The 123,129-nt window shown below is 40.4% G+C and overlaps 4 protein-coding genes across 7 annotated transcripts; 1 reads left to right on the forward strand and 3 right to left on the reverse strand.

Moving 5' to 3' along the window:
- Nucleotides 1–16,242: 16,242 nt before the first annotated feature.
- Nucleotides 16,243–38,114, reverse strand: CAAP1 (caspase activity and apoptosis inhibitor 1). Of its 2 annotated transcripts, XM_064140484.1 has the most exons (6): nt 37,914–38,114; nt 36,729–36,929; nt 35,196–35,280; nt 33,560–33,632; nt 24,091–24,152; nt 16,243–17,642 (listed from the first exon to the last, which is right to left on the reverse strand). In XM_064140484.1, the coding sequence occupies exons 1-6, from the start codon at nt 38,043–38,045 to the stop codon at nt 17,299–17,301; spliced, it is 897 nt and encodes a 298-aa protein (XP_063996554.1). In that variant the 5' UTR covers nt 38,046–38,114; the 3' UTR covers nt 16,243–17,298. The 2 variants fall into 2 exon arrangements, with proteins under 2 accessions (XP_063996554.1, XP_063996555.1); XM_064140485.1 differs by lacking the exon at nt 24,091–24,152 and having other exon boundaries at nt 33,576–33,632.
- Nucleotides 38,115–48,745: 10,631 nt separating this feature from the next.
- On the reverse strand, nt 48,746–68,427 carry PLAA (phospholipase A2 activating protein). The gene is made up of 14 exons (XM_064140023.1): nt 68,227–68,427; nt 66,192–66,385; nt 64,747–64,847; nt 64,544–64,664; nt 63,474–63,641; nt 62,118–62,253; nt 61,447–61,616; nt 60,184–60,341; nt 59,652–59,871; nt 58,177–58,245; nt 56,598–56,669; nt 55,208–55,309; nt 50,798–50,962; nt 48,746–49,466 (listed from the first exon to the last, which is right to left on the reverse strand). The coding sequence occupies exons 1-14, from the start codon at nt 68,373–68,375 to the stop codon at nt 48,901–48,903; spliced, it is 2,391 nt and encodes a 796-aa protein (XP_063996093.1). The 5' UTR covers nt 68,376–68,427; the 3' UTR covers nt 48,746–48,900.
- A 169-nt stretch (nt 68,428–68,596) lies between these two features.
- Nucleotides 68,597–111,866, forward strand: IFT74 (intraflagellar transport 74). Of its 3 annotated transcripts, none has more exons than XM_064139988.1 (20): nt 68,597–68,725; nt 69,387–69,529; nt 69,933–70,068; nt 70,576–70,624; nt 71,523–71,621; nt 71,773–71,833; nt 72,929–72,988; nt 74,298–74,359; nt 85,650–85,788; nt 86,644–86,706; nt 87,631–87,774; nt 88,417–88,457; nt 89,960–90,039; nt 93,095–93,148; nt 96,383–96,480; nt 97,476–97,602; nt 101,140–101,303; nt 101,956–102,081; nt 105,895–105,955; nt 107,786–111,866. In XM_064139988.1, exons 2-20 carry the CDS (start codon nt 69,413–69,415, stop codon nt 107,899–107,901), a joined length of 1,797 nt encoding a protein of 598 aa, XP_063996058.1. In that variant the 5' UTR covers nt 68,597–68,725; nt 69,387–69,412; the 3' UTR covers nt 107,902–111,866. The 3 variants fall into 3 exon arrangements, with proteins under 3 accessions (XP_063996058.1, XP_063996059.1, XP_063996060.1); XM_064139989.1 differs by having other exon boundaries at nt 69,393–69,529; XM_064139990.1 differs by lacking the exon at nt 68,597–68,725 and adding an exon at nt 69,109–69,180 and having other exon boundaries at nt 69,393–69,529.
- On the reverse strand, nt 74,932–82,766 carry LRRC19 (leucine rich repeat containing 19). The gene is given in 7 exon segments (XM_064140547.1): nt 74,932–75,944; nt 77,166–77,375; nt 77,554–78,064; nt 79,505–79,597; nt 82,112–82,138; nt 82,141–82,221; nt 82,749–82,766. Coding segments are annotated over 7 exon segments (1,260 nt in total). The 3' UTR covers nt 74,932–75,624.
- Nucleotides 111,867–123,129: the final 11,263 nt, after the last annotated feature.

The following is a 123,129-nucleotide window of genomic DNA, read 5'->3' on the forward strand; positions in this document are numbered from 1 at the left end:
GTAAGACCAAAGATCTGATGGGGAGCTGACTTCCAGGAAAGCTGTAATTCAGAATCACAAAATCACAGAATCACAGAAGGTTAGGGGTTGGAAGGAACCTCAGAATATCATCTAGCCCACCTCCGCTGCCAGAGAAGGACCACCTAGAGGCAGTCACACAGGAATGCATCCAGGTGGGTTTTGGATATCTCCAGTGAAGGAGACTCCACAACCTCTCTGGGCAGCTCTGTCATAAGCACAGTGAAAAAGTTCTTCCTTATGTTTATATGGAACCTCCTGTGTTCCAGCTTGCACCCATTGCCCCTTTTCCTGTCATTGGACATCGCTGAGAAGAGCCTGAGTCCATCTTCCTGGCTCTTATTTATGAGCATGAATGAGGTTACTCCTCAGTCTCCTCTTCTCTAAGTTGAAGAGACTAAGGTCCCTCAGCCTTGCCTCATAAGAACGATACTCCATTCTTCCTCTGGGCAGGAGTGATGCTGTGAGACAAGGGGCAGCTTTGGGGAGAAGGTCCTGGGTTCTGGTGGACAAAAACATGTTGAGAAAGAAAAGTTTTTCTGGCATGGAGACAGTTGGATGATCCCTGGCAGGCAGTGCCACCTTCCTCTTTGGGAAGTTTCCAGACTCTACAAGGTAAAACCCTGAGCCATGATCTGTCCCCATGGCTGAGCCTGCTTTGGGCAGGATGTTGTGAGTGGGGATGACTCAAGGTCCCCACTGGCCTGACATATCTTATGACGATCCAATGTTTTCAATTCAAGGAGGACATCAGAATGCTGGAGAGGATTCCTGGAAGATCTAATTAAAGATGAATTAAGTAACTGGAAAAAGTGCAGTGCAGAGGAAGATTTTAAGCATCTCAATCTTTTTAACTCATCAGAAGCAAGTGAATGGATGCATTGATCACTGTCCTTAAGCACCACTTTGGAAGCACAAACCCGATAATAGAAGGCTTCTCAGCCTGCTCCTCCAAGGTGTTACAGGATCTAGTGACAAAGGAAGTCTCAGAAAGAAAAGACATGGGTGCTTTTTTTTTTTTTTTAATGGAGATAATTAAGGATTTAATTCGTGGAAATCCTGTAGTCTCAACAGATGTCATTAGGTTTAATTATGGTTGGCATTCCAGCCTTTTTTTCTGAGAATACTGAAGCTTGACTAACATTTGCTCTTTAAAAAGATTTAACAGAGGTTATTTTTTTTTTCTGACTCAAAAAAAGAAAAGTAAATGAAGGATGCATATTGTGGTAGGTTAGGAAATTTCCCCCACTGCTATTGAAATTTACCAGACCAGCTAAGACAGGTTGGAAGTAAGATAAAGCTATATTTACAGCAAAGCAAAATTTACAAGCATATATACACAATATATTTACAAGTATTTACAATTATCTACAAATTAGAAACAATACAGAAATCAAAATTCCCTTCTGGACAAAGAAACTGCCCAGAAGGGACTCAAAGCCCACCCCCCCACACACACCCCCTTTTTCTCTCTCTCTCTCTTCCTCTCTTTCTCAGACAGTCAGCAAAGCTTACTTATCTATTAGTGGAGAGATCAGAGCAAAGCAAAGAAGTAAAAGGAGCAAGGTTTCTGAGGCAAAAGTGACAGAATTGTTTACATTTTGTCTTTTTATCCCTTTCAGCAAAGCAGTGAATGATACAGACTTCAGCATTATTTTCTTTTTACTACCAATGATCCAATTTCTCTCATTAGACTAATCCCAGTTAGCCTCAAACCAGCACACATATCATCTTCTGACTATGAAGATGCAAACATAAAGGGTAGGAAGAGAGCCTAAGGAAGGAAAGAAATCTAAATCCAAAGGAAACAAAAATATGGAGCTGCACAGGTGACAACTACAAGTCGACATTACATGTAAGATTAGAAGAAGAGAGACTTGTACTAAGTCATTTCATTTCTTGTGATAGCTCTGAAGAGTTAACAAAAACACAGATCATCAGTAAATCAGGCCTGAGGTCTATAACTTTGTAGCATGTAACGAGGAGTAAATTTATGTAGGACAAGAACCATCTTTCTGTGCTGAGGTGTTATTCCACCTACATTGCCACTGGCCAGTACAATTTATGGTTGCTGTCAAGGCATAACAGCAGCACATTCAACACTGCTTGCACACACAGAGCAGTGCATTATTGTGTCCTGGACTTAAACCAGTGCTGTACTGGGCAGATCCACTCTTAGAGTTCCATGACAATGCGATGGGATGGGAAAGTGAACGAGAGGGTTAAATAGGTGACAGAGACAGATGTACATGGTTAATGTTTATTTATAAATAGCAGAAACACAGCAGAAGAAAGCAATAATTAGCTGAAGATGTATCAACAATACTTTTACTTATAAAGCACTGGCACTTGGGAGAAACAGCATAATTAATGATAGACTTCAATACTGAATGCAGGACTGGTGTTAAGCTAGAAGCAGAAGCTGCAGTCATTCCCTGTCCCAGTACTATACTGACATTAAGAATATATTACAGTGAGCTTTTGGTATGACCAGGAGTGGACTTCCTGATCAAGTGATATTCACTCCTTTAAAAGACATAGAAAATAACTATCAATCACTTCTTGTATTATAACCTGTGCTGGTCATTGATTTAGTTGCATTAGAGGGTCTTAGCATGAGTGGTGAAAAAACCTGTGGCAAGCAAAACTGTAGAGCTAATCCAAAGAAATTAATTCCTAGTAGATATGGATTCATAGAATCATGGAATGGTTTAGGTTGGCAGGGACCTCAAAGATCAGCTAGGTCCAACCCCCCACCATAGGCAGGGACTTGAGGATGCTTTCTGGGTGTTGAAAATGCCTTTCATAACATTTATGTAGCCAAGTGCCGAGATTCATTATGTCTAAAAAGCGTAGTATCTTTTAATTCTGTCTTTTACATCAATATTTACTGTTTCCTAAGTGCTCTATGGATGCTTACTGGGACAGAGAATGATCTGTTGTGGACATCATGCAGTATGACATCAGTTGTGCACCATGTCCTGCAGATGGTCGGGGTGTTTCCTAACAATGACCCATGAAAAAGGAAGCTGCCATACAAGCAGCTCCTGAACTGCCACCATCTCCTCTATGACCACATTCTTCCAGCTGTCCTAGTTATCTTTGATAGAAAATGCTCTTTTGATCAGCTATGAGAAAGGAATCCATATTTTTTTTTAAATGAGCTGTGCACCAGTACAATGAGTCTAGTGACGTCTTCAGTCTGAATTATACATTCCAGTAACAGCAGCCCCATAAATTCCACTCTGGCATTAGCCCTCCAAGGCTACTCTATCATTCTGATGTTGGGCTAGGAGATGGAAAGGTCATGAAAGCTGATTTGTAGCTTTTCTGTTTAGTTTCTTGGTCTCCAGTCTCCGTAGCAATGACCCCCTGTGAGGTTAATAAAACCACACAATACATTAAGCTACTAGAAAATACCCCAAATGCTGCAGACTTAAAGCACTAAGTGATCTGCTTCGTAAGTAGGTGTCTGTCTGACAGCAAAGAATTTCTGCAAGAACATGGTCTGTGTTTATCCTGTTCTTGAATGATGAGCGCTTAGCAGAAACCTACTAAGATTGGGGATTTTGTCCATGATTCGATGCCAACAATCCTTTTTCTGCAAAAGCACCAGAGCCTTGCCTATCAGCAGGGTTTCCTTCCTGCAAAGTTCACTGAATCATTGCAATATGCTCTCCTGACAAATGATTTTGCAGGTTTTTTAGGTTGTTTCTTTCATTTTGGTTTTTGGTTGTTTGTTGTTTGGGTTTTTTTTTTAAAGTCAGCCTGAGTTTTATTTAGTTGCTCTATTTTTATTTGTGTTAATTCAGTGCATTTAAAAGGCTGCTGTGTCTGGAATGGAAAGGAGACTCTTACACTATCAAGGCTTCCTCCTGTAGACTGACAAAGAGAAGCTGTTTCTTAACCTGATGGCAACAGAAGACAGCAAATGAATCACTGCTTGAGGAAACTAATTTATTTAGTCATTCTCTGTCCTTGTTATTTATTACTTATCAGCACATGTTGTTAGCTCAATTAAATATAAAAACCTTAAATCCTCTTCCATCCCTCCCCCCATCCCACTTTTTAAAAGCACACAGCAAACAAAAAACATTACACAAATCTACAGTGCCAAAGCAGAACCCTTTGGGTTTATTGTGCTACTCCTGTTTTAGTTAAGCTTTGTTTATTAAACTTCTGCAACTAAGGTATGGGTATTATTAATATTCTTCAGAAGCTAAAAAATATCACACAGAGAGAGAGGGCATTATAAAAGCACAGTTTAGAGTTCCCAGCTGACATATGCATTTAAAAAAAAAATGGAAAAAATTGGTGAAAAAATATTGTTGATTATGGCATTTTATCAATAAGGATGTAAGGAGCTGCTAGCAGCAAACACTTTCTCCCTTTTGAATACAAAGGAGTAAGGAATGGAAACACTCCATTTTTACACGTGGGTATGCATGCAACTTACAACATTAGTAGTAAAAGAACATTTAGTCTCACAACATAATCACAAATCTACTAAGAAATCTCACATACATTTCAGCACTGCCTTTTTTCCTGCATCTGTATGTCCTTTGTTCCAGATATGATGACAGTAGAGAACTGAATTTTTCTTCAGGATTCACTGTTCTTCTGTTCTTTCCTTAATGCTGCAAATAACCTGGAAAACCTTCCATATATATATATATATATATATATATATATATATATATATATATATATATATATAAAATAAACAATATAAAATCCATTGGTCCATAGAAAAATTGGCTTTTGGAGAATTCTTAATACATATTCCAGTACCTGAAGAGTGCCTACAAGAAAACTGAGGATGCAATTTTTAAAAGTGTTTGTAGTGATAGGATGAGAAGGAATCATTTTAACCTGGAAGAGGGTAGGTTTAGAATAGATTTTAGGAAGAAAATCTTCAGAGTGAGGGTAGTGAGACACCAGAACAGGTTGCCTGCAGTAACGGGAGTCCAGCAGAGGTGGGATCAGGGTACTGAAGAGATGACTCAGTCCAAGTTAGCTGCAAAAAGTACAATATGCTTTATGGAGGCAATACAGTAGCTTAAATGCTATTTGGAAGCAGCGTGCATAACTTAGTTTGAGATTGGTACATGTGGAAAGTACAGATTGGTCCAGGGTTATGTGTGTGGTACAGATAGGTTAATCTATATCAACAACCTGTAAAGTCTGCCCCTTAGAGCTCGCAGGCTCTGCCATGCAGCTGCATGTGGAGGGTGCCACCCAATGCCTGGCATCCTGCCTCTGAGATGGACTCAAGGACACTTCGCAGGACAGGTTTACTTACTGCTTATCAACTCATGTCCTGTTAGCAAGAAATCCTTCCACAGTTGCCCAAGGAAATCCTTCCACAGATGCCGACTCCCTGGAGGTGTTCAAAGCCAGGTTGGACAAGGCCTTGAGCAGCCTTGTCTAGCAGAAGGTGTCTGCCACAGACCACAGCTCCTACTTCACAGGATCACAGAATGTTAGGGACTGGAAGGGGCTGCTGTAGGCTTTCAAGTCTAACCCTCCTGCCAGAGCAGGACAGAAGCGTAGGATATTCAGCTAAGGTCATTCCCTTTGGCTTGTTGACATTTACAGAATAGTATTAGCAACACTACCTTTTCTTGCAGCAGGTGGACAAATAGTATGGGGCCCAGGGGCTCCCTGTTGTCCTCCTCTGTTGTTTAAGGTTTGGCTTCCTGGTACAAGTTTCAATGTTAATTAAGGGCTGTGGCAGTGAAGTTACATATTTTCAAAAACTGGTCCACTGAATAGCATTTCAGTCATTCACATCTTTGACATGCCATACTTTTCATGAGACTATAGAAATCTTAGTAAGCCTAATTTCTCAGTTCTCAGTCATCCAATGTTTCTACTCAAACATCTCAAGTTAGAAAATGTGCAAGGAAGAGGATTCACCAGACTGGAGTGACCTTAGCCTGCAACCCCTAGAGATGCCTGCTGTTTCCTTTATCAGTTTGTTTCACTGATGGTAAGTAACATCACCTGAAGACATATAGAGAGGCATTTCTGCCCGTACTCATCACAGTGAGGCTGCACCTTCAATACCTTTTTCAGTTTGAAGACACCCACTACAATAAAGACAGGAAGAAGTTCTTCCCAGAGAGAGTGATTTCCCATTGGAATGGGCTGCCCAAGGAGGTGGTGGAGTCACCGTCCCTGGAGGTGTTCAAGAAAAGACTGGATGATGCACTTAGTGCCATGGTCTAGTTGACTGGCTAGGGCTGGGTGGTAGGTTGGACTGGATGATCTTGGAGGTCTCTTCCAACCTGGTTGATTCTATGATTCTATGATTCTATTGAGGTGCTGGAGCATGTCCAAAGAAGGACAGAGATGGAAAACAAATCTTATGAGGAGTGGCTGAGGGAACTGGGATTATTTAGTCTGGAGAAGAGGAGGTTGAGGGTGAGACCTTACTGCTCTCTACAGCTACTTGAAGGACATAGCAGTGAGGTGGCTATTGGTCTCTTCTCCCTAGTAACAAGTAATAGGACAAGAGGAAATGGCATCAAGTTGCACCAGTGCAGGTGAACATTTGAAGGAACTTCTTCACTGAAAGGGTCCTCAAACCCAAATGGGCTGCCAGGGAGGTGGTTGAATCCCCATCTCTGGAAATGTTTAAAAGATGCTAAGGGATGTGGTTTAGCACCAGACTTGGTAGAGTTAGGTAATGGTTGGACTTGATGACCTTGAAAGTCTTTTCCAACAAAAAAAAATCAGTGATACTTCTGAAACAATAAAAGCACAGGAAAATGTTGCAATAGGCTTTCTTGCAAAGTAGATACAACTACTATGCAGACTGCTTAGTAAAATAGCTGATGAAGTTCAGTTACATGACATGACACCAGTACTTGGTAAGAAGAGATACATTTTAATGGCCCACATGCTACCTAAATCCTGGTACCTAACTTCCTGTTGGTGGGTTCTAATTCTTTAGAGGTACACACACAATATGAAAGAACAGATCCAGGAATTTAGAGGGAACTTAGGCTGTCTAAATAGGGCTCTACTGTGGTAGACAATACCTGTTTTAACTTTCTGGGAACAATATTAATAGCTCTATGGTGGTTTAGTATAAAATAGATATTCCATAACAAAACTATTTCTTTAAAATATTTTTTTACACAGTTAAACAAGAAGGTAATGCATTAATAGAATTGCTTAGATCCACTGAGTCTTTACAAGGGTTAGCAGAAATTGAAGTTAGAAAAGACATTACCTGCCTTTGGTAATGGCAGGAGGTTCCTTCAGTTAATTTTCTATTACTGCATCCACTCAGGTTTCAGTATACCTCTATGTCAGTGTTCTGCAAGGCCTGGAAAGCAAGCTGGAGATGGTATCAGTTACTCTTAATTTTTCATGAAACACTGAGTAGATATGTTCTTTAAAAGATAGTTTAAGGAGTGCATGTATTTGTAACAAAGCAATCCTACGAACTGTAGTGAGACAGGAAATGCTGAACCAGTGTAGCGTATAGAAATTTCCCTTTATGGAGAAGAAAATGCTAGCTGCTAGATCTTAATGAAAGCAACCTGCCTGTCCTCAATTTCAGCAAACTGGGTTATGTGTCCTAGGTCTGAAGCACCATATTAGAACTAAAGTAACCAGGGTGATGGTCTCTCCACTCATCTCAAGTCAACGGAAGCATTACTTCATCCTTAAACTTCAACATTTCATCAGAAATACAGATTTTTAAAAAATTCCTTGCTTCTGCCTTATATTTGTCCAAATTGCAAGTCATTCTCCTTTACTATTCTGCTCCCATCTCCTTTTTTATTATGTAGGGAAAAGTGGTGCTTACAACTTGTTTGTATAGTTCGGGTTGTCTTTATATGGCTTTTTGAAACTGACATTGTTAAAGCAACACAGCCCCCTAGTGTGGATGAAGTTCAAAAGTTTCATTTCCATGCAATTATGAGACACTAACTTTAACCAGACTACACAGGGCAGCAGTTACAGAGACTTTGCTTAGAAACACACAACAATTATCAGAATTTTGTAAACTGGCAAATTTAAGAGCTGAAATAGTTCACACTTAGAGCAGTTCAGTTACCATCACTGAGTGAGATCTGTATCACTTCAATAAGAAGGGATTAAATCATGGATCTTAATTCAAATGCCTTATTATCTCAAAGATGGAAGAATCTGGGGTACCACTTGTGTAAAATAATCCAGCATAATTTTCAGCAATTGGATGTCCACTGCTCGACCTGTTGTGTCAACACAGAAAGTCAACCAGGATGCTGATCCAGGCAAATGGGCAGGATTCCCTGTTCAAATGACCTTCCTGTAAGTGGTTCTCTATATACTCAGCAGTGCCACAACAGTGGTATGGGAGAGAGAAGACAAGGACCAAGGACACAGCTTGAGGACAACCCAACCAAAATTCATTCACAACTCCTCAAAGTATTTGCATTCAGATTAAATGTCTTTCCCAGTACTCTATTTCTGCCTGTCTTCACAGGCAAATTTCAACATGTTTAGCCTTAATGAGTTTTTCTAGTCATGTCTCATGTCCTCTTTTCCTCTGGTGACCTCAGAAGTCTTTGTCTGCATTGTTCCATGCCCAACAGATGTCTTCCGTACAGACATGCAGAGTTGCATGCAGCATTCCAGGAAGGTAAAGCTGAGCTTTTGTAAGTGAAGCAAGATTGACTGGAGTCTGGAAATGGAAGATGGGATGAAAGATCATAGATGCACCAACTCATGGGGTAAGCTACTTACACAGAACAACTTTGCAGAACCATTAGATAAAAAAGATGGAAATTCCTGTTTGGCAATAATCAAGCAAGATCCTATGAAAAAAAAATGACAACAGTTTCCTCTCTGCTTAAGAAAGAAAAGAAGCACTGAGTGAAGATGTGGTTAAACACACATGGGTGCTTTTCACAGGGATGATAACTTGGGATCTGCAACTTCATAACCATGCTGCAGTGACATTTATGTTTTTAGGATCTTTCCCTGATTTACAGAGTGTCGTGGGTTAGGAACTTTTACACATACACACTATTGGAATTTACCAGGCTAGATCAGATGGCTTGGAAGTGAGATGAAGCTATATTTACAGCAAGGTATAAGCATATAAATATATATATATATATATATATATATATATATATATATATATATACACACACACACACAATATTTCAAGTATTTATGATTATATGCAAAGTAGAAATAATAAAGAAATCCAAACTTCCTCCCAGACAAAGGAAACTGCCCAGAAGGACTCTGACCTATGCCCTCTTTCTTCCTCTCCATCTCCCTTCCCATCCAGAAGCCAAAACAACCAGTCAACAAAGCTTACTTGTTATTTGTTAGGGGAGAGATATTAGAGCAGAGGGGAGAGCAGGCAAATAGGGGAACGTCCCAGGACATAGTGTGGGACAAATTATTGACATTTTGGCAAAACCAAGTGAATGACACAGATTTCATCATCATTTTATTTTCACAATCAATGATCTTATTTGTCTCATTAAAATATTCCAGTTAGCCTCAAACCAGCACACAGAGTCAATCTAACTGGTATGTGGCTAAACCTTCCTAAGAGCTTCAGATTTTACTTCATTTTTTGTGCATTCTGTTTACATATTTCAATACTAATGCCAAGAGAGGCCTGTGAAGCATGCAACTTGACACAAAAAAAAATCTGATATTTTAACATTTAAAATTGGCCACAAATAAGGTATAAAGAAATACTTTTTCCTCTCCATAGATTTCAGATTAACTTAGCAATAAACATGAAGGTTTCTATTGCTAGGACAAGATTGCAGGACTTCATAATCAGTTTTGCTGTTCTTTATGTTTCTGCTTCAACTAACCACCTCATCTCCTTTCCTGACTAAAGGGCCTATTTCACAATTAATCTTCTGTTACCTTCTGTGAAAAGGGCAGGTTTGCTAGCATCAGTGATCTCATACAGCCAAGTCAGTGCCTGCAATTTTAAGGTGGGCACATAAAATGCCATGTTAACAACCTGCTATGCATTCATGTGCACAAAGCTTGTTTTCAGTTGCTATGTTTCAAAACACCCTTGACATGATTTATCCACAGATTAAGAAAAAATAACACAACTGCTTTTGCAGATTAATATTTAAACCATAATAATATAAGGTCTAGGGATGTTCTCCTTTCCCTCTACTCTGCCCTATGAGACCACACCTAGAATACTGTATCTAGTTTTGGGGTACCAAATTCAAGAAGACAAGAATCTACTGGGTGAGGAACTATGAGGATGATTAAGAGAGTTGAACATCTCTCTTATGGAGGAAGACTGAGAGAACTGGAACTGTTTAGTCTGGAGAAGAAAAGACTGTGAGGTGGTGGGTGTCAAGTGGAAGGGGACAGACTCTTTTCAGTGACATGCGGTAGTAGGACAAGCAATAATGGATGCAAGCTACAAAACAGGAAGTTCCACCTCAGTGTGAAGAGAAACTTCTTTTCTGTGAGGGTGATGGACCACTGGAACAGGCTACCCAGAGAGAGAGGTTGTGGAGTCTCTTTCTCTGGGGACTTTCAAAATCAACCTGGATGTGATTCTGTGTGGCTTGCCCTAGATGATCCTGCTTTGTCAGGGGAGTTGGACCAAATGATCTCTGGAGGTCACTTCCAACTCTTAATATTCCATGATTCTGTGATAATAACTAAACAATCAATTATGATCTTTAAAGTTCTGTGGACAGAATCAGATAGTGAGATGTTTTGTTCCATGGTGGTTGCTCTTTGAGAGATTACCCTCCCTCTGATAAAGACAAGGCTGTGGGAGAGCGAGATCCATCTGCCTCACCTGCTGAGATTCACAATGCAGAGCCACACTGCTCATCTTTCACGTGGCATTTCAACAGTGCCCAGTCACAAGTGCAGCATTTTAAGTCATCTGCACAGATTATTTGATTCCCTATGTGCTTAGAAGCAACCAGAAGTCAGTGATCAAAAATTTCACTCACAGCAATGTATTTAAACAGCAAAGAATATAAAACATAACTTAAAAACAAAACAAACTTAGGCAAGGCACTACATGTCTTAGGCAAAACGTTTTTTGAGAGTAGATACTGTAATGCAAAGTGTTACAAGCACAACTAACTCGTTCTTGAGGAGATGCCTGTAATGTCTCTCAAAAGCAGCATCTTGAAGTCTTAATTATTATTCTCTAAGAAATGGTCATAAAAATAACACCAAAGCCCCTAAAGAGAACTAATGGATACTTCTGGCTCTCTGGGGCATCACATCTTTTTATTCACCTAGCACAAGCACCATCAACCCTCTTCTTCAAAAGCCACTGTGGTTCATCTGAGAGGAGAGTCAAAACTTCTGCTGCAGTCTAATTAGCATTTTTTCTCATGCTGACCAACTCTTAATGTATAATATCTTTTTCCCTCAATAAATTGGTTGATCAAGATGCAGTGAAACTATTTTGTTTCATAAATAATTCATGGATTCATTTTACATGCAAATTGCCTCTTCCTCCAAGTGAAATATTATACTTATTTTTCAAGTAAAAAAAAAAAAAAGTATCAAAGTGATATTTAAAAGTGAACAACAAAACAGCTGTATAATAAATATTTTTAATATGTTGGATTCTTTTAACTGTGCAGTGTTAAGAATCAATACAGAAACTCACATAATTTAGCTGATCTGTTTTTAACTTATGCAGCAACAGTACAATATCCTAGGAATTCATTAGCCCTTGTGTAATCAATGACATGAAGTGTCTCTTATGAGATATGTATCTATATATATCTATGTATATCTATATAGATATATAATTGTATTTTTTGTAAACAGCTTAATTTTCTTGGAATCCTTCTCCCCTTTTAATTTCAAATTTAATTAGGCTGTAATTACAAATCCTCTGTCATATGCATAGTAAACCTGTTTCATCTTTCTCAGACTCTATATTAAAGTTAGCACATGAAACTTCTGGATACAGACTTTGAAATAATAACCTGTGGCAGTTAACACACCACAAAGTGAATCCTTAAAGGTGACCTGGAAAAGCGAGAGGAAAATGAAGCTCAGTTCAGAATTAAATGACATATTCCTGCAGCAAGCAGGCAGTCGAAGGCAACAACCTCCTAGTTTGTCATTGCCTCTAGCAGCGTTTTCTTGTTGCCAAACAGCTGCCAAGGTGTTGTTCTGCCACACTGCTCAAAGGACTTTGCACCTTTGACTGTATGCATTCTTCTGGTGGCAGAGGAAACGTATTTCTAATTAAGTCTGATTTACATTCAGCTTTCATGAGACACCCTTACTTATGCCTTGCCAAGGCATGGCTTCTGCATAGAGTACCTTTTTTGCTGTTCAGTGGCTGGCAGAATCATAGAATTAATATTAGAAGCTGGAAGAGACCTTCAGAGATCATTGAGTCTAACCCTCCCTGACAAAGCAGGATCACCTAGGGTATGCACCCAGGCAGGTTTTTTAAGTCTCCAGACAGGGTAGCCTGTCCCAGGGCTCTGTCCTCCTCATGCCGAGGTGGAACTTCCGATGTTCTAGCTTATATACATTATTCCTTGCCCTACTCCTGGGTGCCCCTGAAAAGAGCCTGTCCCTACCTCTTGACATCCATTACCCTTTCAGCCTTCTCTTCTCCAGACTAAACAGCCCCAGGGCTCTCAGTCTGCCTCCATAGGAAAGATGCTCATGTCTCCCAGTCATCCTCGTGGCTCTCCCTTGGAGAGGAGGTCCCTGTCTCTCTTGAACTGGGGAGCCCAAAATTTGACATAGTGTTCCAGGTGTAGTCTCACTACGGAAGAAGGGAGTAAAAGCCTCCCTAGACCTCTGGACACAATTTTTTTGATGCACACCAGGGTGCAATTGGCCTTCTGGGCCACAAGGGGACATTGCTGGCCGATGCAGAACTTGCTGTCCACCAAGACTCCCGAATCTTTCCCCAAGGAGCTGCTTTCAAGCAGGGCAGCCCTCAAACTGTACTGGTGCCTGTTGTTATTCCTCTCCAGATGCAGGATCCTGCACTTGTCCTTACTGAACTTCACATGGTCCAGCATCCCAGCCTCTCCAGATCTCGTTGGATGGCTGCACAGTCTGACAAGGTCTCAGTCATCTCTCCCCAGAAATAAAGGGGAGACACACAGAAGTGTGCAGCCAGCAGTGAATCACCTCTCCAGGTAATGAAACCATGGACGTTAAGAGTACCAGTGAAAAAGGAAATGTGTAGATCTACAAGCAATTCTATCAATCGCTGTTACTGCATTGTACATTTTTCTTCAATATGAAGGACTGATCTGTTCCTTCATGTTGCTTGGGATTCTGCAAGCCTCATCAGTGCTGTGGCAGATTGTAGAGCTGGCAAACGAACCTTGACATGAAAGAAGAGAGGCGAACAGTGTGGAATGAGCTCCCCTATTCATTAGGACATGCAGGGCTGCACAGTGGGATGAGGAAGCAAATGTCCTCGCAGATGAGCTTTTTGGTTTCCACCAAAGTAATCAGTGCCTCAAGGGTCCAAGCATAGCAGCAGTAAAACTTATTTTTGCAGTCTAACACAGGCCTGTGTTTTCACAAATATTAAGACAGCAGATGTAGGTATTGACAGCTCTCTTTCTGCCATTACCTGCTTTTGTTTATCTGTTCACCAGACAGCCCAGTGAAATTGATTGAAGACCCCACACACGTACTGTGAGGCAGGCAAGTTACCTTTTGGATTATATGCATCTATATTCTAAATTAGATCCTCTGTTTGCTATAAAATAGACAAAATATGTTGCTGTGGATAACTGACTACAATCAGGTAAGATTTACTCAGGTCACTGCCATCACTTAGTGAACACTGCAACTTTCTCAGCTGCAGTTAATGAAGATTTTAGTTTATAATCAAATTTACACTGCACTGTTTTGTTGCCATTTTACTCACACTATTGTTGATTCTAGAGAAAATCAATTATACACCAATATTTAAGAAGTTTGTTACTCAAGACAATGCACTTGACTACCAAGAAAGAAGGTGAAAAGAGGTTAAAGGGAAACAAAAGAAAACCAAGGGGGGGGGGGGGGGGGAGGATAAAAGATAGGAGAAAAAAAATTCATAAACCTTGCAAGAGAATTCAAGACTTCATATTTGAATATAACAAAGTCTGCAGTAGTATTACAAAACAGCAGGTGGAACTATGCTGCTGTTGCAAAGTATCTCATTTCCTTTTTAACCACCAACCAAGGGAAAATCAGAAGCAGCAATGTATAGAGTTCTGCATTTTTCTTTGCAAGAACTACATTCCTGAACTTCATACCTCAAAAAAAAAATCAATTTGTCTGTGTGGGAGCATGCAAACAAACACCTATAAATGTTACAAAATGCATTTGGCTAGAAGCCAGGTATAAAACCAGCACTAACACCACACTACATCAGAATTATTTTAACTGTTGTATGAAATTATATCAGGAAAATTAATCTTATAATAGAATTCATAAATAAAATAATCTTTGAAATTGATAATATTTTATTTTAAAAGCTTACATAATAAATTAATGAAGAATTAGTTCAGGACCTGCTGAGCCATCTGGACATCCACAAGTCCATGGGACCAGATGGGATCCATCCCAGGGTGCTGAGAGAGCTGGCAGCTGAGCTGGCCAAGCTGCTCTCCATCATTTTCCAGCAGTCCTGGCTCACCGGAGAGGTCCCAGGAGACTGGAAAATGGCCAACGTGGTCCCCATCCACAAGAAGGGTCAGATGGAGGAACCTGGGAACTACAGACCTGTCAGCCTGACCTCAGTGCCAGGGAAACTGATGGAACAGGTTATCTTGGGGGTGATAAGAGCGCACCTAAGGGATGGTAAAGGGCTCAGGTCCAGCCAGCATGGGTTTAGGAAGGGCAGATCCTGCCTCTCCAACCTGATCTCCTTCTATGATCAGGTGAGCCGCTTGGTGGATGTGGGGAGGCCTGTGGATGTGGTCTATCTGGACTTCAGCAAGGCCTTTGACACTGTCCCCCACAGCAAACTGCTGGCTAAGCTGTCAGCCCATGGCTTGGATGGCAACACTCTGTGCTGGGTTAGGAACTGGCTGGAGGGCCGAGCCCAGAGAGTGGTGGTGAATGGTGCCACATCCAGCTGACGGCCAGTCACTAGTGGTGTCCCTCAGGGATCTGTGCTGGGCCCCATCCTCTTTAACATCTTCATAGATGATCTGGATGAGGGCATGGAGTCAGTCATCAGCAAGTTTGCAGATGACACCAAGCTGGGGGCAGATGTGACTGAGTTGGAAGGCAGAAGGGCTCTGCAGCGGGACCTTGACCGCCTGGACAGATGGGCAGAGTCCAATGGGATGGCATTCAATAGCTCCAAGTGCAGGGTGCTGCACTTTGGCCACAACAACCCCATGCAGACATACAGGCTGGGGTTGGAGTGGCTGGAGAGCAGCCAAACAGAGAGGGATCTGGGGGTACTGATTGATACCCACCTGAACATGAGCCAGCAGTGTGCCCAGGTGGCCAAGAGAGCCAATGGCATCCTGGCCTGCATCAGGAATGGTGTGGTCAGCAGGAGCAGGGAGGTCATTCTGCCCCTGTACTCTGCACTGGTTAGACCACACCTTGAGTACTGTGTTCAGTTCTGGGCCCCTCAGTTTAGGAGGGACATTGAGATGCTTGAGCGTGTCCAGAGAAGGGCGACGAGGCTGGTGAGAGGCCTTGAGCACAAGTCCTATGAGGAGAGGCTGAGGGAGCTGGGATTGGTTAGTCTGGAGGAGGCTCAGGGGTGACCTTATTGCTGTCTACAACTACCTGAGGGGTGGTTGTGGCCAGGAGGAGGTTGCTCTCTTCTCTCACGTGGCCAGCACCAGAACAAGAGGACACAGTCTCAGGCTGCGCCAGGGGAAATTTAGGCTGGAGGTGAGGAGAAAGTTCTTCACTGAGAGAGTCATTGGACACTGGAATGGGCTGCCTGGGGAGGTGGTGGAGTCGCCATCCCTGGGGCTGTTCAAGGCAGGACTGGACGTGGCACTTGGTGCCATGGTCTAGCCTTGAGCTCTGTGGTAAAGGGTTGGACTTGATGATCTGTGAGGTCTCTTCCAACCTTGATGATACAAAAAAACCAAAAAAAAAACCAAAAAAAACCCCCACCTTTCTTAAAAGGTATTTATTCTCATTTGCTGCATTGCCCTAAAATGTCAAACATTAAAAAAAAAAAAAACCTTAAACAAATCCAAAAGCCCAAAATAGAAAACTTTGGAGTCAAGGAAAAAAAAAACCACAAACATTTCCCTTTATTTCAGTTATGACACAGAAGACAACAAAACAGTATAAAAACTCTGAAACTCTGGCATTTGTCACTTCCAGGCACTTCCATAACTCTGAAAACAACACGGTGCAACTGTTCATAAAATGTTTATAAATACATGAAGGCTGAGTGACAGAAAGCTGGAGCCAGGCTCTTCTTGGTGATGTCCAATGACATGAAAAGGGGCAATGGGTGGAAACTGAAGCAACATGAAGTTGAGGAAACATGATAAAGAGTTTTTCCTTTGTAAGGGTGACAGAACATTGGAACAGGCTGCCCAGGGGGGTTGTGGAGTCTCATCCCTGGAGATATTTAGGACCCGTCTGGATGCATTCCTGTGTAAGCTGGTATAGGTGATCCTCCTCTGCCAGGGCATTTGGACTGGATGGTCTTTCGAGGTCCCTTCCAGACCCTAACCTTCTGTGATTCTGTGTTTATTTGAAAGAAAAGATCTCTCCCTTTAGGAATTCAACTTCATAAAACTTAAGTATGGTTTTAAGTGAAACATAACTGATTTTAACTAGAATAGCTACATGATGATGAGCTGAGCCCCAAAGAGAAATAAGCAATCTCAAATCCCATCACAGACTGCTGAAAGCAGTCACACAACCAAAGATTTCCTTAACATGAATTATAAATCAGGTTACTCAAGTAGCTAAAAAAGTTGCTAATAAATAGAATAGATGACAACTATTAACCATGGGGCTATAAAAAAAAATCTGATTCTCCTAACCTTTCTGGAAGGCACCACATTCCTGGCATAGCTCTTTATATAGTGGGGTTCTTTGAGGAGATAATCCAGCACAGAGACGTGATTTCAGTGAAGCATCCAACCACTTTGTATATCCCATGGAAGCAGCACACTCAAGGCAATGAAACCAACAATGTTAAGTCACAGGTCAGAATACACAACAGAGTTTGAATGAGGAATGCCACACCCAACCCAAACACACTTCAACACTGAGAACAGACATCACACATTCTTTAAAACAAATATTGAAAGTTAAGTCTAAACAATCTCACAGCTGTTTTTTCACATCACCAGCTTTCATCAGAGCCTTAATAGCCCTGGCCCTCATCTCAAGCTCCAGAAGCTCCAGCTGCTGTGCTGATGGCTGAACATCTTCTGAGGGAGGAACAGCTAAGGTTGCTGCTTTGGGCTCCTTTGGGCTGGACTCTGCCAACCCAAGTATCTCATTCACACTTTTCTCAATGTCCTTCTGCAGGTCGTCTATCTGACCAGCTCCACTTCTGACAGCATTCTCCTGCACGTCTGGGCCATTTTCTTCATTGCATGGGCCTTCTATGTCACTATCATAAGCATCTGCATTTATGCTGAGGACATCACTATCTTCTCCCTTGCCTGTAACACAAAGTAACGATAATTAAGTAACCTAACAGAGACATTTTTCTTTCTACTTACAAAACTGATTCTGCTTAAAGTGTTCCCCTGCACATTAAGAGAGTGACAAAAACATCAGTAAATTTAAGACAACTTATTCCTCTTTTTCTCTCCAACTTTTAGGACTGTTGTAGTTCAGACAAGTGATGATGCATTTTTATGTCCATTTAGAAAAACGTGCAGAATACCAAAGCCACAGTAGCAGGAAAATTTATTCCATCCTATGGAGCCACATGATCTATTTTCCCAATTAAAATGTCATAAAGTTTTATAACACAAGCAAACCTCTGCAGTGCAAATGTTACTACTGCTTACTATCTTTAGAGTAAATTTAGCTTTCAAAGTACAGTCCTGAAAATTAAATTTTAACACTATTCAAAAAAAAAAAGCTGCACACTATAGTCAGGCACAGCACTAAAAATAAACAGATATTCCACTTGTGAGTGCAACAATTCAGAATTTATCACAAGTATTTTAGATGCACTTAACTCAGTAATCACAGTATGACAGTATCATCAGGGTTGGAAGAGACCTCACAGATCATCAAGTCCAACCCTTTACCACAGAGCTCAAGGCTAGACCATGGCACCAAGTGCCACGTCCAATCTTGCCTTGAACAGCCCCAGGGACGGCGACTCCACCACCTCCCCGGGCAGCCCATTCCAGTGTCCAACGACTCTCTCAGTGAAGAACTTTCTCCTCACTTCCAGCCTAAATTTCCCCTGGCGCAGCCTGAGGCTGTGTCCTCTCGTTCTGGTGCTGGCCACGTGAGAGAAGAGAGCAACCTCCTCCTGGCCACAACCACCCCTCAGGTAGTTGTAGACAGCAATAAGGTCACCCCTGAGCCTCCTCTTCTCCAGGCTAAACAATCCCAGCTCCCTCAGCCTCTCCTCATAGGGCTTGTGCTCAAGGCCTCTCACCAGCCTCGTCGCCCTTCTCTGGACACGCTCAAGCATCTCAATGTCCCTCCTAAACTGAGGGGCCCAGAACTGAACACATTACTCAAGGTGTGGTGTAACCAGTGCAGAGTACAGGGGCAGAATGACCTCCCTGCTCCTGCTGACCACACCATTCCTGATGCAGGCCAGGATGCCACTGGCTCTCTTGGCCACCTGGGCACACTGCTGGCTCGTGTTCAGGCACTTATCAATCAGCACCCCCAGATCCCTCTCTGTTTGGCTGCTCTCCAGCCACTCTGACCCCAGCCTGTATGTCTGCATGGGGTTGTTGTGGCCAAAGTGCAGCACCCTGCAGTTCCTAACCCAGCACAGAGTGTTGCCATCCAAGCCGCAGGCTGACAGCTTAGCCAGCAGTTTGCTGTGGGGGACAGTGTCAAAGGCCTTGCTGAAGTCCAGATAGACCACATCCACAGGCCTCCCCACATCCAATGTTCTAATAAAACACAGAAGAGGTTATGGCATCGGCCTTTAAAGCTGGCTAAAATTCAGAGTTTATTCAAAATTAAAAAAGTAACAATAATTAGAAAAGGCAGTGCAATGAAATGAAAGCAGAACTCTGTCAGAACCTGAGTGACTGTCCACAAGATGTGGACACAGAAAGGCTGCTGCTTTTGGCACACTGGCCTCAGTATCTCTGGAACTTACAGTAGGGTTGGTTCCTGTTTAAAATCAACAATTTATAGTCAGGTGAGGGTAAAGTTACAGATTTTAAAGGCTTTATGATTGCTGTTGCTAGCACCACATCCACAGGTACGGCTGCGTGCCCTGTTAATTAATAATGAGTGTTTAGAGATAAAGGTCTGTGGTTTTGAAATACATACAGTTTCTTACCACAAAGATGGAAAGTTTACGCTTATTTGTAAGCTACTTTAGTCTGTAATGATTGTCCATAGATCAAAAATAGTCTTGAGATGTACTCACATAGCATTGCAAACCTGGGGCTTTTTTCTTGTTACTTTCTTTAATTCTCCTTTAAGAAAAGGGTGGAGACAAGGCAGCTACACTCTTCTGGGTAATGCACACAGATGAGACCACTGATAATGGGTGAACATTAAAACATGGGACATTCCCTCTGGCAACATGAAAACATTTTAACTCTAAGGGTGGTCAAACGCCGGAGAGGTCTTCCCAAGGAGGTTGTGAAGTCTCTGTCCTTGCACATATTGAGACCTTGACTGTAGATGGTCCTGAACAACCTGCTCTCACTGACCCACTTGAGCAGGAGCATTGGGTTTGATGATCTTAAAACAGCCCTTCTAACCTAAACAATTCTGTGACTCTCTTTTAAAATCAGTATGCTGACATCTGTCCTTAAAAGGTTCCATTTCAGCAACTGATTAGTTTTATTTCAGAATTGGTAGTTGCATCCTTTGGTCCCTTAAGCTTAAATTTGCTGGGCCAGAAGTACTGATTTGTAAGCATAGCTCATCAACAATAAACCAACCAACATATTGGAAAGCCAAGGAAATATTTCCTCTGTGAATTGGTCTTTTATAGTATCAGGCAATCAAAATCTTACTGACATTCATTCAAAGTACATTAAAAAAATCACTGATAATGCAGTCTAACACAGCAGGGACCTATGATTTTAATACATTAAACTTTGTTAGCTTCCTATTACTGGCCTTTTTTTTTTGCTCAAGATACTCAGATTTAATGTTTTCATGTTGGAAAACTCCTGGAAATAATTTCTGAATAATTCCTCTCAGTAAGAATGTTCTTTTGATGTGGATTTCAGATCCATTACAAACCATTTTCTGCTCCTTCAAAAGAGAATAAAGTACTTTTGAAACAGCATTTTTAGAAGTCTCTGTTTTACACTTCAATATTTTGCTATCTTTTATTACACAGGAAACATTTTTAAATGTAGTTTTAAAAAATGGTCTTTTTCCCTTGGAATATACCAATGTGAAGTGCAAAAAAATTCCCAATTCACAGAGTGGTTTCTATTTTCTCCTTCAGTTTATGTACAAACCCCTCGCAGTAGGGAAAATTCTTTTCTAAGACCAGCACTAGATTATGTATTAGAAAAATTAAATTGTTCCTTGTTCAAAATCAGTTTAATCAACCAGCCTCAAAAGACACCACTTTTGCTTTTAAAGGGGGAAAAAAAAAATATTGTCTTTTTAAAAAACATCTGAAACACCTTCTGGATCATGCATACATTTTGTTTTAATTATAAGCAGTGAAGAAAAACCTCTTTTTCCTTGAGGTTGGTGACATTTCTGCTACCCTGAGGGTGTGAGGGAAAAAAAAATCAATACTGATTACTAAGAAAACTATAAATGCAAAATTTTATGCTTTAAAAAAAGGCAAAGGGGGTGTAAGTAAGTGGAGGGAAAGCAAGGCAAGGGAACTTGTCACAGCACTGAAGTGCTACTTTATGAATTGCTACACCTTGTGATCATATAGGTAAATACAGCATATATTGGAACACATACAACCAACGTACAATGGCACCTCCAACATTCTAATCAAAGCTGATAAAAAGCAAATTAAACTGCAAAATGTAGGGTAAGAACTACAGATGAGTTTACAGACAGGTTTTGGTCCCTAATTTTTGTAAGTTAAACCACAATTTTCAAGCAATAAATACTGAAAGCCTACAACAGAAATTACTCTGAACTACAGAAAGTCCTCTTCACAGCAGTGCACATAAAGTACTCAGATGAACGTAGCAAGGCCTTCTCTAGTCCTAAGTAGTTTAGCCCTTTCCCACTGCAACAAGATCATTATTTCAGTTTCAGGTGGAGTTTTACCTATTTTCTACACTACCTTTATAACTTTACCTTGCAAGATGCAAAGTACGTGAGAGAGCAGAAGAAATGGGAACCAACAGGATTAAGAAATGGAAATTACTCTATCCTGCTCTATTGCATCCATCAGCATTTACTGATCAACCAAGCAGCTCTTCCACTGACCACAGAAGTACGTGCGTCATATCATAGTTCAAAGCCTGAAAGTTAAATTCACAGTGTACTCATCCTAATTCAATGCAAAGAGAAACTGACTTTGTACTGGATCTGGCTGGGATAGAGTTATTTTCTTCACAGCAGTCTGTAAGGTGCTGCTGTTTTTGGACTTGTATCTGAAACAGTGTTGATAACACACCAGTGCTGGACAGTGCCTGCAAAGGCTCAGGGTTTTCTGGGTTCGTCATCCTGACTCCACAGTGACTGGTCTGGAGATGGGGAAGAGGTTAGGAGGGATGCACAGCCAAAACAGCTGAGTTCAACTGAACAAAGGGATATTGTCCACCATATATATGACTGCATGTGCACAGAAATAACAGGTCAAGGAAAGGAGGAGGAAAAAGGCATATTCATCACTACAGCATTTGTCTTCCCAAGCAACTTCAGTGTATGTGAAGGCTCTATTTTCCAAGTGGCTAAAAATCTGGCTGCCAATGAGAAGTAATGAATAAATCCAATATATTGCTTTGTTCTAGTGCACAGCTTTTGCTTCACTTGTTAAACTGTCTTTATCTTGACCCATAAGGTTTTTTTTTGCCTTTACTCTTCTGATCTCCTCCACTCCACTGTGGGAGGAGTAATTCAGCAGCTGCTGTGTACTTACTGTTGACTACAGACAACCTACCAAAGGATTCCTTTTGGTACAGGTGACATACTAAGCAGAAGCACAGTATGAACAGTGATTCATGTCTGTCTCAGAATTGGTACAGAACAGGAAAGTGGGAAAAGCCACTTCAGGTTCCATTCAGAATCTGGGGCCTCCAAGACTGTCTAATACCATATTCTGTATTACACAAGATCATGGGCCTATGGATATTTAATAATCTCAGGGATTTTATTTCTTCCTTTTAACAGTTGTGTTCAGCCAGCCACAAAGATTGTGGCTGGCATTTCTCATTACCTTTATTACTTTTATAACTTTCACTTTTCCCTTCAAGTACAACAGCAACATGTATTTGAGTATACTTAATTCATTTACTTTCATTTTATGCAATTTATCTTACCCTCTCATTCTTCTTCCCTATTGCATCACAGGCTGCAGCTCAGCAAATGATTAGTTATGTTCTTACTTTTATACTGATATTCTCAAAAGCTCCTTAAAGCTGAGTGGAACCACTGTTATATCCCAAAACCGTCAGCATACCCTGGCTGACTAAGTCATAACAAACAATGAAGGAATCACTTGCAATAGTTATCAATCCCCTTTAATAATACAAAAGCAGTAGAAATTTGAAGGTAATATATCCATTCTAAGGTCACTCCATACAGTACAACAAAGAACATTTAAGGCATTCCTTACAAAGCCATGGCAAACTGCTCCTAGAAGTTCTGATGCTTCAATTATGACTCTTTCCTTCGAGGATTAATTCCTCTGTGAATTACTTCAGAAAAAAAAAACTAAATTCACAAAGATACTCCTACAGACATCTTTTAGGCAATGTCCTGAATAGTGAAATAGAAGTGGCAGGAAGCAAATAATGTTAATCTTTGCAGAAGAGTAATACAAGCTGTAAGAATGTGCAATGTTCTTTGACTGAAAAAGCTATTTCTTCTGATGCTACTGCATATGGCAATAAACAGACTGAGACAAAGGCACCTACAATCCCAGTGCTTCATCCACAAAATAATACTGCCAGTCGTGACATGGCCCTGAATTAGTGAGTAGAAGAAAACAAACCCTGCTGCAGCTTAAGAAAGCTGTTTCCTTACCCAGCAGGCACTCATAGGTGTACCACAAAAGTACCTGCTCTTGCTTTCTCTACTTTTTTTCATTTTAAAAGAGACAAAAGGTTCATCCTCAGAGATCCAAAGACCTGAGTTGTGTACTTCCACTGGCACTATGCCAGTTATCAGGAGTGGTGGGTGTTAAGCACCATTCCCTGGGACTCTAGATCTGCACAACAAAGTAAGGTGTGGTGTCATATATCAAGACTGAACAGAATGATTAATTACAATCAGTCCTTTGGCAAAAAATATTGTAGTGTATGGATGGCTACGAATACCAAATCAGAGCACTGTAGACTTCAATGATTATCTCAATAGAAAGTAAAACTGATTCTCAAAGAATTCAGCAAATGGTAATAGCAGTATTAGCAATCATCTGCCTACCAAGATCCTGAAATGATTGAAGCTGCTTTGCAGATGAAAGTCTAGATACCAAGAGCCAAATGAGCCTTGTGAGATCTTCAATCATGTTCAGAAGTTAAACTAGCAAGCTTTGAAGAGCTGCAATTTGCTTCTAGCCCCCAAATCTTTCCTATCTCACAGAAATAAGAAGTCAAAGTTCCTACAACATCTTCTTCAATGTTCCACTCTCTTCTGGAATTAGGCCCAAGAAAGAGGCTGCAACCCTGCATCACCTGATTTCTAAGACCATGCTTCTCTGATTGCAGCTATTGTGCAAAAGTTGTCTGGAGTTAGTCACTGCCCAATTAAGTTACTCCAGAAAATACCATTTCAACTTTCTCCACTACATACCTTGTTTTGACTCCTGAATTTCCAGCTTGAGAGAAGAAGTAGAATCTATACTGTTGTCCTGTCTGAAAACAAAGGTGACACTTAAATTCTCACATTTTACTGTTTCAGAAAACTTATTCTTAGAAACATTTACATAAACTCAAGAAATTATGTGGTGGTAGGCCAACAAGCCAGCTACGCTATAAATAAAGACAAAAGGAACACAGAGTGCTAAACTAAGCACCTGAAATGAGGTCTTTTATTCCTTTTTGCTTTGCCCACCAATAAACAAGGACAAAGTAATAATTTCCACTACACCCTAGATTTTCAGAATAACAATCCTCACTGGCAGCCCATCCCTAATATCTCAAGCTTTTGTCTAAAGCTTAAAGTAATTTTCATGCAGTTAAAACGACTTGGAAAAAAAATCATCCTTCTAAGTTGCATTCAAGTATTATTTAGTATTTTAATTTTTAATTAAGCCACTTTCATGAAGTTGCCATTACCTCACCATCATCCACCTCTCCTATAACACAATCTCATATTTTAGCAAAGGCAGAGTTTTGGAAATAAACAAAATGCAATTGAACTGTTAGATTGAGTCACTACCTCTATTTATGCCATTTAAAGATTTCTATCCTTAATCTGTAAGGTTTCAACTCCCTGATAGAAAGGATAAAGAGATATTTATGTGAAATGCTCATGTCTTTCACAGATTTGCACCTTTTAGTTACACAAACTGAAAATACTGTGAAAAAGGTAGGAAGAAGGAAGGCAGAATAACACTGAATCACAGGAAGAGTTGAGTTTGAGTTGCCATGTTTAGAAAGCATTTTGAAAGGAAAACTGACAATTCACTACCCTAAATGTTGGTGTGTCATTGGTTTCACGCATGTTAACATGGAATGAATGCAACCGTTCTGCCTGTGGGAGCTAAACAGCACTACAAAAAGGATAACAGTATTCCAGTACCTCAGATCTAAATATAATGACATTAACAACTTGGTTTTTAGCAGTAGTCTGAAGGCTTTACCTAAAATTGAACGAAGATCTATTTTCCCCATGCTCTCACAGGCATATTTTTTTTCAGTGGTTATGTCAGGAGGGACAACACCATAATACTTAAGAGTCATCTTGGTCTGACAGCAAGCTGTTTTGATTAGTACATCCTTTTCTATTGAACCAGAAATTACTGTCATGATTCTCCCACTTTTTGTACCAACTGTAAATAAAATGTGTATACAATAATTAAGGAGAATGTGTAACTCTTTGTATACTCACAGAGCACCTGATTTTTTTTTCCTCCTTTTTTCACCTTAAGTGAGGAAAGAGAAATGTACTGTCCCCTGTCATTCACTTTTCTCAGAACTCAGTACTGTGTATCCTTTCAGTTGGCTTCCCTGTCTGACCAAGGCTGGTATCACTCCAACCCCTCAATGTTGGACTTTCCATTCCCACACATGGCTGAAAGAGAAGGAATGGACACAAACTAAATGTTCAAATAGATATGCTGACCAGAAAGTTGTGTATATACAGATAACTCCTTCAGAATATTATTTAAACTTTGCCTCTTCAGAAAGAAAGGTTTGTTCATTTATGTTCTATTCCAATCATCAGCCTTGTACTACAAAGGTCACAGGTGTTGCAAAATGGATTAAAGCCCTCACCTGTTAGATGCAAAATAAGCCCAGCAATTCAATAAATAAAATTAGGACTGCCGTATGTGATGGTATAGATATGGCAACCAGAGTCTCAGTGTTCTTGCAGTCATAGCAGGGAAAGGACCACTGCACAACATGGCATTACCAGGCTCAGTTCAGGTGGCTCAAGAAGAGCACAGACTAAGGGAAAGCTTTGCACTCATACACACAAGCATATAGTCAGTTAGCTGAGACACGCCCCAGTTACCGCTCCAGTGGGCCTGCACAGTCTACAAAAGCACCCTCAGGCTCCAGGCCAGAGCTAAAGGCTACAGATCAAAGCCTAACAAGTGCCTTGACACTTCTAGGCAGCAACTTGAGAGGACACTAGCCCTCTGTATGTACACATAAATGTGTGCCTAAGTGCCAGAAACTGTAAAGGGGACTACAGGCCACAGGGACCCACAAAATTGTGTTGTCAGAAACTAGACAAAATGAAAAATGTGCATACTACCTTGGCAAACTCCAACGTTATGCATCAGTGTGTATGCTGACACTTGCAGTTCACCAGCAAAACTCAGGCTAGCCTAGCAGGCAAGTAGGTTGAGAGGTCTGAGACAAGTACCAGCCTGTAAGATCAGAGACCAAACTCCTGAAGGAGACAAGGGTTTGCAAGCAGACAAGTCGAGGGGCCACAGCTTTGCTAGACACCCAAGAGATCAACAGGATGATCGTGCATCTGCAGCAGCAGAGAGGCTTGTGCCTAAAGAGGTCTGAGAAGCAACTGGAAAGGGGATGCAAGCCTAGTGGGCTTGTATGTTCAAGTGTCAGCAACTGCAGGGCAGTCTGGAGCAGCTGCTGTTAACATATCTGGATGCATTCACTTATCTCTCTTCTCTCTCTCCTCCCCATTTTTTTCTAAGCAACTCCTAGACTTTTGTTCTGCTTGGTCACTCAAATCATGACCAGAATAAGGTTGTGATAGATCCTACTCATCACTAAGAGCCAAAGCTGCCTGGGGTGCCTTATCCCATCCTCCCTCATATACATGCTTCATCATTTTGAACTAAGCAGTCATCTCTGCATTGGACAGCAATGTGTTTCTAGGGATGGCCTATTCTTGCATAAATAGTATGCAGGCAAGACAATTCACTTCACCATTATTACCTTGAGTCTCAACACAAAATTTCACTGAGAAATTATAGTTACCCCTTTGCCAGAAAACTCACTATGGTTCAAATACTGGCTGTGAAATTACCTATTGCTCACTGTAACAACTACATAAAAAAAAATTATCAATTGAATGGGTCACATAACAAAACTCATAAAGCTCCTTCCTGTTGCCTTGGCAGTGTTTCTGATTACAGCAAAACGATGCTCCTGTAATGACTGCCTATTTTCAGCAAAAGAATTTTGAGAATCCAAAAGTACTTTTATATATAGCATGTATCTTCTCTTTAGAATTGATTGGTTTAGACTGTATTGCTGTTGAACCTTCACTACTTCATTTAACAAGTGGTCATTTCACACCATCTTGTGGCCAAACAGAAGCATTTCAGGTCACAGTTCAGTTTTACTCTCGATTTGCTAATCTTGTTTAATCCTCTTGTAAGAAAATAGCTTCTTCCCAACTACCTATACCAGGGCATGGAATTAAGGAAGGCATGTTGGCATGCTCCAAGCTGGTGCAGTGCCCACCTGGGGCCCATGCACATCGATTCTGTACTGAACCTATCACTTTAAGGAATATGCATTGCTGTCAGAAATCTGTAATTGAGAGAGTACCACAACTCCAGCAGATTATGAAGAGTGAGGTAAAATAACAGCACAACTTAGGAAAAGGGATGCTTATCAGAGGAATCATAGAATTGTTTTGGTTGGAAAAGACCTCTAAGATCATCAAGTCCAACCACCAACCAGACCACCATGGCCATTAAGCCACGTCTCAAAGTATCATGTCCATACATTTCTTGAACACCTCCAAGGATGGTGACTCCACCACCTGCTTGGGCAACCAATCCCTATGCCTGACCACTCTTTCAGTAAAAACTTTTTCCTAATATCCAACCTAAACTTCCCCTAGCACAATTTCTGTCCATTTCCTCTCATTCCATCACTTGATACTAGGGAGAAGAGATCAACACCCACATCACTGCAACCTCCATGTACTATGGCTCTCCAGGTGGGGGTCTCACAAGAGCAGTGTGGATGTTGCTGAAGGTATATGACTGTAAATTTATTTAAAAAAAAACAAAACCAAACAAAGATGAAAGAAGGAAACTCATGTTTCCAATCATTTATTTTTACCAAGGTAAGTCTTGGTATTACCATTTTCCTTTCACATGTTTACATGTCCATGACAACAACTAAGACAAGTCAGATTTAAACAAAAAAAACCCAAAACTTTGATGTTGCATGATTGATTCAACTGATTAATTCATTATTTATATTTAATTTGTTATTTAATAATACATCAAAGAATGCAGGGAAAAAAAGTCATTTATAAGACAGTCACAAGTAACCAAGACAAACTAGGAAGAACCAACAGTGAGAATATAAACAAACTGCCTTTTTCATTCTGAAAAGTCTTCCCAGGGCAAACAAATTAATCCATTTAAATTCAGATAATAATTAAAAATATATTAACTATTACAAACAACCAAAGTGCAACCAGAGGTTCAACAACAGCAAATGCACAGTTCTGCACCTGTGCCAGAACAATCCTCACTACCAATACAGACCAGGGGATGAGGTGATAGAAAGCAGCCCAATGGAAAAGGACTTAGGGATGCTGATGTATGAGAAGCTGTACATGATCAGACAGTGAGAGCTTACAGCCCAGAAGGGAAATCACAGCCTGGGCTGCATCAAAAGATGCATTGCCAGCAAATTCAGAGAGGTGACTCTGCCACTTTGCTCTGCTCTGGTGAAACCTTGCCTGGAGCACTGTATCTAGGTCTGGAGCACCGATTAGAAGAAGGATATAGACCTGATGGAGTGGGCCCAGAGAGAAGGTCATGAAAGTGACCAGGGGGTTGGAGCACCTCTGCTGTGAGGACAGGCTAAGTGAGCTGGGGTTGTTCAGCCTGGAGAAGAGGAGACTCTGAGAGACCTAATAGTGACCTTCCATTACCTGAAGGGGGTCTACAAGAAGGATGGAGAAAGACTGCTTACAAAGGTCCATGGTGATAGGACGAGGGCAATGGCTTCAAACTACAGAAAAGAAGATTTAGATTGGATATTAGGAACATGTTCTTTACTATGAGGGTGGTTGGGGTCGGCCAGGGAGGCGACTGGGGCCCCACCTCTGGAGATTTCATCTTAGCTGTGCAATTTTCACTATTTCTCACTGATGCAGCTTTAGTCTCCTCGGCTGTTGACTGATTTTTTGCTGTTCTGACTGAAACAGTTTTTTTAAGTTTTGCAAACTTTCATTTACATGCAGATTGAAAAAAAAAGTTAACCTAAATGTCCAAAGATTAGACCTATTTATTAAAAAAGGCTTGTGACATTTTGCAGCTGTGAAAGCCTAATTTTGCCCTACTTATTGAGCACTGAGCTTTAATGATTAATACAAAACCTTCATTTTTCCTCATTTCACATATTTCTTTATTATTCTTCTATTCCTCTATCAGCAAAACATCTTTCTCCCCCTTCCTCTCATTTTTTTTTGTGTCTGCTTCTCTTTTTTGTGTGTGCTTCTCTTTTTTGTGTGTGTTTTTTGACACTGTTGTTTGGTTTGGGTATTTTCTTGTTTGTTTTTGTTTGTGGAGGGTTGTTGTTGTTTAGTTTGTTTGTTAGGTTGTTTAATTTGGTTTAGTGGTTGTCGTTTTGTTTTTCTTCTTTGGTTTGGATTTTTGGTGGTGGTTGTTTGGGTTCAGTTTTTTTGTTGTTAAAGCAAGAACACTGCTGAACCTAAGAGCCAAGGGTTTGAGACGGCTATGTGTGTAGCACACCATTTTTTAATGTGCTGTGTTAAAAGGAGAAGACACGCCACAATTCATATACCAGCTTATCTCACCTGGCCAATCTGAAGGCATTTGCAATATTAAAACTATCAGGATGAAGACACAGGTAGAAGAATCAGGGCCACCTCCAATATTCTGTTCTTCAGAAGTAATCTGGTCTATAATTTCCACCAACATTTCTGGGTTTTGTACTGCTCTCATGTTTCTCATCAGCAAGGTACAGTGACCTAGCTTTGTCAGTCTTTGGCAACAATGGTTAAAGAACTTGGGCAGTTTAAATTCTGCTGCACTTCAGCATTGCTATGAGAAAAGATAGAAAACACCCATTCACTTTACTTGTTGCTCATGCCTGGAAAATTATCTGTACACTGCAAAAACAGCAGACTTCCAAGTTGCAACTTACATCCCATACAGGTTGCTTTTGTGAAACTTTCCTAGTTTCAGGAAAGTGTCTTCATATATCCACTAGTTTAAAAAATGGTACATCTGTCCTGGTAGGGCATAAATCCTGCTGGGCAGGTTTAACCCTGGGTGTCCTCCTCCTGTTGTGCTGGGGTCTGGGAGTGAGAAGATTGAGCAAACAATAAGGGTTTCGCCCCAGCAAAGCCTTGAGGGCTAGGGGCTTAGCACCTCGTGCCAGGTGTCTTGTGCTGCCCTCAATGTGCCTGCATAGTCAAAGGCAGGAAGCTTTGAATTCATTGGCCAGAACAATGGTGCTAGTGCCTACTGGCCAGTTTGATTTCAAAATCGGGTATATAAAGGGGGATGACTTAGAAAATCATCCCTTTCTACAGCTAGCCTTTCTATGTGTAGCCTTTCTGCACTGTGTCTTTGTCTGCACAGAGCATTTCCTTGTTTGCGGCTTGTTAACAGGCAGCCATGTGTTTGCAGCTCACACTGGTGGCTTAATGGCATCTCCTTCTTCCTCTGCCTGAAATATTTGTATTTCACCCCAGGACCAATGTGAGTTTAAAAGCATCTTTCATACAGGAGACATACTCAGGGACTAAGGCATCATGAGTATATGCTGGAGTGAATGCCAGACTGTTCTCACATTATTGTTTTCCAAGTTCTTATCGATGAAACTGTTTAATTCTGTGCAATTGCTTCTTCTCAACCATAGAATCATAGAACCAACCAGGTTGTAAGAGATCTCCAAGATCATCCAGTCCAACCTAGCACCCAGTCCTAGCCAGTCAACCAAACCATGGCATTAAATGCCTCATCCAGTCTTTTCTTGAACACCTCCAGAGACAGCGACTCAACCACCTCCCTGGGCAGCCCATTCTAATGCCTATCACTCTCTCTGTCAAGAACTTCCTCCTAACACCCAGCCTATACCTCCCTAGCACAACCTGGGACTGTGTCCCCTTGTTCCATTGGTGGTTGCCTGGTAGAAGAGGCCAACTCTCACCTGGCTACATCCTCCCTTCAGGTAGTTGTACACAGCAATGAGGTCACCTCTGAGCCTCCTCTTCTCCAGGCTAAAAAACCCCAGCTCCCTCAGCCTCTCTCTAAAGAACTTTAGGGATTTTTCCCGATTTTTTAATATTAATAACAAAAATAGTCATACAGAAATTAATAGCCATAATTAATAACCTATTGTTAATTTCTGATACAATATCCTGCTTATTTTCCTTATTTTGTTGTTTCTGCTGTGGCTACAGGTCATGTATTTTCTGCTGTGGCTACAGGTCATGTATTTATGTCTCAACAGCAGCTTTGAAATACCCTGCAGCCACAGAACTACCTTCCTGAAATCTAGCAGTACTCGTTTTGCCATAATTCTTTAAGATGAAGAACACTTCATGTGTCTTGCAACAGTAAAGAGCTTGTGAACTAGGCCTTAACAAAAAAAAAAAAAAAAAAAAAATCCAAAACCACCACCACATACACTTTCTCCAGAAATCAAAATCCTGAGTCACTGTTCATGGTTTTCTCAGTAAGTTCATCTTCTCACTCTGTTCAGAAGTTCACTAGCAAAACATTAATCACTTAAGAAACTCTTTCATACAAACCCTACTTTGTTGGTTTTGATACTATTTTTAATTTAAGTAGCCAGAGGAAGACAACATCCACAATATTAAACTTAGTCCACGTAAATGGTTGTATTGACACCATTCACAGGTCATATGGGCAACAAAGACCTAAGGATGGGATACAGTCAGAAATCAACTACAAAAGGAACCCTAGAATAAACAGTGTCAGATGGTATTAAAACAGTATCACACAAGAGAAACTGAAGTATCATTTAACTTACTATCACTACATTTTGTAGTACATTTGTATGATGCATGGTGAAATAATAAAATCACTTCAGTAACTTCACTCACTTGTCCTAAGCCAAGAGAGGAACAGAAAACAGGTTTCTGTGAAATCAAAAATACTGGCCAGAATGTGAAATTTGGATCACTATCTCTATCTTTTCTATCAATTTCTTCCTGTTTAGTAGGGCTAGGTGAACAAACAAATTGGCAACCAAGAGATACTTTAATCTGCCCAACACTGGTGTATTGCCTGGTATTGTCTCAGAGGTTTTTCAGTCTTGTGCACTGAGTCCGTGTTGCACTCAAGTCAGCAATGAACAAAGGAAATCTCTTCATTTAGTCTTCTCCAAACAAGTTAGACTCAATTTGATACTTTGTGGGTGACAACTGGTAACTTCCCTCAACTGCTTCCTTAGAAACTGTCAAAGTCCAGGCTTTTGATAACGAAAGTGACTTAGTAACATACTCCATTAAACTTGTTTTAATCAAGTATTTTAATAAAAGCTTTAAAAAATCTTATTGGTCTTTACAAAACTGATGCTAACCTAAGAATAAGAAACCAGAAGCCTCTGTTCACGAAACTCTACTAAAACCTGAGACAGAACACAGGAAACAGGTGACTGTCAGTGCTGCTTCAGCTAGGTAGGAATGAAGGACCAGTAGGAAGAATCATAGAATCAACCAGGTTGGAAGAGACCTCCAAGATCATCGAGTCCAACCTATCACCCAGCCCTATCCAGTCAACTAGACCATGGCACTAAGTGCCTCATCCAGGCTTTTCTTGAAGACCCCCAGGGACGGTGCCTCCACCACCTCCCTGGGCAGCCCATTCCAATGGGAAATCACTCTCTCTGGGAAGAACTTCTTCCTAATATCCAGCCTATACCTACCCTGGCACAACTTGAGACTGTGTCCCCTTGTTCTATTGCTGGTTGCCTGGGAGAAGAGGCCACCCCCCACCTGGCTACAATGCCCCTTCAGGTAGTTGTAGACAGTAATAAGATCACCCCTGAGCCTCCTCTTCTCCAGGCTAAACAGGCCCAGCTCCCTCAACCTCTCCTCATAGGATTTGTGCTCCAGGCCCCTCACCAGCTTTGTTGCCCTTCTCTGGACATGTTCCAGCACCAAAACATCTTTCTTGAATTGAGGGGCCCAGAACTGGACACAGTACTCAAGGTGCGGCCTGACTAGAGTGTTAATGAGTTTGTTAAAGAAGAGACATTGCAGCTGAATTGAAAATGTACTTAACCCAATTCATTGACCAAAGCATTACTCAGCCTGCTTTAGCTCACTCAGAGGACTAAGCCAAGCCATTTCTGCTGCAGGGTAGGAATGTGCACAAGTTCAGCTACCAAAACTCAGTAGACGGGTAGTAATACCACCATGAAACCAAGTTACGTACTCAAGACATTGAGTGTCAGAAAGTGACAGAAGTGCCTATAAGTTTAGTGCTTTCTAGCAGTCACAGCTTCTTGTCACTCAATGAAAGCACTGATATAATTAAGGATATAGCAACTGGGTCTTTAAATACAGTATTTGATAATGTCTCATGAAAAATCCTTACATTGTGCAGCATTCTTAAGCTACGTTTTTAAGTGTTTTTTCTTTTACTCACTGACTGACTGATTCACCTCCAGTCTTGTCTCCATCTGCCTCATCATCAGTATCAGAATCAGCTCCACCTTTGCCTAGAAATAAACAATTTCAAACAAAACAATTTAGGCAAGTTATACAATTAATGCAATAGTTAGGCTTAGTCTTAATTATTAACTCTACTGTAATCAGCAAAAGAGTTTCCCAAGCCCAGATAAAGCAAGTGTCCTCAAATTAAACTTAGTGAAAACAAAAAAAATCTTTATTTATGTGTTTGCTACTAGGCACATAATTGGCCTTTTTGTAGCCAGTCTCTTTTCAGTGGTAACTAGTGATAAGACAAGGGGTAATGAATGTAAACTCAATCACAGAAAATTCCACTTCAACACAAGAAAAAACTTTTTTACTGCAAGGGTGACAGAGCACTGGAACAGGCTGCCCAGAGGCTGTGGAGTCTCCTGCTCTATAGGTCTTCAGAATCCACCTGGACATGTCCCTGTCCTTAAGTGGTCCTGCTTTGCAGGAGGGTTTGACTCAATCACTGGAGGTCACTCCAAACCTCAAGCATTCTTTGACTCTGTGATTATGACAACAAAACATCAATTGCTCTTACAATACTACAGGGACTAAAGCAAAGGAGACAGAATTAATTGAAGTTACTCTACAGCATTCCAGTTTTGCAAAGTTACACTTAACTGAGAAGAAAACAGTATCTTTATGAATAAATTCTATAGTCCTTCACCACCAGATGGAAGCTCAGTAAGATACTAAAAAGCTTGAGTATCATATTCTTAATAAAAGTAGATGAACAGTGTGTCTCAGCAGAGTGATGCACTAAGAATCCTCTAACTACACAACAAAGTGCAATTATTAACTGAGCTCATATTGCAGTACATGAGATTCCCCCTGCAGACAACCAAAGGCAGTGTAACTAAAATAACTGATTTCCAACAATACTGTTGCAGCTTTGTTTTTGCCATCAAGCCAAAAGCTTTGTCTAGGTATTAAGAACAACAAAATTATACTAGTGTTTTCTCAGTGTGTTCCTCATAGCTTCTAAATCAATGGATTATTTAATTCAAGCCTAAAAGATAAAAGTTAGCATATATACTTACATACACACACTATGTATTATTATTAGCCTATGTATTTATGTTATCTATGTTATAGTAATACATATGTATACTGGCACCACTCTTCACAGCTACCTGAAGGGAGATTGTAGTGAGGTGACTGTTGGACTCTACTCCGGTATCAAGTGACAAAATGAGAGGAAATGGCTTCAGGTTGCATTAGGGGAAGTTTAGATTGAATATTAAAAGAAACTTCTTCACTGAATCAGTTCTCAAGCCCTGGAATAGGCTCTCTACAGAGGCAGTTGAATACCTATACCGCAAGGTGTTTAAAAGACACATAGATGTGGTGCTAAGAGACATGGTTTAGCACCAGACTTGGCAGAGTTAGGTAACAGTTGGACTCGATGTTGAAGATCTTTTCCAACCAAAATGATTGTAATATTCTATATGCACATATATATATATACACTAATATATACTGACTAGTAAGGCTCTATATATGCTAGTAGCAAGAAACAAAAATTCAGTTTAGAGGCAGACTACACTGCAGTGGACAGTGGTAATTAAAAGTTAAGTTCATACCTTCAAGTATCTTCAACAGTTTTTTTTCAGATAATAGCTCCAACTGCTCCAAGCAAAGCCTCTTGATTTCCTCCATTGAACAGCTCTATGATCAGTAAGACAGACCACAAGTTAGTAAAAATTTCTGAGCATAAGTGGTACTTCAACTGCACTGAATGAAAAGCTGACTCAGACTGCCAATCGCTTCCCAATGAGACCTGCACTGATGCAGCTGCTGAAGACCATCAGGGAGGTGTTTCAGTTTTGACAGCTACCAGAAACTGCATGTGTGTTTTCTTCTGAGAAGCTAAATACACCTAATCAGCTCCTTGATCTATGGCTTCAAGTTTTCACTGCAGTTGCAATACTGAGCAGCAGGAATACCACATAAAGTGTGTGAAGCTTTTGTAGCCCTGATTACCCCTAATTCTCCCTCACCTGGGAGCAAGTGAATTACGTAATTAATCCTACAAAGACCAGAAGCTGTAAGTTGATTCCAAGTTCACAAACTGCTCTTGGCAACAAGCCAATGGTTGTGTAACATAAAAATAAAACATATTTCTTATGTAAATTGTGATCCATTTCTCATGTTTGAAACATACCACATGCTGACAGATTTTATGGGTGTTCCAGTTAACTTCACATATTTCACACTATTTGGTGCCCTCCTGGTGAAATAAAGTCATAATTTCTCTCATGCTCTCAAAGAAACCATGAAACTATGTACAAGTGTCAAAATTAGGAAGTGTTGATCATATTGTAATCTTCAGGACCCTACTGTAGGTTTGGTTCTACAGCACTGGGCAAATTGCTTTCAAACTCAGTAATGCCTTTGCCCCCAGCTGCTCCAGATTTCTTCTCCCAGAGATGAGAAACGGATGAGATTGTATGCAATCTATTACATTTAAAATAAAGAAGTCCTGCCCCACTTACATTAATTAATATCAAAGTTAACAAACACCACACAAATGCTATTTCATATGCAGACTCTAATTCTGTAAAGGCTGAAAGCTTAAATTAGATTTACCAAGTTCTGCAGTACACAAGACTCAAAACCCACATGCTCTATGCCAGTAAAGATCTGGAAATGCTATCACTGAATTCCACACAAGTTACATCTTCAGAAGTTGCTCATCAAGACAGGTTTTATTTAATGACTTATCTCAAAAGAGATGAATTACAAAGAAAATCAGCTGACACAAAGAGAAATCAAACTTTTATCCATAAATCACCATATTGATCACTGAACAACACTACACAACTTATTTCATGCAATTATTAAACTCCTTCTACACTAACCAGTACAAGCAGATGATAGAAAAAGAAGCAGCCTGCAGTTCAGCAAAGGCTGAGCAGTGGAAAAAGAATTAGTTGGAATAACTATACCAAATCTTTTAAAAGTCTCACTTTGAGAGACTTGATATAATCTTTATTTAAGAAACACAAAGGCAGCCGTTAAGCTGGAAAGTCACTACACTTGTGAAATAAATAAGCTTTGTAACACAACATTCAAGACTGTAAAAAATATATAAATAGAAAGCATACTTCCAATACCTTTAAAATATCAGGCAGCATCTTCTGCAGTTTTCTCTCGCCTATGACACAGAAACACTGTTGCAGCATTTCCTTCTTGTCTGTGATGTAAAAACTGACAGGCTTGAGCGAGACACTGAGATCTAATCCTCCTTCTTCTATATCACTGGGCTCTTCAGCTTCCTGTACTTTCTCTCCACATGGTACATTGCATTTTGCTTCCTAAAATCAAGGTGAACAAGCACAATTTTAACATTTTTGAGCAACCTGAAAAAGAAACCTGGAGCTTCATTTGTGCTTGCAGTAGCGCTCCCGTCATAACTGCAAAGTAAATCCTAAAACAGACTTCTGAGTTTACAAATTTTGTTTTGGTTTGCAAAGTAACTTTATCATGGAAGCTGTATTTTTGGTTACTGAAACTATTTTCAGACTAGGAGAAATCTTACAAGGTTCCAAGACACAAGAAGATACTTATAAATATTACCTGGGAAACATTATCTGCAAATACCTAGCTGCTGCTTAGACATGAAAGCATCCTTTAATGCATTAGAAATCTGCCTGATTTGCTGTGCAATTTAATCACTAACCTCACAACTTACACCTGCCCTACTAAGAAAGGATTTGGCATACAATCACATTTTCCATACATCAGAGCCTCGCAGTTAAAAGAAAACCGCTAGAAATACCTTATGGCAGCCCCGCAAGTCCCTCAGGAGTGCATTTGGTGACATTTTTTGTGCTCGCGTACCGACACCTACGAGAACAGACCCATACCCCTGCGATCACCGCGGTTAGGGGCACGTCTGGGGAACAGCCCCCTATCTCTTTCACCTGGGAAAACGCAAGCCCAGCCTCCCCGGAACGTGCATGGGGCGCAGCACAGCTCTGGCCGCCTGGGCCGTGAACATCTCGCTACCTGCCCCGATCTGCTCCTCTGTGCAGCTGCGAGCTGTCCCGTTCTGACGGAAGGTACTGTGTCCGGGGCACAGGCCAGGGCGAAAAGCCGACAATCAGCCGACCGAGAGATGGGCACAGCCGCCTGTCCCCCAACCCTCCCCACAGCCAAAGCACGCCGCCGACAACAGCCAGGGCACGACGCTGGCCTAGAAAGGCGGTTCTGCGCGGCCACTCCGCGGCGGAGCGAGCAAAAGCAACGGCAAAGCCGCCAAGCGCCTTCCCGTCCTCTCCTTCTCCTTGCCGCGATACCTCCGCGCCACCGTGGCTGGACTCGGTGCTCTTCCGCTTCCTCTCGCTGCCACCCGCCCCCGAGGCGCCCGCCGGACAGCAGGAGCGGGACCGGCGCCGCTTCTTCTCCTTGGCAGACTTCCTGCCCGGCATCGCCCCGCCGGGACCGCCGCTGCCCCGCCGCCGCGCGCCCGGGCGCGCTCCGCTTCCGGGAGAGCTCCGATAGGCTGCACCGCGCCCGGCGGCACCGCCCCTTCCGGTTGCGGGAGGCGAGGCGGGCCCGGTCTGCGGTGTGCGGCCGCGGAGCGCGGTGGGCTCAGTCGGTGGCGGTTGTGCGTCTGCCGTTGTCACAGGCCGGGGCTCTTCGCCCGCTGTGCGGGGACCAGGCGGCGCACGGGACGAGGCACTTGCTTCGCTCCATGTCGGCGCAGAAACGGGTGCTGGGGCTGTCACCGGCACCGGGAGTCAGACTCTTTAACGCGGGTTCCACAGTAATGATCCCTTTATGAGAGAGCTGCGCGGGGTTATTTTCACTTGGGAAAGACGTCTGAGATCATTACACGCAACCGTTAATCTCATCACCGTGGCCGTAAAACCGTGTCCCATAGTGCCATGCTCACCTTTCTCGGGTGCTTCTGAGAATGGTGACTCCACCACCTCCCAGGGCAGACTCTTCCAATGCCTGACCACTCTCCGTTAAGACTTTATTTCTCCGCTAGCACAATTTCAGGCCGTTTCCTTTCGTCGTATCACCTGATACTAGAGAGAATACTAGGATACTAGGATGCTTCAACAGCTGAGGACATCCCACTCAGAAATCCCTTTATTCATGTTTTGTTTGGGGGGTAAAAATGAATCTGTAATGCCGACTTGTCTAGCCAGGCTCTACTCTTTGCTATAGCTTGTATTTCGCGTACTCTCTTGTTCCAGAGCAACGTCTCAGGTGTGCTAGTTTGAAGCTAGCTAGAATGTTGTGGTGAGAAGAACTAGATTACAGGCTGTGAAAGAGAAACAATGGTGGTGTCTACTTCACTTGTAGGCTTGCTGAGATGTGTAACAACAAGAATCAAAACATAGATAAGGGAGATGCTCTCTATCCGGGCTGTGGGCTGCATTTCTCTCTCTAACCTAACCTGCTGTCTCTGATACATCCACCTGCTTCACAGCTCCCCTGGCTGACCTTTCAGTCGTCCTTGGGCACAAGGCAGTATCTGGAGTAAGGTAGAGAGGGATGGGAGAAGGTGGAAGGGCAGTTGGGAGCCCCTCCTGGGGACTCAGGTTTCTGCGAGGGCTGTTGTGTTTCTCTGTTACCTTTTAACTTGTGTATTTCTGTATATAACTGTATATATATTGTAAATATCTGCTTGTATATTGTGCTAAGATGAAAATATAAAGCTTCATTCAATTTCCAGAGCCGCTGAGTCTAGCCTGGGTGATTTTACAAAGTGTAGGGGGACAGGTAACACCCAAACCATCACATCTTTTATTTTGGCACTCCAGGGTGAGGCAAATTGAATTTCATTGATTGTTAACTAAGTCTGGGAATCAGAATGAGGCTAAGGAAACTATTTTACTTAGTGGGGGCTGTTGTGTGGCCAATTTTCTGTTTCTTCATCTACAGCTGGGTGAGAGTTAAAATTGGTTACCTTTTGTTTAATCTAATTTGGAAAAAAATTAAGGCAATATTTTTTTATTATGGAGATTACATTCTTGGATATGTTGGATTTAACATTACAGGGCTTTTTAACAGCAATAATTCAAGAAATGGTACATCTACTGCTTTATCAACAGCTTTACTGAGAGTAATTTTACCTAAGACCCAGTTACCTAAGCCTTGCTCTGAATTTTATTCACGTGAGACTGTGGCCTTTCTGTTGTGTGTAATCTTAGGTCTTGTAATTTAGATTTTCATATTAATTTTGGCATTATGTATGAGAAATCCACATGTGGCACCTTTAAGAAGCCAAAAGAAAAGGTCAGTGTGCCAGATATGCAGCAGTCTGAATCTAAACACTCCTAGCTTGGAGTGAGAGCAAGGAGGAGCCACCACTGCACCTCCTCCCCTAGATTCTAGGCATACTGCCAAAGTCTCAGTTGTTGACAGAAACATGGCTGGTGGCCAAGGAACAGAGAAAACTGCTCAGGCCCAAGGTGTTCCTTCAGCTAATTTGACTCCTTAGGCAGCAGAAACCCCTAACCCTAAGCCAGATTCAAATTCACAGGCCTCAGATCAGACCCCACATAATTCAGACCTGCTAGAGGTGTCGTCAAAGTTCATTTCAGCTCAAATTATCTTGGCCCCAGCCAAAGCCTGGACATAGACGAAACATTTGACAAGGAGTGATTAAAAGGAGGACTTAGGGGAGGGGACCTCTGGTTCACTAGAGGAGGAAGAGGGGAAGTATAGTCTTTGGGATTTGACCAACACACTTAGATCTCAGTACTCTGACAAGAGCAGAGTTGTGTGATTGGCTGCCAAGAAAGAGGAGGATTCCGAGGAGTTTAGGAGTGCTTTTAGGAAAGTTCTGCTTCTAGGCCAGGGACAACCAGATCAACAGGAGGAAGAGGAGGAGGGTGACATCCAGGATTCCAATGATCCCCTCAGAGAGGTCAGGGAAGTAAGAAAGGAATACTCAAGGGAATCAGGTGAGCCAATCCTAAGCTTGCTGGTGAGATGCCGTGACATTGGTGCTAATGCCCTGCAGATAGGAGACAAGTCTGCCAAGCAGCTGGGACCACTAACCAAGGAGAGTGGAGTGGACAAATACCTGGCAAGTCTTCTTGGTAGGGTTAGCTTGTGAACACGCCTTCTGCTGGCTGTGGCTATGAGATATCCTTCCTGAGATGATCTGCCATGGGCTGCTAAGAAGTGGAACACCATTGAGCAGGGAATTAAGCTTCTGAAGGAGTTTGCTGTGAAGGAAGTGCTTTATGGAGATCATGGCACTCATGAGCCTGATGACATTCCTCTTGGAACAGGTCTCATGAAGAAGCTTATTAAGCTTGTTCCTTCATCCTATGCTAACATCTTGTCCAGCAAGTTTCTATCAAGGAGTGATAATGGAAGGTCTCTCACTGTTGGTGAATTCACTGACCAGCTCAGGCAGATAGAGGACAGCTTGTCACATTCTGCCATAATCTCTGCCATAAAAACTCTAGGTACAGAGATGAAGGATGGCATTAAAGATAGCATGAAAGAACTGCAGGAGGAAATCAAACTCTCCATTTCCAATCTGGCAAAGGATACCATTCCTGCATCATCTGAATGGATGCATGTTTCTGCAGTCAGGAACAGATGCCCACCTCCTGCAAGGCAATTCCAGCCCAGGAGGAGACAAATTCCACCTAGACATCAGCAATCACGTGCGTCACTGTGGATAATTCTGTGTGACAAATATGGTGGGAACATGAACAAGTGGGATGGTAAACCTACTTCAGCTCTTTCAAAGAGAGTCAAGGAACTGCAGAGTGGCAGAAACAGAGGCAGCAATGCCAGAAAAGTGTCTGTCACTTCTTCAGCTCCCCAGACCAACTGCAATTATCCCAGCAATTGCAGTTTCTCTCACAACAACACCAATCACTGTGTACACCCTACATGCCATGTTCAGCATTAGGGGTGCCCTGCCTCCAGCCAGGAGGAGGAAAGGGATAGTGGAGAGAACCGAATCTATTGGAATGTATTCATTAGGTGGCCTGGCAGTTCAAAAGTTGGGAAATACAGAGCTTTAGTTGACACAGGTGCTCAGTGTACTTTGTTGGCATCAAACTGCAAAGGGACAGAGTCTATCACTATTTCTGGAATCACTGATGGATCTCAGGAGTTAACTAAGTTGCAAGCTGAGATTAGTTTAACTGGTAGAGAGTGGAAGAAACATACTATCGTAACTGGTCCTGATGCGCCTTGCATTTTGGAAATGGACCTAAATGGAAGTTGTAGTCAGGTAGGGGTCAAACTCTTCTTCCAGGCAGGCAGTGACAGGACAAGAGGACATGGTCTGAAGCTGTACCAGGGGAGGTTTAGGTTGGATATTAGTAAGCACTTCTTCACAGAAAGGGTGAATAGACGCTGGAATGGACTGCTCAGGGAGCTGGCGGAGTTGCCGTCCCTGGAGGTCTTTAAGAAAAGATTAGATGTGTCACTTGGTGGCATGGTTTAGCTGATGTAATGGTGTTGGGTCATAGGTTGGACTTGATGATCTCAGAGGTCTTTTTCAGCCTTAATGATTCTGTGATTCTGTGAAAGGCACATCACCACTCTGCAATTCATTAGCACACAGGTCAACCTTCAGATCTTAACATTAAGGTTAGCTATAGTGGGAAATGCCATTTAAAGAGAATAATTTGCCTAAAATAAAGACCAAGGTAGACAAATTTTCCTCGTGGCAGAAAGAATTTGTGTTAAGAACCTTCATTTCTGTGCAGTGACATGCAAATGTTTTCTTTTTTATTTAATGCACCAGTGCCCATGTGTCCGTTTGTCTTTCTTCAGGGCCCATTTTGTTGTGAGTTTTTTTCTGTTCTTGTTGTTTGTGTGCTTCTTTGGGTGGGGTTGTTTTGTTTGGTTTTGGGTTTGTTTGCTTGCTTTGGTTTCTTTCCCAGATTCAAACACATTGCTTTTCAGTTTCATATATCCCACATTGTGTTGGGTCTTCTGACAGCATTGGATGTATTGCACCGTCTAGGCAGAGGAACACTGAAGGTAAGTTAGAATCATAGAATCATAGAATCAGCCAGGGTTGGAAGGAACCACAAGGATCATCTAGTTCCAACCCCCCTGCCATGGGCAGGGACACCCTACCCTAGATCAGGCTGTCCAGAGCCTCATCCAGCCTGGCCTTAAACACCTCCAGGGACAGGACCTCAACCACCTCCCTGGGCAACCCGTTCCAGGCTCTCACCCTCTCATGGTGAAGAACTTTCCCCTCACATCCAGCCTGAACCTACCCATCTCCAGCTTTGCTCCATTCCTCCTAGTCCTGTCACTCCCTGATATTCTGAAAAGTCCCTCCCCAGCTTTTTTGTAGGCCTTCTTCAGATACACAATAAGGTCACCTCAGAGCCTCCTCTTCTCGAGACTGAACAGCCCCAACTCTTCCAGTCTGTCCTCATAGGAGAGGTGCTCCAGCCCTCTGATCATCCTCGTGGCCCTTCTCTGGACACACTCCAGCACATCCACATCCTTCTTGTAATGGGGGCTCCAGAACTGGATGCAGTACTCCAGGTGGGGTCTCACCAGAGCAGAGTAGAAAGTTACACAAAGATAGTGATGATCATAAGTGCTGTGGTCAGATGACAGGAAAACAGTTGTTGACTGTATTTCCAAAAAGGCTAGAATAATTTAATAAGTAACCCCTGTTCTCTTTTCAGTAAGTGTTGAGTGGTTAGTAAGTGGATAGTGGTGTGGTCACAGGTCAGAGCTCATCGTCACTAGGCTGTGTCATTAGATTAGCTGGGTGGGTGGGAATAGATCTGGATATTTATCGTCACAAAATGATAGCCTCAATGTACTCCAAATATGACAGAGGTCACGTAGCTAAGAAATGATAAGAAGTGTACAGTTTGAGATGAAGATGGGATCCCTTTAGTAATTATGTGGAAAGTAAAAGATTAATCATTACATTCTTAGGCATGCAAACAGGACAAAATTAATCAGAGATAACCAAATATCCATTAACTGGTTGAGCTGCTGTCTTTGTACAACACCTGCACCTTTGCTTGTGTGGACTGTTTTCAATAAATGTGGCATCTACTCAGAAACTACAGAAGCTATATGGGTGTGCTGGTGAAATGATTTCTAACAATACTAGCATTTTTGTTGTGACAGACATCAAAATTTACTGTCTAAAAGGAGTAGTTTGGTATTAGAATTTTTTTTCATAGAATTTCATAGAATCAACCAGGTTGGAAGAGACCTCCAAGATCACCCAGTCCAACCTAGCACCCAGCCCTAACCAATCAACTAGACCATGGCACCAAGTGCCTCATCCAGTCTTTTCTTGAAGACCCCCAGGGACGGTGCCTCCACCACCTCCCTGGGCAGCCCATTCCAATGGGAAATCACTCTCTCTGTGAAGAACTTCTTCCTAATATCCAGCCTATACCTACCCTGGCACAACTTGAGACTGTGTCCCCTTGTTCTATTGCTGGTTGCCTGGGAGAAGAGGCCACTCCCCACCTGGCTACAATGCCCCTTCAGGTAGTTGTAGACAGTAATAATATTAGAGTCATTGTTTTCAACATGCATTTGGTACAGTTCAACAGTGCCCTGGTCCATATTGGGAAATTAATCTTCACAATTGAAAAGTCTGGGGGAAAACCTCTCCACTAAAATGGAAACCTCAGACCCTGTCTGTGGTGAATAGTCCCAAAGGGCACAAAATGGGCTTGAGCATGTCCTGTCTTGTCCAGACATGTTTACCTGCCTGTCTGCATTGCAGCCAGAGGCGATAAAACAGGACAAAAGAAACCCAGGCAACCTAGTCTGGTTTAGTCTAATTGCCTGAGAGGGGTTTCATTGGGGACCACGTCCCTGTCGTGTGCAGGGCGTATGCACCCCCCATTTTGGAAGACAACAGCCTGTGGGTTCTTCCATTTTGGGGTCTACTTGGGTGATTGCCAGAGGTGATTGGGTGATTGTGTGGCCAATGAGACCATTAGCCATGGCCATTACCCTATAAATGGGGGTGAACAGGTGAATAAGGGGCTTGAGTACTCGTTCGTTCCTCGCTCACCTGCCCCTCGCGCGCCCGTCGCCTCAGCCGCCTCAGCCAGTAGCTGACTCTACTTTGCAGCCCACATGGAATTTGCCACAGGACTTCTGTCGAATATTTTCCTGCCTATGTTTGGGCCACAGACATTAGGACTAGTGAGTATTCTTAACTCTTTACTCAAGTTGCTAAAGGAATTTAATTAGCCTTAGAAGCAGTGAATGAAGCCAACAGACTCTCCATCAAGGACATTTCTAAAACCTTTCAAAATTCCATTGCATAGAGACATTCTGTAAGATAGTTCTGCTAACCACATCCAAGAACTTGTGTGGATAGTTGTAAATAAGTTTGGGGAAGTAATTTTGTGTATATTAATAAATTGTTTAATAACTTTTAAATCGGCCTCATTGCATTTTACCCCAAACTCAGATTTCAACTAGCCCCCTTCGTAACACTGTCATGAAGAAACGTCAAAAAATCCACAAGAAGAGCAGGAAATCTGAAAATACCCAGACATTCCCTTAGACTTTCAACAGTTTGTGTAAGACATCTTGTTGCTGAACATTTAATCCACAGTCTGCTCAGTACAGATGACAATGTGGGGAAGTCCACTGTTTTTTGACTTTGGATTTGTTGATAGTTTAAAAAGAGGGAGGGAAAAAACAAAGGAGCTATTGCAGTATGTAGTAGGGTGTCAAATTCAGCTAAAATTTCTTAACTAAATATTTTTAAACAAAAAACTTCACACAGTTGGAACCAGCACTTCCTAAAGGATGTATTACTGATCTGTGGTACTGCTCTTCTGTAGTAGGTAATTTAGCATAGTGCATTATAGAGATGTGACTGAATCCAGCAATTCATGAATGTCTAGTTCAATGTAAATTGCCTTCAATGAAATTGCTTTGCAGAGTGAAATTAGCCTGTTTCTGTTTGCAATCTGAAGATGACTGAGGAGGTATTAAAAGTCTTATCAAGATCAGGACCTGATGAGAGTAAGGTGCATCATAACAATAAACACTACAGAAACCTTGTGATTGACATATCCCAGGTTCTGTGACTACAGTCTCCATTTGTCTCTGCAAGTGCAGATGTTGGCACTGTCCTAAGTTCTGATTCCTTGTTCAGTTCCCTAGTAAGGCATTTTATATTGCATGCTGACTTCTGGTCAGAGTAGATCTCAAGTAGTTCTGCTTCATAAAACTCAAGGCAGGCCTGACAACAAGGGTATATGAGAAGTGGCACTATATGCTGTTAGCTGTTTTAAGGGCTTCCATTCTAGCTTAGAGATGACAAAAGAATTATATCCTTTGCTGAGCACTTTTGAATTCTTAGATGAGACAATTTCTCCCCTAGGAGCTCTTGAAATTTCTGATACTTTATTGTTCCCCTGATGCATCAAATCAGGAACACTTAGCACATGCATGAACTTATTTGAGGTCTGTTGCTGTACACAGCAACCCGCTCTGAGTCTCATGCTAGACACATACTTCTTTTCAATGTCCTGTGGTACCAAAAGATTGCACACTGTGGACCTCCCGTACGGCGTATTTCTTAGGCATATATTCAATATTCTTTCACTGAAACGGAAACTTAATCCTCGTGACATAGAATCATAGAAGCAACCAGGCTGGAAGAGATCTCCAAGACCATCCAGTCCAACCCTATCTCCCAGGCCTATCCAATCAACTAGACCGTGGCACTAAGTGCCTCATCCAGTCTTTCCTTGAACGCATTCAGGGATGGCAACTCCACCACCTCTGTGAGCAGCCCATTCCAATGGTAAATGAAGCATCTTCAAGGTTTTCTAATCGCTGATGATCTCAGCAGATTTTATAGTAGCTAGACTATGTTTGGGTATTTATGTACACACGTGCTTATGTCTATCAAAATGGAGTTTTAGAACAGTGTAGTTTAAAACAAGAGCAACCACTATTACTCATTTCCAGGATAATACTGACAAAAAGGGTACTTAGTTGTTAAGTATTATAAGACAGAAAAACATCCATTGCTTTGTAAAAATGTTTCTCCCATTTTTGTGCTGAACCTGTGTTAGCTCCCAAAGTTTTGCCACTTAGGGGGAACCCACATCAAAAGCCACTGCACAAATGCATGAAGGTGTAATGCCAACAAGCTTCTCCATCAATGAAAAAAACAAATTCTCGTAAGATACTACAATATACTGTAAAGTCTTGCTGTGTGTAGGAAGTCTTTGTTACCTTCTTTACAAATCACCTCCATTGCCTGTGCTGCCACTGCACATCTCTGTGGGGAGACCCTCCAAGGACAGTTCCTGCAGGGATGGATTCTTATGTGCCCCATTTACTCTCTTCCCTCAGACAATGGTATCTCACAAAATGGTCAGGTATCACAGTAGCTTGAAGCAGCAGCTGTCCTCCTATCCAGATATTCCTGGCCTGCCTTGTTTATCTTGCCTAACTGTAGCACTGCAGTCTTCAGATGATGGATTTCTTCCTACACCCATCATTTCCCCTACAAAAAGACCTGTAGTATCTTTTAATATACCATTTCTTGGAGTTTCCAGAGTTATGTTTATTAATATAAACATTAATTTTTTGGTTTAGGAAATTCAGGACAATTTTCATGTAAAGAGGTAATTTGTAATAGAGCAATCCCACAATAACAAAACCAAAATGTTAGATGAGAATAGATATCTTAATATAGCACATGTACAAACACAGTTTAAAAGCACAACAATATAAAGCTGAAGTTTAAAGAACAATTGTATAGGAGGCAACGAAAATTCAACAGACAGGCACATTATTTCACAGACATGATTCCTAAAGGTAGCTTCTTATGTTTTCCCAGGAAGGGGTTGATATATTGTTAAGCACTCTCGTATGGACTGCCTTATACATGAGCCTGCAATGGATCAGATGAGAAAACTTTTGACTAAACCCATGATAAGGGCTGTTTGTGAAGATATGTATCTGGAAATCTATCAGAAGTGTAACAGTACAAGTGTGTAACTAAGGATTTGAGAAATAAGGTTTTCTAGGTGTAATAACTCACAATTATTAAATGGAGAAAACATTAGGGGCTTAGTCACAAAACCCTTCACATCTGGCAGATGAGGCAGACAGCTGTCCTGTGACATAGCTCATGTATCGGAAAAGCTTCCCCATTTTTTTAATGCTTTCTATTCTATTTGTCTAATGAAAAATGTAATTTCAACACTGAGCATCTTGACTTCATCTTAATTCTAAACCAAAGCACATTTGCAGTAGTAGGAAGTAACTTCAATCTGGTGAAACAGCTGTAATATATCACCTTTTCAGCCACCACAGTTACCACATTAAAGCTAATTCATAAAATGTGATTTTACATCTGTACAGTTTAGAACAGAGTATTTTAATTTTTAAAAGTTAAAGCAAATCATTAAGGACATTGTCCAAATGCCCAAAACACTGAGAGGCTTAGGGAATTGGCCTCTTCTAAGGAGTCTCTTTTTTTCTGGTCAGTCTGTTCTCTACATTTAAATTTTTCTCTCCTACTAATTTATTAAAAATTCATTTAATATTTTACAACATACTTTAGAGCAAGACACTTGGTATCAACTGGTGGAGTATTCCTCATATTAAAAGTTACATAAAAGCTTTTGTAGATACGCAAGTCATTTTGCAAGCTACAAGATATTCACTTAATCAGAGAAGCATGACATTTATATGGCAGTTAAAGATTGTACCCCCAAAAGTCACCTAGTTCTAGGTTAAAAACAGTTAAGAGCCATAAAAGAGCTAGGTTTCAAAAAGGAAGTGGAAAAAAGCTGATGGAAAATTAGGTATACATGTTGCTTCTTTTCCAGGATATTTGACGAGGGTTAATATTAATCTGTGCTAACTAATAAGCTTGTGACAAGCACCACTGAATTTAGCAGCAGTCCTCGGGGCCCCTTCTCTGCTAACAAAGAGTAGGGTCAAGAAACAGACTCGTTGTGCTGAAATGTGCAAATGCTACTGGAGTGGGTGTGAGAGCTGACAGTCACAGAATCCCAGACATTTTCTACCTCTTCATCTAGGTGACCTGCAAGTAGTGAGATGGTTTGACTTCCTGGTGATCTATTTTCATCTGGCTACATTAGAGGACTTCTTAAAAAGAGCCTGTGCTCATAAAAGCAGTCAAATGACAAACAGTGTAAAAAGTTTTATTTATGTCTTGCAACAAATCAAGTGTAATTCATCCCCAATATTTTCTCAATGATAGTCTGTCATAAAATAAGAATAAAGCATCTTTTTTACTATTCCTGCAATACACTGTCTAGCTAGTGCTAAAAAACCAAACAGTTATAGCAGATTAAGAACAAACCTACAGCATTCCTTTACTTTAGCTGGTTCTGACACAGAGGCATACTTTTTTATTTGAGAGTCGACTCCAAGAGACTTAGCTAATTGCACAGCATTTGTATCATCACTGATTAATGTCCCAAGAGCCACAAGCAGTCTAAAAACAGCCTCAAGATCTTGAACAACTTCCATAATTGTGCTGATTACTGATAAACATTGAGCTTTGCCCTCAATGTTGTTGTCTTTATGTAAACATACAGCATAGTTCAGCGTCAGCGTGGCAAGTGCAATGTGGACGTTCTTATTACTGCTTGATCTCATTTCTATTGCTTGTGTCATTATTTCATCCCTCTGTTCCATCATGAGCTTCTGGCCTGCCTGGCTCACAAAACAATTGCAAAGAGCTCTAAGTGCCAACAGCTGGTTTGCTTGCTTGCCTTTAGGGTTCAGAAATTTAAGAAGGTGCACGATAAATTGTACATGATCCTTTTCACTGCAGAAGTTCTCATTCACAGTGGGATGCCTGACAGATAACCTAAGAATGTCTAGGGCTGGAAAGACAATATCTAAGAAACAAAACAAAGAGAAAATATTTCAGTGTTAATATTGCATTACATGCCAATGTGCTGTTATGTTTCTATCAGATTCTTTCAGACCTTCATAAACACTTAATTTTGGAAACAGACCACAGTATCATGCAGGAAAAGACTCAGGTAAAGCACAAGTCATTTGAAGTCTATCAAGACAACTACTGACAAACCCATTCTACTAACATTCCAATTAACCACGATCTCTGGAAGCTTCTTAGCCACACAGGCATCATCTCTCTTTGTTCTCATTTTGTATATTATAATTACTGTAAGTACAAAACTGCTTGCAGGAAAAAAACATTTAGACTGCCTTTGACCCTCAGTGTCCTCAACTAATGTGCTGGAAATCACTGCAAGAAAAACAAATCGAGTTTGTTCAGTAGCTCCCCCATTTCCACAAATTTGAAATGCATCTCTCTCCTTAGTTCTACCATCAGTACCCCAATGCTTGTAACCACACAGGAGCTGAATCTGCTCAGTTACTTTTTGAGCAGTTTTTCCTCAGATAGGCAGAATCATGAGAATTAATGCTTAGTACCATACAAAGAGTCTGAAAGCAAAAGAGATATTAGCCATCATGAGCTTCCCAGCTGTGCAAAACATAGTTTAAATGATGTTATAGAATTAACATGAATTTTTAATACTAAAATATTCTTCCCATTAATAAATCTTGAAGTGCAATTTCAGAAGGCAGGGCATTTTAACTGCATGTTTAGATAACTGTTTATGCAATGTATGTGCTTCTTCCAGAATGTGCAGCAACAACCAAACCAGCTCTTTTCAGTCCATCAGTGCTGACAGTGAACTATCAAATTAAAGTGCATCAACTCTACTTCCATCCATTCAGGATGTCATTTCACCAAAGCAGACCCAAAAAACACATGCCCTGGTTTCAGTAACTTTTCTTTCATATTAAACAGGAACTACTTTTGAGATGTAGTATTTTATTGCCATCACTTAATCTCTCACTTGACAACTTAGGACTCACACTTCTTCGTTCTATTTGCAAACATACCTCATGTTCATATGTTGACGGTGCTCCTGCTAACAATGTAACTATGACTGATGTTTACAGGTTTCTCATTTATGCTTACTGTTGGGCAAACAACAAACTTGACAATCAGTTACCAATTTTGCAACTTACATCATTGCCCCTGGTGGTAACTAGCACTCTTAGCATCTATTTATCACCTTCTGATTTCTGCTTGGGTTAAACATCTCTGGGACAGGATGTGTAGCAGCCACCATAACAAGACTTTTGATTCATGGTAAAGCATTGATGACAGCACAAACAATAAAGTGTTTACCTTCTGGCCAGTGAATGGCTCTCCACAAAGTTTGAATTTGCTGTGCTGTAGGCGTTTCTGCAGAGGTGTTGCATGTTGCTGATAGTAACTTTTCTAAGATTACCAAGTCATCTTCTGTAAGTTTGTGTTCTTCAGTTGCACTGCCATTAAGTTCCTTTAACTTGCCTGTACGACAAATAGTTTTGTGACAACAGAACGTCACAAATCCAGATTTTGAACAAAATACTGTAAAACCAACTTTACAAACAAGTTACAACCATTGCATATGTTTGGGGGCTTCTTAGATTTTTTTTTAATGAGACCTAAAAATTAGATTTCAAAATATTACTTATCCTAGTGTCATAATTTTCTGGTGTGCTCTGCTCTTTGTTCCAGAAGAATAGTATGGATTTGCAAACTAGACTTTGTATGTGTTTTTTATCTCGAGGTTGTCCCTACTAAATAGATTCAGCCTTTGCAAAAGAGAGATTGAGAATTCACATCTTAGCCTACATACAGGCAAAAATGCAGGAAAGGATCACAAGGTCACTAGTCTTCCTTTCTCGCTCTATCATCAGATATTAGAAACAAAGAAATTGTATGTTCTTTGTGTGATCATTGTTTTGTCGTTGTACTTAAGTGTCATAAGCAAAATTACTGCTAATTGTAGTTCTTCCAGAACTGAACAAGGCCATGTCAATGAACACAGAAGAAAGCAGCATTACATTACCACACCATTGTGAGTTTCATAGTATGCACAAAAATCAACTGTGGGTCTCTTCTGAAAACTAAATATACAACTGTTAAATCTGTACCAGTCTAACCATAATATTTTCAAGGGTGCGAAACTCAGTAAACTTTGGTTTTTTTAAGCTTAAAATCTGAAAACTAACAGCCCACTGAACTTGTGAGTAGCATGGTTATCCTCCAAGACTATATTCAACAGAAGCAAGTTGATGCAGTACATTTTCAAAGAGTAAGTCTCTACTTTGCTGTAACATAGAATGAAAGTCAGCCAGTCTTGCCATCCTCCCTCATCAAGTTCTGGACAAAATGTTACTCTAAGATCTGTGCAAAACTAAGAAGAGGGAGAATCTATTTAGTAGTGACAACCTCAAGGGAAAAAATATATATATATAAATTCTAGTTTTCAAATCCCTAATAATCTCCTGGAACAAAAAAATAGCAGAGCACAAGAAAATTCAGGGAAACAGGACAAGGCTGACTGAAGAAAGTAAAACTGAGTGATTAAATGAAAAATGCAGAAAGAAGGCCTCAGAGAGACTTTCACAATCTTGAGAAATGGACCCATGTGAACCTCATGAAGCTGAACAATGACAAGGGTTGAACTTGATGATCTATGAGGTCTCTTCCAACCTTGCTGATACTGTGATACTGTAAGTGCAAGGTCCTTCACCAGGGTCATGGCAATCCTCAGCATCAATAAAGGCTGAGGGATGAAGGAATTGAGAGCAACCCTAAAGAGAAGGACTTGGTATGCTGGTGGATGAAAAACTGGATGTGAGCTGGCAGCATGCACTAACAGCCCAGAAAGCCAGCTGTATTCTGGGCTACATCAAAAGAAGTGTGGCCAGTAGGTCAAAGGAGGCAGTTCTTCCACTCCACTCTACTGAGACCAGCCTGAAGCTCTGGCCTGTCAGCCTGACTGTGGTACCAGGGAAAGTCATGGAGCTGGTGAAGGAGCCAAGGGAAGGTGACCTCCTGGATCTATTGTTTGTCAACAGAGAAGAACTTGTAGGACATATAATGGATGGAGGACGCTTTGGTAACAGTGATCATGAGAGTTTTCAGTTCACAGGGAAGTAAGGAGTGGGGTTAGCAGAATGGCCACTTTTGATTTTTAATTGATTTTGGCCTGTTCAGGAGACTGATAGACAGAGTCCTTGGGAGACTGTCCTGCAGGACAAAGGGGTCAAAGAGGGCTGAGCACTCTTTAAGAAGGAAAGCTTGAAGGTTCAGGAGCAAGTTGCCTCCAGGACATACAGGCATATGAACAGGCTACCTCCATGTCCTCAAAGACACCCTGGCAAGTAAGGAGACCTGCGTGACTGAACAGAGACATCTGGCTGGAGCTCAGAAACAGGAGGAGAGTTTAAGGCCTTTGGAAAAGGGGGCAAGCCACACAGGTGAAATATAAAGATGTGTTGAGACACTATAGGGAGAAAATTAGAAAGGCCAAAGCTAATGATGTGATGGGTAATGAAAAATTGTTTCCATCAACATATCATCAGCAGAAGGAGAGTGAAGGATAATCTCTATCCTTTAATGGATGGAAATGTAGTGACAAAGGATGAGAAAAAGACTGAGGTACTCAACACCTTCTTTGCCTCAGTCTTTAATAGTCAGACTACTTCATCCCTGGATTCCCAGGCTTCTGAGCTGGTAGACAGGAGAAGGAAGCTAATGAGGTCCCCGAACTCCAGGAAGAAATAGTTTTTAATTTGCTACACCACTCAGACATAGAGAAGTTTATGGAACCAGATGGGATCCACCCAAGTGTGCAGAAAGAGCTGTCAGAAGAGCTCATCAAGTCGCTGTGCATTGTTTTTCAGCAGTCCTGGCTAACCAGTGAGATCCCAATACACTGGAGTGTGACACCCATCTACAAGGGCCAGAAGAAAGATCCAGTGAAATACAGGCCTGTCAGCCTGACCTCAGTTACAAGGAAAGTAATAGAGCAGATTGTCATGAGTGACATCATGCATCATGCACAGTCAACATGGGTCTATGAAGGATAAATTCTATTTGATCAATCTTATCTCCTTCTATAACAAGTTGACCTGCCTGGTGAATGAGGAAAAGGCTGTTGATGATGTCTACCTTGACTTCAGTAAGGCATCTGATACAGTTGCCCACTGCATTCTCCTGGAGGAACTGTCTGCTCATGTGTCATGGGTTAAGTTGAATCTGCTGCCAATCTTCAATCCCATGCTGTTGTCATACCAGCTCCAAAATGAAAGTACTGGCTGAAGCAAAATATTATGGGGCTTGAAGTTCAGATTGATATATGAGAGGTTTCCTGTTCTGGTTGCTGCTTTTGGGTTCCACATTTGTGGGTGTTGGCTCCTCTTCTGCTGGGAGGCCAGCCAGAATGGGAGGGATGAGGGAGTACTTCCCTGGCTTGGGTTTTTAGCTGTCTGCTTGCTGCTGCTGCTGCTGCTTTTTTCTGCAAAAACACTAAGGTAAGTGTGCATTATATTAGCTCATTTTTATCATCTCAACTTTTATCCCAACCCAGACTTTTTTGTGTGCATGTTATTTTCCCTCACTACTGTGTTGCAAGGAATGGAACTGTGGTAAACTAGCACATTGTGGCTTGGATAATTAAATGCTATATTGGATGAAAAACTGGCTGAGGCCCAGGCCCAGAGTGTCGTGGAGTTAAATCTTGTTGGTGTCTGGACACTAGTGGTGGTCCCCAGGGCTCAGTAATGGGGCAGTTCTCTTTTAACATCTTTATCAGCAATTTGGATGAGGGGATCAAGTCCACCCTTCACAAGTTTGTGGGCAACACCAAGTTGGATGGCCATGTCATCTGCTGGAGGACAGGGAGGCTCTGCAGAGAGATCTTGACCGACTCCATAGTGGACTGAGGCAAACAGTACGAGATTCAATAGAGTCAAGTGTTAAGTGCTGCACTTGGGCCACAACAACCCCATGCAACATCACAGGCCTGAGTATGAATAACTGGAGAGCTGCTCAGCAGAGAAGGACCTGTGGTGTTGCTCAACTGCCAGCTGATTTTCAGCCAGCAGTGTGCTCAGGTGGCCAAGAAGACCAATGGCCAACACATTTAGGAATGTGGCTCTATACTCAGCACTGGTGAGGTCACAGCTCAAAGACCATGTTCAGTTTTGGGCCCCTTACTACAAGGACATCAAGGTGCTGGAGTGTGTCCAAAGAAGAGCAACCGATCTGGTGAAGGGCCTTCAATACACATCTTACGAAGAATGGCTGAGGCAACTGGGGCTGTTTACTCTGAAGAAGAGAAGGCTGAGGGGAGACCTAATTGCCTTCTATGACTACCTCAAAGGAGGTTGTAGTTACATGAGTGATGGTGTCTTCTTACATGCAACAAGTGACAGGACAAGACAAAACAGCCCCAAGTTGTGCCAAGGAAAGTCAGGCTGGAGAGTAGGAAAAATTTCTTCACAGAAAGCATTGGAACAGGCTGCCCAGGGAGGTGTTGGGAGTCATCTTCCCTGCAGGTATTTAAAAGCATTATTGTTCCTGTGAAATTTACTCATACTCCTAATCCTCTGAATATATGTGCTGCTAAGTGATGAATGCAAGTATTACAGATCATAAGCAAGAAACTGTAGGTAAAACATGGGAAATCATTTTTTATCTTTTCAACAAAACTGACTTATTTCAAACAGGTAAAACCACCCTTGAAATCAAGACACTGACCCAGTATCTGCATAGGATTGGCCTGGTCAAAGGTCACAGCATCCTTCTTTGGAAAATAAATATTTTCAGCTTTAGCTGCAGCTGACTGGTAGGCACCCATTCCTGCAGAAAGGAAATACAAATGGTTCAACAGCATACCAAAGTGTCTGCCACAGAATGATACCCTACCAGCAAGTCTCTTCTACTGGACATTACTCAGAAAAGTATCTTTAAAAACAATGGAATGCTTATGCAAATAGCTGCCATTCCTCATGTTATTTTTACATTCAAGGGCTAAAGCTTAAAGCAGTGTCTTTACAAATAGTTTTCCTCCCATGTAAAGCTTCACAGGAATGAGTACTGCAGCTTAGACACGTCAAGGGTCATTTTAAACCAAAGACCTCTCCTGCTCTGAAGTATTGTATTTTCATGGTTGTCACAATAAATATGCAAAGTTTTAATGTATTGCATATTGTGCTGGTTTGAAGCTAACTGAAATATTTTACTGAGAGAAATTAAATCCTTAGCTGTGAGAAGAAACGAAACCAAACATGTACCCTATATCACCCATTTGTCTACTGAGAAATGCAATTAGTCAAAATATAGGTAAGACTTTCATTCTCCCACGTTGCTCAGCTCTCACTTCTGTCTGTGCCTTCCTTCTGGCGGTCTGGTCTCTGTGGCTGTCTCTGCCTTAACTCTCCAATCCACCTAACACTTTTTCCTCCATCTTCCTTGCCATCTTTTTGACATCTCACCTCAGACCTCCAGAGATATATATATGGGTTGATCTGGTTATTTGTAAAGGGAGAGAAAGAGGGAGGGGAAAGGGCAGATTTGGTCAGGAGCCTTCACGGGGATTCTGATTGTTTCTGGGATGGGTATTGTGTCTATGTATTACTTTTAACTTGTATATAGCTGTATATATTTTAAGTATCTGCTTGTATATTGTTCTAAGCTGTAAATATAAAGCTTCATTTCTTAATTTCCAGCTAGCTGAGTCTAGCCTGGGTGATTTCATAAGAGTGTGGGGGGGGTAACACCCATACCATCACACATATATAGTTCAGATAAGCCCATGTTGTGTCACATGCCACAGTAGAATGAAGTCTCTTTGGAATAAAGGCAGTAAAAACATTAATCATGATCTGTAATGACTTCTTGAAATCACAGATAAGGTACTGGTTGAGACTGTTTATTTGATCAGCAACATGACTAGCAGGACATCAAGAATCTTGTCAAAACCAGAGTACTATCCCACATTTTAAAGCTTCTATGCATGATTCTTACTAGGCTATTATCCCTATTTTCTTAATTAAGTACTAATTAACATCTATATAGAATCCATGTCAATGGAAAAACTGAAGCAAAAGACCAAGGATGCTTTTCAGCTGCAGGCATCATCTCTTACCTGTATATGGATCAACACCACCCACTGGAGTCACTGCATTTGATGCTGAACCAGGAACATAGCGACCAGCACCTGAATGGAGACATGAGAATTATAAAATACTACCACTGGTAAAGAGGTGATGTATACCTGGTACTGAGGTACTTGTTTTCAAACATCACTATTAAAGGTGCTGTTTTGGAATCAAAAAGTCTTCAATGCTTCCTGAAATTTAAAGCTTAAAACTATGCCTGTGTATGAGGATAGTGCTGATGGTATTCACAAGTGAAGTGGCCCACAGGTGGGAGACACTCAGGAATGGTCTCTGGCATCCAGTAGTGCTAAGGCCCTTAGCACAGCAGACACCATATGAATAATAAGCTCCAGGGGGAAGACACTGCTGGCCAGGCCCGGCCTCTCTCTGTGCCTGGGGCCAGCAGTGGCTCTCCTGTGGAAGACAGATTCTGTTTGTGGCATTGAGGCCTCAGGTGAAGGAACTGCATGGTCTTTTGCATCTGTAGAGCCTGAACCACAGAAAGCAAAGGATGAGCAATGGCTGGAGACACAGTAAAACAAGTACAGAGAAAGACTGTCTAGATAGGAAAGGCTGAAGGCTGTGGATTTTGACAACACCACAAAGGTTTCTGCTCCACTTATAGAGCTGGAAGCACAAAACAGGCACAGTGGTGAGGACAAAGACCTAACAGGGGATGCATCAGAGCCAGCTGAGACTACACCTTGTGTCTGCAAATAAGCAGCAGTGATGAGGTGCTTCCTCCTGAAGTGTATGGAGGCATCTGCCTACTGACATGACTCAGTGTCTTGGGAGCTTGGTGTATGCTGGGGGCCAAAATACTGCAGACTGCCAAGGATTGCCTGGCCTTCAGACTATGATCATGCTGCTCTTCCTGAATGGGCATCAATGCTATTGTCAAGGTCTGAAGAGTACTGAGGGTGATTAGAAAGTTCTGGGTGCTGGGTGAAGGGCTAAGATTGTGCTTGGTACTTCTTTCATTCTACCAGCAAAGTAAAAACACTTGAGTAGAAATAGATGACTGGTGGGTCAACAGTTTTATACATGTCTGGTTTTGGAGATGGACTATTATGCCAATGAATACAGGACCCTCTTTGAAGAATAGGAGAAATCTGACAAAGCAAGGCTACAATGCCTTTGCAAACAGGCTTGCTAAACTAGTAAAGAGAAGTTTAGTTGTGATAGAGAGGTTTAGAATCTAAAATTTAGGGAGTAAGTAAAATCTAGAGTGGAAGATAACAATAAAGGTCATGTAATAAAAAAGAAATAATAAGGAAAAAACGTTTCTGTGATTATAACCATTACAGTGTTGGCCATGCATATGAGTATCTGACAAAACTTCGAAGTGCTCTACTGTGGAGGAGAGAGTGACATGAGGCAGATCAGACAGCAGAGGGCTCTCCTCTACTGAACAGCTCTGGACATACTTGACAGCGGTGGAGTCCACCTCAATTCTGCCCCACGCGACTGCCCCCAACGTAGAGCTTCAAGAGCCAAACAACGAAGGCAGATGACCACAAAGAAATACACATCTTAAATAGTAGCAGAACAGATTAGGGACTTTACCTGTAAATGGATCTGCTGCAGGCATGGTACTTGATCCAGATGAAGAGCCTGGAACATAACGTCCAGCACCTAGTCAGACAGTAGGAAAAGCAATGATTACAACGCACAGCTTGATGAATTTTGAGACAGCAACATCTCAAAACAAAGCCAAGCATCGAATACACATCACTGTATATTGTGGCATTCTGACAAATCTGATCCTAACCACAGAGAAGTTCCCTGATGATGAACAAATCCAATTATCTGAGAGTCAGAAATTTGTTTCCTGGGACATACACATCACACGATTGAACATAGCCAAATCAGAAGTATATGCATAAGCTCTGATGACTGCAGCTCCAAGAGTTACATCTGAATCTTACTGGCCTGTACTCAATTTGGGAAAGATATTGAGAAGCTTGAATGTGTCAAGGCTGTTGAGGGGGCTGGAGTACAAGCCCTTACAAAGAGCATCCGAGGGAGCTGGGGTTGTGCAGCCTGGAGAAGAGGAGGCTCAGGGTAGACCTCATTGCTGTCTACAACTACCAGAAAGGAGGTTGTGCCAGGCGGGGGTTGGTCTCTTCTCCCAGGCACCCAGTGACAGAACAAAAGAACACAGTCTCAAACTGTGCCAGGGCAGGTTTAGGCTGGACATTAGGAAGAAATTCTTCACAGAGAGAGTGACTGGCATTGGAATGGGCTGCCTGGAGAGGTGGGAGAGTCACCATCCCCAGAGGTGTTTAAAACGGAGGTTGGATGAGGCACTTAGTGCCATGGTTTAGTTAATTAGAAGGGTTAGGAGATAGGTTAGACTCGATGATCATAAAGATCTTTTTCAACCTGGTTAATTCTGTGATGACTGCAAGAAAATAGTTTTTAATTATTTTAATGATACTCTATTATTAACTTTCTGTTTTTGAAACTAGCTGAAGAGTAGTTTATCTTGTAAACATGATCAACAGGATGTAACTGATTAGCGAGGCTCAGCTTAGGAGTAATTTGCTTGCTCTAGTTTACTTTCCTGATTGAAAAGGGGCAATTTACATATTTCACTCAGCTCCAGTTTATCCCTCAGGTAAATCTTTGTATTTTATTAACTGCCTTGACAGCACTTGGCCATTTCTTAAGAGTAATAAGTGGAAGTTTTTTTTAGGAGTTTGTCAAGTTTTCATATTTTTCCTGTCAAATCTATCTGTGTGCTGCCTTCAATGATTTAAAGCCATGTAAGTTCTCTACAAGAAGTGCAGGAAATACGACACTGAAATCTGCCAGAGCAGACACTGCAGTGGGCTGAAAACTGATTAGCCAGGCCCAGAGAGTGGTGATCAGTGACACAACTTCTAGTTAGCAGTTATTCACTGGTGGTGTACTCTAGTAGCCTGTACTGCTCAAAATCTTCATTTATGACCTAGAAAATGAGTCAGAGAGCACTCTCAGTGAGTTTGCTGACAACACAAAACTGGGAAGAGTGATTGATGTCATCATTCAAATCTTACCTGTAAATGGGTCTGAAAACTGAGAACTCGTACTCAGCAGTGTTTGCCCTTTAGTATTGTCCATAATAAACTTGGCCACTTGATCCAGAAACATGGGATTGAGATCATTCTTTTGCAGGAAGTTGTATGCAGTCAGCCAAGGATCATCAGTGATATTATAGGGCAGTTTGTAGGAAGGTCCATTTTCATTTACATCAATAGTGAAAACATAGTCATACTCCTTTAAGAACAATTGGAGAAAATAAAAAAAATTACAAGTTGGTCAACACTTTTTACACAAGACTGTATCAAATGCAGACTAATAATGGCCCAGGGATAAGCCTGAAAACTTTAATAGTTACATTGCTAGATGGTATCATTAACACTCCCACACAGGAGAATTTTGTCTTCCAGAATCTTGTCTCAAGATAACAAAAAGGTACCAATATTTTCTAAATTCTACTTCATCTAAGCAAAGACTGAAATAATTTTTTAATCAGAATTTAAACATTTTACTTAGAAGGAAATAAAACTAATTGAAATTTGCATATACCTTTCCTTCAAATAAAACCTTTCCAGATGTTTGTTGTGTAGCTCCAGAAGAACCAACAACATCACCAATCTTTATCCATCTTCCTTCACTAACACTCCACTGATAGGCTTCTACTTTGCCATCATCTTTAATAAGCCGCGTCTGTCCATCTCTTGTTCCTGTAATCAGAAGCATTTAGGAATTTGAACACATTAAAAAGTACAACTTTCTTGAGGAGAGAAAAAAAGTCTCTACAGTGCACTCAGATTTAAGGATGAAAGTGCAGCTACAGCACAGGAAGTAACTACTGTTGCACAGTTGTTGCAACAAAAATAGCAGAAATCTTGACAACAGCATTTTACAACTAATGGCAGCAGTGGTATCTGCTACTGGACTAAGTTGCTGAATCAATCCTTAAGGCAAGTATTTCAGAAGTTTAACATTTTCTGAAGGTGACATCCTATGGTCTAACAAGATGGAAAACTTCATGTAATCATCATATCTATGCCACTTGACAATCAGAGCCAAGGGATGAAGTCTGATTACTTCACCTTAGCAAAAAAGTATTTGTCTATTTAAAGAGTAATCTTATCTACCATTGTTTCCACTGTATTCTCAATAATCTCCCAAGTACCAGGAAAATGTCATTCAAGTCAGACAAAACAAACTATTTTTCGAGCCAACAGCTAACACAGAAAATTTAAGTCTACTTTTATTTTAGAAAAAAAAAATCCACTTTCAGTAGTTCTTCTGCAAATTACATAAGCTACCTCATATTCAGCTGGCACAGATGGCATAACAGATCATAGAATCATAGAATCAACCAGGTTGGAAGAGACCTCCAAGATCATCCAGTCCAACCCATCCCCCAGCCCTATCCAGTCAACTAAATCATGGCACTAAGTGCCTTATCCAGTCTTTTCTTGAACACCTCCAGTGACGGTGACTCATCCACCTCTCTGGGCAGCCCATTCCAATAGGAAAAATAACTCAAAGAGTAACAAAACTCAAACACATTGCTACATCCTGAATTCTACACCTCACAAGAAATACTTTTTATCATTTCAGCTTAAAAAAATCATAAAGATATATTATATCATAGATGATAAAGATCTATTATCTGCAAAACAGACAACAAAAGGATAGTAGGGCCAAATGAAGCTGTTTTCCTCTGCAACTCTATTTAAAGTAATCAGAGTTTAATCTCAGTAAGAAAGGAAAGTTCAGTACTGCAGAAGCAAGATCTGGATGCATCTCTAACGTGACAAAAGAACAATAACTTACCAGGATCCTTAAGATGTTCTCTTCCAGGAAGGTCTTCAGCATTAATATCCCCTAAATCACCAGTTTTAGGATCAATGGTTGATTGGGAAAGCTCATTTTCAAAAGCCTGAATCTCCTCAGCACTTGCTATACGTTCCAAAGACTCTGTAAACACTCTTATAATTCCATCGCTAAAAGGAGAGAAAACATTCAAACATAAACATTATTCTAAACATCAAATATCAAAATGATTACATACATTCTAATGGTAGCTTCTATCTCATGAGAAACCATTACTATTTCTAACAATCCTTCTCAATTATTTTTATAAAAAGAATTTGCTCTCATGCTAAAAATATCCAAAGAAGGACATAGCAGGTAACCCCATACCTAGTACAATTTTAAAATCCAGGTAGGATATACTTGTTAAAAGGCTTCTTTATACTGTACTTCCAAGTCCATTCTCAGTCTTTTCATGGTTTACCACATTCCCAAAGAACTCATTCTACTCCTGTCATTCACATAACAAAAGAATGATTTTTTTGGATGAAGCTCATGTTTAAATTTAATACACACACACACACACACCTGGATGTAATTTTATACATAAATGAAATCCACACCCCAAGTGGTGCCTCTAATTTCATCAAGGGTTTTAAGCTAAAAATACATCAAGAGTAAAACCTGGATACCTTGCACCAACTACGATGTCACCATTGTCTAAAACACAGCAGCACCATACAGACTGAGCTGGGAGTCTGATTGTTTGAGCACATTCCCCTTGTTTCCAGATTCTAAGAGATCTATCCTCTCCAGTAGTTACAAAATCTGAAAGGAAAAAAGTACAAAAACTTCTAAAGTACATTTTCAGGGCACTGTGATGCTAGATTCCAGTCTGAAAACAGGTATATAAAAATTAGAACAGTGAAAGAATCCTTGTATAATACTTCTCTTGATTGTAAGAGAGATAAGAGAAAGCCATTGCATAGCTGTCTTCTCAAAAAAAAAAATTAGTGCATGAATTGCAGACTAAGCAGCCAGACAAGGAATGAAAATTGTGCTCAAGGCACAGAAGTTTCCTTCCTTCTTTCAAGAGTTTAAACAAGGAACTGTACAACTTTGTAACCATCATTGTTTTATCTGACAGTAGTTTCACATTTGTTTTAAATTCAGATTTTTGTAAGGCAGGCCTGCTTTTTCAGAAAACATGCATGAAGCACTAAACTCCTTATTCTAGTTTTGTCTGATAATTCTTCTTCCTAGTGGCTGCTGTGTTTTGGGTTTAGCGTGAGGATACCCTTAGTAAAACACTAATGTTTTAGTTGTTGCTCAGTAGCACCTATCTTAAGATACGGATGTTTCTGTTTCTCATGCTCTGCCAGTGAGCAGGTGCAGAAGTTGGGATAGAGCACAGCCTGGATGGCGTTCAATCACAACAGTCCCCAACAAGGAAATTAAAGCATATGAAGTGATTTACAACAGAGACATCCACTGATAGACAGGCACTTTACCTACTGAACAACTGCACAAGAGTATTATACACCACACCAAAAGTCAGTGACTTGGAATTTCTTCTGCAGCTGCTTGATCTGAACCATTAAAGCTCTAGCTAAACAAAAGCAATTAAGCCCCACACATAACATTCCTAAAGTATTTATAATATACTCTGAAAAGTTTCTGGAGAAGAACCTACATGTACATTATCTCAAAGTGGGCAACGACACATTACCATTTCATTACCCAGCAACAGTACTCAAAAACAGGTGGCAACTTAGACAATTTTGCCTATTGCTTTGCCTAAATTTAATTTAATACTGACAATTAGGCCTAACTCAGAACCTTTCATCTCACCTACAGTCAGACCAGTTCTGCTGAAGTGTAATTTGGAGTCAATCACAATCTATTTTTTCCAGTTATTTACAGTAGTGAAAAGTAAATTAAAGGCTACCTGGGTCCTTTAGTTGTGGCAGCTCCATGAAACTATAGAATGCTTAATGTGTCATTTTGTTTTGGAAGAATGTTGTGTTAACAGTCAAAAACAATCATACCTTTACAGTGAGGGAAGACAGAGATGCTGTATATGTAATTTGTATGTCCATAGTACACCTGCAGACACTCGCCAGAGATCTGCCATCTTCGGACACTAGCATCATTAGCACAAGAAAGGAATTCTGTGTCACTGAGAATAGCCAAACCTCTCACACAATCTTCATGTCCTTTAGGTAAGAAAACTTTAATTAGCAGCAGTATACCATTTCTATTTAGCTCATGTATAAATCCTGAGAATCAATCCTCACTATGGGAGCAGTCAAAAAAACCCAAAAAACCCACCAAAATAGCAATTTGTAGCTCATTGTTACCTTACAAAAAATCCCACTTCTCTTAATTGATGTGATTTCTGGGGACATAACTTGAGAGGCTTTTTAAATCCTGCATTAAAATTGGTCAATTTATCTACAGTTTTATGGGGTTTAAATTTTTTTCTCCTTTTTAGGAGAACACACAACCCTGACGAAATTGCCAACTGCAGTTAACAGAATCACAAAAACATCCAGGTTGGAAAAGACCCTCAGGATCACCAAGTCCAACCTATAACCCTACTCCACAAGATTCACCTTGAACCATATCCCTAAGCGTCACATCCAAACGACTATTAAACACATCCAGGGTTGGTGACTCAACCCCCTGTCTGGGCAGCTCATTCGGCACACTCTCTCCATGAAAAACTTTTTCCTAATGTCCAATGTAAACCCACCCAGCCTCACCTTGAAGCCATTCCCCCTTGCTCTATCTCCAGTTACCCACGAGAAGAGACCAGCACCAGCCTGTCCGCAACATCCCTTCAGTTGCAGACAGCAGTGAGGTCTCCCCTCAGCCTTCTCTTTTTTCAAACTAAACAGCCTTAGCTCCCTTAGTTGCTCCTCATTTAGATTTACTCTCTAGGTCCTTCACCAGCTCCATTGCCCTCCTTTGGATCCACTCCAGCACCTCCATCTCTCTTGTACTGCAGTGCCAAAAACTGAACACAGTACTCAAGGTGTGGCCTCAACAAAGCCAAGTAACAAGAGAACAATCATCTCCCTACTCCTGCAGGCCACAGCATTTTTAATACGTTTACCAGTGAATGTTCTTTCACATCTGCCTGCCTTCCACAGTTTTATGGTTTTGTCAGCTGAACCAGTCAACATTAATCCTTGTTCAGGAAGTATTTTCACTGCCCAGATCGCAGCTGTGTGACCCTGCAAAAAAACCAACATTGTTAGGTTTGTCAGACTCAAATTCAAAGCACCCATTTTACATAAATGTAGAGCTGCTTCCTACCTGCAATGTCATCATACATCTGTCATTCAACCAAACTTTGGCTGTTGTGTCCCATGATCCACTCAATAATGTGCCAAATTTCCCAGATGAAAGGCTGCAAACTGGAACAGATGTTCAAATCAGCACTGACAAGTTTCCTGCATTGCTACAAATCTTATGCCAGAAAGGTTAAGAGATTTATTTAATGAGATTTACTTTATATTAAAAGCATATATAGTGTTGAGAAGCTTGGGGAAGAATTCAGTGAAATTGTAGTTATAACCTAGAAAAGAACTGCTTAAAAAAATCCTTATTAGATAGCACAATTTCCCATCTTTTTGTCTTTCAGATTTTTTAATTTCTCTTAGTGTCAGACCTCTTATCCTTGGACTGGAATATGTGCACATGCAGATTCAATAATCAAGACACAGAACTAAGGCGAGAGTTTAGTTTTAAGATCATGGAGAAATCCAAGATTTTGTCAGTGTGTATTAATTTATGTCCTTGGAAAGCAAGATTTGATGGGAAAAAAAAGAAAAACCAAAAAACTGTATCTTCTTGGAATGCTAAATGCTACTACCAGGAAACAGTGATAACATTTAAAGACAACATACAGTGCCAGAAAGGTTTACTAGCAAGTATATAACAAAAGGAAAAAAAAAAGGTAAGTAATAAACAGAGTACTGTCAAGGTCCCGAGAACAGATGCCTTATCTTTGTTGATTAGCGAGAGAGAAGCAATCTTTATCTTTGTTGATGAACAAGGGAGAGGATTTAGACTCTCACAAGTACTCTGTCCACCTAAACAGCCTTATGTTTCTGTGACTCTATGGTGAGAATCAGACAGCATTCCAACCTTCTCACACGTCGTACCCTACTTTTCACCCATTTTAAAACAGATTTTACAATTAATGTAATTTCACATCTTTTAGTGTTTTACATTACTGTAAAAATGGCTACAAATAATTATTTTGTAAGTTAATTTACAACATGTCTAGAATATCTCAAACCTTTCTACATTTCCAGAAGGAGCATGTCATATATTAACTACCCATCCACTCTAGATTTCACTTATGTTATTCCATGCTTCTTTACACAGCAGCATTCTTTCCTTCTCAGCGAAAGTCAAGAGACAAAATTCAGGTTTTATTTAGCAGTTCAGGGTATTTTTAAAGTGGTGTCCACAGCCATCCTTTAACACAGTCCTCAAACCTCCAAGACTTAAAATGTAGGGTTTTTTGGTGGTGGTGGGTTCTTTTTTTGGTTTTGTGTTTTTTTGTAAACTTGGAAGTTCTTGCAGTGAATCAAGATTACAAAATCCTACCTGCAGAGGCCATAACTGAATTGTTTGCTACACTGAATATCTAAGAAATCAAAACTGAGTTTATAACTTGAATTCATTTTCCTCTCTAAAGAAATCATATTAACTTCTATTGCAATGAACTCCAAAACAAAGCAGGCACATACCTGTGTTCTTATGACCCTTCAAGGTGTAAAGAGGTGCTGGGCTGTCAACTGTGAAAATGCAAATATTATGATCATTGCCACCGGTTGCAATCAGCCCACGAGGATAGAGGTCGCTTGGAGGAATGATGCACACACAAGATACAAAATTTGAGTGGCCATTCATGCAGTGCATTTCAGTAAATCCCCTGTTAGGACTAAACATACATGGTAATCAGTTCAGAGGCATGACAGAAAAAATACTTATTTGAGGCACTGAATTACAACAAGTGTTTTAAACTCCCGAATTATTAACTATGCTTGAATTGTGCTGAATAAATGCCATGGATGACCTAAAAAGAAAGAAAAGCTTAGGAGAAAAATTAAATCCTAGTATTCAAATTCTGAAAGCTGTATTTAAAGCTTTCCCTTTATTTTTCAGTAGTGGTAGTCCTTGAAGGATTTAGTTTTGGTTTTCCTTGCTTACTGAAAAAGATTGTGCAATTTTACCAGAATTAGTTGCAGTTTGCCCTCACTACATCTTTTGCTGCCTCGAGATTCAAATATGTATTCCAATATGCCCTAAAATAACAAAGGACATTATTGCCTGCCAAATCTATTCACTGGCACTTAATTAGGCACACTGTACAGGTTTAACAATAAAATAGACTATATCTGACTCAACCACCATTCTTATTTGTTCTTCATGATGTGAGATCACTTACAACCATACAACAAATGTGTATCCTGTGGTGGTGCTTTTTTTCCTTTGCAGCCTTTTCCCCTTTCTGTGTCTTTTTTTTTTAACCCCAAAAATTCCAATATCACACTGTCATACTTCATATTCTAATGCCTGGAGAGCTTGAAATACGTAGGGAAACCATGGCACTCCTCTAAATTTTAAAACATCTCTGCTGATGACGGCACAGAGAACAAATGAAGGTCATATAGCTTACTGTGAATTTAGATAACAAAAGCAACATAGAGCAGTTTGCTTACCCATCAAACCCTGCCTACTGTAATACCACAGTCCTCACGGCAGAGATAATCTGTGTAAATAACTCCAACAGCCATCAAAAATGACGGGTTAAAATTAGAATTACTTTCCTGTAATACATGTCTATGCAAAGTAACAAGTTTTTCCCCCTGCCCCTTGTGAGGAGAGATGCTATAAGACTTGCTTAAAAAGATTCGCCTCCCCCCATCTCAATTGCAGAGCTACAGAGATCAGCTTAAACACACATGTGACTCTGTTTCAGGTGGCAGAAAGAATATCCAAGGCTAGCACCTTCAAAGTGCAGTTGACAATTTAAAACTAGATAGGTGAGGAGATATGTCCTGCGGCTTCCTTCCCTACATCTTCACCATCTGTTCACATTCCTTAAGGGAACCTCTTCTGGTCACAACGATACACTGAAAAAAAACACTGAGTGACAACAAGGCAAACCAGTGGGAAACAACCCTGTACTATGTGCATATCAGAAAAAACAGTGTTGCTGTTGGGTTTTTCTCCCTCTTTCTATACCTGTGTATTTGAATTTCCTGCATATTTTTAAAATTCATATTCTATGTTGCCTAGCAAAAGCTAGAAAACTACTTTTAGAAATATTCAAAGTATATTGCCTTACTGCAAAAAAATGCAGCATTATTATCTGAAGCATTACTTTGGTACCGTATACAGAGAGGTGGAAATAACTTTAATAGTATCTGGAAAACACCGCCCAGATTTACAGGCACCACTGGCGTCTGCAAATCATAACTAAAATATTGACGTTCAGCTTACTCTGTGAGCAAACACAATCTTTCCCGCAAGCACGAATGCAAACAGCAATTCCTCTGCCGTTCACGACGGCATCAAAACGCCTCCAGCGTCCCAGCATCTCGCATAACCCGTCCAGCCTTCCCGAACCCCGCCACTTCAGTGAGCACTCCCCAGAGCGGACACGGCCGCCGCGGGCGGGTCCCAGCAGCTGCACCTCCGTTCCCCCTCGCCGGCAAAACGCAATTGAGACCGGCCGCCCAGGCCTACTCAGCGGCTCTGCCACGGCCCAGCACTCACCCGTCTGGAGTCCAGAGCCGCGCAGTTCGGTCCCGGGACACAGACACGAAGCCGCCCTCTGGGAAGAGGCTGCGGGTCAGGCCCCGCACGTCCTGCCCGTGCCCCACCAAGGAGCAGCGAAGCCGGTAGGCGCCGCCCTCGCTCGCCATGGCGGGAGGCCGCCGAGGAATCCTGACACAGCAACAACCCCACCGCCGCCGCCGCCACCACTACCGGAAACTGCGGGGCGCTGCGACGGAGGGAGCGTCACTACGCGCGCCGGAAGCAGGCAGTCAGACGCCACGCCCTGGCAGGCCCCGCACGCGGAGCGGGGCTGTGCTTCCGCCGCGATGCACGCCGGGAGATGTAGTAAGCGTCTCTGGCGGCGGGGCCGCAGCCGCCCGCGGCCGGAGCGAGATCTCCGCGCCTCGCGATACCCGCCCGCCGCGCTGCCCCGCGGAGCGGTTGCTGGGATACTGCTGCGGCGCCCGCCGAGGTTTGCGGGCTGCCTGCGAGTCAGGTGAGAGCGAGCGGCTGCGCCCGTCCGCGGCCCCGCGGGGATTCACGCTTCTGCAGCACAGGTCGTTGGTGCTGCGGCCTCCCTCACTGCAGATGTCCTCCCCTACCTGGAGGCAGGTTTTGATCGCCCCAGAGGACCGGGCGTACATGCCGCTTGTTTAGGTCATAGCGGTGCCACCATACCTCAGACCCCACCGAGCCACTGCCGGGCAGCCTCGGAGATCTAAAAACTGTGCTCCGACTAGGGCTCGGCTGCTCAAGGGACTGGTGAAAACTACCAGGATTTGCGACGGGTAACACAGTTAGCGTTGGTGACCTGAGGTCCTTAAGGGACTCTCTTGGGGTAGCCTGAATGGATATTTACAACACTTCAGTTCGGAGGGCAGATGCTGAAAGAATTAAGTGACACGAGAGTTCGCAGAAGTTGGTTGTTTAACAATGTAAACTGAGCACTGGGTAAGCATTTGAACGCGTCTGGCGTCCTGTCTTGCTGTGACCCTGCTGTTATCCTTCTGGAGCCCTGTCGGTCTGATTTCGTGCTTTTCTAGTAACTCAGTCCTTTGCAGATTTCTAAAGCAAGCATTTTAATGTTAATAAGGGAAAGAATTAAGCTTTAAAGAGCTGATCTCTGATAGTTTTAAAGAACTCTTTCTGTCCCTTAGAGAGAGAAGTTCCAAAAGGAACAAGTATGGCCAGCAGTCACAGACCTCCAATAGCTCGTCCTTCTTCGAGAGCAGGAATAGGGCTCACCACAAGGCCTACGTCTTCATCAAGGACTTCTTCAGCGACCAGAATAGGAACAGGGGTATGTTAAAAAAATACACCAATGACATCAATATATTTTGGGGGTTTATCCATATTTTTGTATTTTTTTAAGTACTGTGACCAGAGTGACACACTCTTGGTAAGGATTTTAATATTTTAATTTATAAATAGTTTTGTTTTGTAATTTTTTTTCTGAAAGAGGTCAAGGAGCTCTTGCATCAGGAGGACACCTGGGAGACCCTAACAGTGTTGATGTTGCAGACAGAGGGAACAATGAAAGTTTGCTCACGGGTAATCTCTTACCCTTCTGCAGCACACATTTGACTGAAGCTTTCTCTTTCTGAAGAGATATACAAAGACTAACCTAAGTTTTTCATTGTAGTATTTAGTAGCGATGATAAGTTCATAATTCAGAGTTGGTAGGATTTTGTTTTGTTTCATAGATGCTTCCTAGTACATCAAGACCTGGTTCTCGTGGTGGTTCTTCAACTTCTGGAGGAGTCTTGTCATCTCAAATTAAAGTTGCAGACCGTCCAGTGACTCAGCAGGGACTAAGTGGAATGAAAACTGCAGTGAAAGGTATTTTTTTTACTGAAAATAACTACCAAGGTGTCTGCAAAGGTGTTAAAGGAATAGTTACATTTTTAAAGGAAAACTTCTAATCACTGTATAAATTGTAGCAGCAAAGATATGATTAGATGAAAGAGAAAGGAAAGAAAGATGAAAGCATCTCTCTAATTTTTTTTGTTCTTGGCAGTAAAAGACAAAGGCTTTTCTGTGCCTGAGCTGTCCTTAGAGATCATTCAGAAGAATAAGCCAAGATAAAGCCTATCTTCTTCCATTGCTGCAGAGTAATTAAAATACTGTGTTGCGTAGTAACTAGTCATAGAGCTGGAAAAGCAATGTATTAATTAATTAATGAAAATTAATTTCTGCATTCATTTGTTTTATTGGGCTAAAATCTACTGAAGAACACTGAGAAGATGGCAGTTCTCTGCCTGCAAATTCTGCAGATTGTTTTCATAATTTATAGATCATCAAAATTAGATGTTTTCTACAAGATACAATCTTACTCTCCTTTGTCAGGTCCTCAGAGGCAGATAATGGATAAAACCTATTACCTGGGATTACTGAGGTATGTCTTAACACCACTTTCAAAACACTGAAGGTTTAATGCTCCATTCTCTTTTTGATGTTTGCTGTGCTTAACAGTAGCGTGGGATAAGTGGTGTTCACTTCTAATGAAAACTGCCCTGTTCCCACGGGTAAGGTGGCACAGCTTGTTGGAGGAAAGGGGTTTTACACTTGTGTCCAAGTAATTAGGTATTCACTCCCACAGGAGGGTGGGTGACTTTGAGATGCCCGTATGTTGGAGGGCAGTGTAGTGGAAAGGGCCCTGGGAGTCCTGATGGACAACAGGATGACCATGAGGCAGCAATGTGTCTTTGTAGCCAAGAAAGCCAGTGATATTCTGGGGTGCACTAAGAAAAGTGTGGCCAGCAGGCCAAGGGAAGTTCTCCTCCCTGTCTGCTCTGCCTTGGTGAGGCGATATCTGGAATACTGTGTCCAATGCTGAGCCCATCAGTTCAAGACAGATGTGAGGGAACTGCTTAAAAGAGTACAGTACGGAGCCACAAATACAATTTAGGGAGTGGAGCCTCTCCCTTCTGAGGAAAGACTGAGGAAGCTGAGGTCTCTTTAGCTTGGAGAGGAAGAGACTGAGGGATGACTTTATTTGTGTTTATAAGTATGTGAAAGGCAAGTGTTGGGAGAATAGAGCCAGGCTTTTCTCAGTGATGTCCAGTGATAGGACAGAGATAGGGCGGTGGGTGCAACCTGGAGCATAGGAGGTTCCACATGAACACGAGGGAAAACATTTTCACTGTGAGGGTGACAGAGTGCTGGAAAGGGTTGCTCAGAGAGAATGAGATACCGGCTGCACATTTGCTATACCAGAACATAATTTCTGTTCTGTGTTTTACTTGTACATTGGAAAGTTAATGATTCTTTTTGGTTTTGTTTTTTTTTCTCAGAAGCAAAACAAATGAACTTACCACAGAAATTAATAAGCTGCAGGAGGAAGCAGAGATGTACAAGCAAGAGAAATCAGTCTATTTGTCATACGAAAAAAGGTGAGATGTTTTGCAGCTCATGCAGTGCTAATTTGTCATAAGACAATGAGGTATTGTGCAGGTTTCAAGAAACCATCAAGTAATTATTTTTTCATTATTTTATTTTTACTTATATGAATCTTCCAATCTTATGTTTTTGTTTTGCATTTAGGGCAGAGGCTTTAGCTGGTGAAATCAAAGAATATCAAGGCCAGCTAGCAGACTACAACATGGTATGCTGCTGTCAGCTTTTGATACTGAATGCTCTCTTCTCTCTTTTTCTTCATACGTTTACAGCATCTTTTTTTTTTTTTAGTCACACTTAGAATGATAGAATCATAGAAGTGTTTCACTTGGAAGAGACCTCCAAGATTATTGAGTCCAACTTTCAGCCTAAGACCACCATGGCCATTAATCTATGTCCACATAGTTGGACATAGTTGAGCATGTTCAGGGACAGTCACTCCATCACTTCCCTGGACAGCCTGTTTCAATGCCTGACCACTCTTTCCATAAAGAAACCTTTCTTAATATCCAGATTTTTCCTAATATCCATAATTCTCTGTGAAAATTAGTAATACTGACTTCAGTTTATGAAAGAAAAAAGAAGGAAAACTTTTTAAAAAAAAATCCTAGGAAATCATAGAATCATAGAATGGTTTAGGTTGGAAAGGACCTCAAAGATCACTACTTCCGCCTCCCTCGTCATAAGCAGGGACAACTCCCTCTAGAACAGGTCACTAAAGCCTTGAACACCTCCAGGGAGGGAGCAGCCACAACCTCCCTGGGCAACCTGTTTCAGTGTCTCACCACTCTCACTGGCAAGAACTTCTTCCTAACATCTAAGTTTAAATCTCCCCTCTACCAGTTTAAACCCATTACTCCTCATCCTGTCATTACAAGACCTTGTCAATAGTCCCTTCCCCCTTCAGATACTGGAAGAACTACAAACTTTCCTCAAAGCTTTCTCTTCTCCAGGCTGAAGAGCTACAATTTTTGTAGCCTGTCCTCGTAGGAGAGGTGCTTCAGCCCTCTAATCATCTTTGTGACCCTTCCTTTACATCAGGAGAAGTGGTTGTGTATGGGTTTAAGAAATTACTGCTGTGTAATACTTTCTGATTTCATACAGCTACATATAATGACAATTACTTCTGAAAACTGCATGTAATCTCTTATGATTCCCAAATCACATGTTTTCCATTTGCAATAGCAGAAACTTGATGTGGGTTTATCAGTGCTTTATGAGTTGCTGTCTGTCTGGATTTTTGTGTGTAATTAAAAAAAAAAACAGGAAAGCAGTAACCAGTTGAAATTCTGTCTCATTGCAGGTTGTGGATATACTTAACACCAGTACAGACATAGCAGAAGTGATTCGAGATTACAATGTGGTAAGAATGAGGGTATTTGTGGCTGGGTGATAGGTTTGACTAGATGATCATGGAGGTCTCTTCCAACCTGGTTGATTCTATGATTCTGTGTTAAATTGCTGGTGCTTGGTACATGGGACATATCTAAAAAAGTAAACCACTAATTTAAAACTTAGCCATTTTTTTCCAATTAAATTAACCATAGTATTAACAACATGTTTGTATCATAGAATGCTTTAGGTTGGAAGAGACCTTTAAATATCATCTAATCCAAACCCCCTGACAATGAGCAGACACGTCTTTAACTGGATCAGGTTGCTCAGAGCCTTGTCCAACCTGTCCTTGAATGTTTCCAGGGAGGGGACATCTACCACCTCTCTGGGCAGCCCGTTGAGGTGAGTCAGTTGTCTGAAGTCTTAGACCCCATGATGGGTTTTTTTGTGTGGTAGATTTGAGAAAGCTGTCATCCCAACCCAAATTATGAGCATTGAAGTATATTCTTTATTTGATTTGGGAGCATAGAATACTTGATTTGGGAGCAAATTCACTAGATTGCACTACCTTGTAAAGCTGCTTGGTCTTCTTCTTGAAATTCAGTTCTCTTTTTCTCTTATGCTATTTAAATTACTCTAGTTTATTAAATGGGTGCTCATCCAGGCCAGCAACAAAATCAGTGAGCTTTATTTTTCTTTTTTTTTTAAATTTTCTAACACAGAGTGTTTATGTAAGTATTAAGATGTGAGTGGCATTAAGCATGTTCCATTTTTTATGATCATTCAGTCATAAGCAAAAGAAACTAGTTTTGCAAAAAAGATTGTTTTGGTAGCTTGAAAAAAGTGCCTGTTTTTCATCATCAGACCAAATACTTCCTTCCCTTGCATTTATTTGAAAAATAAAGTCATAGAATAGTTTAGGTTGGAAGCGATCTTAGCAATCATTTACTCATGCTGTCTGTATCATAAAGAAAACGTTTCGCAAGTGTTACATTTTCATTCTGTCTGTGGGCTTAAACCACATTTTACTTAACATTCCAGGAATAGATCCCACAGTAATAGAAAGGTAATTGATTTGCTACAATCTTGAACGTATTTCTTTTCCAAATGTAGAGATGTCTTCTTACTTTGTTTCATTTCAAAGGAAGACTTCAATTTCAGAAGGTCTTCCTTCAGTGTCAACTGCAAAAAGCCTTTGGAGCAGGCAGCTTCTGCATATTTTTCCTCTACTGAATTCTAAGCTTTGTGCTCATTTAAAGGACACTTCGAATTTGTATATAAAATCTGTGTCTTTATTGTTACATGCCACATCAAAATATCTTTCTTTGGCTTTTAAGTTAAAGGTTCAGAATGACAGAGATGCTCAGAGTGTGGATAAAATTTTCACAGAGAGACAAGGGTAAGTACATGAAGTGTATGCTTTTTGAAAGCTGTTAGTATCATAACATGAACTAAGCAAAATCAAGTTTCGTGACAGTGTAATGTATACCATAAGTGATACCTCAGCAATTTCAAGATAATACATTAGGCTCAGGCTGCAGCTGTTGTTCCTAGCTTTAAACGTTCCTGAATAACTGCTGTGGAGAAACTTACCATGCTATCTAAGAGAAGTTAGGAAGTGGTGGAGAGTCATGTCTTGACAACCTGCTTCTGTCAGGGTCCTCAGTTTTTGAAGTTGTGTTGTGGAGTGGCACAATGGGGAAAGCAGACTGAAGCGGCAACTAGAACTGAGATTTCTGTCTGGAGAAGTGAGAGTGTGTGGAGGGAAAACTGAGGATATGCTTGCGGAAAGAATTTGTAAGCCGTAAGAACAGCTTGAAGACACAGGCTGAGAGGATGGGCTTCTGAGAAGTCTAATTCAGGGGCAGGAGGTGTGCAAGAGAAAGAAACCTCTTGTTGCTGGAAAGGATGAGAATGTACATATAAATAAGCACTTTTAAAAGCAATTTATTATTTAATAATAAGGTGCTTTTCAATAATACTGTGGTTTTCAGCAGCTCACAAATGGGCTGTTCTACCCTTGAATGCATTTTGAAGTGTTAAGAAAATGCAAAGAGGAAAAAAAAAGGTGATTCAGTAGCAAACTGGAGCCATAAAGGCATTACATGTGTAGCAGTGATAACTTTTTGTATTGTATGTAGGCATATTGAGGGAAATAGAGCAGTTGGTCTTGCTCATTATGCTAATTTGGGTTAAAAAATACCCGAACACGTATGGTCTATTTTTTTGTTTGTGTGAGTTTTGCACAGTACACTGCTGAGCTGTGACAGTATTCATTTGGGTATGGTCTCCAATCTGGCTGTGGTCTTCTCTAATTGTACTTTATGGACTTCATCACAAAATGGTAGTGATTACCGCAGCTTCACAAGCTACTTTGTGAAGACTTCTTCATGTTGTACAGGAAGTTGTCCCCCTCCCACCCATAAGTAACCAAATATGTTTTTATAAAAAGTTGTTTCTGAGTATTTTTTTACGTGATTTGCAACATTTGTTGCACACTAGTGCATGTATATCCCCACATTCTTAGCTTCATGCAGCAATACTTGGTAATGAATTTGATGAGATGAAAGGAGATGAACTGCTTGGCTTCACTTTGTGTTGGGCATAAGCAGTGTAATATGGAAGCACAAGTGTACTACAGTTCATCAGCCAGTGTTTAAGACATTACCTTTCTTCAGTTTCATAAGAATCTATGTATTTGTCCTCAATATATTCATCTTCCCCAGGCACAAATTCATGAAATTTCTCAAATATTACTATGGGATCATCATCATTTGTACTTGTAGGAGAGGAACTCATATCAGCTGAGAACTCCTGTTCAAACGTCTCAGAGTCATTTGCTTGCAGACGACGGTGACGGTAGCTGACCACATAGTGATACCACGTTGGGCATTTTACAGCAGTAAATATCAGGAGTGTAGTGCTTAGGACAAACCCTAGAACACCTGCCAGGAAGGTCCAGCTTTTGCCAATAAGCGGTAGCACTTCAAAACAGAGAGGAAAAAAAAGAAAGGAGTTATCTTCATGAGGAATGCTGGCAAGAACTCCATTAGGATAGATTTTTTTACAGTGAAATGAATAACTCACAAAACGAACAATGGTAGGGCAATTATGGTGTGTCTGCAAAGCTTTAGCAGATTATTGTTGCTGTGTTTTTTAGGGAGTCAGTAACATCACTCATATTTCCTATGTACATCTCATATTTCCCAGTAGTATAAATCAGAGTATTTCCAAAGACAGGTATTATCCTGGGGACATAATAAAAGGTAAAATACTTTAAAATATTCCATGATTGGGCTTTGGGGAAAAAAATATGAATTAGCTTCAAATTGTATTTCCCAGGCTTAAATTTCTAGATGATGAAGATCCTATAAGATCCATTTTTCTTTCAGCATAACCCTTCAGATGTATTTGTTTTAAATAAGAATTCAACACCATAATTGTCAGTAGTTTGTAGTTGGAAGCTGGGTTTATGTTCTGGCATCATTAGTAAAAGAGATCCTAGGTGGTCTGCAAAAGAATTGTGTGGCAGTTGTGGTTTACAATTTGTGTATGTATATGCAGATTGATATTTCTTCTGCCTTAGACAGAAGCAGTAAGTAAAGCATTTCAGTACATAAGAGTGGAGAAGGACAGTAATTTGGATATTAAAAAAAATTGTTGACTTTTACCAAAATGATCATAGAATCAGAGCGATGATAGAGTTAATATCAAAAGATGAAGAAAAGTAGGGAGACTATCAGTGAAATTTTCAAAGAATATGGTATAGGCAAGTCTGGTCTGTGTCTTTCACATTGAACACATTTGAGGGCAGGAGTAAAATTGATAGGCTTGCTCACATTTTAAGATGACAGCTACAAAGCAGTTAGTTTGGGAGATTCTGATTTTTTTAAGATGCTCCCCTGCATCTGTTAGGCAGAGGTCTGGACAGCTGTCTGAATTTCCAGCCCTTGAAATGTCATCATCAGTTTGTAGTATCATTTGAGAATGCAGATGTTATTTAATCCATTTTGAACACTTATTCAGCAGAGCTTCACATTCACCATAATGTGTGTGCAGTCTACCAAAACCTGGAAAACCTGACTAGTTCCCTAGCCCTGGCTTGCATGGAAGGATTCCAGTGCACCAGGAATGCAAAACTGTGAAATCTTTGACCAAGACATCAAAGGGCTTGTAAACAGTGGAGTGAAATGCCAGTATATTACCTGCATCAGTTCCGTTGTTTCCAGTGCTGTTGTTTGTGGTTGGAGCTGTTGTTAAGGCACTGCTCTCAAACTCAATGGTGGAAGTGGAAGTTTCAGTGTTTTCTAAAGAAGATTTTTCAGTTTTGCAGTCAGTTGTTTGGATAGGTGCTGTCTTGATGGAGAATTTCTTTTTGCTGTCTGGTGATGTACACGTAGTGTCATTTTCATTTTCTGTGAATGTGAGCAGTGGAAAGTCTGTGAGGTACTGTTAGTTAATTGTCATTCTAACTTAAAAAAGCTACTGCAGAATACTGGTAAGTTGATGGTTGGTGTTACCCAGATGAGGAAATGACAATGAACATCAGCTTGATGTGAACAAGTATGAAATGTTACTCATACCAAAACTTACCCATTGTCACATTGGAGGTGGTTAGCCATTCCTTTAAGCCAAGGAGGTCGCAGGAGCAGTGCCATGGGTTTCCAGCTAGAACAATTGTAGTCAGTTGAGAAGGTGATTTTATATAAAGAGATTTCAGATGGTTGTACTGTAGATCTAGAACTGCCAGACTGTTCAGAGAAGTAAATACTTCTGAATCTAGTTGAGTCATCACGTTATGTGATAGATTCAACACGGACAGTTGATTTAACCCTGCAAATGCTGCTTTATGAACTCTGCTAATCTGATTGTTGCTGATATCCAGAATTATAAGATTTGTCAGACTGCAGAAGCTGTTATTGTGCACTACAGTAATCATGTTTCTATTTAAATAAAGTTCAGTGAGGTTAATAAAATTTTGTAGAATCTTTTTGTCGCTATCTTTTAAAGTGATTTTATTATTTTCAAGACTCAGTTTAGTGATGTTTGGGAAAAGGTTGCTAGGAATGTCGGTGAGGTTCTTTCCAGACTCTTCACAAGTGGCCTGTTGAAAAAAAAAAGAATGAAAACGATTAAATGCTGTAGAGTTTGATGATGAACTGATGAACTCAGTGATAATTAAGAGCATGAAAAATCCTTATTGCGTTTTTCTAATGCCAGCACTTTATATGGAAGTTCTGTTGCTCTTCATGCGACTAATTTGTGCTTTCTTTAATGTATTTGTTGTCTTGTGGTGCAGGGAATTGATCCTATTTGTGTATAGAGACCTGAAGCTCCAGATCATGTGGTGCTTAAACTCTGAGTTGAAAGGTGCTTTGTGTGTTGACAATCCAAAATGCAACCTCTTTGGCATACTACTGTGGAATTAGTACATCTGGTGGTCTAGAATGCTATGTGAAGGCCATGTAATCTAAAAAGAAGTCATCATAGAGGAGGTGGATTCAAGGCTGAAAATGAGTTCAATATGCTTTTTCTAGTGTATTGCTGTGTTTTAAAAACACAGGACCAGACCTTCAACAAAACATTTAGTCTATATTTTAATGATAAATATAGCACTTTAGTTCATTTTGGTTTTCTGGGTTGAGGTTTAGCATATCTACAGGGTTTGAGAGTGCTTACTTGCAATAGCTTGAAACAGTTTCTGTTTTCTAATGAGCAGATGTATATGTATGTAGATTATATACATGCCCACACATATGTATGTTTGTGTTTCTGTATGCGTCACTGCTATGTTTTAGTGTCAAGGTACTTGAACTCATTGTAAAGGAGATTCTAAGTACTGGAAACACTGGCTGTGTTAACCCTTTTCCTAAGTAAGTAGCCTATGTCCTGCTTGTTGCTGCTGTGACCATGTAAAGCCTAGATGATTTATCTTAAAACTAATGCATCTGAAGTTTCTTGTCTACAGTGTATATATTCACTGTTCTTTGCCCCTCATGTTCCAGAGATAAACAAGCAGTAGGTACAGTACTGCACCTGTTGGCAGTGAGTAATTGCACTGTTTGCTCTAACAGTTTTATTTGACTGTTAGTCAAGACTTCTTCCATCCTCCCCATTCCACAGTAAATACAAAATCCATTAAATTAATCTCTGAAGAAAAAAAAAAAAAGGCATTTCATACATCTGTTTGGACCTAACTTGGGCAAGTACAAACTTGGTAAACCTCTCTACTTTGAGCAATAGTTGGTGTTGTCCAAATAACTGTAGCTTTTTAGTTCTATCCCAAATGATGTAAAGATAAAGGAGTCATTCCTGTTGCCCACAGAGAGATTTGACTGGGATGTAAAACCACGACGAATACATTCCAGTATTTTTCACCCACTGAAAATGACTAATTGCCCATTTCACAGAAAACTACATCTTATTTGTCTCTATGTGCTACATTCTTCAGGAATTTTATGTTTACAAGGTAGTTTTTAAAATATCTTTAGTCTCTATTGTATCTTTCAAAAACAAGAGCAATTTACATACTTAAAAAACTTACAGTTTGAGAAGCAATGTTGCCGTCAGCAGTGGCTGGATTCAAAACCAGTGTTCCAGCCCAGATAACAAGCCAAGAGAATCTCATGTTTAGAGCCTAGTAAAAAAAACCACTTTTGTATACTAAGACCAGAATGCCACTTTCTCTAGTAGTTGTAGTTTAACAAATTAATCAACACAATATTGCAATGGTAACTTAATAAATTTAATTTATATATAGATACTGTGAAATTAAGAGGAAAACCATAAGTTATCAGAATTAATGCGTTCAGCTTTCACTTAACTGAGAAGAACCTAAAATCCAGTGAGCAGTCTGTATCAGCAAATAGAAAACTGACTGAAGTTAAAGAAGTTAATAGACATCAGTTTTGTAAATGCATGAAAAATATAGGGATATGTTCATTAATGTCCCTGTTAAAGCAACTAGAGGTACCAGAAGACTATGATAGGAGTAAACTGCAGGAAGCATTCAGGCTTGCTTACTCTCCCTGAATAGTATCTCTTGCTGCCACTGAGGGCAGAGTGATGTACTGTTGGTTTATCTAGTCAAATTTCTCATGTTCTTAACCTAAGTCATTAAGCATTTTTGATGAGTTTTTAATTAGTAGATTGATCTAATCTCTTTACTGTCCATAATATATATCATAAGACATAAACCTGAACCTCTGTATTATGCAGGTGTAGCTGTTGCTGTGGTCTTTGAAACTATATAAGCATGGTTCAGTCTCTTGTGCTGGAGTTCTTGTAAAGATTTAAGTCTTACTGAGAGCTTTTATGACAAGTTTTATTTACTGTGACACTGACTTCTTTTGGGAGAAGTGTCACTTGTTCATTCCCTTTGAACCAGGTGTTGTTTGCAAGATTTACTTACTCTGGGAATGTTAAACCATTTCTGTCAGATGTCAAATCAGACCCTGTTTGTGCTGGACTTGCATTAAAATGTTGTGTAAAAAGTAGATTAACTCTTCATTTTCACACTTTCTTAAGCAGCTGAAGAGAAAAAGTGGTGGGGTAGGTGAATATTGATATATCTTTCCTTCACATTTAAAAAAGACCCAAAAGATAAAGTGTAAAAGGCTAGTTTAAAGTGTCTGTTGTGTCTTGAGCTAAAAAGACCTTCTGGAATATAGGAAAGAGTGAGGGAAATTGCATGGAGAAGCTCAGTTGCAGGAACAATGGTAAATATAGTCAGGCAGTCAGATGTAAAAGAACCTCAACCCTTTCTTAAAAAGTACCAGGAGGCCTTTGCTGGCCTTTCCCTCTGTATGGAGTAGATAAGGTCACAGAACAAATTGGTCAAGTGTAATTGATTTCTTCTGAGGACTGACCTCACTCACCTAACTGAATACTGGTTGGACTCAGTCTCGAAGGTCTTTTCTAGCCTGGTTAATTCTGTGAATCAGCCTGGAAACATTGTAACTGCTTGGAAAGGAGATAAGTGCCACTTACACTACTCTGATCCTATGTACGTTTCTGCTGCTCTTGGAAATTTGCTTTAAATACAAAAATAGTTCATAAACCTTTTTGTTAGGCATTACTGGTGGCAAGGACAAGCAGCAGCCACTGTCCTGGTATATTCTGTGTTAAGTGGTGTTCTTGTCAATAATGGTGCTGGTGGCTCATGGATTTTTAAAAGCCAGTTTATATATTGCTAGAGGAAAACATGGTGCAGATTGAGAACTCTTTGAGACAGCTGATATTAACATTTGTGACATACTTGGTTCCTAAAGAGACCTATTCCAAGATGTCCAGGAATGGAGTGGACCTTAACCAGACTGTCCATTATTGAGTTCCAGATTTCAAGAAAAACACTAGTAGAGTGGGAAAAAATATATTAGAATATTCTTTTAAAGATTAGTCTGTAAGTTAATAAAAAAATCAAGTTGAAAATCAAAATTAATTTTTTTTCAAAGCTTCAAGCAAAAAATTAAAATATCTAAATGAAAGGGTTGCTGTTAACTTGAAAAATCATTTTCCTGTCTAAAAATTTTTGCTCTGTGCATGTCGAAGTCAGAAGCATACTTCTTACGTTTTACTTTAGTTTCCACTGAAAATTTCATGGTTTGGGTTTTTTTTCTCAAATTTGATTCTCTGCATTGTGCGTGTAAACCTGTGTAATCAGGAGAGAATCAGGAAAGCATATGTAATTTATTTTACAATGTAGTTTTTTGCCAGAACTAGAGTTTTAAAGTTGCTGTTTAAAGTAATTGCTTTGAAAGAAACTGAGCCTGGCAGTACATCGGCAAGAACTTGACATTTTCTTGCAATTAGAAACATTTTCTTTTAAAGTTTTTCTTGGAGAGCTTTTGAAGATTTTATCTCATAATACTAATGCAATTCCTATTATTTTTTTCCCTACATTTGTAAAGAAAAAGGCTTTTTTTTTGAGTAAATGGAGTTTACATAATTATGTGGTCTGGTTTACAGAGAAGGTACACACCGTTCCCTGACTTTCTACTCAAGTACAGTTTACTTAACATCTTGCCTTGTCCAAGGTTCATAATAATTCCTAATCTCTGAGTGAATCTCAAGTTGTTTCCAGTCCAACCACAAAGTTGTACTAAAAAAAAAAAAATCTTGTATTTTGAAAAGTATGTGCCAAATGTCTTACCTTTCTGTTGCTTCTTAGAGGCAGTGTATGTACACATGTGTAGATATTTCAGTGCACTGACAAGAAATAATATGGTGCAACAGCACTTTGTTTTTGTTCAACCTTTGTACCTAGTGAACAAGCAGGCAGTGTAAAAAATAATAAGCCTGGAAGATCCTTAGCAAAAGATTTACTAGGTTGAGCAACTTCTTATAATCATCTTTGATTTAATTGGATCTGCAGCCAATAGGGAAGTCTAATAATAGCATGCTCAAGTGTCAAGTTCCAGATCATGTAGGAGGCACCAAGTTAAAACACCACAGGAATTTACAAGCATGTTAAGTTATAAGCAATAAAATAAATGCTAGAGACAGAACATGTTTTATGTGTTCAGTCACCAAATGAAGGAAAAATATTTGCATACTGAAGTAAAAATTTGTACAAAATTGTTTAAATCTGTGTTAAATCTTGTGTTTTGGAAACATCAGGGGAGGAGGAGGAGCTGCAGGGTGTGATAGGTAAAGCTTATTGTGTACAAATAATTACAAGCACTTCAGGATATCTGTTATATGGCCTGTGTTTCAGGAAGAAATTCTTAAAACAGATTGTACTTGTTCTGATTTGAGAGCATGTCTATATGCAAGTTGAAAACACATACTGTGTCAAATAACTTCATTATTCCAATGGTGCTCCTTCTGTCCAGTGCACAATGTTAAACTGTAAAGCTGTTCAGTCTCTTCTCGCTCTCCATTCCTCCCAAACGTGTGGCCACAGGAACCATTTTACTTCACTGTCCCTTTGTGATGCTACTGCCACTTTGATTTTTTTACTTAGTATCTCAGAATGTTTTGCAACAATATTATGAGATATTCAGAGCCTCATTACTGATTCAGCTTCATCTTCAATTTATTTGTGGTAATGAGTTGTCTTCCTATGACAACCATTGCTGATGTTTTTATTACATAGTGGATGTATAGGGTTAACACTCCTGGGGGAGTGACCCTGAACCTGACCCTAGGGGTCTTGGCCCCTCCCCAGGGGTGGGCCACACTCCAGGTGATGGTTAGACCACTCCCTCCACTTCCTGTGGTATAAAAGACAGTGGAGTTTCCTGTCTCATTCTCTCTTTCCTGCGCTCACTCATGACCACACACTCATACTGCATACCAGCACACCACGTGGCAGCCATGTGCTAGAGACACCATCACACTAGTTGGGTTGTATCCATCCCTGTTTGTATTTTGCTGTTTTCCCTTCCTTATCCTTTGTAAACTCCCCTACCTCCAATCCCTTTTTCTGAGTTATTGTTAAACTTTTCCTTTTTAACTTCCAAATCGAGTGAGATTGATTTATTTGGGTGTCCCTACCTTTCTCTCTCTCCCTGTCTTTTGGGAAAAGGAGGGGGAAGAGGGGAGGGCACTCTATAAATTCTATAAATTGTCATTGGGTCTATTAAATTTATAAGAGTCTCTGGGAACTTGCATTTGAACCCCAGACAGTGGAAAATCACTGAGTTTTAACCTTCCATCAGAAAGTTTCTACCAGAGAAGATGCACAGCTAAGTACAGGTAAGTTAGACATTTCTAGTGTCAAGGGCATATTCTATCATCTTGAAGTGTTATCCAGGACTCCATATCACATAAGAAAAAGAGACCTGCCTCTACAGTTTAAGAAGTTGCTCTCTCATGTATCCACAAGGACTTTAACATTGGTGGGGCTGGGAGTGTAGGCTTTATTTCCTTACTCTTCCATGTGTACTTGGAATCTGAGAAATAAATTGGAGCTAAAAGTCACCCTTGCCCTCAGTGGTGGCAGCTGCTTCCACATAGTAGCTTGAAAAACAGGAGAAATACAACAGTTGAATTACATGTGGTGTAGAGATTTATTCTGGAAATCAGCAGCCTCAATATATTCTTGAATTCTTCGTTGCACTTTTTCTTTTTTCATTCTTCATGTCTTCAGTTGAGAGAAACTGTCACTGCTCAGACTTTAAAACAGCTTTCACAGGCCCAGACTGAGTAGTAACATGAAGGCTCCCTTTCCAGCTCCCGGTTCTGTGCCTTCCAGAGGATCTTGTGTCAAACACTCTCATAGCTTAAGAAAATGCTTCACTTTAAAAAATTACTCCTTTCCACTACCAAGTGTGACATAATTACCCCTTCATAAACCAGTGTAGTTAAACTGAGAGCCTCATTGCTTGGACTTGGTCTGAACAAGCTGCTCTCAAGAGGGTATTCAATTTAGCATCACAGCACAACCATCCACAAGATGTGACAACTTGCTTTGGGTGATCATGCTTTTAGTAGTGAGGCTGGCCTAGACTTCATACATCAGCTCTGTTCTGCTGCTATGAAATTTTCCTTATTCTCTTACCCTAGGATAATACTTGTGCAATTCCACAATCTTATGTCATCCTATAAGCCCAAAAGCCTTCATGGCTGCAATCATTGATCCGGCTGTGTCAGTTGCAAAGTTTAAAACATTTGCAGCTTGCAGCTTAGGAGGAGTTAATGAAAAACAGAAGAAAAATAGGCCTGAATGAAGGTATCAATCTGATTTTGTTAATAGCAGAAGTCACTCTGGAAACAAGCAAGCAATTTAAACAATGTTTCCTGCACTGTGATGGAAAGGGAGGTATATTCTTGAGGATCACAGAAGAATTTTGTTAATTTCTTTTATCTGTAGCTGTTTTCTAAAATTGCCTCTCTAATTTTTAGGTATTTTATACTAATTGCTACATATTGCATGACACAGTGGAAACAGCTCTTTATCCACTAATCATTTGCTTGTGGCTCCTTAGAGCTGCAGTGAGAGAATTTTTTTTTATGAAGCAGCCCACTGATTTCCTAACAAAGTCGTAAGTGAAGACTATCAGGAATGGCTGATTTCTTCATTCTTGCATGGCTAAAAAGCTCCCCCCTGCCTAAGACTCTGAAGCCACTCTCCATTTTTAATAAATCCATCAATTCATCGCTGAAGTTATCATCATTCGAGACTGTTGTCAAGTCCTAGTACCTATACAATATGTTTCCTTTACGTTTATTCCAAATCATATACCAACTTCTGTATTTCATACTGCCTGTTCTGACTCCGGGAGGTCACTAATGGGAAGCAACTGAGTGGGAATAGTTTATTTTTGCCACTCCTGGGAGTATGCAGATAGACAAGGTGAGAGTGTTGGAAAGTACTGTCCAGTGCACAACATCAAACTGTAAAGCTGTCAAGGCAAGATTGGACGTGGCACTTGGTGCCATGGTCTAGCCTTGAGCTGTGGTAAAGGGTTGGACTTGATGATCTGTGAGGTCTCTTCCAACCCTGATGATACTGTGATACTGTGTGTATACTGTAAAGGCAAAGAAGTCTTTGTCTTCATCATTCTGTGATGTGAATATCTACACAATCCAACTCCAAAAAGATTAGATACCGGTATTTAACTGTTTGTGGAGTTTTTGTGTTAAAGGATAACTTTGGTGAGGGTGAAGGGATACCAGCATTTGAAATGGTACTTAAAATAAACATCAACTAGTAAAAGTTACAAAAATCTTCTATTTTTTTTCAGCACAGAAAAGTTAATACAAGCTGTAGAAGAAGATATTGAACGTGAAAAGGTGGTAGCAGATGACATTGTAAAAGACATGCCGCAGGCAGATCAATCTAAGTATATGGAGATGAAGGCTGCAAATGAAAAACTCTCTCAGGTTGGTTTATTTCACTGTACGTACCTAAATTTTTCTCTGTCTGGTTCCACTGGTTCCAGATGCAATTTAAGTTTTAAGTTTCTGGTATCTTAATCAGTTGTAAAAGTGCTTGAAAAATAAGTAGAGCCATTTACTAAACTCAAATACTTTGTCTTTTTTATATTTTTAATTTTAAGAACACATATTTTGAAAGCTGCTATACTGCTTAGATGTTTCATCATGTGAAAAAATCAAGCCAAAGGGAAAAATAACCCCTTTGCTTGAATATGAAGTTTTCTTCCTTCATACAAAAGTGAATCAGACCGAGTATTTTTTGTTGTTCTTGCTGATACACATGAAAACATTATAAAAATTAACTGGGCTTTAAAAAATTGTTGTTACTTCACTAATTTTAATGTGAATAAAAGCAGTAAGGATTCTAGGTTCTCTGGGATCATCTGCCTTTAGGCACAGAGTCTTAGAAAGTTTCTCTGTGTAGTCTGCATTGAGGGGTGGACATCTTTGGAGCCTGATGCTACCCAGCTGTCTTAAGCTGAGCTGCATCATTAGCAAGGCTTGCCTATCTTTTTCTGGACTATGAAGGAACTGTGGTGACTAGTTCATATTTTCAAATCTAACTTAAAACCTCTAAAGTAGAAATTTTGTGAATTTCACCCTCATCATTATGTGCCAAACTGCATGTGACAATGATAAGAGTTTATTGATAGGTTTGGTAATGAAATTAAGTGGGTTATATCTGACTTGGAGAAGCTAAACAGAGTCTGGTCTTATTTTTTTTCTGTTACAGAACAAAAACTGTAATCTTACTATGTAGTAATGGTTACCTGATTTTTACTCTGGTTTTGTCCTCTTTAGGAGCTAATGGTTCAACAGCAGGAACTGGATGCTCTAAATGTAAAAGAGGAGGCTCTCAGAGCGGTAAGTATGATAACCAATGATCTGTGTACCAGTCTTTGCTGGTATGTAGGTTAAAAGGCAATACATCAGAAAAATATAATCTTTCTCTTTAATTTTTTAGATACTGTAGTATCATGCCCTGGAATGAGAAGGCAAAGCTGCCTTTCTCATTTTCCAGCAGTAATTTCTAGCCAGTTTTGGATAAAACTTGTTTTTACTAGATTCTAAGTACAACATTATCATAGCAATACTGAGGTTTCCCAGCTTGAGTTTCTTAGACGTTTCAAATGTTTTGTGTGATATTTGATTGATTTGAAGTTACTCTCTGAAGATAAACATGAAATTGTCATTCATGTCCTTAAGAAATTGTGAGACCTAGTTTTTCACAAGGTATGTGATAATGATTTTCTAGTTCCATTTTCCATTTCAAAAGCAATGGGCAATTAAATTACAAAGTTATATCTGCCGCAACGTTTTTTATCCCTGATGCATACATACATAAACACATGCTTCTGTTACACTGTCATATTGCTAGATTGAGGATAATTTTCTCATCTTGAGTGTTTCCTGGATAAAAGGATCTACAAAGTGAAAGTCATATATATATATTCAGGATGTGCAACTTTCTAATACCACTAGATGTTGTTCCAGTCCTTTGGAGTACTGTTCATGGTTTGTGATCCCCTAGGAATGATGAAGTAGTAAATCTGCACAGGCAATGATCTGAGGATGAACTCACAAAGCAACATTTAGCTGACTGGGATGTTCCATTCCAGAAAATGCAATATTGAGAATAAACCAAAAATGTGTTGTTTATACTAACTTTGTACTGTTTGTAACAAATAACCTTTACTTTCAGCATATAAAGTGTTGCTTAACTAAAGCATAATTCCTGCAATGCTCTCTTGCTGTCTAGCAATACCAAGTAGGTGCTTTTCCCAACAGGAAATAGCACACTCCCATGTGAAACAGGAGGCTGTGCAGCTGTATGAAAAGCTCCATGAGCTCGAGGAACGTCGAAATCAAATGATTGCTGAGGATAAGAACATGGAATCTCCACAGGAGGAAAGAGAGAGATTACTAAAGCAGGTAAGAGCACTAAATGTTGACATATAAAAGATTCTCTGAACATTTGAAGGGATGATAATATTTGAAAAATAAATGAAAATATTTGAGTCGTGCCTCATTTTTCTCTTTAAGCAACAAAGCTCATCTGAAATTATAAACAGCTAGTGAATTGGCTGGGTGGGATGTTTCAGGTTCAGCCAAAACTAAATTGGTATGGTCACCTTTTCAGGTGGTTGACTTGTTCCAATTCATCAGCCACGTTGGTATGGGAAACCCAGCTCTGTTGAACATTTCTGTAGCATAACATTTTGCAGTTTCCTTTTGGAGTACTGAGTAGATGTACTACTCCAGGAACAGTTTAGTTCATTTACACAGGTCTGTGTTATATAGCTTTCCATATATACTATATGGATTATTGGACTGAAAAATAGATTATTAATGCATGTTTTGAGAAAGCAAGGGAATATTTGGGACACATAACACTTGCATCACTTGTCTTCTAGGAAGAGTCATTGTTGGGCAATGTGACAGCAAGTTTATGATTTCGTATGCTAAGTTTCTACTCCCTGTATGCTGATCAAAGAAACAAGTTGATTTTAATTTTCCTTTTTTCAAATTTGTAGGGTTTATTCATATGCTAAATTTGTTACACTTTTTTTATAGGTTAAAGATGATAGTCAAGAGATAGCAAGCATGGAAAGACAGTGAGTAATCCCTCATTATGCTTTTGATGCAAACTACATTTAGGCCAATGAAGATGGGTAGTTGAATTCCATCACATTTTCTATCACCACATTTTCAAGTGTCTGCTAACCTTCACCTTCCACCGAGAAGAGAGAATATCTTTCTCTTTTAGCATCTGTTTGTAGTGATGGGACATTGAGATCTGTGTGATAAGACACTTACTATTCTTCTGATCATGTCTTGAGAATACATGTTGGTGATAGTACTCACATAGACCCCTTCAGGCCTAACAAAGACATTTAACTGGAACAGGATGCCAAGGGAAGCCTCATCCCTAGAGGTCTTTAAGGCTGGATGGCACTTTGAGCAACCTGATCTAGTGTGAGGTCTCTTCTTTATTGTAAAAGATCATGGAGAACTGGAACAGGTTCCCCAGAGAGGTTGTGGAGTCTCCTTCTCTGGAGACTTACAAGACTTGTCTGGATGCATTCCTGTGTGACCTGTATTGGATTAAGTGGTCCTGCTCTGACAGGGGGGTTGAACTCAAAGATCTCCCGAGGTCCCTTAGAACTCCTAACATCCTGTGGTCCTGTGTCCCTGCACATGGGACAGGACCTAAATGACTCTTGAGGTTCCTTCCAGTCCTGACAATTCTATGATTCTGTAAGTTGAGCCAGCCTTATGCTGCAGTCACATTTTAAGAGTTTGTTTCATGGTTCTTGGACCTAAAAGTTACAAAGGTGTTTAGAGAAAATTTGGTTCTCAAAGTATTGCTTCTCGATTCTTGGGTACTAGGCCTTTCTGAGTGTTTTGCACAAACTCTGGTCAATGGGAGTGTGTCTGGGGTAAAACTGCAATATTTTTGTGATTTTGAGCATTTTGATTTCTCTCCCTTTAAAGAAAAAATGGGAATTCCCAAATTCTATGAGAAACAGTTTTGAATTCCATTGAACAATATTTACAGCTGTAATAATGGGTTAGATTTTTATGGCTTGATATATTTGGTTAATGATTTCCTTAATTGGGTTTTTTGAAAGAAACAGAGACAATTTTACTTATTTATGTAGAAATGTTTTTAAAGTAATTGCTCTTCTCAATTTGATTGGTTTACTTGGCCGTTTCTTCATGGATTTTAGTGAGCATGTGTGTAGTTTTAAAAATCACCTTTTAATTTCTTTAAGATAATACAGTTCCTTGTTGAAGTTTACCGATTGTGTTGTGCCTCTGCAAAGCTGCACAGCAACCAGCAGAGGGACAGGTTCAGCAAGTTAAAAGCTGACAATGACTCAATAAAAAATGTTTTTAATAAAATAGAGCAGCAGTACTTTTATTTAATAGATATAGGGACTAAAATGACAGGTGTCATGTACATACCACTTATAATAACAATCCTGATACTCTTTTGGTTTTGGTCAACTTAGATTTATTCATTTTATTCTTGATTTTTCTCTTCATATTTTTCTTAAAAATCTGTACTAAAATAATTTTTTTTAAAGCTTGGATTTCTTTATCTCTTTGTCAGGCTGGCAGAAGTGAAAGAAAAAATAAACCATTTTAAAAAGGTCATTCAACGACTTGATATGGATCTGGAGAATCATCAAGGTAGTATAACTAGAGCTGCCCCTGTTCATATTGTAGCACATATTGTTATGGTTATTAGTTGCCTAAAACTTTTAGGCTTATGCAGATGTCCATTATTCACCATCATAAGAAGACTTTGTGTCTAGGGATGCAGGCTTCTCTTTTCAGATGTGAGATGCAAGGAGTACCCACCTCCAGTGGCAAGTTCAGGAAGTCCATACCACGTAGTAAAACTACCATACAAAATAGTAGTACAACTGTCTAATTTGCCATCCAAATTTTATTTTTCAAGACTATTTGAGGCATAGCAGTTTCTCTTATTGGCAGAGTTGCAGAACCAGCTCAATTTCAGAAAAGCTTTTATTTATTTTACCCTTTACATGACCTGATACGCTGTCAGTCAGTGTGGAATTGAGGATCTTTAATGATGATGTGTAAAGCAGACAGAATTCAGTACTATTTTTTCTGTGTCTTTGGAACTTCTTGGGTTGATCTTTGCAAGAAGATTTCGTGAGCTTCCTAGAAATAACATTAGCTTAGAAATTCATTTCCAACAGATACCTACTGTAATAGATTAAGCTTGGTTAGGCTGGGGTTTGTCCTAGCGCTAGAAGTTACTGTTCTGGAGGAAGTAAATTAGTTTGAGCCTCTTCTCTCAATAGCTGTGGAAGATTCTCCTTAAAATGGAAATTCATCCCACAGGAAAGCTTCTTAATTGTAAGAAATTTTGTTTAGATAGGAGTCAGATAAACCTGTGCTTACATTCCAGAAAACTCTGTAACAAGTTACTTAAAATCTTTAGGAGTGATGACTTATTGTTTCTGTTCTGTTTATACCTTTTTTGGGGTGATCAGTGTAAGTTTCTTCAAGGATGAACAAATATTTCTACAACTGACCTTAAACAATTGTTTGATACATCAGTTTCTCATCGTTTATGTTACCTAATACTTCATATTTCTCCAGATACTTCATGATTTTTGTGCAAAATAGTTTATTACACCTGTTTTTTTAGCTTTCTTGTTTCCAGATAAATGTAATTTCCACCTTTTCTATGCTGTTTTAATTTTCTTCTTTTTTATTTGGCTTGCAACTCCTTTTTTTCTGCCTTTGGAGAAATGCAGAAGGTAAGATGTGAGTTGGTTAGGTTTAGAAATGTAATCATTCATTGATGGACTGTGTGTCTATCACTGTTCTGGACAGAGCCCTCTGTCTAAGATGAGAGTTTAAATACTGAGGACTTTGTCTCAGTGTTTCAACTATACGTTACAAAGCATTCCCAAAACTTCAGTACCTGGAGATTTTTTAAGTTAAATTTAAGGTATGATAGCCAGTTAAAAAAAAAAAAAAAACACAACATTACAGTGAAGGATTATTTTCACATTTCAGGATAAATATTTCAGTGCTAGAAACATTTTTGAGCAGGAAAATTAAACAAAATAGAAAGCATTACTTTTAAGTATATGTTCCATAAATGGAACATTTGCCATATATGGAACACCTACCTTATAAGGAAAGGCTGGGAGAGCTGGATCTGCTTAGTTTGGAGAAGAGGACACTAGTTTGGGATCTCAGTAATGCTTATAGATGTCTAAAGGCCAACTGTCAGGAAGATGTACTCTTCACTGTGGTGTCCAGTGACAGGACAAGTGGCAATGGTTACAAACTGGAATGCAGGAGGCTCCATGTAAATCTAAGGGAGAAATTCTTCACTGTGATGGCAGAGCACTGGAAGAGGCTGTTTAGAGAGGTTATGGAATCTCCTTTGCTGGAGATGTTCAGAACACACGTGGATGTGTTCTGTGTGATTTACTGTGGGTGATCCTACTCTGGCATTGGATGTGGACTAGACAATCTTCAGAGGTCCTTTCCAGCCTTTACCATTCTGTGACATTAACAGTTACCTTTTAATTGACTAGTCAAAATCAACATTAATTCATTATTAACACCTAACAAACTAAGATACTGATGTAAATTTGCCATGTTTTAAATGAAAAGTTATCTCTAAAGACATTTTAAAGGTTGAGGTCTTCATTTCATCTATTTTTTTCCTCTAAGCACTTGGCAGATTATGAAGTGCCTGTTTCCAGGCTGACTGCAGCTAGATTTTGTTTAAGAATATAGTGGAGTTCCTAGTGTGAGAGTCTAGGCTGAGTTGCCAAGTATTGCTGACTTGCCTTGCAAAATGAAGGAGTGTAAGAAGAAACAAAGCCACATCTGCAAAGAAGCTGAAGCAGAATCACAGTCCCTTAGGAACCCACAAGTGTTCTTATTGTTTGGGAATACTGGATAAAAAGGAAAGCATGGGGTGTACAAGTGAAAAGACATAGAGAAAATTGCTTATTCATTTATATCTGTATCTACTTCATTCTCTTTCTTTATATTCTTTCAAGTTGCAAGGTTATGCTTAAAATCAGCTAGTGACCAAAACTCAAACAATTAAAAATTTAGGTGTCTGAAACTTAAGATTATTGTTAGGAGCCTACACATTGACTTGTCTTCTTGAAACTTGTGGCATATATATCAGATCTCCTACTTGACTAGTGCGTTTTATTTAAGAGCTGTTTATAGCGGGTAGTTGGAGTTAAAGATGGAGTGATTTATTTAATACTCCTAATACCACTTTAAAGAAGGTGTACAGAAACCACTTTTTTAAAACCTACTTGAAGAAAGCTTTCAGTGCATCTTGTTTTCCTGTACCATTGCTCATGCAGTTTACCTATTCATTTCCATGAGATAGTTGTTTACAAGCTGCATTTCCTTTTCAAAGTCCATTCTAATACATGAAAGTGACATTGAGATGGCCTATATGTTAAACAGAACTGCAAGGAGTTTTAACTAACCATAGTTCAGGTCTTTTGAAAAATTACTTATTCTAGCAGGCTCATGCGTTAACCTGTTTGTCCTTCTTTTTAATATAAGAGTGTGTTTGAAGTAGTTGAAGCAACTATGAAATGACATGAGATGAGTCCTGTAGCTTCTAGGTGTGTAGGATTTTTATTTTAAAAGCTGACATTTTGCCTAACTGAAGGAATCCATGAATGAGACAACAGTTAAATCCATGTTGCTTCTCTTGCAGGAGAGGAAAATTGGAAATACAAGGAGCTGAAGAAGAGGGAAGAAAGCATGGACAGTAAGTTGTCTAGTATACTGTATATTGTATTGCTAACATTCAGTTAATTTAGAGCTGGAAGGGACTCATGTCATGATCTTTGCATAAAGTTTCTCTGATCTTCCTCAGAACAAGGTAATCAATATCTTGGGGCTTATATGACAATGAGAAATATTTAAAAGCCTTTGAGGCTTTTAATGAAACATAATATGGGCAAGACACTAACAAGTGTGTAAACACGTATGAGTGCCTGTTTATCACTTCGGGAGGGGACATAATGGCACCAAACTTGTTTTCCTCCTGCCCTTGCTTTTCCCATCAGCAGAAGGATAGGGCAAGCCAGGGCATGTTTTAGGCTTCTTTACCTTCTAGGACAGCCTTTCATGAGAAGTTACTGATGTAATTCCGGAGCTGTTTGAGGTTTATGAAGAGGCTTAGGGGCACATGCAGTAGTCTTAAAGATGGGAAAAAAGCAGATATGGTGAGTGACTTGGAGAAGAGGAGTCAGGGAAATACAGACCAGGAAGACTGTGGGGAAAATAAGCAAACAAACAATTTGTAAATGTTATAGAAAGTGGAATATGAATAACACTGATATTGATTTGTCAAGAGTAAACAACTGATTTCCTTCTATATCAAAAAAATATTACAGAATAAGGGAAGAAGCAGCGGGTGATGTAGACTTTGACTTTAGTACATTTACTGCTGTCTCATGGTGTTTATAAAAGAAAGCTGGGGAGTTGTTGTCCATTGTTAACCTATAATGTGCATTTCATTGAAAAGTTATTAATTATAAAGGCTTCGTTGTCAAGATGAGAAGATATATCGAGTGAAGTTTTGCAGTGTACTGGATGTTCAGTTGGATGAGAGTAAATACATAGTTTTACAGGAAATGCTACATCAGAAAAGCTGAAATAACATTGGAGAACAGTGTTATAATTTACCTGTGGCAGATCAGAAATCAAAAAGTTTGTACACTTGAGCAGTAGTCTGTTTGGGAATTGTACTTACAAAAGCTTCTTAATGAAAACAGGGTTGTTTAACATTTATTCTGTCCAGAAAAATGTTGCATTTTCTATTAAAATCTGAACAACTTTTTTTAATCCTGAGGTGCTTTTGTGTTGCAGTCCAGTAGCTACATATTTCAGTTCATTGTTTTCTGTGTTCTTATTTTGTATTTTAGGATGGTAGATAATTTTTAATTTCTTTTTCTCTTTTGTGTAGCATCTCATTTTCGCACTGGCTAATCAGAAATATGTGCTTTTGGGTGTCTAATTTTAAGTTTGGTAGGGCATTACCTACCTCAAGTTGTGCTGGGGGAAGTATAGGCTGGGTGTTAGGAGGAAGTTCTTCCCAGAGAGAGTGATTTGCCATTGGAATGGGCTGCCCACGGAGGTGGTGGGGTCACCGTCCCTGGAGGTGTTCAAGGAGAGCCTGGATGAGGCATTTAGTGCCATGGTCTAGTTGAGTGGCTAGGGCTGGGTGCTAGGTTGGACTGGATGGTCTTGGAGGTCTCTTCCAACCTGGTTGATTCTATGATCCTATGATAGCAGAAATGCAGATTAGAAAGTGGTTCATTAGGTACAACTCTGTGGTCTGGCTCAGAGATGCAGTGAAAGCAAACATGGTTCAGCAGTACCAGACAAATGTGAAAGAGAAAGTAGAACAGCAGCAGGTATACATAGCAGTGTAATTTGTCAGGCACATAGGGTAATGTTTTCACTGTATGTTGAGGAACAGTTAATTTGGAGTACTGTCTCTAGCTCCACACACAAAGAAGATGGCAGCCCTGAAGACAGACTAAGGAGAGATGTGGAAAGCATGACCTTCAGGGAGGTATTAAAGAAGACTTTTGTTTTAGAGAATTTTTGACAATCATCAAGTGTGTAAGGAGGATTTTTTAAATAATAAACAAATAACCTATTTGTGCATATATATGGAAGACAGAAAACAAATAATCCACCTAGACCTGCAGGAAGATTTTACATTGGGTTTTAGAGAAAAATTCCTGATACTAAAATTCACCAAACACTGGAATAGGGAAAGATTGCAGAATATTTCTTCTGGTGTGTGTAAGCAGAGTATAGAGAAACAGCTGGATTACTGACAATTTGTTTTGTCCTGGAGCAAGTGAAATAATTAGATGGCCTTTTGCAATGTCTTCTATTTATTTATTTTTCTGTGAAACTGTGGAATACATAGAACCCATGTGAGACAAGGTCAGTCAGACAGGTGTGATGAAAAAAAGAGCTGCTTGCAGAAAGTGAAGTGAGATGTAAATGTGGACCTTGCTCAATGTTTCTAAATAAATTCAGAGAAGGTTTTAACAAAATAAAAGGGTTCTAATACTAAAGGAGAAACCCGTTAGATCATATGGGGGTGATTCTGTGGTTCTTATTCCACTGTTTCAGGCTCAATGTTATATATTTCATAGATACAAAGTTTTAGGTTTCTTTCATACTTATGAATATATGAGAATGTTTTTTTCTTTCATAAAGATGCTTTTGTTTCACTCCTCTCATTTTCCTATGTGTTTGCTTTGGAAGATTCAGTATCTTCATTGTTTACGTCTTCCCTGGATAAAAATAAATAGCTTTACCAAAATACTGCAATCAACCTGTTTAAGACTTCTTGGTAAAATGCATCAGAGTCTATGGCATCCTCTGTTGTGTTGAAAAGAATTGAATCAGACCCCAAGCACAGGCTGTAGGATAGCTGCTAGAATGAGCATAAATTAGAGATGTAACAAAGGGACATCATAGCAGGAACATCATGTTACCAGGTGAGTGCTGATCTCAGGTCCCTAAGAGTGTTTGACATTTATTCCAGGCCTTTAGAAATAGCAAAGTCACGTCTTTCCTTTATTTGGTAGCTCATTTTGAGAGCTTTCAGAAAAATGAAGACTAACAGCTGCTGGAACAAGCATTCAGAAAGGTGTCAGAAGTGTTGGTGTTGAAACTTCTTTCCTATTGGGTGGCAACCCTCACCTAAACAGTGTTCAGGAAGGTGGTGAGCTCATGGCATTTATCAGTCAAATGTCTGTGTCTGTGGAAAAATTGTTCTTTCTTCCATTCGAACCCCTAAGCTAACAAGTTTAAGGACTCTACCACCTGTCCCCTGAATAAACTATTAAAGTAACCTGTTTCAAATTGTACAGCTAATCAATTTAATACCAGGTTTTGGCTGGAAATAACAAGGGCTTGAGCTGTACCCCTGAAAATAGCAGCCTTCTGTATCATATTTGTTGCTCTCTAGATTTTCTTGAGACTTTTGAAGATGTGAAGAATCAGGAATTGGAACGAAAGGCCCAAATAGAAGCCAACATTGTTGCACTCCTAGAGCACTCCAGCAGGGTAAGTGCACAATTCCCTCCTCCTGTGGCAAGCTAGGAGTTTAGTATCACAAAACAGGAGGAGGAATGGATAAAGAAGGATGGTGGGACTTTGTATTTATCAGTCAGTATCTGCATAATAATACCTTAAAAAAGATTACACACTAAACGATGTACAGCTGAAGTTAAACAGAAAACAAAACCCAAAAAACCTGAATAAGGTTCATTGAATTTAAGTTTGTTTCTGGGAAAGGGGTTTTGAATATTAGATAATAGTTGTGACCAGAGTAAATGTTTGCATAATTACTGTAATTCATCATCACTGCTATAATGAACATTAATTCTTTTCATGATAAGTGTTCCAGAGTACTGTAAATAAATCTACTGCCACATTTTGTTCACCTGAACTCTGCAATTCCCAGTTCATGAGTATTCTGTCCCTAGTGTCACATAGCTGACAGTGTTTCAGTGGTCTCTCTGATTTATTAAAGTCATTCCTGGAGCACCCTGCTTTATTATACATATATGTGTATATATATATATACACACATATTTAATGTAAATACTTTGGAAATTTTTCCCATTTGCCATCTGCCTTTTTTTTTTCACTTTCAAAACATCTTTTAACATTCTTGGTTGTCATGGGTTTTTTTTTAAGATAAATCTTTTGGATGGGTAATATTTTGAGTATAGCATCAGTTTCATTGTCTTCTAGCTCTTTCCATGTAGTATTCCATAAGATGTATTTTAGTAATGACACTTGAGATCAGTGTAGCAACAGTTTATATGTGCTGTATTTTTGTGTCCTCTTCACTGGCCTGTCACATCTTTTGTCAGAAGCTGGCAGAATGAAAGTCATTCACATTTAAACCACTTTAGGCTATATGCAGTATTTTCAGTAGAAAAGCCAGGGATTAAGACAGTGTTTTAGGACATGAGAGCTTTTTCCTTGTCCAGTTACCTTTTGTGGTTTCAAAGTCATGGCATGTTCTCATTATTGTTATTGGTAACACACAGAATGTGAATCGTATGAAACAAATTTCATCTGTTACCAATCAAGAGCTGAAGATTATGCAGGAAGACCTCACTTTCAAATCAAATGAAATGCAGAAATCGCAGAGCACTGCTAAGAATCTGGTTACAGGTGAGATCAGAAATGAGTTTGTGAATTCCCTTAGAAAATCAGCATCACCTGAGTTGTTACACTAATAACAAGATCAATGATGTCCAAATATTAAAATATAGTGGCAAGCTGATGAATCGAAAATGTTGTGGGTAACAAGTTGTTTATATTCCTCAGCAGTAGTATTTCACTTACTATTACCAGTAAATGATCATCTTCCTTGCACAGATAAGTATTAAAAGCATGCATTTTAATACAGGGATACAGAGTTCTTTCAGATACAAGTTTGACTTACTAATACTCACCTCAAAATAGATGTTTTTCACACCCTTAAAATAGCGTATAATAAATTGAAGCGTGGACTTCCATAGTTACCTAACCATGTGTTATCTAAATATAGTTCTTAGTGTCACTTTGGTTTGTGCTTTTCTAAAGGTGCGTGTACCATGGGAGAATAACTGGCTACAACAGTGAATAGCTCTCACATTATCAGGCCTCTGTTCTTCAAAGTGAATATTCATTCTCACTTCATTTTGAATATAATCAAATACTTACAATTAAGCAAAAACATTCTTCAGGATCTCGGCTGTCATTTCAAAAAGGAGACAGTTCTGTGGGCTTTTTGTGGTTGTTATTTTTTTCCATTTCCATAACAAGTATCTATTTAGTTCTTTATTTGCTTTGTTTGTAGCAGAGTTGTTCTCATAATTCTACTCCTTTGCCAGTATCATTATTGCTCAAGCAAGCCTTTCCTTGTTTGTTTGGCTGAGAAGAAGGGGCAGGAATTAAGACCAATAAATCATTTTCTTAGATGGCTATTATGTGCTCTACTTCCTAGTAGTTTTCAAAATAGGAGGCTGTGTCATAACTTCAAAGTAGTTACATGCAAATAAGAAGTTGTTGTGGACAAAATGTTACAGAAAATGCTAGTTTCTGTTTGTGAACATTTAGTGTTTACTAGTCTGAGGATACTGATACTGCATTTCTAGTGTATTTCAAAAAGGTGAGCCATACATTACAACTTCAAATACAACTTCTTGTTCTTTCATATAAGCACCAGTGCTTATTTTACAATATAAGGATGTTCTGGAAGCACATAGCACTACAGAGGCATTATTGAAAGACGTATTTCTTCTCAAGGGAGAGAAGAAAGTTGCAGTACTTCATTTTCAGCAGATCATTTGAATTCATAAGTAGGCTTCTGAAAGCAAGGACTTGCTGTAATAAAACCCTGAAGATTCTTCCAAAAGTACAGTGAAAGTTTAGTCTGCACAGTCAAAGTTCTTCCTAACCCTTGAATTCCTGCACGGTCATCTTCAAGATTCTTTTGCTGTGGCGAAAATCTGGATTTCCATATTTCCTTGCCATAACAAAGATATAAAAAGTCCATCAGCAGAACCCTTGAGAAAAAAAAAAACAAAAAGGAAACCATGAAGAGTAAACAAAAGTGCTGATGGCATAGTTTCCCAAAAACATTTCCCTGGGTCACTGTAGTTTGTTCTGAGAGTTTGCTGCTGTGTACACACTGCCTGCTAGACGCTGCAACTTCGTGGCATATCAGAAGGAACTGGGCTGCATCCTCTTCCTGTCTCTTTCCCTGGAGAACTTGTAAGGTTTTTTACTTTTGAGTTTTTTTTTCATTGAGTCTGTTGCTGGATAGGGATATAATTCAGTGCTTCCAATTTTTTCCCTTTTCCTCAGAAACTCTGAATAGACAGTAGTAGCCCATTGCTCTCTCATTATAGTTTTTATCAGTGTATGGATAGAGCAATGTAAGAATCTTTTTGGCTTTTTGACATTTTTGTTGTTATTTTTCTTTAATGTTTAAGTAAATCCAAATGTGTTTTCTGCCTTTTCTCTCAAATATTAATTATCTGTATTTTATGTTTCTATTTTTTTACTAGTTTTAATGCTAAAGCCCTGATTTATTGAGCTTAAGCACTTGTCCTTAAACCACAGTGCTATATGAACAAGAGAAGTAGAGCTGTGAAATATTCTAGATTCAGCAAAAGTGTTTTCTTAAGCTCTTTAGGATGAAAAGCACATAAACATTGAATTGCAGATGTGCAATGCAGTTCCAAACCTTTTACTTTTAAACCCTTCTTTTTATACCTGTGTGGAAATTCTGCATAATTATACAAATGCTCTTTGCACATGGAAGACCCTGTCAGTCTTCCCTCAAGGAAATGTGTTTTTCAGGATAATGACATACTGTACACAGAAATCTTGGGTTGTCTTTTTGTTATTTGGAGGCTCCTAAAGAAATCACCAAAGGACTCCATTATAAGCTGGACGTGTTGACTAAAATCAGTCTTTCACTCTAAAATACAACACAAATACACAAGAGGAGACATGAGTACCAAAATCTTGATGTGACAGAGTTTTGACCAGGTGAGATTTTTCCCAAGTAATTCCACTAAGGAAACCATACCTTGGTTTTTTGAAAGGTAAACTCTCCCTCTGTCACATATGCACATCAGCTCGCTTCTGTTGTATCTGTACTGCCTTGATTAGATTGGTGTGGAGAATTTCCTACCATCCTTTCCGGGTGATCAGCACAAATCTGACTATGTGAGTAAATATGCAGTCTGTGCTGAGACTGTACCATCTCATCCCTCCCAACAGCCACTTTGCTTGACACTTTAGAATGCAGAAAAACAAACCCAAACCCAAGACCCTTCTCTACCTCACTTGTGTCATTTTTCTGAGTTAGGTGCAGCTCTGAAACATGAGATTACGTAGCCATATGCTCATGGGACCCAAAGAACATACATTGGCAAGGGTACAGGTTAGAAAACAGTCCAAAGCAAGTCTGGACCACATCTAGACCTTTCCACACTCAAGGTGGTTAACTCAACGCCGAAACTGGATCAAAGTGTGTTTTATGTTTTATCTGCCTTTAATGTCTCCCCTCTTAAGCATCTCATACCTGAACAGTTGCCATCTTTATATCTCTTTTCATGTAAGAATCCATTCATGCGTCTAAATTCTTTAATTACCTGTATCTCCTTTGTTTCTTTTAATGGATTGGCAGAAGTAAATGTATATATTGCAGAACATACTCGTTTTTTTCAGCTATGCCAATTCTCAATCTGTGGAGATAAGGAAGTGGTTTCCTGTACAGAGCAAATGCCTATGCAAATTTGCTCATGAAAGTCTTATCATATACAAACAACCTAAAAAAAAAATTCTAAAAAGCAAACATAAATATTTTGTTTGCAAATAGTCTTCATTATTGCAGTCAGCTTTTCAAAAGGTGTCTCTACAACTTTAAAGTTTTAATTGGCTCGTGCTCCAAACAACTTTAACAAGAGAAGTGTCGCATTGTGATACATAAAATCACCACATTTTCATTAGTCTTCACTTAGAGGAGCCTGACTTATGGGATGGTTGTGAAGATCAATTTTCTTTCTTCCATTCACACTGATATTCCCATCAGAATCAGAAAGATGAGCAGGAGCTGTTTGTATTGCTTAACTCTAGCATAAACCTTTATGTACTGAGCAGTGTATTGTGAAATGAAAAGTGTAGTTAATTACTGTGTATCTGGTCATCTAGAGAGTCAAAAACTGCAGATGGACCTACAGAAGATGGAACTCTTAGAGGGCAAGATGGTTGATGAACTGACTTCTCTTAAAGAGAAAATTGAACAAACAAAAATGGATCTGGAGGTCTATAATAATTTGCCTGCTCTGAAGGCGTCAGGAGAGGAGAAGAAAAAGGTAATCAAATGAATGAAACCTTTGAGGATAACCAGAATTGATGTGATTTTGAGCACGTAGTGGAGGGGAATTGAGGCATGTGACTGGGAATCCTGATTAATAGCTAAAAACTGGGCTTGCACACAGGTGCAAATGAATCCAAATGCTTCTCTATGTATGTGACTTACTGAGTTTATGTGCAGGTTATCAGCTGGATACCTTTTAATAACTTCCACAAAAATTCCTATTTTAGTGATTCATCTGAAGTTTTTTTTCTGTAGCATATGCCTGCCTTTAAGTTTGAATTTAGCCATCAGTCTAACCACAGAATTCAACCAAGAAGTAAAATTCTATCCCGTGTGTATTAGCTTTAAGACAAACTCTACCTAGAGTACTTCACATTTCACAGGCAATAAATTTCTTTAAAATTCTTAACATCAGCATTTCCACTTGTATTGATATAATATAGCCTAAGCCTACAGCTTGGCCATAACCATTGAATGTTATCTTTAGGATAGAGCATGCATAGTTAGAGAAAATCCTTACAAGTTCTTTATGCATATGATCTTGTTCTCAAAGGGAGACAAACTAGCATCTTGAAAAATAAATCAAAATAATTTGTCTGCAGCCCACAGCAAATGGAACTCATCCATTATTTTTTTTTTCCGTCTAGAGACTCCAAGAAGACAAAGAAAAATTAACAAAACATAGCCATGCTTTCAAGAAAATAATGGAACACTTGAATACAGAGTACGAGACACTGAAGAGAGAGCTGCAAGAGAATGAAACACATGCTCAGGTATAGCTTTAGCCACATGTTTTCTCTTCAGTTGTTTCTAGCACAGTTGTTTTCTCACACAAGCAAAGCATTGTAGCGATGCAATGAAAACAGTTTATCACTTCTCAGAGAGTATTCAAAGCTACTTTTAAGTGCATAGCCATATTTTCTGTTTCAAAACAAAAGTTAATGTCATGCCAATAAATTCCTTGTAAGATTTGTTTTTTCAAAGTTCCTAGGCAGAGTTTCTTCTGAGCCTAAAAACTGAGAGAATCTTTGTATTAATCTTGCACAGAACTCTCCCTCTTTTGCCCTTCCTTTGTTTGAGGAGGTTTGATGACCAGCATAGAAAGAAACTACAGGGGGAAAAAAAATCACTACTAATCAGATAAGAGCCCTTTTGCTTTTAAAGTTACAGTGCTAAGTTTTTTCTTATAACCTGTGCTATTAATTCTGTTTGCTTTTTTTCACTCCTGCTCCTTACAGACCACTTAAGTTTAGAGTGTTTTCAAACACCTTTAAACCCATGGAACCTGAGTTTATGAGTGTATTTACATTTATGTTTCAAAAATTAATCAGGAAAGAAGATGTTTATAAACTGTAGAGCAGCTTTGATTTTTCCATTATAAACATCCATAAATTACTGTCATTTTGGCAACAACACTTTGTTGGCATATAGGTTTGAATGCACAGAAGGAAAATGGATAACCTCAAAATAAGCTGAGAAATGGAAATTTATAACCTTCTCTATATTTCACTGATTTTTACTGTGTCAGGTTGGTGAGATATGTGTCCTTTATACTTGTTACTTTTTTTCTAGTTCCCTTAAAAGATGAAGGTGATATTTATATATGTTTAAGCTAGCTTTCTTTGAGAAGATAATTTTATGGAGCAGATGGGAGGATGTGGCTTTAAATAAGGAGGTAAATACAAATATTCATAAATCTAGGGTGATGATTTAAGTCCCCAAAGCTGCACACCAGAGTGATGGACTTCAGATACTGTCAGTTTTTTATGCTTAGATCAGATTCTTATTCCTAGAGATTGTGCAAATCACAGAATCATAGAACATTAGAGCTTGGAGAGGACATCCAAAAAGGCCATCTATGCCACATCTCCTAAGCTGTTCTGTGAGGATGTTATGTGAGGCAGTATCAAAAGCCTCATTGAAGTCAAGGTGTATGACTGCTCTTCCTATGTGTGCCCATTTGATCATGGTATCATGTATCATAGAAGGCTATCAGGTCAGTCAAGCAAGATCTTCCCTTGGTAAATCCATGTTGGCTACTCCTGGTAACCCTCTTTTGTTCCCTCCAGAATGAGCTGCTCCATCAGCTTTCCAGGGATGGAGGTGAGGCTGGCTGGTCTGAGTTGCCTGGGTCTTCCTTCTGCCCATTAAGCCCCGTGGATTTGTGTGTTTTCAGTTGGTACAAGTGTTCCCTAACCCAGTCCTGACTGACTAGTGGAGTGTCTTCTTCTTTCCAGTTCTGCTCCCTTGCTTCCAGAGACTGAGGTTCCTGAGGGCTGGTCTTTAGGATTAAAGACGGAGAAAAAGAAGGCATTTGGCAACTCTGCCATCTCTGCATCTTCAGTTACCATGCCTCCCACATTGTTCATTAGTCCACCCACCTTTTCCTTGGTCTTCCTTTTGCTATTGATGTATTTGAAAAAGCTCTTGTCATTTTCTTTCACCTCCCTGGTAGGACTCAGCTCGTTTTTTTTCAAAGGTGTACATTTTTCTTGAGCCTGAAGGAGGTAATGTTTGAATATTAACCCGCTCTCTTAGACTCTCCTTTCTTCTAGAGCCCTAGCCCACTAGATACTTCTAAGCAGAGTTTTGAAGAGGGCAAAGTTAGCCCTTTTAAAGTCCAGGGTTGAAATTTACTTATCACCCTGCTTCTTTCTCTAGTGATACTAAACTCCAATGTGTTGTGATCGCTACAGCCAAGATTACCCCCAACCTTAACATCTACATACAGTCCTTCATTGTTTGTTAGTACTAAGTCTAGCATCATGCTTCTCCTTGTTGGTTCTTCAACTACCTGCAGGAGAAAGTTGTCCTCAGTGCTCTGCAGGAACCTTTTGGACTGTTTATGTTTGGCTGTATGGTCTTTCCAACTAATATCAGAGTGGCTGAAGTCACTCATGAGCACCAGAGCACTTGATCTTGAGGCTGCTTCCAGTTGCCCATAGAAGGCCTCATCAACAGCTTCTTCTTGGTTTGGAGGCCTCTAGGAATTGTCCACAACCATGTAATTCATGTTTGTCAGGCTATCCTTCCTGAAAAGTATGTATCTGTCCATTACCACATTCCAGTTGTGCCAGCTGTCTGACAAAGATCATAGTCTTACTACTGCACTCAGGTGTTCAGTTCATCCTGTTTGTTTCCCATCCTTCTTGAGTTGGTATAGAGACACTTTAGAGACTCAGAAATGGATACCCAGCCAGTGTTAAGATACTCACACAATGGTGCTAAAAAGTTTATATAAAATAGCCATCATACATCATTTCTCCCAATTCCACGTTCTACAGCAGTGCTATTTCAATGTGTGGGAAAAGGATTTGTTGATTTGCTTTTTATATCACGAGTGTACGTGTCATGATGTGTATCTTAATGTACCTTAAAAAAGGTGTATCTTTTAAGAGCCAGTTAGTTCACGTGTGTCAAGCATTTTGGAGTACAAATAGTGTTTTGTGTATCTTGAGCATTTGATTGACTTTGCAAGCAGTCAGTCTGTGTGACTTTTGGCCTTCAAGGAAATACTGTAAAAATGCAGTGGCTATTTCTGTAGATACATATCAGGCAGTATTTTACACCTAGACTCCTTTACCAACCGTGTTGCCTGCAGCAGCATCTACAAAGGAGGTAATAAAACATACAATTGGTCAGAAACATCTTACCTCATAAGTAAGTGACTGCCATGTTTGCTGTAAGCTAGCACACAAAGTAACTTGACTCTTCACTGCAAGATTGATTTTCAGTAGTAAAGCAGCTATTTTCATATCTTCTAGCTTAAGAATAAGCTTTTAAGTGAAATGTTGAAATGTATTTTTAAGTGAAATAAATTATTTTAATTTATTACTTTAATTTCCACTGAACATTTAGTCTCCACATGATTTTCAGGTTTTGCATTTAAAAATAACATCTGCATATCTTGAAATGCAGAGCCCTGAACAGTAGCATCAGAAAAACAAATATAAAATTGTATTGTAAGGAAGCAGCCATCGATATAATGTCCACATTAGCTTCCTGTTGATGCTGAAAGTATTGAAGAAGTGCCAGCACTTAACCCACACTCCTACAATCTTCTCACTGCAGCACTGTTCTTATCACAGCTTCTGGCATCAGACAGGAAACTTAGCTATGGAAGTAAGGAAGTTTCTTCTGTATAGCTCGAAGTCCAAGACAGTGTCAGGAAATATTGTATCTTTGGTGATTTTAGATCTTAGTGATTTTAAAAAGAGATCATTTAAATGATATATAAGGAGGATTAGTATCTCCCTGCAGCATTCCCCTTTTTACTTCTGACTCACTTAGACGTTTCCCTATGGCAAGTCTTGAATGCCTGTGTGATTTTTTTCCACCTACCATTGCAGCCACAGACAGCACTTTAATACACATCTGTATGAAGTGCTGAACTACTTGCAGGTTAACCACTGGCAGCTTTAAAAAGTATTTAGTTATCATTTCTCATGTCTGTGGGTTTTTTTTGGTGAAATAACATTGACCTTATCAGTTACAAGGAATTTATACAACTGTTTTGAGTGATTCTTTGTGTAAAGTAGGTGTGTAATAATTCTCTTCTTCACTTTTGGCTCTTTTTGTATTTTCAGCTCACAAATTTGGAGAGGAAGTGGCAGCACCATGAGCAAAATAACTTTATGATGAAGGAATGTATCCTTTTCTTTAAGAAATACAGTGAAATTCTTGCAGTGTATTAATTGAGGAAGAAGTCTGTTTCCTCTAGCAGAGTAAGACAGGACGGAATGGGGAGCAGGAGACAGGGGAGGAGGTGAAAGGCAATGCTTTGGAAATGTCTGGTTAGCTGATACGTGTTTTATATATATATATACATATATATATATAAAACAAAACTTGCATATGTTGTCTGAATCAGTTACAGGATCTTAAAGCATAAATTTCTCTTGTAGTCTGGAGCTTTTCCTGTTGGGTTGTCTTTGCCATTAGATTTTGTAAGATCACCTTCACATCTAATGAGTCTTGCTAAAAGTAACCAGCAGAAGTGGTACCATTTGGAAGTCTATATAGCAGGGTGTGACTTTGCATGGTCTTGTGCAGTACCAAAGCACCATAAATACCAGTAGTGAAAAAGTAAACATCAAATGAATGCATTTAAGTGTAATTCTTATTAAAAAAAAGAGGATTGTGGATTAGAAGGGGGAAAAAAATCAGATAGATGTGGTGAAGTAACAAGGAGTTGACTTAGCTTGGAATGGGCTGTTCTCATTAAGTGATGCTAATTAAAGAATTGCATTCCACTAATCATAATAGACCTTCCAAAATGTAAGCAAAACTTTGCTGCAAGTGACTTTCACAATTAAGACTGAAATTAGCAAAAGCACTGAAGTTGTTTGTTGTTTTTTTTAATTAGAATCGATGGTTCTTATCTTGTACAGTTCTGCACAGTTATGGTAGAGATTCTTGCAGGGCATAATTGTGTTTATTTTATATTGAAGGGATTTTGAATTCATTGCAGTAAATCAACTTCTTTACAAAGATTTAGGGGGAAAAAAATCTGAGATCTCAAAGGTGCACTAAACTGCTGGTGCATAACAGCAAACTTAAAAATGTAAGTGGTAAAAGTAATGGCACAGCTAGATGGTATCATCCCATGTTGTGTGTGGGACAGTGGGCATTGCTACATGTCTCAGAAAATGGCACTAGAGTGTATTTCAGGCAGTTCTGTAATAACCTATCCATCAGGGGGAGAAAAGTAATTTATGAGATTTGCACATAGTGTCATCGTTTTCATATGATAAATATAATATTTTTTGTATCTGATAAGTGTTCTAACTCTTAGGAAAAAAAAAACAAACATCCTGGACAATGTAATGTGATGGAAGCCCCCTCATTTTTGAAGACATGACATATTCCTAAAATACTCCACAGGGGTATTGTAGGAATATGTCATGCACTGGAACAGGCTGCCTGAAGAAGTGGTTGAATTGTCATCCCTGGAAGTGTTTAAAAGATGTGTAGATGTGGTACTTAGGGACAGGGTTTAGCAACAGACTTGGTAGTGTTAATGGTTAGACTCAGTGATCTTAAAAGTCTTTTCCAGCCTAAACAACTCTGTGATTTTATTATGTGGAAATAATTGGTTTGCACTTCCTTGGACTGAGACTTATGCATGTGGAGTTCTGAAGTGCCAGACTGTATGGGTCTAAATAGCTGACTGCCTTGAAATAGTTTTATTTGCAATGTAACAATGGGTAGCATCTTCCATGAGGGTCTTGTTGCCTATATATGTGAAAACAAAATTGTCTCAGGTATGTCATTGTCTACTTTTTTGCCCACCATTCTTGGCATGAGCTGACAACCAGTAAATCAGTGTACATCTTTTAACCAGTTGGAAGTTTTTACATTATTTACAACCCTTGGCAGTTTTCATGTAAGGAAGCTCGCTGTGTTATGGTTCCCTTATGATCCCTAATTATGCTAATATTTACACTGGCAATTAGTTTCCTTAATGCTTTTAATCAGTCATAGCAACAAAAAGTCAGGAGAGTGACTACCAGCCAATAATGAAGAACGTGAGAAAGCTGGTCACAGAATACAACAAAGCTCTCATAGAAGCTCTACAGAACACCAAGAACTGAACCCGGGCACTTCCTTCCCACCCCAGTGGACCAACAATGAGAGATGTGCACAGGCAGCATGGAAAGCTAGGCTACTGAGCTCATTCTCTCACCCCTACAGATACTCTTAGCAATATATTTCCAAGTTTTTAGAACTTAGGGATTTTAATACTATCCTTCATTTTGCAACACTGAAATATTTCACACTTACACCTCTGAATTGTTGAAACTTGTAGAAATAAAAAGGAAATACTGATAATGACTGTAAAATCTTTAGAACGCTTCAGTGAGGCCCATTGCTGGGCTGCATCTCAAATCTGAAACTTCACTCTGCATTACCCAATGAATCTCTTAATTGTCTGGTGGTCTTAATCCGTGCCAAAGAGAAAAGAAATTTTCCCTGAATAAGAGCTTGCCTTGCAGGCTGTCATACATGTTATTTTAAATGGCATGTATAGCAAGATAAGTGCTACAGTCAGCATACCATTCCTATTTAAAATGCCATTTATAACAAGTAAAGAAAACATCTAAAGATGACAAGCATCCTTGTAAGTCAAAATCACTTCACAATATGAAGTCTGACCAAAAAGGCAAATGAACTATGGATCTGTCAGCAAGTAACTCGTGTCCCAGTGGAGAACTGATTAACTTCCTTGGTTTCTATTTTTTTAATGTAACTTTAAGGAGAGAACTGGGCTAGAAAGTAGTGAAACAGCCAATGCTGACCTTGTACAGAGCATTTAATTTCTGTAGCATTCACCAGTAAAGGAAATAACAAGGAAAACCAATTGTATTTTTTCTCAGATTTCATGCTGCAATGTTATATGCCACCTCTGTTTTGACAGAAATGCATAGAAGGAGATTCAACTTAGAACAAAAACAGGACTGATGCAGAAAGAACACTGTGCTTTATGACACAGAAATCTCAGAAAATGTCTACATAAAACAAAATTTCCATGTATGTATTTCCCATTGTATTCTACATTTGATGTAATTATAAGCTACCTATTGATAATTTCCTCCAACTGGTATGTTGTAAGCTAGTTCTGATCATGAGGGGAAAGCACAGTTGACTACAGACAGCAATTTTAGCCAGACAGTAATCTGTCCTTAAAGTAATAATAATAAATAAAACAGTCAGGTCTGGATTTATAGTTGTTCTGGAAGGTCTTCCTAAAAATAAGTAGAATGTATGCTTCATGTTATAGAACTGAGGTAGACAACCAGAAAATGTGCTGAGTCTGTTGAAGTAGAAGTTCTCTGGTTTTGCCACTAAGTTTGTCCAAATCTGCAATTGTCATTTTGAGTATTAAGAGGTATGTAAATGAAGAAATTCTTGCAGAGAGCACTGTGTTTCCAAATTCAGCACAGCAGATGCTGTTGCTCTGTGTATTTATGTCTATGTAATATTGAGAGATAATGGAACAGGATTTCTATAAACCAAGGACTGTTATCTAGGGGAAATTCCCACTAATGTCTCTTCCTTCCTGTCGAGGTTTCAGCTATTGCAGAGAGAGACCATTATTTGCTGAGATAAAGGTGAAGTCTGATATTCTCAGCAATGAAATTGTCAGCCAGAGAGATCGCCTCCTGAATTCCACTTGTGCTACAATAACATGTTTTAATGAGCAGTGGAAAAAAGTTGCAGACTGGAAAACAGGCTGCTTTAAATTTGCTCCTACTCCAAGCAGGGGATGATTGTATTCAATGGTAGTGATTCTGGAAGGTAGCATGGTGAAGTTGGCAGGCTTTGGATGTGTTCCCCAGGAGATGCTGGTCATAAAAGCCCTCTCTTCAGCTTACTGCTCTTCTTTGTCTGTTGAAGAAGCTACAGATCGCTTGTTTATATCAGAGAATCTTGGCAGTCATTCCTTCTTGTAACAGCTTATGCTTATGGTCCCAGATCATGGTTAATAGGACTCATGGATGAAAATGTCTGTGTGGCTCCTAAGTGGTGAGGTGTTCAACAGGCATTTAATCTTCCTCTAGAAGATATTAATAACTCATTCCCAGTAGTGACCTGAGTAAATTGTGTTCATACCTGGCTCCTCAAGTTTTAGTGAAAATAACCTTTCCTTTAACTTTTTGTTTGTCTGTGTTAATACAACTTTTTGTTTGTCTGTGTTAATCTTGTATCTTTTTGTTTGTCTGTGTCCAACTTTAAGTAGCAGACACATGGCGTTTTGTCACCAAAATTCCTCTGTGTGTATGTCAGGGCACTAACTCAGTAGCACAGGGCTCTCTACCCAGTCACTGTTCTATCATTTTTATGCTTCTACTTCAAATGAGAGGACATTCATTCAGTAGCAGCATCTACGAGATGGAGAAACTTTAAAACTTTTTTGCTCACCTGTCTTATCAGGGCTGAGTATAGGTAAAGGTCACCTCCCTCAGTCTGATGAAAATGCTGTGCCTGACACACCCTAGCATACTGTTGTTCTGTCTTGGTTAGCTTGCAGTCCACCGGAAAGGTGCCCAGGGTGCTTCTCAGCAAAGCTACCTTCCAGCCACTCAGCCCTGGCACATGTGATTGTCTGACTTGTTCCTCCTCAGGGGCACAAATGTGCATTTACCTTGTTGAAATTCATGACACTGCTGTCTGCCTATTTCCTCAGGCTGTTGAGCTTCCTTTGAAGAGCAGCATGTCCATCAGATGTTCTTCTCCCAATAGTATCATCTGCAGACTTGTTGACCCATCATCCAGATCATTAATGGAAAAACTAAATGGTATTAGCACAAGAATCCACTCCTGGGGTACACCCCAGTTGATTGGCCTCTGGCTAGACCTTGGGCCACCAATTGCACCATGAACCCTAATCCAGTTTTCAGTCCACCTTGCAATCCACCTACCTAAGCCATACTTCATCATGGTGTCTGTGAGGATTTTATGGGAAGCCATGTAAAACACCTTGCTAATCTCAAGTTAAACAACACCCATGTTTCTCTCCCTGCTCACTTGAGTGGACTCCTTGTGGAATCTTCTCAGATTGGTTAAGCATAAATTCCCCTTCATAAATCCATGCTCTATGCTCACCATCACTTTTCCATCATTTATGTGTCTGGAAGTGGTGTCCAGCATAAATAATGTCCTGTAGCCTCTTGAGTCACTCTTCATTGTATCAGAAATGCTGTGTCCAGCAGGAGTAGGGAGGTGACTGTACTCTGCTCTGGTGAGGCCACACCTCAAGTATTGTGTTCAGTTTTAGGCACCCCAAGAGGGATGTGGAGGTAATGAAGCAAATGCAGAGGAGGGCAACAAAGCTGGGGAAGGGCTGGAGAATAAATCTTATGAGGAGCAACTGAGGGAGCTGAGGTTGTTTAGTTTGAGGAAGAGGAAGCTGAGAGTAGATCTCATAGCTGTCTATAGCTACCTGAAAGGATATCATGGAGAGGTTGGTGCTGGTCTCTTCTCACAAGTAATTAGTGATAGAACAAGAGGGAATGGCCTCAAGCTGTAACTGGGTAGGTTTAGACTGAGCATTAGGAAAAGTGTTTTCTCAGCAAGAGTGGTCAGGCATTGAAATGGACTGCCAAGGGAGGTGGTTGAGTCACCAACCCTGGATGTGTTTAGAAGTCATTTGGATGTGATGCTTGAGGATATGGTTTAGGGTGAATGTTACAGGACTTGGTGATCCTGAGGATCTTTTCCAAGTAGAATGACTCTCTGATTCCTGTTCTCCATGAACATAAGTTTGACATTTTCTTTGAGTCTGCAGAAGCCTTTCTGTGTCACCATGGAAAAAAAAAAAAGATAATCAAGAATGGTCTTGCAGTACCATATACCAGCTCCAGCAAATGTAGAAGCATCCCAACAAGCCTTATGGATTTAGGTATGTCCAGTGTGTTTTAAAGTTCCCTAGCCTCATCCTCCAACAGAAGGATGCCACTCAGGCATTAGAATAACAGGTTTTACAGGGTTTGTCACTCCACATCCCACTTGACTCTCATACTGTGTGTAAATAAACATTTTAGTTTCAAATCTTCAAGTAGAGGGTCCGTTATTTCTCTGCTGTGTTTGTGCTTGGCATTAGTGTGAGCAGAGGAATGACTGTTCTTACTTCCAGCTCCCAAAGTGAAGTGGTTGAGCGTCTTTCAGTACACTTCTGGTTTTGTGCAGCAAGTGTAGAACAAGAATGTAAGGCATATGGCTGAACTTCTGATGAGGCCCTAGCCATAAGAATGTCTTATTTTGAGGAGAAAAATATTAAAATGCTTCCTTTATAATTCTTCTGCAAAGTATCTGCTTTGAGTGCACTCCTTAGTGATAAATTTGCTGCTTACCAGGCTCTGCTTCCAAATATATGTCATACTGGGACTGGCTAAAATCTTGTACTGATAGGAGAGAGCCACACACACAAGTCTCAGTGATAAAGCATCTGGGTGGAAATTGGCTGAAGCAAAGAAAATCTCCCTGGATTCTGGAAGAGGTCATAAAAGTGGAGTTCACTTGAACATAGGAATAACATCCTTACTAGATGGAGAGAGGAATGTGGCAACGAAAGATGAGGAAAAGGCAGAGGTACTTAACACCTTCTTTGCCTCAATCTTCAATAGTGGAACAGGTTTCTCTCCAGGACAACTGGCCTCCTGAGCTGGCAGATAGAGTCAGAGACCAGTATAGTCCCCCTGTAATCCAGGAGAAAGCAGTAAGGGACCTGCTCAGCCACTTGGATTCTCACAAGTCCATGGGACCAGATGGGATCCATCCTAGAGTGCTGAGAGAGCTGGCAAATGAGCTGGCCAAGCCACTCTCTGCCATTTATCAACAGTCCTGGCTCACTGGAGAGGTCCCCAATGACTGGAAGCTGTCCAATGGGATGCCCATCCACAGGAGAGGCTGGAGGGAAGAACTGGGAAATGACAGACCTGTCAGCCTGACCTCAGTGCCAGGCAAGGTGATGGAACAGGTCATCTTGAGTGCCATCACAAAGCACCTAGAGGATGGCCAAGGGATCAGGCCCAGCCAGCATGGGTTTAGGAAGGGCAGGTCCTGCCTGACCAACCTGATCTCCTTTTATGATCAGGTTACCTGCCTGGTGAATGTGGGGAAGGCTGTGGATGTAGTCTACTTAGACTTCAGCAAGGCCTTTGACACTGTCTGCCACAACAAGCTCCTGGCAAAGCTGGCAGCTCATGCTTGGACAGATTCACTCTGATATGGGTCAAGAACTGGCTGGAGGGCCAGTCCCATAGAGTGGTGGTGAATGGTGCCACATCCAGTTGGCAGCTGTCACTAGTGGTGTTCCCCAAGGATCAGTGCTGGGCCCAGTCCTATTCAATATCTTCACAGATGATCTGGACCAGAGGATTGAGGATTGAGTCCAGCGTCAGTAAGTTTGCAGATGACACCAAGCTAGGAGCAGGTGTGAATCTGTTGGAAGGTAGGAGAGCCCTGCAGAGGGACCTTGCCTGGCTGGATGGATGGGCAGAGGCCAATGGGATGAGATTTAACAATGTGAAGTGCAGGGTTCTACACTTTGGCCACAACAACCCCAAGCAGCACTACAGGCTGGGGACAGAGTGGCTGGAGAGCAGCCAGGCAGAAAGGGACCTGGGGGTACTGGTGGATAGTAGCTGAACATGAGCCAGCAGTGTGCCCAGGTGGCCAAGAGAGCCAATGGCATCCTGGCCTGCATCAGGAACAGTGTGGCCAGTAGGACAAGGGAGGTTATTCTTCCCCTGTACTCAGCACTGGTCAGGCCACACCTTGAGTGCTGTGTCCAGTTCTGGGCCCCTCAATTCAAGAGAGATGTTGAGATGCTGGAATTTGTCCAGAGAAGGGCAACGAACCTGGTGAGGGGCCTGGAACACAAACCCTCTGAGGAGAGGCTGAGGGAGCTGGGGTGTTTAGCCTGGAGAAGAGGAGGCTCAGGGGTGATCTTATTGCTGTCTACAGCTACCTGAGGGGTGGTTGTGGCCAGGAGGAGGTTGCTCTCTTCTCTCAGGTGGCCAGTGCTAGAACGAGAGGACATAGCCTCAGGCTGTGCCAGGGGAGATTTAGGCTCGAGGTGAGGAGAAAGTTCTTCACTGAGAGAGTCATTGGACACTGGAATGGGCTGCCCGGGGAGGTGGTGGAGTCGCCGTCCCTGGGGCAGTTCAAGGCAAGGTTGGACGTGGCACTTGGTGCCATGGTCTGGCCTTGAGCTCTGTGGTAAAGGGTTGGACTCGATGATCTATGAGGTCTCTTCCAACTTTGGTGATACTGTGATACTGTGATACTGTGAAGTTGTGCCAGGGGAAGTACAGACTGGATGTTAGGAGGAAGTTCTTCACAGAGAGAGTGATTTGCCATTGGAATGGGCTGCCCAGGGAGGTGGTGGAGTCACCGTCCCTGGAGGTGTTCAAGGAAAGCCTGGATGAGGCACTTAGTGCCATGGTCTGGTTGATTGGCTAGGGCTGGGTGCTAGGTTGGACTGGATAATCTTGGAGGTTTCTTCCAACCTGATTGATTCCTGTTCTGGTCTCTTCTGTTCTTTTCTAACAGCGAATAGGAGGTGGACACTCAATGCTGTGTATATTATGTGTGACAACTCCAGCCACTGTGTTGCTGTGAAATGAGGGTTAGCTACTGGTAAAGGGGACTGACTTATTCCCAGACAAAGTAGTTGTCATCTTTTTTCTTCTTCCCTAAAAAGGAAGGAAGCCTTTAACCCTTTTATACTGCAGAGATGATCCAAACTCAAATCCCAGCTTTGATCAATCATTCATTGGTATTGGCAGAAAGGTTCCTCACCCTCACCCAGAGTACTTGCACAGTTCACTGCAGGTTCTCCTTTCAGAAGGGAGAATGAACTGGGCAATATGCCAACTGTGTGAAATGAAGGAAGCCTCCTACGTTTTAAAAAAAACAGTGAGACAGAGGTGTAAAATGATCCCCACTTGTTGCCTCTGATTCCTTGAAAGATAGAGTCATTTGAAGTGACTGAGCTTGATTCACTCAGCGCTGGTATCCTTGGATTAGTCCCAAGATTCCTGCTGTGCAGCAAAAGATAAGGAGCAAGACCTCTGAAACATACAACATGCCTTTCCCCACAAACCCAATTTCAAGTAGGGTGAGGGAGGCTTGGTGCTTCTGGAAATAAAAAAAGAAGACAAAAAAAAAAGAAAATAATGGTTTTAGCAGAAATTTTCAGGAGTCTCAGTGACCTCCAACAGTTATGCATGAGAGACAAAGTTCCAGATTGAGCCTTCCACATAGAATCCACATAGAATCAACCAGGTTGGAAGAGACCTCCAAGATCATCTAGTCCAACCTATCACCCAGCCCTAACCAATCAACTAGACCATGGCACTAAGTGCCTCATCCAGTCTTTTCTTGAAGACCCCCAGTGTCCTTTCTGTTCCTTCTTCCAGGCTACACAACGAGAGGGTGTTGGCTTAGACTTGCATGCTAGTTTATTTCATTTTTTTTTTAGTATTACGGAGCTGAAAGTTAATGAAATTCTTTACCTATATGCAAATCTGTATTTTAACTTCTCACCTTAAGATCTTTCACAGTTCCATATTCCATGCTAAAAACACATTATTCATGCTCTCAAAGAAACTTCCCATTTAGAAATCTCACACAGGAAGAAGACAGAAGCTTGATGTGGAAAAAGCTGGAGCGTTGAAGAGAAGGAATTGAAGAAACCTGATCTAGTTGAGGATGCTCCTACTTACTGCAGAGGGGGTTGGACTAGATGACTTTCAGAGAGATCACTTCCAAGCCAGATCATTCTATAATCCTATGATTCTATTACACTGCAGTTCACCAAACAATGCAGGTGTGGCTCTCCCACATCAGTACTAGATTTTAGCCAGTTCCAGTGTTGTGGAGGGCCTCTAGGCCCGAAAATAGGCTTATTTATGCCTTGTCCTGCCTGCTGCCCAGGGAAGTGGTGGAGGCACTGTCCCTGGAGGTCTTCAAGAAAAGACTGGATGAGGCACTTAGTGCCATGGTCTAGTTGACTGGATAGGGCTGGGGGATAGGTTGGACTGGATGATCTTGGAGGTCTCTTCCAACCTGGTTGATTCTATGATTCTATGATTCTGTGACATGTTTTTCTGCCTGCACCAGAGGTAAACACATAAAATGAGCACAAAGGGGCACAACAGACCTGGTGCCATAAAGTCTGGCCTGCCCAGGACCCCTGATTGTGTGAGGTAGTTGTGTAAGCCCCCCCCCCCCCCCCCCCCCCAGCTCGTGTCTGCCTAGTGTAAGGCCCGTGTTATTCCAATATTTGGGAAGTCCAGGCTTGTGGATTTTGCCTATTATGGTAAGGTTGGCTAACTGCCAAGCTGATTGGTCATTGTAGTGTCCAAGGGGCCATTAATCTTGTCCCACACTTGATAAATGTGGGTACACAGGTAAACAGCACGCTCAGGTTCCCCTGATTGCTCACTTGCTCAGGCTGTCTTGCTCACTCACTCACACATTATTAGGCTTAGACTCACCAGCACTGCTTATGCCTATTTGCTTTGCTGTTATTACGGAGACAGTATCTCCCGTAGTCTCCCAGCCAGCTGTGCACACCTGCACACCACTGTGGTGAGTTATCAGGATTAGATCCTGTATTGCCTGCCTTTACCTATGGAGCTCAGATTCCCATGCAGCCGTGCACCCTATCGCACGCCCGCTGCCTTATCATTGCCTGGTAAGCTCTTCTGCAGCCAAGTTACCAGGAAGCAGACCCCACTTGGTCTGCACATGATCAGCCTCTGTAGCCAGCATGAGACCATGCTGAGACGGCACAGCATTGTACTCCCTCTGCACCTGAAGTCCTGCCAACAGTCCTTGGATAGAGTGGCCAGGAGAAGCCAGGACACAAGGGCAGAGATTGCATCCTTCACCAGGAGAACAAGGTCAGAGACTGTCCTTTCCCCAGAATCTGGGAAGAATCTCCTTTCCCCTGAAGCCAGGAGGATTCCAGCCTCAAAGTCCTCGGGCAAAGACTTCTCTGAAGTTTGGACACCAGTAATAGGCTGTAACATAGCCCCGGAGGGTGACTGATAATTAATAAGAATTGTAAGTAAATGCTTTAATGCCTCTGTAATTTCTATTGCCTCCTGCCATAGAGCAGAAAGAGCTTTCAACCCACCCTGCTGGGCAAGCAGCATAGAGATCCCCAGACAGTATTTGCCATGGGGAAAAAAAACCTATCTCTCTCTGTTTGTAGTTTGAACTGTTTGCTAGTTATTAATAAGTTATGGTCTGGTATTAATCCTAGAATGTCTTTCATGACTGTGTAGATCCTTTTAATATTAAAATACAGTGGTTGGGGGTGGTGAGAGTTCAGAATATTGAAGTTAATAAATATATCTTTTTATAGAATATCCTCTTGCACCAATTAATTTCTCCCCTCCCTGCCCCAATCAGCGTAGGCAGCAGAATACCCATCAGCAACATCCAGTAGGACATACAGAAGCAGAGTCAGTTAGATAACAAACCTGTCACTAAGATAAGCTCATTGAATGCTGGTTAAAGAAGTTCAATGATGCAGTCATCAAATAAAATTTACTTTTAGAATCAAATTAACAGCATGAGAATAACTCAGTAGTGGGTCCTGCAAACAGGATTTTAACCTTACAGATGAAATCACTGGCCCTGAGGTCTAATGAACATGAGCCCTTTCCTGGCTCTTGGAAGCAATAATCAGGTCTGTAAACTTCAGGTGTTTTAGATACCTTGTGCAATTAGTCTTTATCTCTCCAGACTTCATAGGTATGACATTTGTCTCATTAACGCTGTGCTACTTCAGGCAGTCAACATTTTATTGCTGTGCATAATGTGGGGCCAACCAATCTTAATACCTTTTTAAAGACATTTGGATATACAGCTTTTACAATTAAGTGTACACACATAGACTCACTCATCTTTCAGAATCTTTCAGAAATTAAGTAGAAAAGCAGTAACAAAGAGGAGAAGAATTGTGAACTGTACCTTCTGTATAAGCTCTGCTTACTTCCTGTTGGAGGATGTCCTTTTCAGGCTGGAGATTCTTACTCATCTCCAGACTTTGAGGCAGCAGGGGTACTGACATCAATGAAGTTTGTGCTCAGAGACCCGATACAGTCTTGGCAAAGAAACAAAAGAAGACTCCTTTGAGATTAATTTAACACATCTTCAGTACCACCTGTTGTAGAAGATTTTTTTAAAGAACAGAGCAGGTGCAGGAAAATGACAGGCTCAGAAATGACAAGAAGAATGCATTTTTGTCACTTTCATGCAAACTAAGTGGATATAACTAGCTTGTCTATTGGTCACTCATGTGGCTTTATGTATTCATTTGACGTCATCGTTTCCATTGCTGATTCTTCCCATCTCACTTTTTCTTTCTCCAAGCATGTCTTAAAGCAGTCTTTGTCCCTCTTTGTCAGCAAAATAAGCAGGGATTTTTTTTCTCCTGCTGACAACAGGCCATTATAAAATCTATATCACGCTGTTTTCAGAAAAATACAAGTGATTCACAAAGTAAGTTTCCAGAGTGTAGACCTTACTTGAACAGGAAGATGTCCTTCACAGGGTCTTTATTAATACAGAGGCCGTGTAATTCTCCCATGTTATTTCATCAGCTGAGCTTTCCCCTTGAGAAAAACCTGAGAGTTCTGCCAGATCTTACATCTAATCCCATGGTACTAAATTCCCTTCTATTTCACTAGCAAGGAAGACAGAAAGGCAACAGCTTCTTTGGCTGTACTGTAGACTGCTCAACACTCAGCCAGTTTCTCAGATAGGAAATCCAGGGAGAGCTTTTTTTTTTTTTTTTTTTTTTTTTTTTTTTTTTTTTTAATGGAAACAAAAATGCTGAGGAAAAAAAAATTATCACATCTGTGTTTGAAATCCTGAGTTACTTTTTAAGTATACATATGCAAGAAAGGCAGTTGAAGAAGCAAGAAGTAACTGCACCGCCTCGGCATGGGCTGCCAAGACAAGAGAATGAGTTGCAACAAAAAACAGACTGTTACCTTTCCTGCCCCATCCTGGAATTTCTCACAACCACCTGTCGTCACTCCCACTCACTGTCTGTTCCACAAAGGTGTGACTTAACTGTAACTCTGTGCCACAGAAATCTTTATCTTTCTCCAGTTTCTACACTGCTGCTGCAACCTTTAGAGACAGTCTCTGTCCTGACCTCTTAGACCAGCACCAGCATGTGTCCTCTGGCTGGCTACCTGGCTCTCACTTCGAGGTGATCTAAATCAGATAGCTTAAGGGGCTGTGGCTGGCCTCAGTGACATAAGTTATTCTATAGGGAAGAACAATATCTGACAAAAAAAAAACAAACCACCCAAACAAACCTTAAAGTCTGTCATTTATGAGCCTCTGCTTTACATTAGCTGACTGTGGTGAGTAGTAATTCCTGAAGTTCCTTTACTGCCTGCTACTAACTCATATTAACATCACATCAAGGCCGAAGTAATGGCTTGGATCCAAAAAACATAACAGAGCCAGACACTGCAAGAGGATATGTGTTTTCTGCTCACACATCTACCTGATTAAAGAAGTGCAAAGTGGCATTGTTTCTTTTTCCTCCTCACATTTTCCACGTGCTGCAGCATGTGTGAATGGGTTGTCCTTGAGACAAGTGTGCTGCTTATCTAAAGAGGAAAGCCTGGTGTCAGGACTTCAGGGCACTTGACATATCATAAAATTAGCCCTCAGCAAACAGTGTTATGAAAAGCCATGCTTAATGTTAGGGTTCTATTTACAAGTTGAAACACGGTTTGTTTCCCTGCTGCAACCAATTCAAAAACTCACATAAGCTGCTGTGATGGGTGTTTAGAGGTGAATGCTGGTATATATGAATCAACACTTAACCAACAACAAAACTAAGGAGAGCACTTGAAAAAATCACAAGAAATTTGACAGCCTTTCCTAGTCTTTCTGAGTACTTGCAGAAAAGACAAAGGGTGTGGTCTGTGGAGCCCAAATACAGCTGCGTACCTGTCTGAGGATGAGCCATGGGCATGTGCATTGGCCAGACCAGTAAAATCATAGAATCACAGAATCATAGAACCACATAATGGTAGAGGTTGGAAGGGGCCTCTGAAGATCATCTAGTCCAACCACCCTGCTAATGCATGTACTCCTAGATCAGGTTGCATGCGAATGTCTCCAGGCAGGTTTTGGAAGACTCCAGAGAAAGAGACTCTGCTACCTCTTTGGGCAGCCTTGTCCAATTTCCATCACCCTCAAAGGAAAGAAATTTCTCCATCAGTTCAAGTGAAACCTCCTATGCTCTAGTTTATACTTCCTGCCTCTTGTCCTGTTACTCACTCCACATGAGCCCCATCCTCATGACATTTCTAAGTATTGGTAAGATGACCTCTCAGTTTTCTCTTCCCCAAACTTGGTCACGCTCTTCTTACTGCACCCCAGAATGTCTCTGTCCTTCTTGGCCACAAAGGCACACTGCTCAATGAGCCCTGCTTAGGCCCCCATGCAACTAGACAGAGGATTCAGGAAACTAACGACATGTCAGTCTGACCTCAGTGCAAGGGAAGGCCACAGGGCAAAGGCATCTTGAGTGCCATTATGCAGCATGTGGAGGGCCAGCAGCTGATCAGGCTCAGTCAGCACAGCTTCATGTAGCACAGGTTCTGTCTAATCAGCCTGATCTCCTTCTACAACAAGCCATCTCACTTGGTAGGTGAGGGAGAGACTGTAGATGCTGTTTACCTGGAATTTAGTGCAGCCTTTGACATCGTCTCCCATAACATCCTCTTGAAGAAACTGGCTGCTCACGGCTTGAATGGGCAGATGCATCACTGGGTTAAAATCTGACTGGATGGCTGGGCCCAGAGTGGTGGTGAGTGGTGTGAAATCCAGTTGGTGGGCAGCCACTAGCAGTGTTTCCCAGAGCTCAGGACTGGGACAGTTCTCTTCAATGACACTAAGCTGAGGGTAGAAAGGCTCTACAGAGGGCCCTGGGCAGGATGGATTAATGGGCAAAGTCCAACCATATGATACTCAACAAGGCCAAGTGCCAGGTCCTACACTTGACTTGTAGCAACCCTATGCAGTGCTCCAGGACTGTGGCAGAGTGTCTGGAAAGCTGCTCAACAGAGAAAGACCTGGGGATGTTGGTTAACAGCCAGCTGCACATGTGCCAGCAGTATGCTCAGGTGGCCAAGAAAGCCAGTGGCATCCTGGGTTGTGTCAGGAATAGCATGGCCACCTCCATATAAGGCCACTTCTTGAGTATTGGGTTTACTCTTGGGCCTGTCACTACAAAAAGGGCATTGGGGCACTGAAGCAGGTCCAGAGTAGGGCAATGAAGCTGGTGAAGGGTCTGAAGAAGGAATGGTGGAGAGAAGAAGGGTCTAAAGAAGGAATGGGACTGTTTCGGGTAGAGAAAATGGGGCTGAGGAAAGACTCTATCAGTCTCTACAACTACCTGAAAGGAGCTTATAGCAAGTTGGGTGTCAGTCTCTTCTCTCTACTAACAAGGGATAGAATGAGAGGAAATGGTCTCAAGTTGCATCAGGGGAAGTTTAGATTCAATGTTAGAAGAAACATCTTCACCAAAATGTATTCTTAAGCACTAGAAAAGGCTCCCCAGGGATGTGGCTGAATACCCATCCCTGGAGGTGTTAAAAAAACACAAGAATGTGCTGGCAAGGAGCATGATTTAGCACCAGATCTGGCAGGTAGATGATTATAAAATCCAGTTCCAAACCCTAGATTAACTTAATATCATATTTTATACTTCCTGCCATCCTCACTTTTAGTCCAGTTTATTTTAATGGCAAACTGGTTTGGCCACAAGGCTTTCCCCTCTTCATCTGTTCCTAAATAATGAAGGCAGACTGAGATTTAGGATCCTCTTATTTGTTGATCCATCAACAGAAGCTGAGGACTAGATAGAAATGGATTTGTGAATGGGATGCTATTGTGATATCATTGCTGCTTGGTGGAAGGGATAGACAATTACACTGCACTTCTGCATTGTCCAGTAATCAGAAATGCTCATATCATATTAGTTCACAGGATAAGAAGTTGGTATGATCAACTTTTAGGAAGACTCTTTCTCTGATAATACTAAACATAAAGGTGAAAATATGGAAAGTAGGGCTGGCAGACACTGCAGTAGGAGTTATATATAAGCCAGAATAGTGAAAGCCTTTAAATTTCACAGTCCAGGAACAACTTAGCATATGGTTAATTCTGATATCAGTGAGAGCAATAATCAAACTGTGGAATGTAAAAGCCTTCCACATGGAAGCATATCTAAGCTTAAACACTTACTATATGTTGCAAAGTATTTAAGTATTTGTTGAATCATAGATGCTATTCTTTATTTCTTAAAACATGGAATAATATGGTGGAACACAAATCAAACATATAAGCCTGCTGAGGCTGATATTCCAGCCAAATCCCTACTTGGATAAGTATTTCCTCTCTTCTAGCTTCATCCATGGTCTGGTTGACTGGATAGGGCTGGGGGATAGGTTGGACTGGATGATCTTGGCGGTCTCTTCCAACCTGGTTGATTGTATGATTCTATGATGATTCTATTTGTGACCTTCTTGTATTTGTGAAGTATTGCACGCTTAGGCTGACCACTCTCATTCTGGAGATAGCTACCTTGTCACGACAGATGAAGACACAAATGGATTCTTCGAAAAATAGTGAATAGCTGACCTGACTAATTGTGCATGCTGCAAAATCATTATCAGCATCAGTCAGTATGCTTTGCTTGGCATTTAGGTGCATTAAATATGAAGGCATGGTATCTTTCTTCTCAGTGACCTGTTTAAGAACTTGGAGAGTGAGTTTTAAGTGACGTTTAAGAAGGCCACTAAGCTCACAATAACAATCTGGAGAACCCCAGCCTTGACCAAAGTTGTTCTGCATCCCACCCCGCTCTACCTAGGCAAATCAAAAGACACTGAAAACAAAAATCATGGATAAGGATAAGCCATGCTAGAACAGGTTAAATGAGCAACAGAGAGTTATCCACCGGATAGGACTTGTGGCAATAGTTATTATCTGGTAATGCACTATGTATTCTGATATTGGAGTGGCTTATACCCATAGGCTTATAAAGGCTGGCTAATTGGAGCATGGATAATCATTACCTCTTCATGTCTAAGAGCAGCAGAAAACGTTCTTAAAAATCAAAGATGGACAAAATCCATGTGTGTACTTTGATCTGGAACCAGACCAGATAACTGTCTTGTATCCTTCCTCCTTTAAGACTTAAAAAGAATTTTTGGTAGTATTTGAACTTCACAGTCTGATTTTGCATGCAGGGAGTATTTTCAGTT

Source organism: Pogoniulus pusillus, chromosome Z, assembly GCF_015220805.1.
Source record: "Pogoniulus pusillus isolate bPogPus1 chromosome Z, bPogPus1.pri, whole genome shotgun sequence".
NCBI classification, from domain to species: domain Eukaryota; kingdom Metazoa; phylum Chordata; class Aves; order Piciformes; family Lybiidae; genus Pogoniulus; species Pogoniulus pusillus.

Bases quoted from the DNA above. Each gene is read 5' to 3' on its own strand.
- CAAP1 (XM_064140484.1), bottom strand. From the start codon at position 38,045: ATGCCGGGCAGGAAGTCTGCCAAGGAGAAGAAGCGGCGCCGGTCCCGC. The intron at 35,281-36,728 runs GTATTGGAAGTA...TACTGATCATAG, and splicing joins TGCTGCCTGATATTTTAAAG to AGCTGTTCAATGGAGGAAAT. The intron at 24,153-33,559 runs GTGAGTAAAAGA...CTTTGTTTTCAG, and splicing joins GGAGGTGAATCAGTCAGTCA to ACAGGACAACAGTATAGATT.
- PLAA (XM_064140023.1), bottom strand. From the start codon at position 68,375: ATGGCGAGCGAGGGCGGCGCCTACCGGCTTCGCTGCTCCTTGGTGGGG. The intron at 63,642-64,543 runs GTAAACGTATTA...TCTTACCTAAAG, and splicing joins ATGTGAAAGAACATTCACTG to GACATGAAGATTGTGTGAGA. The intron at 60,342-61,446 runs GTAAGTTATTGT...TTCTGATTACAG, and splicing joins AGAACATCTTAAGGATCCTG to GAACAAGAGATGGACAGACG.
- IFT74 (XM_064139988.1), top strand. From the start codon at position 69,413: ATGGCCAGCAGTCACAGACCTCCAATAGCTCGTCCTTCTTCGAGAGCA. The intron at 86,707-87,630 runs GTAAGTATGATA...TTTTCCCAACAG, and splicing joins AAGAGGAGGCTCTCAGAGCG to GAAATAGCACACTCCCATGT. The intron at 87,775-88,416 runs GTAAGAGCACTA...CTTTTTTTATAG, and splicing joins GAGAGAGATTACTAAAGCAG to GTTAAAGATGATAGTCAAGA.